Source organism: Gavia stellata, chromosome 2 (genome assembly GCF_030936135.1).
Source record: "Gavia stellata isolate bGavSte3 chromosome 2, bGavSte3.hap2, whole genome shotgun sequence".
In the NCBI taxonomy this organism is placed as follows: domain Eukaryota; kingdom Metazoa; phylum Chordata; class Aves; order Gaviiformes; family Gaviidae; genus Gavia; species Gavia stellata.
In genome coordinates this window covers 76,301,968-76,446,146 of record NC_082595.1, presented here as the reverse complement: position 1 = coordinate 76,446,146, position 144,179 = coordinate 76,301,968, and the positions used below count along the sequence as shown (strand labels likewise).

The window sequence follows — 144,179 nt, the reverse complement described above, 5'->3', positions numbered from 1 at the left end:
TTTACTTTATTCTTATGGTAGCAAGTAGAGTTAAGAGAGGAGATTAAGAATGGGGGTTGTGTAGTGAGCCAGCGTAGGAGGTTTTGTAACACCTGTCCAGGTGCAAAAAAGTAGATTAACTCTTCCATCGCATGTATCATTTGAAAGCAGCACAACATATGCTTTTGTAAAGAGAGTAGTCAAAGTATTGCAGGATTTACGTACTATACCTCTCCCCAGAAATATTTCAGTTCCTCTTGGTCTTTATTTAGCCCTGTCCCCTAAAATAAAGGTTATGATTAATTCTTAAAGTACAGTTCTTAACTGTTCAGTTTCTTCCTCTGCCCCCCTGTAAAAGAGCAAGATACTTGATGCGCAAAACCTTTCGTACTCCTAGCTGAAACTTGGCTATATTTAAACCTTTCCTCCCAAATTTGGAAGGAAATTAACCCCTGTCTCGATTCAGGGTAAACTGAACATGCAATGTGTTTGCTTCTAATGAAATGGATTGTTCAACATAAACAGGCTTAGGAATGTTTTATTTCATCATAGGTAAAAATATACATGAGTTTTATCCTGGTGTCTATTTGCTCAAGTTTAAAAAGGAAATATGTTGTCTGGATGTACATTACATGTACAAGCACTTAAGCACTTCAGTCATGAGGATAGATTTTTTTCAACCATGGCTGCATAATGTATTTTGATCCATCATATCCACTGAAATAGGCTTTCATATCAGGGTGATGTACCTGAGAAAATAATATTTCAAGTTGCGTAAGCACCAGAATTAGCAATAAATACAAACCGATACCTAAAAGAATCATTAACGTTACTACAGTTAACTTTCTGAAAACTCTTGATTAGTTTTTAAATACAAAATGTACATAGAGATACTTTCAGTGGGATTTTCCATGTACCTTAACCAAATTTGTGTCATCAGAACAGTGGCCTTCTTAAACTGTCAAAGTACTCTACAAATGTTGAACATAACATATCTCATGAGATAGATAGGTATTACATGCTAGATCTACACCAGCACTTACATTTCAAAATCAGCACTGTTTCTTATTGAAGTAGTTGCCACTCATTTGTTGCTGGTAGAGCTGTTTGTTTGTTACTGGTTTTGGCTGGATCAGTTATCTAATCCTAATTAGCAGCAGGAACAGTAAAGAAGCAGTGGGGGAAATGGTGAAGCCACACCAAGTTGATGGCTGTAGGTACCACAATATCCAGCTTGAAGATGCAAATCCACAAAGGGCAATCCAAGTCACGTGCCTTGTCATGATGCAGAAAGCCTACAGTGAGCGAGTTAGAACTGCCAACTGGGAAAAGGTTAGGCATTTTCTCATCAGTCTCAACTCTTCTTCAGGAAATTACTCTGCCTGTTGGGCTGTAGGAAAGGCTGAGTGAGGGCAACCCAGAGACCTTTGGAACTTGAGGTATATACATGACTCGCCATTTGTAATTAATCTCAGCTAGACAGCTTTCAAATACCTCATCTTGTGAGCTTGTTACCATCAGTTCCCCTTACAATCTTTGCGGACAATCAGCCTGTCATGCACGTGCATAAAGCAATCTGCTATCTTAAAGGCTAGTTTACACAAGGTAGATGTTTAAGGTAAGGTATCTGTTTCTCCGCATGGACTGTAAAGGTAACTGAAGATAGCCAGCTGACTGACATAATGACAGATGCATTTTTTAGACATGTAAGTTAGAGTAGTCAGAACCCTTTTTTAAATACTTATGACACTTATTTGGGATAGCATCGTTCCTGCTCCTAAGTAAGTTCAGGCATGTTAGCACATTTTATATTACAATCAGTGGCTAAAATAGAAAAAAGGACTGGAACTAAGGCTTCTCACAAATAAAAGAGGTAATGATGTCACACTGTTTGGCCCCATTGGTTGAGGGGGGTCCCTTATGCGCAGTGGCACAGTTTCAGAGAAAGCATGGAGAGTCTTCAGGCCAGCCTAACTTACACAATTCCTTTGGGGGGTTCTCCTGAAAGGCAAAAGGTGCCCATTTGAATCCTCTGTTTGACTAGACCAAGCATCTCCTGTTAGATGAATGGTTCAGCTACTTGCTGTTATTTTAAATACAGATACTGCCACTATCCACAATTTAAAAGAAGGTATCCACAGTAGCACTGGATCCCTTGCAAAAAGCTGTTTGCATGCAGCATGCATGCCTGAAGGCCGTTTTCTGGATCAGAGTCTCTGGCTAATTTAAGAATTAGGCACACCTTGCATTAAGTTAGAAATCAAAAGCTACCAAGACTGTGATACACAAAGCAGACTTTTTGGCTCCCAGAGAGTTTTGCAGTTAAGAAGGGAGACATTACTCAGTCTGGGCAGCAGCTGAGCAGAAGCTGTTTGAAATGCAGATTTTTCAGAGCGGAATTGAGAAACCAACATACAGTGCTAGATCTGGTAGAAAGAGATTAAATGACTCGTCCAACTGTGATAGGTCAGTGAAATCCTAAACCAAAAGTCCATGTCTGCAGCAGCCTGTACATAACAGAAGTCAAGTTGCTAAAACACTTAAAAAAAATAGGCAGTTGAATACTCTGAAGTAGGCAGTACCAGGGTTTGGTCATTTATCAGCTTCCAAAAACACATACTTGAAAGTATAGCAGTAATTTGTTTATCTGCTTTCTCTATTAGTTTTCACTAACTTTGCAAAATAGATAGTATCTATTAAGCCAAAGGTCAGCCAACTTTTAAACTACAGGATAACAAACAAGTTGCAACTGAATAAAAAATAAATACTACCTCTAATCCCATAATAATTGTTATCTCTTCCTCAGGAATGTAAGCTATAGACTTGGCAAATCCATTTGCTTTGTTAATTAGAATTCGATAGTGAGGAGTATCTTTTAGATCCTGTAAAAACAGAAGGAAAATAAATAGCCTCAAGGGGAGATGATGACTAAAGATTACATTATATAATCAGTTAACTCTCAATAGGCTTACAGAACCTAAAACCACTCAATATATATACACCAAGTTCATTTTTATGATCTTGCCGTCAGTTTGGAAAATTAAATGTACATCAATCAAAACTGCAATACGTTAAGTTCTTGGCATATCTGAAACAATTTTTAAGAGTTAAGATTTTAGTTAACCTTTTCTTGCGTAGATCTTGCAAGAAACCTGACTTAGAATATCCCTGCTTTTTGTATATAGGCCCCATAACAATTTGTTAGTCACCCTTCTCCCTTCACAAGTGGCAACAGAGAACACCAGAGAGAGAGGCAAATTCAGAGCATCATTCCACCTCTGACAATCTTGGTCCCAATCCTGGTCAGAGCTAAGGCAACTTCCATGTATATATAAAAATCTTCCAGCCAAGAAAGAAGTGTGGCTTACTATTATTTTTACAGTGCCTATGAACCCAAATCACGGGCCAGGGTCCCACCGTGCTCACTACTATCTATAAACATTCCTGCCCAAAGTAACCCACAATCTAAACACAAAAAGCGATGGATGAATACAGAGAGGTAACTGGAGTTTATGAAGCAGTTCACGTCGATCGATGTGACCAGCAGTGGCCTCTGCTCAACAATGTAGTAAAGAACTGAAAGTCAGAGAAAGGCAAGGAAAAGTTGGGCTGAAAGCCTGGCTAATGTTTAGAGGGGACTTGCAAGGACCAAGCTTAGTGGTTGCCTCCTAAACTTCAGAAGGCATTTTGCATAGCTGATGCACGAAACGTGAGAAGGCAAAGGCAAGTTAACCCAAAAGACACACACTTAAACCACATGTCATCACTACTGAAATTAAAACAATAAAGATGAACACAAGGTCACTGGTAGAACAGAACAATAAGGTACATAAAAAGAATCAGAACACCTGATGGGAAATTCATGGTGTTCAGTTGGTGGCAACAATACTGAGAGGAGAAAAGGAGAAAAGAAAGCAAGGATGCAGGTGTTTTAGAAGCCAAAAATGAGTGGCAGGTGGATAAAGTTACAGTCCTCTTTGACTTAATGATTAGTGCCTTCCTGCCACTTAAGCAGCCTGTCAGTGGCCAACCCACTGAGTATGCAGCACCATATTATCAGAGCAGCACTGTCAACAAAGATGTAGCATAGAGAATTTCCAAAGCTTCAAGAATTCTAACAAAAATATGTTGTTAAATAGATTTACATTTCAAGTGTCCAGATCCCAAAAAACATTGCTTTCTAACCGAAACTGATGAAACACAAAGGATTACTTGCATTTCTTAGGTGCAATGAAGATGTTACTAATTATACCTACACTGAAAGATCAGATAAAAGATTTAAGTCTCTCAACTTTAGTAACAGACCACAAGAAATCTGTTCAAACATTACAGGTTGACACTGCTACTTTAAATACAACACCGTGTATTAAAAGTAAGTCATTTTAATCTGAGACATGTCCAGTACAACCCTGACCAGCGAAGCTTAACCAATCAGTGGTGCAAAAGCAAAGCTTTACTGGGAGAACAGTGTAGAAGAAGCAGACGTATCACTCAGCTGCACAGGTGGTACGGGACTTTTAAGTATTTTCCATTAGGTTAGCAGGAAGTCTGTCTTTAGCAGTGTTTCTGAGGGTTTTTTTTAACCTGAGTTATTCTGTGTATGTATTAATAAAGAAAGAGTTTAATACATTCAAACCTGTTTCACTGGAGGATATTTGTGTTGTAGCCATTCTTCTGGAGCTTTAGCTTTTACGTCCCATCCAACAATGACTCCTGAATAGCCAAATCTTTTGTGAACTATTACCTGTCCCACACTGAACTGAATATATTCAGGCTTTGGACTGCGAACATGAGTTGATTCTAATTTAACAAAGAAAGAGATTTAGCAAGGATAAATGTTTGATCAAGTATATTAAACATTTAAACAGACATTCTCCTGACTTCTACCAGAAGAAAAATGATAGCTAGATTAATAGGCAAAGTAAACAAGGGAACAGGTACTTTGTTTTTTTCCCCCCAGAATTTTATGATGATATTTGACAAAGCAGCATCCACCAAGGAACGCGTTTTTCTATTCATATGCCTCTGATATTACATAGGTGTCTTAACAGAGTTTTGGAAAGCATAAACACATGTATGTATTGACAATTACTTAAGCCTTACATACAGTATTTTACAGTGCTTACACATGCTAACTGATTTTGCCATCAGTTTTTTCCAGTTTAGGTCACAGAATTCTTATATTCAGTCTGACTGTGGGGAATTTCTTTCCAGGAGCAGACTGATCAACTGCTTCTTTCACCTTTTATGACGTTGATCTAGATCAGTTCATTCGAATCAAGTGAAAGCTACACCAGTTTCATATGTCAATACAAAATAGGCACACTCAGATCTATTCAGTAAAATAGATACATACATACAGTGTATCATATTGATACAACACAGGGTGAAAAGGCCTTGGATTTTACATTTTCTGTTTTGCTTACTGTACATTATCAATAACATTTAGAGAGAAGAAAAAAAAAAGACAACCATTTACAAAGCAAGTATAGAAATCCACTATAGAAGACCATACAGAAGACAGTATCACAAGGAAAATCCAAAATGACTGCAAAGACTCCAATACCTGCAAAGTAAGAATGTGTTTCTGCTTCATTGTTGCCAATTTTACTTTTCTTCTCTCCATAGTACCAATTCCTAAAATGTAAAATTAATAACCCAACATTCAAACCAGTTTTTTAGAAACTGAGTTTTAGGATAATCGGCCTTCTGATTATTACTATCTTAAGCATTTGTCTGAATAGAGCGATACTGCAAAGCTTTTAATACAAAATTCTTCACAATTTGAAGCCCAAACAGAATGAGAGTTTTAAATTAAAACTGTTCTTAAGGAATATAAAACACAAAGGAATTTGTTCCAACAGGATAAAAGAGTATGAATCTAATTTCTTTGGATATGTAACTCTACAGTGGCATTATAATTTTTATATCAGAGGAAACCCATTTATTTTCTATAGTTGAGCAAATATTATTCTGAACTCTAACAGAATGATTCTTCAGTATCTTTTGTAAATTCTATTGTGAAATCTTTAAAGGCTGGTTAACATTGGTATGGACAAGGTGTCTGGCAGTGAGTCCCAGCTTAAGGCTACAATAAGTATAACTTCTCCTTCTGCACTAGGCTGAATTTCACATGAATTTAAAAGGCGAGGGCTAGGGGAGGGACATCTTTAAAAAGGGGAAATGACTTACAGTTTTCATTGCCATTGTGAAAAACAGAAAGTGTAAAGAAACAATGAGCAAACTCAACATTTCGGGGAGGGGAGCTTTCAAATATTCCTTCTGCTGGCAAATATAACAGGAGCAGTCTATGAACAAATGTATTTGGGTCAGCATTCTCCATTCATACTAGTCAGCAACCTGTTGGTGCCAAAGAACTATAGGTTGTCACAGTCTCCTTCCTCTCTCACAGTGTTCACCACCTTCCCTCTTTCAGTCTTACTCCCTTCACCCTACCTAGAAGAAAGTTAAGAGCAGGTTCCACAACGGTGCAAACAATACTTCTTTTAAAAAGTCTTGGTTTAGCTCAAAACTGTAGGAAGACTTAACGCTGACAAATACCTTTTAACAGGAACAGGAATGGGCAAATACCCTGACTTGTCAGACTGCATTGTTGAAAACAACAGCTAATATAGTATGTTTGGAAGGTCTCAAATGTCAAAATATTTTTAGGATAACGAATTCCTTATAAGATAAGATACTCAGAAGACACAAGCAGCTCCAAATGATCATTTGGTCTTTGAAGGCTTTATATTCAGATATGCCTGGAGCTTCCCACAAAGTTGGAAAGCAATTTATGGTGGACCTAATAAAAGCAGAGTTTGTGTTTCCATCCATATACTGTTCCCCTAGGCTTTCCTGGGGGCAAAACTAAGTCTGAATCTTCCACAGTTCAGAGGACTTGACATTCTTGATTACTGTACATGGATCAATAATACAGGGTCTTTGAAGGTCCAGACAAGGTAAAACCTTTGGAGTATTTCTACTATACAAGAATTAAATCTCACAAACAAGCCTTTTAACCTCCCCAAACATGTCCAAGCAACACTCTTAAATTAAAATGGTGTATATATAAATGGATATAATCTTACTTTTTCTAGACCAACTCATTGTCACATGTCCAATAATCAAGTTTGCCCTTCTTCCTAAACCCACAGATTTCTCACCTGCATTTTCTAATTCAATCTCAAGTTTTCCTGAACTACCATATGCAGCATAAGATGTCCATCCCATGTTGTAGGGTCTGATCCTACAAACATGTAGCTGCTTACAATCGTTAATATGGTTAATCCTCCTGACTTCACAATCAGATAAATTTGAAGTAGAGGATAACATGTATAGAATTACTGCCATGATTTTTATTTAGCTTCGCATGGAGTTCAGACTGCATGTTTGTGTAGAATATAGGCAAAAGGTTTTCTTAAAACTGGTGGAAAGTCCCAAATCAGTCTCAACAAGAAAACAAGAGACATTTCCCCTTTGTCACTTATTTCACCCCTACAGCATACGTATTAAGAAGAGGCTATGTTTAAAATTTATTCTTAAGTGTAGACAGTATGTAACATCCTACCTTGTCCTTGACAGCCACAGCTTTAAACGATCTGCCCACGCATCCAGACTCAAGCAAGATTTTGTAAAGCTGCTCCAAGAGGCAATTATCCTTTAGTAGTAAAAATGATCATCACATTGTTTTTAAAATTTTCTATAGTATTTCTATATAATTTTTTAAAATATTTAAACTTTAAGGCTTTGCTTCTGTAGCAAACAGGGGAAAAAAAGTCAGTGACCAGGAACAAGTTCTCCTGAAGATTAACATCTAGACTGCAAATGAATATTCCTTCAATCGTCACTTGTACCAGTAAACCAGATGTAAATTTTGGAAAATACCATTTTTAACGACAAGCGTGCTTGATTTCTGTACTCAGACCATAGGAATTGCTAAATTACATAAGATTCTGCGGTTTCAACTGTTACTTGAGAATAGTAAGCATTAGACATTTCAAAAATGGTGCATGTAATCAAAAGACTATTAAAAAATAGCCTAAAAGTTTTTGCATAAATCTAAATGGTTAGTAGTTGACTCATGCCACAAAATCTGAAAATTATTTAAAACTGGGTCTTCACGCACAAAGCCAGACATAGTTCTTTTTTCATCTGGCCAATCTTTTGCTCTCATTACTTCATGTATTTGAGTTCTACAAATGAACCACACAACCAATGCACTACATAGGCTGCACTGTTAAAACTAAGTCATACAAGTCTCTCTTCATATGGTTCATCTCAAGATAACAACGTTTGCCAACAGTTACCCCTATCAAATATTTGGACCACTTTACATTTGGAGATAGATGCATGCGACCCTGTCAATACATAACTTCTTAATTCATATACAAAATGGCAGTACTTACTTAACTCTATCATTATGACTGCCGTAAGTAATTTACTGTGAATGAATATTTGTTGGTTAAGAGTCTGTTACGAGTCATACTATGCAAGAAAATCTATTTTAATGTAAGTGTCTAAAGGTAACGGAAAGCTAGATATAGTCTTACTTATCAAACACTTCATTTCACCCTTTTTAAAGGGATATAACCCATAGTAACGTATGTTGGAATGTCCAAAAGCAGAATGAGATTAAGGCACAGACGTGCACTCATGCAGATTATCCACAGATTTTCATGTGAAGAAACCAACGGTTGTTACTCAAATTTTGAAAGACATCTTTAAACAACCAAATACAGTCACATGAAGCCACAAAAATGTCTGAGGTATGATCTGAATGTTGTTTTAGTGTAGGAATGGCCAGTGTGTTCCACCCACACTCCAACTTTCCAGGACAAAGTGTCATTGGGGATGAGAAAGAGAACTCACTTATAAATAAATACAGTAGAGAAGGAGAGAATGAATTACAACCTTTCTGTTATTTGGATGCGCTGAGCAGAGTCTGTTCCATACCACTGGGATATGAAATATTGTGCAGGAAGCGCAGACAGCAGCACGCAAATCTGCAGAGCTGCAGCTGCATTGATGTGAGGCATTCCAACAGGAAGTTTCTTCAGACACTTCCCTGCTCTCTAATCTGAAAAAAGGAAGGAAAAAAAAGAGAGACAGAAATGTAGCCATCAGCTTTGCTAGCTGTGTAGTACTTAAAAGTTTCCTTCAGATTGTTTTGTTTGTTCACAAGATATACAATTTGTACGCACGCATTTCAGTTACAGCCACAGCACAACTAAATTAGGTCAAACTGCATTAAATTTGAGGGTACTTATATGAACTAATAGAAGACTAAAGTAGACAGTTTGTCAAGACAAAGAAAACAAAAATGTAGTTAAGAGTTATACGGATATCTCTTTCATCTGCAAATAGAAAAAAGAAAAAAAAGGAACCTGGAAGTCATATGGTTGTCCAATTTGCAATAAAAAGCTGCTCTCTATGAACAAAATTCATTGCACTGCTTTATCATCTAATTACGTGTATTAAAAATGTCTGACATATCAGACTGATGGCCTCAAGAAAAATCTATTTAGATGCAGTGATTATTGCACATACGACAGAACTAAGAGATTTTTTCCTTCAGATCGAAGGCATGCACAGCATCATACCAAGATACCAACGTCTGCCACAGTCCCATCATTACACTAGAAAAGGATTTGACATCACTATTCATTCCACAAGCACCTGCCACACCTTACCAATGCATTAAGATATTCCTGACTCTTCAAATTAAGATACCTTCAGATGAGGAGCATATTTACTGTCTTTTTACAGCTGTGAGGATTTTTCAAATCAGAACTAGGACTTGCTGATATGCAAGATTTGTATCTTTTACACAAGTGTTCTCAGTGCACAGGTTTACTGCAACCTTCAAAGACTCATCTACATCCACTCTCTGTTCTGTCTCATTACTCATTAGTCTCCAGTAGTGGCTGTTGCTACTACTCCCTAGTAGAGTACTCAGCTTGCAAGCACAAATTGTTTCAGCTGTTTCTGAGTTGCTTCTAGTTCCTGCTATCCTAATTTATGTCATTTACACAATAATTTGGGTTACCGTAATATATCCAGTACACATGTACATGGGAAGTTATATTTATGAAAACTGCCTTGCTAAGGTAGTCGAGATCACAAAATAATGCTGGAGGAGGCCCAAAGAATATTGTACGGAATATGAAAACATCTGCACGTGTGATGAACAGTTACCAGAAACTGTGTTTTTCACTTCTGCATTGCCTGCTGTAGAGCCGACAGCAAAGAAAAAGCATCTCCTAATTTTAGACGTTATCGGCAGTTGTACGTCTAGAACACTTTTTTACTCACCTGTATCGGGGGTGAGAAGAAGAGTCACATACCAGTTCAACAAAATAGCCATCAACATTCTGCCAGGCTGGAGAGCTGGACAGGACCCCCCCCCCCCCCCGGGAAACGCTACCACTCTGCCCGCAGCGCTTGCACAACGCGACCATACAACTTCTGTCGCGGCAGGTCTGTCTTTCTCCTATTAACTGCAGCTTTTTGAGCAGCTGGATCCACCGGACAGAACGGCTGCGGTAGCAGACGGAGAGAGAGCCTGGACCAAAGCTGGAACGCCACCGAATCAAAATACTTTTGCGCATATTCTGAGGCACCTGAAAACCTCTCAGAAACGAGCTGTGCCGTTACCCCAGCGGACAGCCGCCTGTGCGCACCCAGCCAGGAGCCGAGCGCACGGCCGAGCCGCGGCACCCCCGCGCCGGCAGCGCCCACCGCAGCCGGCGGAGGCCGCCGAGCCCCCGGCCGGTATTTCTGCCACAAGCCCGGGGACCAACGGCAAGAAGCCGACCAGCGAGCAGGTGAGGCGGGCTGCCCGCTCCGAGGGGTTGACGCGGCCCGGGACAGCCCTGCAGCCCTCCTCCCCCGGACCGCCAGCGCTCGTCCCGGCGGCTGAGGGGAGCCGGCCCGGGGCTGCGCGGCGGCGGCAGGTGTCGGCGCAGCCCCGCGACCCTCGCGACCCTCCCTTCCCTCCCAGCCGCCCGCACAGCCGCCGGCGCAGGCAGTCTCTCACCCGGCGGTGGCCGCAGCGCAGCGCGCCCCGCTCCCGCGCAGCTCCGGGCGGCAGGTGCTGGGCCCGCTCCGCTCGGCTGGGCTGGGCTGGGCTGGGCTGGGCGGACCGGCGGGGGGCTGAGCTGCCAGGTGGGGGCGGGAGGGGCGGGGCGCGAGCTGCCGGGGGCGCCTGGCGGCAGGTAGCGGCCGTTAGCGGCCGGCGGACATCTTGTGCGGCTGAGGGGAGCGGCGGGACGGGGCCGCTCTCGGCTTCGTGCCCTCCCCGGCATAAACGTTTTAATGCCTGAAATGAACCCAGAGTGGTGAAGGCGGTGCCTGATGCCCGAGTCAGGTTTTCAGGCCGGGGCAGGGGGGTATCCCCCTTCTGCCAGCCTGGCCGTCGCCATCCCCTTGCGGGGAAAGGCACCGGGCGTGGAGGGGATCAGGCTCGCTCATTCTCAAACCACAATAAAACAAACACCCTCAGCCTTTTTAAGCCGATTATAAAGAAAGAGAGAAAAAGTGTGTATTTGTTTTTGCAGGTTAATTTTAAGTCATTTTTTTCTGTGAAGGTAGACAAGCGCCTTTAACCTGCTATGAATAGAAGTCAGGAGGAAGTTCTCTAGTGTGAAGTTTATGCAAAAAGCATCATGTTTTAACCTAAACTTTTAACCTTACAGCGTGCCTCTAACACCCCTGTCGGTATTTCAGAGGGCACTTGGCGGTGGTCCCTGGGCCTGATTTTGTCACAGATGGATGGAGGCGAGGCTGAAACGGAAGTCTCATGCACGGTTTTGATAGTGCATGAACGAGTCGTCAAGCAGAGCCTCCCCCTGGGCCTGTGACCGCTGAGCCACTGCACAGGGGTTGAAGCCTGTTCATGAGTCTCGTCTTTGTCAGGGATTTCTTTGGTGTAAATTCACCAGCAATCAAATTTGTTGATGACACCCAAATCAGAGCAAACAGAAGAAGTAGACTCAAACTGCAAATGACCCAGAGAGATGAGAGCAACAGGAACATTACAGACAGGGGGAAATTCAGCAGCAGCAAGTGTTGACTCTTACCGAGGGACAGGAACTGTTCTAAACCTCTCTTCTTGCTTACTGAGCCCATCTCCGTAAAGGGCAGTACATGGGTGAAAAAAAGGGAAAATGTTATCAAGCCGTACCTAGTTCAATAATGTAGCTTACTTCTAATTGTTTCTTCAGTAACATATCGATAGTTACACTTTTCAAATGAAAAACTCAAGAAATTACTTTTTCCTGTAGGCACATGCTAAAAGCAAAAACAGTCTCAAATAATTTGAAAAATGCAGGAACTACACTGTATGAAGATACAGACTCAAATACTTCCTGCTTTCTGTTGTGGATAAAATCAACAATGTGTAGTACAAATAGTGGCCCAATACACAATATGATTAGACAACTATAAAGTCATTATGTCTCCTCTTCGTTAATAGGGTCTGTAGCAATAGAACAAGGTGTGATGGTTTTAAACTAAAAGAGGGTAGATTTAGACTAGATATAAGGAATAAATTTTTTTACGATGAGGGTGGTAAAACACTGGAACAGGTTACCCAGAGAGGTCGTAGATGCCCCATCCCTGGAAGCATTCAAGGTCAGGCTGGACAGGGCTTTGAACAACCTGATCTAGTTGAAGATGGCCCTGCCCATGGCAGAGGGGTTGGACTAGATGACCTTTAAAGGTTCCTTCCAACCCAAAGCATTCTATGATTCTATAGAGGGGGAAAATTGTGTAGCATCTCCTACACTATGTCAGAAAGAGCAGAGGAGTGGTGTTAGCTTTTAAGCAGAGCACATTGTTGGCTGCAACAGTCTGACTTGTTGCTTAGGCTGAACTGAGTTGTTCTGGGCAGTGGTTTTGAGCCTGAGGCCCATGAAAGATAATTAAGAAAAGCAAGCATAATATCAGGAGGCTTACATGCAGCATCCTGGGGCATGCGGTCAAACAAGGATAATCCGTTTTTCTAGTGCATGAAGTGCTTTGAATTCCTGTGCCTTGGCTAGGCAGGAAGCTAAGGATAAAAAGCATCAGGATTTGGCACTGCTGCTTTCCCTTCTCTGTTGCTTGTGTTGCCACTTGATGTTCTTCCTTTCTCCCACTGTCTCAGGGTCTCCCCAGAGACCTTCCTTGCTTAGGGGACTGCCTGTGTTTGTTAGTTGTAAGGTTGTACAAATATGATGAGGGGTTGGCAAAAATTACAATAGTGATTTCAGAACAGCATTGGTGGAAAATACATCATGGGGGAACTAAGTTGCCAGTCTTAGGGTTTTGTTTGTTGATGGATTTAAACCTGTGCAACATGGCAGGTATGCCCAGTTAAAATCTCACATAAATACTGACCTGGACTAGAAATACAAATTTAACCAAAGAAAAGTATGTTTTTAAAACATAACCAATCAAGTTATTTCTCTATAGATAAAATATAGTGGAAGTAGCTTCAGCTGGATAATTTAACCATTATTCTTCAACCCAGTTAAAATTTCATTATAGGGGGAACATAACAGGTTAAGTTTTCTGAGGGTATTTAGGAATAGCATATCACAAAGGTGTCACAGACCACAGCCACATCAACACAAGAGAAGATGCCTGTTTATCTCCTACGTTGCCATTGCAGTAACAGAAGAATGAGTTTAGGACCTAAATAGGAAAAATTGAAAGAATTTATTCCTCCTAAGAGCCCCACTTCCCTTCCAGCACAGTCAGCATCAAAAGGCAACCAACTTTGAATCATAGGAAAGAAGAGAAAAAGGGACAGAAAAGCACACTTGGTGTCTGGAAAGCCTTTCTCCAAGGGGATGCTTGGTGCTCAGACTGCTGTGAATAACGTTTCTAGTATTTAAATGAGCTAGCAAGATTTGAAGGTAACAACTCTGAGGAAGAAGTGATAGAGAGGTTGAGGCGATACTTTTGCTATTACTTGAATAGAGACAATTTCCTGCAAGACAGCATATTCCTACCTAGCAGCGGAAAGGTTATCTGTGCAGTGGGAAAGTCTCTCCATACATTCATGACATGAAAAAAATTATCAGTGAGCTGGTGAGGAAGTTCCTCAAAAAGGAGCATTTACAATCCTTTTGTATTTCTCTCCAGCTCACGTTAGAGTTCTCTGCAGTCTTCTTCGGGGCAACGAGGGTCTGTCCAGCAGGGAAGGAGCAAGGCTTCCACTATAGCTATATTGTACTATATATGTGCTTATATACCTTTTCCTTTAAGGAACAGGCACATCACCTCATGTAATGGGCTGAATTTATGTTTTATTGGCTTCTGGTGAAAAAACAGCTGTGACATGACAGCATCAGTGGGGTATCAGGTGGTTGGAAGGCAATCTAAATCCACACACATTTCTGTGGATGATACAGAAAGTGGTGAAGAGGTGCTGAACTAGGTTTTTTCTCTCTCAGCATCAAGTCTTTATCTGTTCTTGGCAATAGTATGATTTCAAGTTAAGATTGCTAGTGTCAACCTTTTTATTGTCCTGGACTAAATATGTACCTTTTCAAAAATTAGAAAATATTTTCTTCCTTTTTTTTTCCCCCAGCATGGGAACAAAACATATCCTGTACTGTCGTAAAGATCAGATGCTGCTTTGCAGGATTCTTGTACACAGAAGGTGGAAAGATTGAGGAAAAGAAAATGAGAATAACTTGCTATAATAGAAGTCAATCAAGGGGGCGGGGGGGGGGATCAACCAAAAAACACCAAACCCAAACTTCTGACTCAGTGACAGCAATTCCAGCCTTATCATTTTAGAGGCACCAGAGGCCAAGCCAGTATTGCATTTACTATCCCTCCACTCTCGCTTCTCTGCCGACTACAGTTCACATTTGTAATCGCTGGCCAAATTTTACATATTTAAGCATGATACCGATTCAGCAGCAAAACAATTTTCATTGATACAGAGCTAAAGTTTTCTGATTGAAGATCAAGTTCCAAAAGCAGGAAGAGATATTTAGAGCACATATTCCACGCAGGCTTAGCCCCAGTAGAACAGTTGTCTGAAAACACTCCTGCTGCAGCACATAGAGAAGCTAAGTCAGAGCGGATGGACAGAGCTGTGGTTGCAATAGGAGATGAGCCATTAGGTTTGGCTGCTGTCTCACCTCGAGTGCCTCCTTTCAGCATTACTTCATTTAATTTGCACCCATAACAAGATACAAGCCAGCTGATAAAGGAGGAGAGGCTTAAGGGTGCTCTTCGCATTAGTAGAATGGAAATTACACGTGCCAGAATGTCTGGGTAATGTAACTGCTAGTGGGGCTGGCAAAAAAAACACAGACCTCAGCTGCATCCCAAGATGTTGGCAGTTTACTAGATTGTCATTACAGTAACATGAGGCACAAACCTGATGTGGTTGCTCTTCATCTTTTCTTCGGCCAGCCCCGTCCCTACATCTGTCACTTTCTCTTTTTTGTCCCAGTGGCAGATAGGGGCTGTCTGAAGTGCTTTTCTACTGAAGTGACTTGTGACTGTTCTGAGATGCAGTCAATGCTGTAATTTGGTCACCACGTCGTCATCTATCAACCTTAAGATAAAAATACTCCTGCGTCCTGTGTCTTCCTCACTTCTAGGGTTTGCATACCAAAAAATTGTTAGCTCAGATTTAAAACTCAGATATAACTTTAAGCCACAATGAGATACCTGGATTTCTGTGGCACCCAAGTGGGTATGAGGAATTGTGACCACTTAGAAAAATGAGCCTCAGCACCACAGAGCTTTCAGATGGGAGCTGGATCTCTGTTAGCCTAAGGTATGCAAAGTAAGGAACCTTTCTAGATGCCTCATGGTCCACAGCAATTTTCTGTTTGCCCCACACAGCCCACCCCAAGGAGAACAGATTCTTTGGGGCCATTGTGGCTGTGTTTGCATCTTACCACCCCAGGCTGCAGTAAATAGAGGGACCTAACCACTCCCTTGGGCAAAACCTCAGGAGCCACATAAATACCTGATCCCACCTCAGGGAGGCCGAAGGTCTCAAAGTGTGACTCAAGCAACTTACTCACAAACATTAAGACACCTTCCAGAAATACAAAAGTAAATCAAATTGCAAGATGCTTCTGTTATGAAGCAGGGTGCTGCCCACGTGCTTGAGCAGAGGTTTGTGGTGCAAGAGCCAGACAGAAACCAACCCTGTGTGCTCTGTCGTGACTCAGAGGTGGGCAGAGAAGAGGCGGAGCTCCTCCTCATTCACTGGAAAAGCGTAAGGCCTTGGTACTGGTCTGACTAAAAGGATCTTCATGGTCTGATTGCACTGGGATTCTGCACAGGATCACAGTGGTTTCCCTTCTTACCAGGCAGCAGTTACCGCAGCAGGAGTGCTCCCCAACTTTCCTACTGCAGGTGGGCCACCATGCAGCAAGGCGTGCAAGAGCCCAGGCAGAGCAAGCACAGGCAAAGAGGCAGCCCAACTGCAACCCTGTGATTAGTGCAGCTGTTGGGAAGAGGTCTGTCCTCTCCCAAAACCACTTCTGTTTCATGCTGGAAAAGCCAATGCAAAAAGCTTAAAGCAAGTTCTGAACACTAGCTCTACCTGTCACTAACTGGTAATTCAGACAAACATCTCTGAGTGCTGCAGTGGTTCACAGAACCACTAAGGTTGGAAAAGACCTGTAAGATCATCAAGTCCAACCATCAGCTAACACCACCATGCCCACTAAATCATTTTCCACAATGCCTCGTCCACACGTTCCTTGAACAGATATTAAATATTAAATGTCTCTCATTTTCCCTGGGAATGTTCTTTCTTACAAATTCAAGGTGGAGAAGCCTGCACAGTACAGTCTGTATTAGATCTTCCTAAAGGTAAGTGCCAGACGTTTTTCAAGCCCAGGGTTTTCACTGTCACTACGTCAGTGAAGAATTTCAAAGTTCTGTGCAGCTGAATTTCACGCAAGTTTAACTAGATACATTTGCATATGACAGCACATACCAGCACCAGACATTTTGTAGTTACTTGAACGGACTCTTCTCTTCCCCAAAATGGAGGCACACACAACACACACCCCCTGGGAGGAGAGGAAAGCATCAGTGGTCAGAGCTGCTTCTAGCTTGAGCAGGCTCAAACTGAGCTCTCAGTCTTCCACAGAAGACCACAAAAGCGGGGCTGTAAGGGCCCTAAAAGTGAGGACAGCTTCAGTCTCTGCCAAAGCAGGTCATGCCAGGCGTGTAAGAAACGATTGTAAGAATGATTGTGCCCCATTGCCCCATACTTTTGGCTCACAGAGTCCTGGACTTGGATGGGACTGGCTGCAACACTGCTGTACTATGATTTCTTTAAGGAAGTAAAATTCCTTAAAGGACTTTTAGGTCCTAAAGGTTTTGATTTATTAGAATACCAGCGGGGGAAAAAAAAACCCAACAGAGATTTTTCCTGATGTGTAAAGGGAACCTCAGACCAAATGCAGATGCAGACGTTTTTTGGCTGTTTGAAACACCTGGGGGAAGAATGACACAAGTCGAGAGCTACCATCCATTTGGGGTGCTCTGAGTTGGGGGGAAGATCCCAAGTTTAGGAAATTATTTCTTAAATAGTTGCATAAATTTTCTTGCATGCGTAAAATTCTCATGGTTTCCACCATTCTTTTTCTCTATGCAGAAGCAAGAGCATCCAGATGTACAAAAGAATAAAGTTTCTCTTACTTGATTAGACAGGCATATTTTTACAGAGCTGTGAAACAACAGCGATTATCAAGATGTAGAAAACTAGGAAAACTGTTTTCTGCCCTGTAAAAATTCAAAACAGCCTCTTCCGTGAAGACAGAGTTCTCCATAAACCCGACAGAATCAAGTCACATGCACAGATGGAAGCTGGAATTCTCAACAGGTCTGTGAAACCTGGATAAGGGAACAGCTAGCTACTCAGCGAACGGCATTTCTGCCATGAGTCTTCCCTGATAGTAACGATCCCCTAAGGAGGAGAGAGGAGGCTTAGGGAGTCAAGGGCACCAAGACAAGTGCAAAAATAAGGTCCAAAGCTCACAAGAAGTTTTATAAGAATATAAGTTTTGTAAAAAGACTAGAGACAATGCTACACAGACTGAAGCATTTTCTTGGAACATTTCCAAAGCCAGAGGAAAATTACAATGATTAATTAGCATGTAAAAAAACCCCAACCCTGTCCGTAAGACAATTTCAGATGATCTACCTTTCTTAAGACCAACCTTATATGAATTTTCTAATAATTTTCTTAAATAATTTAACCTCTCATTTCCCTTATAACTTTATGTATCAGAAGAGTTTAGTATTAACACACCTTTTACAACCTCAAACCCTTTACAGCCATTGAACAGAATAAAAGTTTCGAGTACTAGATTTTTAATCCTTCCCAATGCACTTGTGCATTCGGATTAACCGATGTCAGTGAAAGACAGCAATAGTACAGAGTGCACATACACCCAGCTCTTCATGTGTAGATTCTAGTTGGGTAAAAATATGCAAATATCTAAAAAAAAAATGCTGGCATGACAACTAATTAAAGAGTTGGATTGTTTTAAGTAATTTTGTTCTGTAAATGTCCTCAACATAAACCCTTGGTTTATGGAAGTTCATGGAAGCTCACACCACCCACCTTAATAATAAAGAAAATTCAAATTTTGTATTAGGGTGCTTGAATATGAGAAAAATAACCCCACTAGTTTTCTCTACTGTAGAATATAAATAAAGCAATTCTTTGTAGTGTTTTAGTCATATTCTAACTAGCTTTGCATTTTAAGTTACAGTCTTTATTATTTTGAATATCCTTGTTTAAAGTCAAATTCAGAGACCTGAGACAAAGCACAAATTAACAGATAAGGCTGTCTGGCCCTTGAATACGAACTAACATTTAGTTTGAACTCGGTATCTTCAGGAATATGCCTCTGCAGAAATTTGATGCTGAATGAATTGATTACCTGCCTCTGCTCTTGTTTCCTCTTTCTCTTGTTTTTCCATTGATGTGCCTACAAGCTGAAGCAGAATGAGAGGCAGATAGAACCAAGTTTAGGTAAAACATCCCCATTTCTGAGACAGGAAAAGGAAGCATGAAGGAAATTTGTATGGCTGTTACCAGATTAGAAGCAGCATTCCAGAATTCTCTACCCTGTCCTGCCTTCAGCACACACGTAGATTTCAAACTACGAGAGAGGATTCATAAATCCTTGCTACAGTCTTTTACAAGAGTCAGTTAAGCCTGTTGTGAAGATACCTAACACAAGATTTCTCTGAGCTAGAAAAACACCTCAGATTTTGGGCTTTGAGTTTCCTGTCCACATTAGTAAACCCCACAAAAATTACATTTTGCATGCTAATTTTGTGTATAGTTAACTCAATTATATGCTATTTAAATTCCAGTTACCTTCTGTGTTGCTTGCTAGTTTTAGTTTTCTGGCACCTGTTTTATTTTCGCATGTGCTTCAAATAGAAACATTGATTAATTCTTTAAAGCCATTATTACACTTTGCTCATCTGTCTTTCAGAAAAATTGCAAACACACTCTTTTGTGAAGTTCATATTGATTGCCAGAGCAGGAAAGGACATGGGTTTTGGTACAAGAACTTTTCAAACTGAAAACAAAATGGTCAGCTTCAATGATCATACATAATTTCCTTCGTTTAATGAGCATTATGATCCAACAGGAGTAAATGGTATAAACAAGGTAATGAAGCATTAGTACCGGCACAGTCAGCATCTAGCTGTCAGATACCAACATTTCACAGCATCTGTTAATCCTAAGCAAAGTCTTGATTCCTACTCAAAGTAAAATAACCACAGGAAGTTTCAAAAAGACATGTCACACGAGTGAGGAGAGAACTGGGATATGAGTGCATTTCAAGGATTCTGTACGAAGTTACACAAAAAAAGATCTTTCAAAAAGACAAGACTGTAGACTTCTCATAAAATCCCCCTTAGAAGAAACAAACAAACAAAAAATCATGAACTGTTTAAGACTATTCACAGTAACAAAACTAAAACCAGGCCTAAAGCTAAAACCCTGGTCCTGGGGTGGCTTGTTTTTGAAAGAGCACACCACTACTATTGTAATACTGGAGATGCATATACAATAGAACCAGCACCTCCAGTACTTAACAGAAACATGGAAGGAAGTGTGTTGCATTTTCAGTATTCTAAAATTATTTCTCTTCCAAGCAGAACACACCAATTACTGAAACTCACACAAATACTTCAGACATCAGAGGTTTTTCCTCATACACTAAGACAAGTCTTGCTTTTGCCACAGACTTCATGACGGGTATGTCTGGAAAGCTATAGGGAACTCAATTCGTTCTGCTCTGACCATTCCCTGATCCCATTGCTCAGCAGCACACATACCTGCGTCTGTGAGGCGAGTAAGGGTTTCTTCCATCACTTCCTTGTGATTTCATGTAAGGTACGTAAGGACGAAAAGAGCATCTGATAAAGCAAGTAACACATGAAATTAAAGAGAATCCACATGGTGTAGTATTTGAAATACCAAACATTTCCTTTGTCTTACATCTATTGGGCAGAAACACATAGATATAAAAACAAACCAACCCCACAGCATTGTGAAAATACATTCTGTATTGACTTTTCTGTGCGTCACCTGTTGAGGGCAACTAGACTGGACACCAGTACTCTACATGCAGGGAGGCGGGGGACTCCTCTCTGCTTAATTGTTTTTAGTTTCTTCTAGAGTTGTTGAGAAGCAGAGATTTCCACATAGATTGGACATAGCTCTGGTACAAACCGCTGTCACCTGAACAGGGCTGGCTTCTTGGAGGACAAAGGGTACCCTGCTGCACGTGCGGAAGTGAGCTAAGGGGACTGGCAACATGGCATCTTCAGTGCCAGATGCTAGTGCCTTTGTATCGTCTCCAGAACTGTGGGGTTTAGTGGAAAACCCTACAAAATAGCAAATTTTGATCTCTATCAGAGTGTGTTTGGTTGTAATTTTGTCTGTTCCCACATAAATACACTATACTGTACTACCACATACTGCTATATCATATGCCACAAGGAATCAAAACGAGCCGATTTTAGGCTGCTTTGAAGAACATGAGCAACTGTCACATAACACAGTAAATCACTAGATAGAAACAAAGACTGTTGGACAGCTTAGAAAAACAGGTTTTCTATTTATTTAAAAATAAGTTTGTAGTTACTACATTGCAGTGACAGTAATTCTTACACATACATTCTAGTTTGTATAAAAGGATTCAAAGTAGTATGCATCAAAACTAACATAGAAAGTGTCCACATAACAGTAAAGAAATTTCCAATCCGTATGTACAAAAAGAAAGGGCACTGTTATCCTGGTGAGATACCTCAGGTTATAACATGATAATCCAGATTTCTGGAAGGAAAAAAACCTCAGTAAAGCTAAAGAATTTTCAAAACTGTTACTCATTACATACAACAGATTTGTGTTTTACATAGTTCTGTACAAAATAAGCATAATTTTTAATCTGAAAATGTGTCAGTTTCAAAATTAACCTTTCTAGGTCATTTCCTTGAAGTTGAGCTCCATTCTATGCATATTTAAACATTATGACAGAATTTAATTCCCACAAGATAATTATCCAGTTGTCCACCACACTTCTGCAGTTTTAGTATGGTCCAAAAATGTAACTTCTGTACGGTCTCCATGTATTAGCAAACCAACACACAGCTGTAAGCACAAAATAGTACACATACATCATACAGGCATGTGTACATGATAGGTATTTATATTTCCTTCTACTCCTAATTTGTATGACCTCATTCTTTGTTTTTTAGGATAGAAATTCATAGTATAGTACTACCTTCCCTCCCTAAAACGTATTGTTTGCATTATTTGAAGTGAATTTCCTGATGTATTTATCTGCATTAAAAAGGATCCAAATGACTACTTGTCTCACTACCTACCTCCTAAAAGCTAAATTTATTCACCGTTATTTTATTGCAGCATATAAGGTTTCTCTCTAGAGTGCCTTGAGGCTGTTATAACCTTGGGAAAAGAAAAAAAAAAAAAGCTAATCGCCTTTTTCTGCAGTTTAAGATGTCTTTTAATCTAGCTTTCCTGACGTGTTTCCTCCTCTAACACACTGTAAAAATGACATGGCGAATTCCCATATTAAAATCAGCACAAATGCAAGAGCACCTAGAGGTTAGCTCTAGTTTAAAAGCTTCCCCCAGACATAGCAGAAAGTGTACCAGCTGTTTTCCTGACTCAAAACCAGGAAACTACATAAGCTGTCAATACCAGATTTGTTATTGGAAACACATTGTCAAGCCTTGGCCAATTTTATGAAATTTAATACACTTTCCTCAGCATATGAACAAACATGTATATACACAATAATTTACAGCAGAAAACTAACAGCCCTTTTATCAGCTGAATATCTAGGCCCCTTGGAAACCAATCTGTTACAAGAACTTCAGGGATAAAATAAAATATATTATATAGTAATTTTACACGGTTAATTTGTCTTCATTAGGTAGTAAATAGAAATTGAGCTTTTTCTGTTTCTAGGTGAGGTTTTAAAGTCCTCTACCTTCTGTATCACAGCACTGTTGTAGAGTTGTATTTAAATTCTTGTTAAATACTCAACTCTTAAAAAAAGGCAAAAAGAAAAACCTTTGAAAAACTACTGTGGACAAAATACACTACTTTAGAGTAAGGTAAGGACTCAGGACACAATGTAATTATTGTGGTATGGCTGTATCTTGATCGACCAGCAGTATGTTAAAATTACCTCAGCAAGATTCGCATGCTTCCAATTAAATGTGAGTGTTGATGAAAGTGAGCTTAAAAACCTCAAACCTCCGATCTACTATGTAAGTACAGGATGAAAGGGTCCCATCCAGTTAAGCCTATTGCTTTTATAGAACCAGTCAAGCATTTAACATGTGCCTAAATTCAAATTACACGCTGAAGCATTTACTTGTAGTCCTTGATCCAACAAACGCGAGTAAAAGATTTAACAATGTGGTGTAAAAATTGTAACAAGCTTGAAGTTACTAAATGGACAGACTATTTTTTTGTGTTGTACGTAGTCTTATTTTGGTAAGACAAAAGCCTCTGGCACAGAATCAGAATTGGTACTTGAAAAATATTTGTACAGCAATACAGTGAGTAAGTTGTCTCTACACTACAATTTATTTTTTTATAAATATATCCTACGTGCTGCATCAGGGTCCTTTACCAATTAATAGTTTCACAAATATTAATCCACAGTAATATTTAACTCAACCAACTCAATCTTACAAGTCTATCAACAAACTGATCACATGTACAAACCAGACACTGTACAAATAAACATATGCAAATATATATCACAGCAGTCTAATCACTGGAGGAAGACATTTTTCTGTAAAGTTGCATCACCGGTCATTGCCAGGTGACAAAGAGCTCTAGTTCAATATTGACAATGATGAACACTATAGTGGTAAAATTTAAGTTCAGTTCCCAGAGAAAACACTAACAACAGAAACAAAATGGCTAAAGAGTTGTTAAGTATGAAGGCACAGGTACAATGATTTCTGTTAAACGTTTAGAGCACACTGGTATCACAGAAACAAAAGTTATTTCCTCATCGGTAGTTAGAGAGCACACTGTTACTAAGATACCACTCAGCAGTAAATACCAACTGTAACGTTTCCCAGTATAGAGTAGAAATACCAGAACAGTATCCTCATATCCATGTCAAATATAAATTAATTTAATGAATAAAACTGCGTTAATTGCTGCCAGGTCTGTAAGATCATTTGCATGTCACGACTGTGAACCTACGTTATTTACAATACAAATGTGAAACAAGCACATGAGATTTTGATACTCTGTTTTCTGAACCAGTTGTTAGGTACTTGAGATGGCATTATAAAACATGCATATAACTACAGTTCTTAAATTATATCAGAACACTGACCAACAGTTTATTGCTCACATTTAAAAACTTAAGACTTTGTAATCAAAAGCTGTTTTTCTGTGTTGATACAGTATGTCACAAAACCTCAAATAATATATTTTTCCCCGACCAAAATGCAGTCTGATGGTGACTAAAGTCTCTTAAATAAAGTTTGCAACCTAGTGAAATTAAATTATAAAAATATAACTTTTAAATAAATCTAGTATTAATTTCTAATAAATTTTTAGTGTTTTTTCTATAAAAAAATTTGACCCAAATTATCCACAATTTATTTTAAAAGGAAAAACATAAATGTGTCCAATATGAATTAAAAAATTACTGGCTAAAGTCACCGATATTACTGGGTGGGAAGCAGTACCCATGTTCTGCAGGTAAGGCCTTCTATTCTCGTAAAATTAAGATGTACAATTTTCTACCTACTGTTAAGGGAACGCATATTATTTCAGTCTCCGAAACTTACATACAAGGTATTTTTGAGATATAAATATATACATAAACATGCGATATAAAACATTATTACAAATGGAGTAAATACAGAAGTTGAATTTTAGATATAATCTATTTCATATATTACAATGCAGATAACATCAGGAAATTACACATTTTCAAATGATTGCCTTCATCAGTGAGATCTGACAAAATTAACAAGTAGAATCAATTAGCTTTGAATTGTGAAGCTCATTGCAACTGTACAACCATAGCTTGTTATCTTACCACATGTTTAGTGACTCCATTTTAATTGAATGATAAAGAAATACTTGTTAGAAAAAATAAATATACCAACAAATGAAATGCAAACTAATCCCTGCTCCCCAAATTCATATCCGTAACAATTCAAAGAGGATCTGGAAAATATTTTAGTCATTTTTTTGTAGCAAAATGCATAATGAACTACATAAAATTAGGTATGGTGAATACGAATTTGCTATCCATAGTAGCATATTTCTATTCCTCTTGGTGCCAGATACCAATGTTCTTTGTTCAAACATTTAAGCTTTTTTGTAACAGAAGATAAAGAGTGAAGAATCAGGCCTTAAATACATATACAGAATCTGTGCAAATTTAAGGTCTTAATTCTGTATGCCCTCCCTTCCAGATACTGCAATGATGTTTGTGGGGAAAAAAAAAAGAATTATTATTAAGTAAGGGTGTACAGAATTGAGGTTTCATTTCAGGTTTATTTTTTCAACTAAGTTAGGGTCACACACACACACACAAAAAAATCTTTCACACTACCCAAACTTCCAAAATAATGTCTAACCAGAAAATTTTGGTTACATTTTTGTACCATACCAGATCTCAGAAAATACGACTACTTCTGTATTTTTTTCCTTAAAACTGGACAATACTTTTTTAAGTGATAGAAAATGGTATTAAAGTTTGTTTGTAAAGGTATAAAATAACTAAATGTACCATAAACAAATAAATAACTGCTTTTCTTTTCCAGAGCAGTACATATAACAATACATTCCCCTAAGTCATATAGTTATCATTTACAATAGACAACTTAATTTTACTAAGGATGCAAGAAATAATAGAATACAAGGCACAATCATTAAATGGAATTTTTCTTTAGGGTGTATATTGACTTATGTCAGCGTGATATACCATAAAAAGTGCAGAAAAACACAATGTGCAATGAGACCACTGTATAAAACATGATTGCATAAAAAGTGATTTGGCCTTTTAACCTTAATAATTGAAAATAACCAATCTTCCCCTTAAAATTAAACTATAAAGTATGACATTTTAAAATTTATTTTCAATTCTAGTGCTATCTAAAAAATCCTGAAAAAAATTTATACCTGGGTAATATTTTATATGTATGTGTTTATGTATATATTAATATATACACATACACTCTTCTTTGTAGGTCATTTTAGCCTCTTAAGTCTGTCTAAACTTGTAGAAACAACAATCGATCTGGATCAGAAAGTAAACATCGTAATTCCATACTTGTCCTGTAATTTCCTTGAATCCTTTAACCAATTATACATTTTGTCTAAAACATCTCTGTCAAAGGACCCCACCAGTGCATTATTTTCTACCAAAAGTACCAAAAAGGATACATTTCAGAACAATGTTAACAACTTACTATTTAAAACAATACACAGCTTTTATCACTGCAAATGGTATGCTGTACTGACACTCAAAAAGAAAAAAAGGCTTTCCACTGCACTGATTCTCAGTCTTTGGCACAATAAACAGAGATTTAGTGATTGATACAAGAATCAAGGTCTGAAAAATTAGACATTAGTCAAACTTTTTCCAATGTGGATATATATATATATATATTTGTGATTACATTTTTGCTATGTTTGGCAGAACTTGGATAAACCATCAGCCTGTGCTAGGCTTCTTTTGCAGTTGACCATTCCATCACAACTGAAATTAAGCATTTTCAGATCAGCAAAGTTTGGTATTTTTGTATTTAATAGAAATGTAAGTGAATTTACTGACAGTTTTTGCCAAAATCTGCCTTCTTAGGCAACTTGACTTTACAATCAAAGTGTACCTTGCTTGGTCAAAAATAGACTTCTGTTTTCAGTTTGTGGCATTAAAAGTTCTATCGCCTTTTTAAAATTGTGTGGAGATACTACGCACTACTCGAGCAGAGTAGTTCTCAACTCTGTACGTCAGTCAGAAATTGCTTCAATTATTCTCAACTGTGAACAAAATTACTGTTGAAATGCATAACCTATTTGGAGGGCAATAAATAGCAAAAGTTTAAAATATATATTTCTTTCAAAGAATGTTCTTTCAGTCTATTTTTTGCTGAATTTTTCTCCTGATACCAGAACATATTCTTCTAACCCATAATAGCAGCAGGGAAGCAGAAGTCTGTTCTGCTGTTCCTTAACTGTACCTGCTTCATAGCACTCTGAAGTAAAACCCTTGGTAAAAGTTACCAACCAATTAAATTAGCTTTTGCTTTTTCAGTCAACTTTCGGACTCTGCCTCTGCTAGATGTTCCAAAAGTTAAGGAGGTGTCTTCAAACAATAGCTGCCTTTGCTCTTCCTCAGAGTCATCTTCATTGTAAAAGGCTGTCCTCCTACCCTGGTTTCTAGTTCTCATGTGAGGTTCAGAATCTTTAAGCTCTTCAGACCCCTCCTCCATAGGCTCATCTATCTTTTTCCTCCTGCTTCTTGTTTGCATTTTAACATTTGCAGGAACTACGAGGTCCGAGCCTGGCTGATGGGTCTTTATCTTCCTTTTTGGCTTTCTACCCCCACGGCCTTTTTTTTGTAACAAGTCTTCCTTCATATTATTTTCAGAAAGAGAATTGGATGCAGTAGAAGCAGAGGCTTCTTCTGGTATATCCCTTGTGGTCTGGACTGTATTCTGCTCTGCAACCTTTTGCTGTTCAACAATTTGTAGCTTTTTTGGTTTTCTGCCTCTTTTCTTGTGCACCACTTCACCGCTACTGTTATTAGTCTCCACCTTCGGTTTCCGTCCGGGACCTCTTTTAACTGGAGGTTTTGAAGGCTGTCCTCCATGTCCGTTTACCTGAACGCTTCCTGATGCCAAAGCATTATTCTTGCAATCTGCTGTAAAGAAATAAGAGTACTTATCACGTAACAGATTTGTGTTTATATTCATTTTCACACTGCCTTACTGAAATACCTGAATGGATTCATAGTAATTGCCAATCTGTCAAAAATCTAAGAAACCCAAAGTACAGCTCAAAGAGCTTCATGCCAGTGTGCAATGAGGACTAACTTCTAGTTGGGTTTAGCTCAAGGTCGCTTGAAGAGAGAAGAAAAAAGAAAAAAGGGAATGAAGAAAAAGAAAAAAAGGGAACAGCTCAAGTGTTCTTCTTGGCTGATAAAACACCAGTGGACAAAAACTCCTATTTGGTATCTGCAACAGCAAAAAGTTGCTCAAGAAGCACTGCTGCAAGGATGGGGAATGCTTCACAGCAGGTCACCTCTGGAGAAATGAAAAAGTTTCTTTCAGCCTGAAGTAGCATCCTTTACAACCAGCTCATTAGACCAGGGTTATTTCAACAATAAGTGAGGAAAACGGTAGAAATGTGGGACATTAAAAAAAAAAGTATGCAATTTACACAGATTTCTCACATTAACAGACACATGGCAGAAGGTATTTGCTTGGAGACTTTTATGGGGTATGAGTTTTTCTTAGGTGACTGGTACTTAACTTCCTCAGTGGGGCATGTCACAGGACCTCTTATGGAGATCTTCTGACACCACAGCACTTGCCTAAAACGTGACCCAGGGGGACAGACTCATAGTCAGCATGATAGTTCATCCAGTCCTTTGATCGAATGTCCATGCACAGCTCCTGCTGTGTTCAAATGTGCCCCATCACGCACTAAAAGTACAGGCCTCCACTGTTGTATGAGTGGATGTGCAGGAGAGAAAGGATCACATCAACAATGTTCAGATACCTCTGACATGACCAAACATCCAGTCATATAATGGGTGCATATTTAGTCATGCAATATGGTGACAGCTGAGGCCTTTGTGAGAAAGCTTGCAAGGAATAGACAGATGATTTAACTTATCAGACCACAAGCTGCTTTTTCAGAAGCATGGAAGAGTAAGAACAGATAATCCTCGGGGAGAGGAGGACTACAAGAAATAACTAGATTAATTAGGTGGGGCCCAATTTGCAGACTACTGTTTCTCCATCTTCAGATAAAAGATGCTTAGTGGATCTAGCTGCTTCACAGCACCTTTGTAACAGTTCAAAGCTCCTTCACAAACAGGAAAGTTTTTATGACCAGGAGATCTCATTTCAGTCTCCACAGAAGCTTTGAGTTTTAAGGTATCCAGACATCAAAAGACCAACAAGTTCAGTCAGAAGATTACATGAAACTAGGTCCGATCAATCCATAGAAATATACTAAACAGAAGCAGTAAACACTGCATAGTTCTATTTTGCTGTGGCAAAAAATGAAAGAACAAAGTTGCAGCTGGGATGCTCTGATCTTTATGCTCATGTTTGTGGAGAGTGTCATTACGCTCAGCGTTACTGATCCTAATATAACTCACATAAGTTTTATTAGGTAAAACCCACAGGGTTTAAAGTGTGACCCTACAGAAGTCTGCTTTGGAATCTGAGAACTCATAACATGACCCTTGTAATAATTTAAATAAAGGTACATATATGTCTGGCCAGTTTTGATATGTTAAACAACACAGTTATCATACCATGGAAATGATGTTAAGAGTAGTCAAAACTGTGCTAATTTAGCAAGAAGGAAACTAACTGTGGTTGAGTTGTTCCATTAGACCTCCCTGTTCTGCTATATCATAATGCATACTAATTTCCCCACCCCCAAAATTATCACAACTAAAGTACAACACTACAGCCACTACATCAATCATTGGGGGGGGAAATTCCAAAGAAACTCCGTACCCTGTTGATTAACGGTGGAAGATTTTACTTTGCGCTTGATTTGCTTCTCTTTCTCAGGATTTTCTCTTGTGGAGTTATTCCTAGTGTTATGACTGTAATCAGATTGACTAGGGACTGATACAATATTCTGGTTCTTGGAATGTTTCGTTGAATTCTCCAGTACTAGAAGGACAAAAAGAAAAAAAAATATTCAAGTAATTTATACCACATTCAATCTTACCTGGCTAAAAAGTCAGTCATGTTCTACTATAAACAATTTCAATCAGTGATCTACAAGTGAGAAAGCTTCCTCCATAAAACAACATAGCCTAACTTGCTCAGTGTTCCTCTGAAGAACCTCAAAGGCGCAGCAGCTTGAAAACAGAACCAGTCTTAACTGACAAAAATACACTAGATTTCCAAAAAGCAAGTTTTATATTTAAAAACTTTCACAGCTTAAAGAAAAAAAAAAACCAAAACAAAACAACTTGCCTGTCTTTCCTGACCCTGCAGTAGTATTAGGCTTTGTAATTAAAGGCTTTATTGTTAAAGGCTTTGCTCCTGAAGAAGTAGATGGTTGCTCTGCAACAGCCACATCTGTTATCCCCCTGTTGCTTCTAGTCCGCACAAGGGAAGAGGTTTCAGCTGCTTTTCCATTCATTTGAGGTGGAGCATGTCTCAGTGCTGTTGACCGTGCAGGTGCAGAAGATGAAGAGGTGGCAGGAGTATCTGCCTTCAGCTGAGGTTTTATTAATCTCCTCTTCCTTTCAGGGCTGCAAAAGAAGTAACAATTTGTATCCTGGATGACCACCTTTTTATTTTACAGGCATAAATAAAATTAAATGCTAGTGTCTGAGATCATGGGAGTAAACCAATAATCTCTGTATGAAGTATGTTAAAAATATGACAATTTACTATGGAAATTGATATAGCTGTGAGCCTCTGAAAAGTGAATCTTTACAATAAATGCTATAGTTGTATGACAAAGCATGATGTCATCACTATCCTAACAATGTTGTTTTACTGTACATGTTTAGCAGTTATTTGAATTTTAAGCACTTACACTAGGATAGCTCTAAGTAAAGTTTAACACTCTTCCACATCCTAGGGACTTGCCTGTCAAAGCTATCATTCTGCAATACAGGGAATAGTAAAGGAAGCATTAAATAAAAAAACCCCACACTAAGTTCTACTGTTTAGGTATGTCAAACTTGCGCAGCATTTCATTAATACTGTAAAGGAATTAATGTACCTGGATGCAACACTACTGGAAACTGAGCTGCTTCTACTTCTTTTTTTCCTTCGTTTCTTTATTGTATTTCTTTTATGAAAGCGTAGGGCAGATTTATAATCCGATAAAATAGAACTTATGTGTTCTTCAAAGAAAGCAGAAAGGCGCAAACTCATGCTGTAGATCTAAAAAGAAAAGCCAGTAAACAAGCAAGTTTTATACTTTTCTGAAGTACCATTGTACTTACTTATCATTGAACAATAGAAAAGTAAACTGATTAATATGGAAATATTTTAGAGGAATTTACAGTCTGTCTCAAAAGATTTACACTAATCCATGTGTAGGTTTGCTTTAACTATTTTCAGGGTTTTCAAAAGTGTATTACAAGTGAAGATCACACACAAAAGGAAAAATTAGAAGAGCCACCTTTTCAACTGCCTTTCCAGAATGCATCCCTTTCTTGTTTCAGCAGAAACCACAAAGAGAGATCCTTAACGGAATTTTACTGTATCATACATAGTGTCAAGCAATCCATTTTTTTTCTGTATTAAGTTGCATCCTTATACCCTATATTTGAACATCGGTCTATTCCTCTGATGGATGAATTGCTACTACCAGCGAGTTAGTTGCAACAGGTACAATAAATAAATGTATTAGAATTATGTAGGTGCACATTTTTCTTCTTTTTTTTTTTTTCCCTCTAGCCTTGGATGATTTACAGAGAGACCCAATCAAACTTAGTTTAGATCACAACTAATTACTTGAGCACAGTTGCTATTAATTCTGGAAACAAAAACCACAAAGTGAAGTGTCTAGATACTTTAAGAGACACGAATATGAAACACAAAGACAATATTAAACAGTTGCCTACCTAATGACACACCAGACAAACTATCCGAGTGCCAGACTAAACAGTAAGTGTGACAGATTCTGCATGCATTACTAGAGAGGACATCCAAAGAAATTTCGTAAGAAAATACGTGAAGAAACTATATAAAAATGTATGTCTAATGTGCCAAGGAAAAAAAAAGCTGACAGGTTTAGGTTTACTCTTCAAGTAAGTGTCAGTGATGTAAAGTAAGATGCTAAAAATATCACTGAATGACTAGTCAGAGTGAAAACATCACCATTCAACACCTATGTGTTGCATGCGCTGAAAGTGCATAGGTTCTGGAATATTAAAATTCTTGACATCAGAACCTTCCACTTCTATTTCTAAGTAAAATAAAAAAGAGCTACAAGTTTACTACTATACCAGTCTGTTTGGAAGAAACATGAAAAAATACAAAAATGTCAGAAGAATCTGTGAAATCACACAGAGCTAAGATAATGTCAAGCATTCTCCTATCTTGGTTTGAAAAGCTCAAGAAGAGAAAGAAAAACCACAAAAGAATCCAGACCTGCCCAAAAAGTCCTGCCCTTGGGTGCAACTGAAAAACAAGAGATTGATTCTCAGGCAGCCCAAACAGTGAGTGGAATTGTCTATTACTGACTGAAGAGAGATCAATCACTGATCAGTCCTTCTTGCTAGTCACCTACTAAGGAATTTGTGCCTGCGTTGTAAGTTAATAAAGTCCAGGAGATTAATTTGCTATTTAGAACAGCCAAACATAAAAGCTATTAAATAATTCTAGTCTAACACCTAATGCATATTAGTAGAAGAAAAGCTACACAAGCCTTCAACATGCGTAAGCATACATTTTTAACTTTCACTGCTAACAGATAACTGCACCTACAAGTCAATCTGAGAGAAAATACTATCAACTCTTACCACTGGGGCAGAGCATTTCAGTATTGGCTCAGTAAGAATGGCTTTGTAGGCTCATGCTTTATGTAAACAGTTCTGTTTCCCAGAAATCTTAAGTGCTTCATTACAATCTCACTGCACAGTGGTGAAGAGCATAGAATTTCATTATCCTCTACTCTCTACACCTAGATATTTCAGTTTGGGGCAACCTCCAAAGCAGAGGCGTTTGGGGCTTTGTACGTGTGTGTTTTGAAAACCTAGTTTCTTCCCCAAAATATCAAATTCCACTATTGTACCCACAATATTGTTTCTACAGATCTTTCCTTCAATGTGGCTCTCCCTTTAGAATCACAGAATCACAGAATCAGTACGGTTGGAAAAGACCTGTAAGATCATCGAGTCCAACCTGAAGAAAAAAAAAAAAACAAACCCACCAAAAAAAAAAACAAACCCACAAAAAAAACCCCACAAAACCCACACCACACAACAACAAGCCACAACCCACCCAACACCACACAGCACCATGTCCATCAAGCTACATCCCACAATGCCACATCCACACGCTCCTTGAATACCTCCAGGGAGGGTGACTCTACCACCTCCCTGGGCAGCCTATTCCAATGTTTCACTTTCAAATGTTTACTTTGAAACACTTGCAGAACATCAGAACTTTAGGCATTTACACAGCATACATTCCTTTCCTTTACAATACAAAGCTATACTACTTTCTCTGAAATATTCATGTTTGAAGATCAGAAATAATTAAACTTGTTTTTAAAGTAATCAATTACACTGTCTCTCTGTTTTTCTGTCCTGTATTTTTCAGATGTAAGTAGCCTTTCAAACAGCAAAAAAAAAAAAAGAAAGTCTTACCCTTGATCTTTTACTTGGTGTATAGGCCTTGGAATTGCTGAAAATAAGTCTCACATCTTTACATAACTCCATCGGTGACTCATAGTTGCCAGCTTCCAGTGTTTCTCTAACAGTAGCAAAATCCATAGGAGTGTCAATAATATCTCTATAATCCTGTTAAGAAATAGTAAAGCAATGTATTACCATTTTTTTTCCCCACATCTTAATATAGCATTTTCATTAGGATGCATTTGATAAACATGTTTAAACCAAATGTCCTCTTTACATAGGTATGGAAGACTGCTAAACACATTTTGCTCATTTCTACTCATACGTAACATAACTCCTCACAGACATACTCGACAGGATCGAGGCTAGAAGTTGACTTATACAAGACTTAATTCATTTTGTAAACAGATTTACTGAAACACAGAGCTCAAAATTTTGTGTCCTAAGGGTTATATTAATGACACACTATCAGGAAGATAACTGTGATATGTGAGCGTGATAACAAGCTTTCCAGGTAGCTTAACAGCTAAAACTTGGTACTAAGCCTAATATTGTTTTTACATATTAGCTTTAAAATACGAAGTTTGAATACTTGAACCTGATCAGGGGCATAGCACATCCCTGCTGAAACCTGAGCAGTTTCCCAAATGGAGACTTGACAATTTAGGAAAGTAATACTAAAATAATGAAAACTCCACAGGCTTAAATAGGACCCTGTCCAAGCCAATGACAGGACTTTTTTTCTCAGCTATGGAAGAATATCAGTACGACAAAAAGCTTAAATACCAAAATTAACCAAAAAGTTAACTTAATCCATCAGAGCAAACAGAACCTTTGTGAGTGTCTCTGAACGATAAACAGGTTTGTGACACCAGGGAGCAGAGTCTTTCATGCCCAAGCCTAGTAAGGTACTCTCTTAGCAGCTCATTTGAGGATCTCAAACACAAAGGGCCACTTGTAGTTGGCCACGGCATAAACTATAGGTTACTTCAAAAATTATGGTGCCCAATGGCTGCAGAAGTGTCAAGACAGACCTACTAGTGACTTCCAAAAGAGAAGCCTTTCTTTTCTCTAATTGGGATGATTAATTTCCCCCTAGTTAATCACCTTAGAGTGACGTTTTAAGGAAAAACTTAAGATATGCTAGAAGGAAAGCATGCAAAACCTTTGCTTTGTTACTTAAACTAGCCTAAAAGGCTAAAAAAGATCCAAGGCAACAAGACTTTTGTGTTCAAATATTCTGTAGTTACAAATGGCTACTCATGGCTATCTGAACTCCAGTGTAATCACCCAGACAGAAAGCGAAATTTGGGAAAGTCATTGTTACTACAGTTAATGGTTCACTACAGTTCTTCAGTGGGTACTTTTTCTGCATCAAGCCCAGATGACGGATATGAAAATTACTTCTGAAAACAAAATGATCCATGACTACATTTGTCACATGCAACAACCAAACATACACACTTCATATATGACCATTTTTCTCTCCGAAAAGACGCATCTTAATTGTAAAAGCTGTAGTTTACTTAACAACATAGGCATCCCTGAATACAAAACATTTTGCAGCTGAAGTATTTGAGAGCACAGAAGTACAATTTCTTTTGAAATTACTTTAAAAAGGCAATAAACATTATTATCAGCTGACAACCACGCACTGAAGAAAAATTCTGTTAATAGAGCTGCCTGAAGTTTCACAGAATCACTACTGTTGGAAAAGACCTGTAAGATCATCAAGTCCAACCATCAACCACCATCACCATGCCCACAATGCCTCGTCCACATGTTCCTTAAACACCTCCAGTGAGGGTGACTCCACCACCTCCCTGGGCAGCCTGTTCCACTGCTTCACCACTCTCTCAGTAAAGAAATCTTTCCTAATATCCGATCTAAACCTCCCCTGGTACAACTTCAGGCCATTTCCTCTTGTCCTGTCACTCGTCACTTGGGAGAAGAGACCAGCATCCACCTCTCTACAACCTCCTTTCAGGTAATTGTAGAGAGCGATAAGGTCTCCCCTCAGCCTCCTCTTCTCCAGACTGAACAACCCCAGCTCCCTCAGCCACTCCTCATAAGACTTGTGCTCCAGACCCCTCACCAGCTTCGTCGCCCTTCTCTGGACACGCTCCAGCACCTCAATGTCCTTCTTGTAGTGAGGGACCCAAAAGCAAACACAGGATTCGAGGTGCGGCCTCACCAGCGCCAAGTACAGGGGCACGATCACCTCCCTACTCCTGCTGGCCACACTATTTCTGATACAGGCCAGGATGCCGTTGGCCTTCTTGGCCACCTGGGCACACTGCTGGCTCATCTTCATCCAGCTGTCAGTCAACACCCCCAGGTCCTTTTCTGCGGGGCAGCTTTCCAGCCACTCATCCCCAAGCCTGTAGCGTTGCATGGGGTTGTTGTGACCCAAGTGCAGGACCCGGCACTTGGCCTTATTAAACCTCATCCAATTGGCCTTGGCCCATCGATCCAGCCTGTCCAGATCCCTCTGCAGAACCTTCTGACCCTCGAGCAGATCAACATTCCCGCCCAACTTTGTGTCGTCTGCAAACTTGCTGAGGGTGCACTCTATCCCCTCATCCAGATCATCGATAAATATATTAAACAAGACCGGCCCCAAAACTGAGCCCTGGGGGACTCCGCTTGTGACCAGCCGCCAACTGGATTTCACCCCATTCACTACAACTCTCTGGGCTCGGCCATCCAGCCAGTTTTTTACCCAGAGAAGATTGCACCTGTCTAAGCCACGAGTCACCAGCTTCTCCAGGAGAATACTGTGGGAGACAGTGTCAAAGGCTTTACTGAAGTCCAGGTAGACAAGTAAAGTCCAGGTAGTTTCAACTAAAAGAGTTGGAAATATGGTCACAGTTGGAAAAAAAAACAAACCCACAACCCAAAACCAAAACACAACCAACACTTAACAACTGGATTATAACCAGCCTTCCTGTTCTAAAATACTCACTGGATATTCAAGGAGATCCACTGGCTGTCGAAATGGTTCAGAGTCTTCGCACTGAAAAATGAGATTCAGCAGCTCCTGGCATTGCTTCTTCCATGACTGAATGTCATATGACTGAGCTCTATTACGTAGCCGCCGCTTTGGCTGATGATCCTGAAATGACAATATTGTCTGGTATATATGAAATAAACTAGCTGTTTTTACAAAATCTAATGGAAAAGGTACCCTGCAGGATATAAACCCTAATTAATGAATTCGTAACATGCAGCAGCACAGACAGAAATGCTTTTACACTGAACAGCTCAGTAGGACACCACATCACTTTAAGCTCAAAATTTTCCAAAAGCTGACATTACACAATAATAAAAACATTTTCAGTTTTACATTCGTTTACAAATGCACTTTGCATTATTTATAGCACTATAAATTATATATAAAAAAATTACCTTTCTTTTTCTAGTGGAAGTTCCTGGCACATTTGTATCTTTCTCTTCTTCCTTTGAGCAAGATAATGAGTCGCATAAAAAGGTTAAAAAAATACAAGCATATATGAGTAGGTGAGTTCTTTTATACTTCAATTCTATAATGTGAGTCTTTACAGTTCTATCCCTGTCCCTCTGGGAAGCATTTCATGTGACTGTCAGTTTTGAAAACCTCTCAGTAGTTTAAGAAGCATCTAAGTTCTCCAGTAAACCGTTAAAGCTTTCTGCACTAAAGGAGGAGAAGAGGCTGGATTTTTTCCCAGTTTCCCAGCTGACAAAAAGAAACATTTAATTGACAGGGAAGTACACCCCACTCCCTTACAGTGACTGAAAACAGTACTTTCGTATCCAGTAGGACAGAGACAGTGGTCCTGCTTCTCCAGTCTATCAATGCCAATATCTAAGACACAACCACTTACCTCATCAGAGTCAGACAACACTTTCTTCTTCATTGCATTGTATAATGGAATTATGTCATAGCAACTCTGGTCTCTGTGTAAAAAGAAATACACACTAACATTTATTTTCCATGTTCACCTATGGAATCAACCGTATTTTGCCTAGGATAAGGAAAATGTTTATGAAGCAATTCCCAAATAAAATTATAAAGTGACTAGTGCTACATGAATACTAAGAGGAGTGCAGTAATAAGAAAAGCTAATCTTCTCCTCAAAAAGCTATGAAATATTATCTGTACTCTGTAAGATATGGACCGCTTAACAGTGTTAATGTTTTAAAATTAAAAATCATAATCCTTTACCATGAATTTATTAGCATTAGAAAAATCTAATCCTGTACCACATAAAGGGCTTTGGGACCCATCTAGCTTTGTAAGAAACACTACAGTGGGTTTAGTGTACAAAAGTGCAACTTAATACATGAGCACCCACAGTGTAAGACATTTGAGATGTAATGTTTATTTGTGTAAGGACTAACACTGTTATTGTATAAAATATTGTATAAATTGCATAATTTAATCAGCAAAACAAACACCAACTTTCAATTCTTGTATAACATAGCAAACTCCTCCCCCCAAAAAAGCTCAAAGGTGTTCTACTACGTAGCAATACAAACCACCAGAAAAGAGCCATAAACACTAAGCAACTCTACACTGTAATCGTAATCCATAATGCAGTCTACTAGAACAGCTGGGGGAGAAGGTGAAAAAATATCAAGCAACAACGCTCCTGCCTTTTCTGCTTTTTAAAAGACTTAGGTAACTTTGAGACTAAGCCTTAGATTCTCAGAGGCATCTAGGTATTTCTCTCTTGTTAGAACTACAGGATTTGCCTTCCATGGTCTAGGCCTTCTACCCTACTCTTAGAACCTTAAAAAAAGTCTGGGCTTTATATACATTGCTAGTTCACATAAATGAGTGTATTAATAGACAAAAGCTACAGGCCATTATTAAATAAGAATATCCATGTGTTGCACTAATTTAGCTAAGCCAATTAAAACCACACACTTTGAAAAACCCTGAGCTGCTTAATTAATCAGAAAAAAGCCACGTAGGACAAAGATGTTAAAGAACAACATTAGTAGTAGAGAAGCCCTTTAGATACGTATCTATTCCTAAAGGTGTATTTCACTAAAACTTTTAACATCTGAATCAGTTTTTTTCACTCTCCAGCCCGTATCAGAAATGACAGGCACTGATGATATCAAAGACTTATGTATGGAGTCTAAGTTCTGTATTTCCAAAAACATAATGCAATTCTAATTTTTTTTTAAGATCATACGAAATAAAAAAAAAAAAAAAGATTCAATTTAACACTGAGAAACTAAATCACTAAAAATGTCATGATTTTTGTTAAACTAATTAAGTATCTTGCCGTTTCTGTAAGGTGGGAACAGCAGCATTCACTGTGTACAAGCAAATCAAGGCAATGGACACACTCAGTAAGCTCTTCTTACAAACTTTATGCCTACAGATTTGTCAACTGACTGTGAGAAATCTGAAACATTTCTCACTGAGTTTTTTCTATAGACAATAATAGAACATTTGAAAGACAACTACTATTTTTCTGTTGACTACAGAGCCTCAAATTTTTATTTTGCATATGAAACACCATTTTCAATCACATTCTAAATTCTAGACCTTACAATTAAATGCCCACAATTACATTAACATAGGCAGTATTCAAACTCAAAATCAGAACTCCTAACTTACCTATAAATATATCTATCACTCTTGTTAAGAGATGGAAATAACAACAGACCTACTAAGCAACTCACTTTATGAAGTGTAGGAGAAGATCTGTGACAAATTTGGCAGATTTGACGATAGGACTTCCGGGTTCATTAAATGTGCGAGTATTATGTTCTATGTACCGGACTTCCCACATCAATGAAGAAAGGCGCCTATATATGAAAGGAGGGAAGAGGGAAGGAAAAAAACCAAGAAAAAAGAGAGACTTCATTTCTAGCAATATATATGAAATAGGAGAAAAAGCCTTACATCCTTCTTCCAAGGTATTAACTCATCCATAATTTTTTTTACATTACATCAGAAAATAGGCACGCTTTTATCTGCTGCCCTATGTGACCAGCAGAAGGCAGCTTCCTCAGGCTTCCTGCTCTTGTTATGTCCTGTCTTTATTTATACAAATGGCTTTAAGAATATACAGCTGATGGTCCTCAGGAAAATTCAGCTGTGACACTTCAGCTTTTGTTATTCCTTATGATATACATAACCCACCCTATATCACCTCTTAAGTCACAGCTGAGCGATTTACAAAATAGTAATAAAAAGAATTATTAAAAGTATGCATTTTTCTGACAGACAGACAACAATCAGAAATCCTCATATAGCTCCGATTTAATGACCTAACTAGAATAGCCACATTATGAAAAATGATGCACAAAAATAACTGAAAAAAATTTAAATCAAAACCTAAAAAAAGATGCAATAAAAGAAAATACATACTATTTCAAATAAAAACTCTGACAGCATAGAAGTTACAAATATATACCATCTTCTATTTTCATACTAGCAAAACATGCTGAAAAGAAATGCTGCACAAGTGTTTTGTAGAGTGAAGCGGGTGATCATTTAACATGTTTAGTGTAGCATAAGTATTTAGATGCAATTTAATCACGTTTATGGGTCCAGTATTTAGTTCTATACAATGCTAGTAGTGACTGGAAAAAGATCGTAATTTTTCTGTTTTGTTTTGCGTTTTTTAAAAACATACAGGCATGCTAAGAGTCTTGGTTCAGAAAGGAAAAAATACGTTTTAAGGTAAGCCTCATGAAAAGCTACGAAAATCACAAGTGATCTGAACAATCCCTCCTGCAGAAGGTAAAGAAAAAAATTTCACTGGAAAGCACAACACAAGGTGGTTGGTTGTTACCTAACCAGGCCTTGGCAATACTACAAACTAATAAAACCAGATTTACTGAAGAAGGCATGCTGATTACCAAAAATAACTGCTTACTCTTTTGACAAGAGAAACAAAATCCAGCAAAAAGTCCTCGCCACCTGATTGCAAAGCAGTACATTACAGAAGTGAAAGCTGGATTACCTTATATCACACAATAAACATGGAACAATAAATGTGCATTATTGCATTATAATGTATAAAAACCAGGGTTTTTTTAAAATTGAAAAGTTATTTTAATTTAGAATTCAATATTCAGTTAGTACACACGAAGTACTACAAATTAACTTTGAAATTTGGCCCCCCAAAAAATGCTATCCGTGTTATTCAAACCAAATATTAGAGGGACACTGATTTTTCAAACCAGAAATACCCCAAGAACTAAAGGAAACAAAAGCAATTTAGAGGAGCGTACTCCTACATAGATGATATTTACTGCAAAAAAATACAACAATTGCAATCATAGTTTAGGAAAACATCAAAACAGTGTTAAAAAGGTAAAACTTGTTTTTGTTGCTGTCCAACAATTTGAAAATTTAAAGGCCAATAATTTAAGAAGCTATTTTCTGTGTAGCTTCTTAAGTGATAATGCAAGGTTTATTTTTTTGTTAAAGCACATTAGGTCAAAAACACTTGACATATTTCTAAGGTTTCTCTTAATAAAAAACAGGGTTTTTTTTTTTAAAAATTGTAAGGTGGAAACTTAATCCTTTTGACTAAAAGTCATTTTACTGACCTAGTCTCTGGTCCTGCAATTTGAATCTCACATGGAACAAGTCATTTGCATGAACAGGAATCTGAATGCCATGTAATTCTAAAATACATTTTGGAGAAGAGATGTTCAATTCTTGTTAAAGTTTTATAAAATAGAAACCTAGGTCAAGGATAGAAGATGGGAGAAACTGAAAGCGCATACCTGTACCCATCTCCTAGTTGGGTATTACAAGACAAAGAGCTACCAAAAATATGGTTGGCAGTATTTCACAGCAGGAACTGAGACTTTGATCTAACCTGTAAAATTTGCTTTCCAGTCTTTGTTTAATGGTACTGAGGTCTGTGGGATATGCCACAACAGTGCAATACATTGGGTAAGCCTGAAGATCCACAGGTGCCACAAATGCAGAAGCAATATCTAGATAGAATGAAAAAAAAAAAAGAAGTTATATACCACACAAGTCCCTTAGCAGTTTCAAGATTCACCCCCTCCGCAACACATGCTATAGCACTTTCCCCAAAAATAACAATAACTAGATATTCCGAACAATTTGTGATATTCTACATACAAAAGTGCTTGCTGAGGTGTATGCTTTAAGTACAATCACTGCAGTGCCTACTCATTCTGTTGTGCATGAAGCACCAGACTCCTCAGAGACATGGCAAGTGCATGCAAAATATACACATTTCAAAAGTAGATTTAAATGTATAAATTATAAATAAATGAAGACATGCAATTCGGTATTGTGGTAAATAACACGGGCTCATTTTATTTGGTTCTTTATTGCCACTCTCCCATCTTCAAACAAAGCAATGCAATAAATTCTTACCATAAAAGTTACACTACTATTTCAATCTCAGTAAGATATGGGGAAAATCCACACTCAAAATAAAACAAAAAAACAGTCTCCTGTCCCTACCTAACAGCACAGAAGCCTTCTAAAACCACTCCACCATAATGCTGGAAAACTGCTGGGCAATTTAAGTGTGTGAACCTACACAAACTTGTTTTTTTCCTCCTGTGCTTAGAAGCATCATGAGTGCTGAGACACATCATTCTAACATTTTATACCTCAAGTGAAAATACCATAATTCAAAAACATAAAAAAAACTTTAAAGTCTCTCTCAAAAGTCTTTAAAAACAGAAAATATGTTGTTGCTTAACAGACTGCTCTTCTTCTAAAAGCTGTTTACTTACTCTTATGAACATGCTAGCAACTGCTACTTTGTACCGATATGCACCACATATCCTACAGTTAAGTCCCAAACTAAGCAGCATGCCATACAACATAATGCAAAATGTAAGAACCATTAGTCTGGACAACACAGTGAAAACAACTAAAATTCCATTTCCTCACAAGTTTTTTTAATGTAATTTTGTAATTTGGATTACTACACTGTATGGATATTTCCTTTCTTTTGGAAGCAAAGGGAAGCTTCTTATGCAGTATGTCACCAAAGAAGCCATAATGTAGGGCATTTAGGTATCAGAAGTATTTTGAGAGTTAAGAGTTTTCTAGCTTTTTTGAAACACAGGTGTCTTAACCTGCTTCAAGTACTTAAAAAATCAGTTTAAAAAAAAAATTACCTGTGATAACTTATGTATTTAATTTATGACCATTGTTACCCCAAAACCTAAGACTGCTGACTTAACACAGTTTGCTTATCACAAAACATACAAAAGACTTACGATTCAGCCTGTATTTCACTGATGGATCTCCATCTCAGACACCCATCTTTGATCATGTAAATGTTGCAGTGATGTGTTGAACGTTTTAACAATTACCTTTTCAGAAGCTGCCTGTAAACAGTAATTGCTCTACAACCAAATAGCAAGCAGGTTTTCATAAGTTGCCCAGAGATGCTGTGGATGCCCCAACCCTGGAATTGTTCAAGGTCAGGTTGAATGGGGCTTTGAGCAACCTGATCTAATGGAAGGTGTCCCTGCCCATGGCAGAGCGGTTGGAACTAGATGATCTTTAAGGTCACTTCCAACCCAAACCGTTCTATGATTTTAAGTTAATTACTTTTTCCTGAACACTTTGCACAACTAAGGCAATGTGGGGGAGGAAGCAGAAATTAGAACAGGCTAATACAGGGGAAATCCATTCTCTAGGTATCCATTCTCTAAGTAAGTATACAAGATCGCCCCCCATCTGCCTGTAATATAGTTAATATTCTGTTCATCATAAAGTTTGCAGTTTTAACCCCAAGAGATTCTGGTAGCTAAAGTAAAAAAATCACATTTGTTTTTAGCATGTAAAACCCAAACCACCAGCATATGTCAAATTATCTACCAAAAAGCAATAGTTACCTTTGAAAACAGGAGAAAACTTAGGTTTTGTATGTACTAACTATATGAAAAACTGAAAAATGCGCAATGAGAAAATTTTGTTCCAGTTAATCAAGAGGTAAAAGGTGTATTTTATCACATTCATTTTGGTAACTTCAGAAGTACGCATGAGCATAATATGAAAAATGTAACACAAAACAGTTTCCCATATTATTCAGAATTTACCTAGAGTCATGAGTTGGTTTATCCCTGCAATAATTCTGTCACACTCCTCGTCTCGGGTCCTGGAACCCCACTCTCCATCCAGAGGTTTGTAGAGCAGCGTTCTGCGCTCATCATCTGTTAAAGGAACACTAGTTCCCAGTTCTTCTGGAAATACAGCTAGAATGTAACATGAAAACTAAATAAAACATAAATCTTTGTGTCTTGTGTAATATATATACCTGTAATTCAAAGACATATAACATCATTTTACTAACCAAAACAAATGCATAGTTCTTGATTTGCTCAAAGACATTCTGGATGCATTCAGTATCCTTTCTGTATATTGTTGTATGTTAAATTTAAATCCTTACAATGCAGTCTGGTGTACAAGTCCTCCATGAAACAAGATTTATCTTCTTCTGAATATCTAATTGTAGAATTTATTTTAGAACCAACCAAGACACTCTTTTACCACAGTTAAAGTTTGTGGTTTGTTTTGGGGTTGTTTTTTTTAAACCCAAAATTCTTGGTAATAAATTATTTTGGTAATGAATGGTCGATGATTTCCAGGTGAAGTTTAAGAGAATGACTTTGATGTTGACGCTAAAACTTTCTCCAGGTAGTGGTTCCACCTTGTCACAGTTTTGTGAGGTCAAATGCTAAAACCAGAGCTCCTAAGCATGCAAATTAAAAGTGCCATCACCCTAGCATTCTTGAGGACATACCAACTTTGACAATTCATAATGTAACAGCAGATTTTCAAAGAATGATGCAAAATGCTCCTCTTTAACAATTTATTTTTTTTAAAGGAAGGTGTTAACAAAAGCCAGTATTTGTGCATACAGCAAAAAAATCAGGTTCAGGTTTGGTTATCTGCCTATTTTAATTAATTATTTTAGTGATGTTAACAATCTAACTTCTGTATTTTACTTATGACGAAGATGTACCCATTAAAAGAAGGGTTGAACCAAAATGAAAAGTTGAAAAGAACACATTTACAACTTAAAAGAATTAAGAATTATTTACGGTTCCTTATATGGTTACTTATGAATGACAATATTATCAAACGTGTCCTAGAAAACACAAGGAAAAAAAAGCTGATTTTACTTTGTTTTTTAACCAGACTTTTATGAAATCTTCGATCTTCAGAAATACTACATTCTTGTCTGTGGACAGTGCCCATGCTATGCTGTTCACTCTGCAGGATGTCTATCCGCCACATGTGCTGGGCCAGACAGGGAGCAAATCCTACTATTATCTCAGAGGTGCATGTTGTGTCTTCAATGCACTGAGCATCTGCAGGCATGCTGACAGATCTCAGAGCAGCCAGTTTCCTCAAAGCTGACATCGGGCACAGGTTTATCTTCAATCCTCCCTAACTGTACCAAAAAAGTTAACTTTAACTATACATCATCTGTTACAAGTTTTTGTAACATTTCCAACATACACTTAGCTTGTCTATGTATGGCTGTATGGTTTTTTTGCAGTTCATTTGTCTTGATCTACTTTTAGTTTAATAATTGGAACAGTATTATTTAGGTAAAACCACACATTTTTTTTCTTCTTTAAATACACTCTTAAAGCAAATTATATTATTAATGTACCATACCATTACTTGGTATCAGCTCCATGTCCCAAGGGCTCATCTTCTCAGTATCACCATTGTCCCAGCTTAAAGATAACCACATTTAAATTATCTACTAATAGTGCTTCAACAATGTAATTATTTAATGTTTGTAACACAACTTATTTATATACCACAGAGTATTATAATAAACTGGTACAGTGAGATGCAGGACTGAATTTAATGAAAGCAAGTTGCTCAGGCAATACTTCAAATGAAATAAGTAATTAAAATAAAAGATTGAAGATAAATTTGCTAACCAGACATTGTAGCACTGAAATAAGCTATCAGGATAATCAGGCTGAAGAGGTTCCTGGCTTTCAATTGTTCCAAACCACCAAGCATCATCTATCACTGACCTGAAACGATCACCTAGGTAAGAACACAAAATAATTTCATTAATACAAGGCACCTTACTCCTCCCAAGAAAAGCGGTTTTCAGATACCTTTGGCTTGATCTTGAATACAGAAATCCTTTTGAACACTTGTAGCATCAACAGGCAAACATGAGTCATATTCAGTTTCTAAAAAAATATTACTAAATTTTTTTGAAGGCTGCTTTTAAACCAAAAAGAAAGTTAATATGGCATTAAAAAAACAATTAATGATTTGTAGATCTAGCTACATATTCTTTATATATGAATTTATTTCTTGATTTCATAGAAAAGGTAAGACATTTCAATGCTATAACTTTAAGACTCAATTCTACTTGCATTAAACACTACATGCTATCTTAAAATAACAGAGCACTGTGACACTTTTATACGGGGGATATTTTATACACTGCTGAGCTCCTCCTCCTTAGTTTCTTAAGTGCTTTTTCAGCTACCCAAGTGTAACTCGGATTCATTCCCTTTACTATGCAGGCAATCTGACTGATAAAAAGAATAAAATTTATTAAATCTTCTTCAAAAGGTTAGGAAAGTAATTTACTATGACTTGAAATGGTTTCACTACTGCAAAGTATTCGCCTACCTGAGAAAAAAGGTCAGAAGAGTTATTAAAAAAAATTACACGTGAGAATACGTGTATTACACACCGTCATAAATTCTAACATTTTCTATTAACACATGCCACAGAATTTAGAAATATTTTTTAGTGAAGTATTCAGTTCGTTCAATACAAGAACAAATGTAATTTAGGTCTGAGATTCCAAGAACTGCACATTTTTGTTTCCATGGGATGTGAATATACACATACTTTCTCAACTGCTGCAATGTTTGTTCTATTTCAATACAACCACACTCTGCCCAAATGCTTGCTGCAGTTGTGCGAGTTAACAGGAAGTAAATATATTCTCAAAAATGTTCCGCTTTCTTTACTGTACTTTTTAAAAATTCAATGGATTGCAAGTCGTTCTAGGACCATTACAAAGCTTCCATTAATAGTCCTAATTGTGCTGAATGTAACAGAACCAAGTATACCAGAAATACGTGAAATGCAAGGTCAAAAAATGTAAATAAGAGCTGATGCTTTATTTTAAAGGAATAAATTATTCTGAAGAGCTTTTAAATACAGTCTCCCAACGTGGCATTCCCTAGTGATCATTTTTACAAAGGAATGTGTGGAGGTACAACTGTGAGTGCCTTCATGGGGCTGAACATTAAGCTGACCAAAACCACTTAAAAGGAGTGTATACTGGCAGCAACTTCCGATTTTTCAAGAGCCACAGCATTCCTAAGGACAGAATGCTAAAGCAGAAAACATGATTGAAAAAGCCCACAGAACAATCTCTGGAATCACTATTTTTCCAACATACTCTGTGTTACTTTATCTATGCGGACAGCAGACCAAAAATTCTTATTAGAAGAAGTATTTAGCATAATTTTCCGGAACTCTGTTATCACCAGATAACATCAGCTTGATGAAAATGTAAAATGTACGTTGGACTTAAAAGTGGCTGCTATGTAAGAGACAGGTACGCACACCTGTCTAAGACATGCAGCTGAAGCTGCAGGAATCCTGCTGGAATAGTTTTTAGCCCAAGTATTAATCTTGAAGTTAAACTATAGTAAGACAAAGACATGCAATAAATAGAATCTGAGTAGAATCACAGAATCACTACGGTTGGAAAAGACCTGTAAGATCATCAAGTCCAACCTGGGGAAAAAAAAAAAAAAAAAACAAACCAAAAAACACAAACCCACCACACAACAACAACAAGCCACAACCCACCCAACACCACACAGCACCATGTCCATCAAGCTACATGCCACAATGCCACATCCACATGCTCCTTGAATACCTCCAGGGAGGGTGACTCTACCACCTCCCTGGGCAGCCTATTCCAATGTTTCACTACTCTCTCAGTAAAGAACTTTTTCCTAATATCTAGCCTGAACCTCCCCTGGCGCAACTTGAGGCCATTTCCTCTAGTCCTGATAGAGTAGAAATAAGAAATAGAGTAGAAATAAGAACCTGTCACTTCTCAAATTTTCTAAGTTTGTTCTTTCTGAAAGGATTAATATATTAATATACATTTAGTATTAAAAAATATAAATAACAGAAGTAAGCAAATATTCTTCCCTAAAACAAACAAAACCCAAACAACAAAAAAAACACAACACAAAAAACCACCACAACACCCCACCAAAACACCAAGGATTGTTATTGGTTAAAAGATCAATGTTTTAATGACTTAAAGTGGAGTCAGAAAATTTAATATCCAGTGACTCTCCAAATACTAGCTATAAAAATATTTATTTGTAGGCTAAGTGCCAGAAATCAGAGGAGTAAGAAAAGATAGTAACAGTAGTCCTGAAAAGACAAACCAGCAACTGCACGACATGAAAAAAATACCACTTTGTTGATGAAGAGCTATGGTGAAAGTTCAGAAGACTTGAGCACGTCAGATAAATCTTCGGGATTTCAGATTCATGTGTTTAAATAGTCAGGAACAGTTTCATGTACAATTCTAAGGCATTTCTCCTTATCCTGGTAGAAAATACGACCTACTTTCTAGGAACATTTTTATATTGTCTTCCACACTGCAACAAAACAGTGCACTATTTGTTGCAAGTACGTAAACATACACTAGTAAAATATCCAAAGTGTCAATGTAGAGAGCACGGTAGCACTCTGGAAGGCTCCTGGAAGAGCTGTAACAGTTTTAACAGCAGCGTCTTTGCCATCTCTGCTTTAGCATTTCATACAGTCTCAAAGAAGGAGACTATTTTACCGCTCTTTTTACCACCCAGAAGAGGAACTGAAGAACGAACCCCTACACACGCTTGCCAGAGTTACAAGCTGGTCTGAAACTCACATTGTTTACACCGAAGGCTTGATAAAAGGTTCTGGCACTTTCAGTACTTTTTGTGTAGCTCCGATTATTTCTACAAACTTGCAGTGTGGAAAGACAGTTGCCAGCCCAGGAAAGAGATGCTACCTGTGCTCATACTCTTGAGAGCAGCAAGGGTAACATTTCAAAGTCCCTACTCTACTCCTGGATTTCTATCATGATGACTGACAGATGACTTCTGGCTAGGCTGTTCACATACAAGGTAGAGCAGTCATTCTTCTACTGCTGCCGTGATCTTGTGGGAAAATACGTATGGCATGGCAGAAGAGGACAACCACAGATCCATAACCATCAGGAAAGAGCAAAGTTTGGTGCCGTATTAGTAGATGTTGACCAATCTTGTCTTTTAAGGGAACTTTAAACTGATATTATCTTTAAAGAAGAAATCAAGGTTTGTATTTCCTATTGAATCACAAGCCTAGGGTCTTTAACCAAATTCCCTACAGAACTGAAGACTAGCTGTCTTTGATATGGAACTTATTTATATGGCATCGTGTAATTTATACATCTACTGCTAAGGCACACATCCTAAGCAAGGATATCATGATGTACATCAAAAGACAGGAGATCAAATCATCTTTCCTGGCAGAAAAGTCAGCTAAGATACAATAAAAAAAAGAGCTTTTAACATCCAGCTGTGCCACTTCTTCAGGTTACTTAGCTACAATGAACTTAGGAGAGGACAGCACTTTGAAAACAGCGAATACAGACTAAGGAGGCAGCATATTTGCAGAAACGTATGTTGTATCTGTTGTTTCTACACAGGCAATCAGATACAGCATCATGTTCTTGCATTAAAATCCTCCGTTCTCCTAGATGTTGCTTTGTCTGAAGTGGCAAGAAATGCTGCCAGGTCACCTGTGTACATGCTAGCCACAGCTCCTGAATGGAAGAACCACAGGAATTGAGGTGGTACAGTAATCACTGCTACTTTACAGAAAACATGCTTAACATTGAAACCTACTTAAAATAAAAAAAGGGAAGGCTATCAATATTTCATTGTCAGGAGCATGGCACTTCACAGAATACAGTGAGATACTGGAAAGGACTTAACAGTGCCTATAATTCTGTAAACATGGTATCATACACAAATTTCTCTCCTAGGGGAAGAGAGTTCACCCTGAACTTTGAAGAATCAGTCATACTTATGTAATCTTTTACATTTCAGAGACAATCTAAGGCTGTTCTTATGAATGAGAACATATGTAATTCCTGACTCCTGAAAAAAACCAACACCTTAGAGGATCATTTTGTCATAATGCAGCTCTCTGTTCCTCTAGTTAGATTTCATTGTTGAAAGGTGATCTGACTGGAGGACATGCCTGTCATGGACATTCTCCAGTATCCAACACTTTGCAATAACTAAGCTCGGGTAAAGTAAAACGAATCAAAACCATCCCCACATCACACAGCAGTGACTTATAATTTTATACACTTAAATGATGCTAAATCATATGGGGTTTAGAACAGAATTGAAACAAGTATAAAGAGATGGGAAAGGCATTCTCTTTGTACAATCTAAAGATCATAAATTTCAAATAGTGGAGAAGATGTTTCCATATTTCCAGCAGAAATTCCAGAAATTGGAAAAAAAAAAAAATTTCTAGTGGCAATGCAGTTGACTTTTAAGAGGGCCTTCAATCAAAAAAAGAGAGACAAGCAATGTATAAGCTACAATAAGTTATTGGTTACCAATAAACACCATATTTCTAAAAAGTATTCTTACTTCCCCTCTGAAAACACACAACTGAGATTTTCTTTGCACTTTCTTTTACAGGTCACCTTCAGTATTTTGTTTGCTTGCTGCAGCTGCAATCAAGGACAAAGTAGGACTCCACACCCAGATATGGACAGAGCTTATTCTCCTATTTCAGCACAGTATTAGGATTTATTTACCATAACCTACTTTTTAATAAGTTATCATGAAAATAGGTATACACTTAGAAAAACAAACAAAAAACCCACCAAAAAACACCACCAAAAACTCCCCACACAACTCACCTATATTCCATCGCCTATGCTTTGCATCATCAAACTGCTGCCTCAAAACCAGGAAATCTATAACATCTGGCATATCATGGTACCTAATTACAACAGAACACACAACTATTAAGCGATAAAACAGCAAAAGCATCAAGTAAAGCACTTACATAAAAAGTTAACACTTTGAATTCAACACTTCAAAAGCAAAAGCTCAAGTCACAACATTAATGGTATCTCTTAACTTTCAACCTCACCCCCCACATGAAAGCCCCCAATTTGAATATAATATTGCTTTCCTTACTTCATGGTGAATGATCCTCCAGTTAGTTTACCCGTATCAGGGTCAAGAAAAGCTAGTTTAAGACAGCAGAGAGTAGGCAATCCTACTTCATACTTAATCCCAACTATTTTCATCAGCTCTTGCTCCTGGAATAAATAAAATGTTATGTACCACCACTGAAGTTAAGATGACTCTAGTAACTTTCTGAAACATGAAAATATGGGTATGTTGGAAAGACCCAATTTCTGCCAGAACATGTCAAAAGCAAGTATCTGAAATTCAGTCTTTCAAAACAAGCTATTATTTCACAATGTAACTTGTTTGAAAAATATTTTGCTATGAAGTGTAATCACCTCACCTGCTCAAGCAGATGCAAAAAGAAATACAGTTTAAGGTCTGATTTCATTTGAATGTTTATTAAGCTAACTTCTCCCCCTTATCTTAAAATACTAAGAGCACAACATTAGAAACATCTGTATCAAGAATCTTCTTTCAGTCAGTTTCCAAACTTTTTTTAATATTAAGATAGTAAACAAAAATGAAAAAGAAGTCATACCCGTAATTCCATTTTATGCCATGGTTGTTTCTTGGGATTAATACTATATATTTTGTTCTTCTTAGCCATTACAACGTACGCTTCATGACCTTGTCGGAAATAGTAGACCTAAAAGTGAAATGTGACAGTTATTTAACAAAGACTCTGAGGAGTTGAAATGCTAGCATATCACTGCCATACAATGTGTGTACTTTCTATTTTATCATCAACTTTTTCCCACTCCATTTTCCTGCAAGAGTCACAGGTTCTCAAAAAATTAAGTGGTGGACAATTAAAGCAGGCAACATAGAAACATTTACAGAAAAAGTAGAAAATATTTAGGACACCATTTTCCCTATGAGCAAAATATCCTAAAGTACGCATGTGAGACCAAAACGCAATCAGTAACAAAAACATTTATTTATCATCGCACTATAGAGCAATTCAATGACAGTAACATGAATTCCACTAATCCGCCTGGTTATTCATTACTGTAGGACAGCCCTAAGATGACAATCAAGTATCGCTAAATTCACTATCTGGCTAATAGTATCTTTTTTTGAACACAAAATATATTGCAGGAAAATTCAGCTGTTTGTTTTTGTTCTGGTAAGATTTTGGTGTTCGCTTCATTACCACTGAACAAACAGCCTAACAAAGACATGAATAAACTGAAAATAGACATTTCAAGTACTTATTAAAAATTTCCAAATCCTTCCACTAAAAATTTCCAAGGTTCAGACATCCAGAGTCTATTAGTTTTACTTTGATCCTGTTTTATATCATACCATGTGGATGAATGTTTTTGTTAAAAACCATCACTGTAATGAAGTAGTAAGCTGAAAAACTTAAACATATATTCAAGGAATGTATCTGAAATGCGAAACAGAAGTTCCTCAAACTAATTAGAACAAATATCTGACAAACAGCTGTGTTCCAGGTACGATACATTTCAAATTAAAAAAAATCCTCTAGAAGTGCCCCAAGCCATAAACATGGGATTTCCATCAAGTAGGATGAGGGAACAACAGCTTAAATCTAAAGGTCTAACACAACAAAAAAAGCAGAGTGAAAAGCCTTCAGTAAGTTTTAAAATACATTTATACAAATAAACACACTAATATTTGTATCTCCACATGCTTTCCAAAACTTTTGTATTATAAAACATTGTAAACAAGTGTCTGTCAAGTTTCTACATTAACAGTTACTGAACTTTCTTAATGTCACATGGCAATTTTTTTTATTTTTTTTTTTTTAATGGAGAAGGACTCAGCACCACAATTTCTTTTAAACTCTTGTTTTGCAGATTATTCAACACTCACAATATCCTCATAGGGAAAAAATGCACAGTAGTTACAGAAGGCATGAAAGCAGTGACAATCTCCTATGCACTGTCAAAATCTAAGTGGCAGGAAAAGGAACAGAGAGACAGATCTAAAATAATGCCAATTTAAATTACACTTTCAACGTTGTGACAATTGTTTCCTGTACCTTCCAGTGAATCAAAACAAAAAAATCCATTTAGTGGCACAGGCTACAAACAATTCCTCCTACACTTACTGTTCCTGCTAAACCTCTACATAAATTCAAGCCACTGTTTACAGAAGTGAAAGATTTTTATTTTTTAAATGCCTCTAAGCATTGCATCTTCTGACAGAAGAACAAATTACTAAGATATCTGTGGAAAAAAGAACTTACACCTTTTTCCAGGAAATTATATTTTTAATCTTGATAAATTCCTGCTTCTGCATGGTTGTTGTAGTACCCAGACAAAACTGTTCTTTATCGTGTTAATGGCAGAATATTGCAACAAATATGCATTGTATTTCGATAACCAGACAGGGAAATTGCAGTCCCATCTCTCTGGTGTGTTTCGACCATTCTTCAAGACACATGACAAAGGTCTGTAAATGGCAGTACTCAGAAACGGAAAATGGATGGCACATGCTATTCTTACGTACTGAGTATAACTAAATACAGCACTACTGTTTTTTCTTGTTTGTACAGCTGTAAGAGAACGAATTTGAAATATCTCTCCTCCCAAATCTTACAAAACATACCAACCATCCACCAAAATGTTTGAAGGCCACATGAGACCTCTTCTCATCATACTTCTCTAATTAAATCAATTTTTTATTTCTGTGGATCTCAAAAGTAACTTTCCAGATAAACAGCTTCTTTTCACACCTTAAGCAAATGTGGGGAGGGCAAGTATCAAGAGAATTTTAGCCAGAACAGGTTGATTACAAATGTGCTCTCTATTGGTGCAACTACTCCTGCTTTCTAGGCACAGGACAGGAAATTTCCTGTTCACCAATATAAAACATTTTTCAGCAAAAGAATGCATCCTACTTATATATTCCTAGTACACACTGCACAAGCTATTCAGCAGGTGCCAAACCAAACACACTAGTTTATCTTGCTAAACCAACACGATGTTAAAGTCTCCTGGGTAATATGGTACAGATAAATCCTTGGCTGCTTCACTGTATCCAGATGGTATCAGGCACTAAATATATTTATTTGGATTTGATCTCTTGAACAGCAGCGTCTCCAAAACATGCTTGCTGGAGGGTATAAATACATAATCATTTTCTCCAGTTGCAACTGCTCCTTCCCTCACTCACTAGCAATGTCAATGTAACTTTTGCATAGCTGTGCTGTGAACTGCATCAGTGAAGTGATCCAGTAAAAACAAAACTGCTTGCACACGCAACCTCTGCTCCTGATTCAGTTTCTAAGGTGGTACTTGCAAACAGCTCTAGCTCAAGACCAAAGTTAATCAACGTTGCCAACATGTCAAGTATTTCTCCAACTGCATTCTGAAGGTGTGAACTATGCAAGGACTCTGTTTAGTACCTCAGAAACATGCCACTCCCTGAAGAGCCAACAGACTACACATTACAGCATAAGCCAGCTATTTCCTCTTACTTTAACCTGAGGGGATTTTAGGAAACATGCACAGGCTCTGGTTTTCAAGATTGCCTTCTATCAGATACTACTTATTCATACAATTCACTGTAATGTTCACATGCTATATATTTCAAAGTAGAAAATTGGTCGGTATCCTTTTCCTACAGTATTTTGCAACACCTGGGCCATGTTTATGAAGTGTTTACAGTCTAGTTCGTATAAAATACATATATACAAAACTTCTCTTGTGGTTTTCTGTTGTAAGAGACCAGCAAAAGTTTTCTGGTATCAGAAACACAAGTGAAAAGGACAGTATCAGCTATTTTCTTTTGGAATAAATTAATTTATAAAAGAAACAATACAAAAAACCCACCCTGTCCCCAAAGGTTTAGTTCCTGGTTTTTACTTCCAAGTCTCAAACTGAAGTCTTCCAAACAACTTAAATTCATATTTCACGTCATACAAGATCCTCTACAACTAAGGACTAGTTTTGCTAAATAAAGCATCTCACACAGCTTGCATACCCGTGTCATAACGGACTGAACATAGTACAAGAAGGAATGTTACTGCAACAGCATGGAATAAAAAAAAGTCACAGCAACACTGTGCAGAATATTTTTTAAGTATGGGAAAGACTAAAGGAAGCAAAAGCAAATTTTAGCCAGATCAAAGGAAGTTTTGAAGAAAATCCAAATATTCTGATAATAATTTATATTAAATCTCTGGAAAAATGCACAGATGAAAATAAAAAAGGCAAAACCAAGCTGAAAGAAGCAAGAAAACAGAGGGAAAAATTACAGTACCTCATCACCCATCTGTGGCACAAATGGGCACCGACGAGGAACAGTGTCTGTAATCCATGCTGAAGGCAGCCATTCTTCCAGTGTCAAACCATTTTCTGTCAGAACTCCTACAGCCAGCCTCTGAAGAAAATGCACAGAGAAGATTAATATGAATAAACTAACATTTGGGGAAGCCTTGTATTTCCAGAATTGTTTTATTAAAATCAACTGCCATTTCTTAAGTATATTTAATGTAAAAAGGAAATTATTGCCAGTGTGAAGATATATCTCATTTAACAGCTTACAGTAACACCAAGACCAAAAACACTAATAATCTGAAAAACTAACTGGGCTTTTTAGGTGGGTTGTTTTTTTTAGTTTGTTGGTTTTGGGGTGGTGGGGCTCTTCTAACAAAGACTAAATTTATTAACATTTCAGTAAATATGTCTCATGCCCAAAAAGATAAAACTGAAATATTCCATTCTCTTTAAGCAAATTCACACAGTTGCTTTGGCCCGTAAAACAGTACAACTATACAGATGCTTCCAATTAAGGAATCCCTCAAAATGAGGAGGAAGAGATTAACGAACATAAACTGAGGTAAAGCATGTGGAAATGACCCAAGATTGGTCACATTCACGTTACCTACTGGCATATTTACTACAATGTGCTGTGCAACTGCATTTTCAGATTGTGTGTCCACATCATTTATTTGTAAGTAACGAAGCTCACTGCAGTTGCTGGTCCTACGTGCACACTGCATGTCTATACCTAACAGGCCAGATAAAGCAGGTTTTTATACAACCATCCAAGCAAGGTTGCTTTGACATTATTGACGGCGTCTTGTGCACGTATAGAACACACGTATATTGTCCACGTATACAGACAGTTGTACAGAAATCCACTCCATATAGCCACTGATGAAAGACCCTGCATCCCTGGACTGAAAATGTGATACTCCAAGTGTAACTCCATTGCAGAGAATTCAAACGTGGTTTCACCAGGATGGGAACTGCTTTGAGTGCACCACTGAAGTGCCAGTGTATACCACAGGAAAAAGCATACACACAGTTAAAAAACAAACAAACAAACAAAAAAATCAAACCAGAACCTCTCCATTGCAATAAATCACTGACACAGAAGCACCTTGCGGATTTTCAGGTTCAAGCAGGTCTATCTTGTGAAAAACCAATGCACTGCATCAGAACAAGGTCTGTCTAGCTCATTGGTGAATTATGGGAAGGTAGTAAGAAATAGCCTTTAAACAGAGAATCTTCCCTTGCTGTAACTTCGCACATTAACAATCAGTTTAAGACCCTCTGGAAGCCAAGCCTGAAGTCAGGCCATAACAGTTAATCATCAGGAAGAGACTAGTCCCAGTGAATTTGTCTAATCATTTCTGAAACTCTACTAAATCCTTTAATAATTAGTTCCACAACCTGATTACATTCTCAGATGGTTTGGGGTTTTTGTTTGTTGAATGGGGAAAGGGCCCTTTTTTGAGCTTCATGTCTGTGTCATTGGGTGTTACATCTCGCTCTAACAAATTAAAGAAGGAAATCATTCTGCATTCATTAATTACTAAGCCATTCAGAGTTTTATAAAAGTTTTTTTTACCATAACTCCTCCAAACTCTCTCCCTTCTGTGAGTCTTTGTGTCTGCCCCGAAGAAAAAATATTCTGTACCCTTTGATCTTCTTGGGTGCTCCTTTCTTGCCCTTCTTCACTGCTGTATCATTTTTTAGATTGATTTTTGGTGGAGGGGGATTAGAAATGTAAGCACCGTTCAAGATCTTGACAGCCCATGCACTAATAGAGAAGAATGACATTCCTTCTCTACTCCTTTCTTAATTCCTAAAGTTCTGTGCCTGGCTACAAAGAGAGTCAAAACTCCTTTCCTCAATGGAAAGCCCTAGTTTTGATTCAGGTTTAGGAAACAGAAAGAACTTCCTACCAGTAAGGACTGTGAGCTCTCTGCCCAGTAAGGAGATTGAATTTTCTTGTGGTGGAGATTCTAAGACAAACATCTTTCAGAAACGACAGGTATAATTAATCCTAGCTAGGGCCAGAGGGAAGAGGGATGATTTTCTGACACTCCTTCGAGCCAAATACTTTCTTGTGGTTCAAGAACGGACCAGGTCATCTTTAAAAATCTGAAACATCTAAGTCTGGTATTTTTGGAATCAAAGACCTCCTGCATCTTGATAACTGGGACCAAAATGGATGCGAGATTCCAAAAACACTCAGTTCAGCTTTAATCTAAGCGGAAATACTAGGCTGTCAGCCACTCTTGTATTTTAAAATAAAAAGGTAAAACTAGAGCTTTCAACCATTAAAAAAAAAAACAAACCACACCACCATTTATTTTCCTGATCTCAGACCTTCTTCTGGTTTCAGACTGTGTAAATACCAAGATACTATCAAGCATTGACACTACAATCAACAACTGCATGCAATAAACAAAAAGTAGCCTAACCAAAGAGTAAAGAGTACTACCTAACATCCTGCATGTCTTACCAAAGATTCACAGTAAAGCTGATACTATGCCAACCTGCATATTGAAACAGCTGTTTTGTCAGTCTATCTTCTAATGAGGGCTGAAATGCTGAAACAATGGTCTTAAGGAATGCTGAGGACTCCTAATCTTATAAATAAACAAACCCCAGTTATTTAGTTACTTAGATGATACAGTTGGTTTCCTTGGGTATTACAAAAATAGAAGCTATGAGCTTATGAAAGCAATTAGCATCTACCAGATAGATCACTTCTGGTCTCTGTAAAGAAAGAATGAAGAACTCAAATTTTCTGAATTAACACTTAATTAACAAAAGTCATTCAAAATTTCCGTGTACTGATCTAAACTGGAATGACATGGTTACATTAGAAAGCAAACAAAACACAAGCAGACAACAACAGAACCCTGATCAAGTGAAATTCCCCCTGATGCAAATATCATACCCTGTAGAATCGATAGAAAAAAATACATGATTGCGCAGACCTAAAAGAATTTGCAGTTAAGCAGGGTGACAGTCAGTACAGCTGAAAAAAATACAGGCACATGTTGTACCAATACTCAATACATCTATAGAAAGGAAGTTTCTGTTCTGAGAAAAGATGGTGTTACAGACATTAAAAGTATCCTTGAAGTGAAATGCCTATTTAGAAAGTGTATCATTACAGCAATCTATCATTTGACTTAGAAGAGAATCAGTAATTATCATTTATTATTAGTAAAAGTCATGATATGTTTTCAAATTAGACAATATTAAGTTGTATATGTAACTGAATCATTCATCTAATTCTTTCTAAGACAGTAGGAGGGAGCATCCTGTAATATACAAAGAACATCTAACCTTTTGTTTCCTCTCTTTGGGTTTCCTCTTCTTTGGTGATGTTGATGGTCCATCTTTCTCCTCAATCCCTTTTTTCCTTTCCTTTCTAATTTGCTTCTTTTGTTTTTCAGGTCCTTCTTCATCCTCTGAACTACTTTCTGCTTTCTTTGTTTTAATTTTAGGAATTTTCTTTGGTGGTTGCAAATTGATTCCTGCATCTGCTGTCCAGTCAGAATAATCACTAGAGTAGTCACTACATATGATATGCCAAAGAAAAAAAAAAATTAAAAAACAGAAGTTAAAAAGCAGTTCAGAATACATTGAATTATAGAATGCAACCCAATACAAGATCATAGTTAGGAGTCTAGTCTAGGTAATTACAGTGTTTTAATAGTTAAAACCAGTGTCTAAAACCCTATATTCTGTCCACATTTTAAATGGTAGTAAACCGAAAAGCCTTGAGATCATTCAGTCTTGTAAGAAGCTTCACTTCTAGCATCACTAGAAGTAAATCCACTGTTCACTTGATCAATTCAAGATGACACACATTCAAGCCTGGATATTGTTCTGAGGGACTTCTAGTTTTGAATGGCTTTGAACAAAAATTAACAAAAGAAAGTCTGCTAAAGAAGAAACAAAGGATGGGTTGAAGCTACTTCAATCTTTGCTCTCTAATTTCAAACCAAGGGTCAGTAGAGGCAGTCACTCAGCTCAGACTGACAGTCATAGGAAACTGCTACCACATGCCTAAAGCATGTGTGTGCCTGCAAAGACTAACCCTCCTGCAAAACCAATCAGAAACAATTCTGCTTCTGGCAAACAAGGATGAAACCTTCCCTAAATGTTAGTTAGTAATATAGCTGAAAATGAAAACCTGGAAGTTTTAAGTTCTTTTTAATATTTTCTTCTAAATGTGCACAAGTTTTAGTTATTACTCATTAGCTGTTTACAGAGAAGATTATTTAAAATTTATCAGCAGGACTTTTCTCTGTAAGGTATACTGTCACTTACCTAGAACTGCCATCACTGTGCCATGCTCTTTCATCATCTTCTGATGTTCCACCACTGGCAACAACTACTTCTCCTTCCTAACAAGGAAGGGGCGGGGGCACAGAAAAAGAAAGTATTTTCTTTGGAACTCAAAAAAGTTATAATACATGACAATACAACTAAGACTCTTCTAGGCTTTGTATGTGTTATAAACTTATAGCATTATAAAAGCTTTATGTTGTTAAAAAGGCATTTGAGTTTGCAGATACTTAACTTACTTTAATGGACTTAATTAAATGAAAAGAAGTAAGAAAATATCTATGCTTGGACAGATGCACAGTGTAGAGCCAACTTTTTTTAACATACAACCAGCGGAGACCTGAGTGCTTCTCCATCTCCATCTAAAAAGGCTAGCTTACCTTTCTGAAAGTTATTTCCAGCCCTTTTTAATGTAGTATTTCCACATCTTTTCAATTAATATCAAACAAAAACCTGGTACGAACCTTATACACGCTTATTACTCATTTCCCCACTGTAGCTACAGAAGCACAGAGTGGTAGAGGCTGGAAGGGACCTCTGGAAGTCGTATTGTCCAATCTCCCTGTTCAAGCAGGGCCACCTGGAGCCAGTGACCACACTGGTAGGCCGTAAGGGCCACACTGATTAGGCCCACAAATATAAGGAATATTTAACATTGCACACATATACTTTGCAAAATGCCCTTACAAATGAGCATTTCCCCTTTTGTCAATTACTTTTTCATCAAAACTAAGCATACACAACAGCACCTGAAAACCTAATTCAACATCAATTTTTAAAAGAGGTGAAAGAAAACACACAATGAAAAATGTAACCCGAGTTTCCACTAGAAACAAAGTTTAATTAGCCAAAGCAGGAACTTAACGAGGAGAAATGGAATATGTAAGATTGCCTCATGAATAAGGATCTTACATCCGAGGAACTGTGTCCGTTTTCTAACTCTTCAGCAGGCCTTGCAGTTTCTTCTACTGCATATCTCGTACGGTAGTTGTGCTGATTAACTTGCTGTTTTCTTGAGTCACCAGTGTCTAGTAAATGATCATGAGAATGGTTCTGTGAAGACACAAAAGTCAAAATACATCATTTTGGAGTATATGTTTTATTAATATATAGCATTTTCTTTAATAATAGTATTCCATTAAGCAACTTTTGCAGCAGCAAAAAGATACAAGTTTCAACATCACAAAATTCAAAACAAGCTACAAGTCCCAAACTAAAGAGCTGCTGAAGAAAACACTCCACATGCATAGTTGAATATAAGCACCAAGCAGTTCAGTATATTCTGGAAATAATTAAAATGTCTTCCCAGATTTAACAGAAAATTCGTATCTTGAATTACTAAAACTCTTCATTCTCTATAAGGTACATATCAGTTAACTACTGATAGGCTGCTAAAAGCTTGTAACAGCTTGAAATTACACTAGAAATGGCCATCAGAGAAAAGGGGACTTTTACAGAGAACTCCAGAGCGTTATTTTGCAACTGAGGAGTCAGATCTATTAGAAGAGAGACTCATACATTAATACATCCGTCAGCATACAGAGATGACTTATCAAGTAAAAGCCTTTAAATGTTAAGATGATGCAGGGAAGAGTTCAAATGAATGAGTTAGTTGGAAAGAATCTGAGTTCTTATGAAGCTTAGAAGAATGAAATAAGGCTGTAATTAAGAAACACTTCACACTCCAGCATAAAGAGATTTGGTTCCTCCTGTAGAATATACATTATGCAAACGCTCACTCTCAACACAAAGTGTGTAATCTTGTATTAGTCCCCAAACCCTGCCACAAAAAAAAAATAAATCAAGAACTACGCTCTCATTTCAAGAGTTTTGTGCTAATTTTTTTGGCATGCATATTTGAACTTCAGCCTAGTTGAGACCCAATGAAAAAGTTTCTGGACACCTTCCTCGATGACACAAAAGGAGGTACACTTCCCCAGTGCTCTCCTTCTTCCATAATGGAAACCTCAGGTATCTAATGTATTAGGTGCTGATATGGTTGATAAAACAGTCCCAGAGATGAAAAAAGGAGAGCTGGAGCAAACCACAGAAAGGTACTAATATTATCAGAGCCTTCTTGTAGGGCAGACTGCTTATACCTATTCCTCCTGTATTTTTTTCTTTTGTAGGAAAGAAAAGATCTTTCCTGTCCACGTAAGATGAAAGTTGGTTCATGAGGTTAAATTTTCTCATTGAGGAAAAAAATCCCCAAAAAACCATAAAACACTTTTTGGTGAAAACTGTACTAAAACTTAGCTAAGCAGCAGTAGCTAAGATTTGGGTTTCCTTAGCCACAACAATTTTCCTTAAAATGCAGAACTCTGGTAGCTAGAGCTTTCCTCCTACCCTCTGTGTTAGAAGATACACACCTTCTTCAGGCATGACTGCAACAGTTCAATAGGGCAGGCCAGCACACCGATCTGTGTAATTGCATTACAGTATTCATCAAAGAACAAAGGACCAACACGAAACTGCTCTACACTCCATTCAGTGAGCACTGTTTCTGTTGTTCTGTCCAGTGAATTCAAGTTGGGGAAGCTACCACTGACAGCACATCTGCTGGAGACGCTTCTAATGGGATTGCTCAGCAACCAGCGTTTTAACATTACCCAAGACTTTGGAAACCTGAGGCATTCCTTCTTCTGGATTCAAACTGTCAGCACATACCAGATCTCCTCAAGCTGCTCTGACCTGACCCAGAACAGCTCCGAGGCAGCCCTAAGACTAGTGGCTGAGCCCATCACACAGCCTTCTGTCCCTCAGCCTTCTGTTGCTGCTCACTTCTCTTCAAGCTCTCAAGATTCACTACTGAAGCAGAGAGGTCACAAAAGCCAGCATTCCAGCAACTTGCTTCTGCTACTGAATTGCGATGTTTTTATAAAGGCCATCTGGCTCTTAGCATCATGAAACATGGTATGAGGAAGTATGGACAACAGAAATGGAATCACATAAGCCCAATGAAACAAATTAGTCAAGTATCCTTCACAATAATGAGGATATATTTTGCAAAAGCTACATTATAGCCTGATTGTAATGCTCATGTCTTCTCTCTACAAACAGAAGTCCTAAAAATTTACATCCCCATTTCTATTCAGCGGTGAGATTTCTCAAATGATTATTATAAATATAGCTTTTCCCTACTTATACTAGAACTCTACGGATCCTTGGAAACTGAAGCGCTTTGCATTACTCTGTGATTTTGGAAAGAGTTCTTCTCTTTTGGCAGTTCAAAGCTTAAGGGATGCCCCCCCCACTTCCCCTCCACCCCCCCCCAACATCACTCCTTCATGGAAGCAAGTAACACCACTGTATAAATATTGGGCCATGGCGATACCAAAGGGTAACAAACTGCTGTATGCACCTTCCACATCTTGCCAAAAAATGTATTTTAATATCACTCCTATTCAACACAGCTTTGCCAAAATCTGATGAGAATCTGCAGGCCAGGCAGATCTTTATTTATTTGGTGAGGGCTGGGGTTGAGTGTGAAGATTTGACTAAAAAGATAAGTATTACAAGCTTTTTCTGACAAAAATGGAATGTGTCACCAACATTTTCAACAATGACTGAGGAAATGTAGCAATGTTCTTCCCCTCCCCGTATATCCTAAAGAAAGAGCTTGAAATTGGATCCTCAACTCTAACGGGAGGCTTGGATAAAACGCCAAGATAACTTATGATTTGAGGTTTAATCATCACCGTCTCTCTCAATAAACTTTGATGAACAGTCATATACGCTGACAAGTACTTTGTATCATATCCAAGGCTTGCCGTCAGTATCAGAGCACATCTGTAGGTATATTAGAAATTACAGCTGCTGTCAGAAGAGCTTTTTTGCGAAATACAAATGATGGCTTTTCCTTATTTGAGAGGGATAGATACAAACATGTCATCTGGACACCGCTGATGGTCCTTGTAACACTATTTGTGAAAGATACAGTGGAAACACAGTGGAAACTCAGTGGTGTCCTGACAACTCAGACAACTGCATTCTACTGTCCTTACGACCCTGACTCCACTGGGAAGCACAGCTTTGCTGCGCTTTCATATAGGGCTGCAACAATTTTGGAAAGCTTTGGCTGTAGCAATTTCATAGTATTTCTTCACCAACAATATCTACTCTATCTGAAAATGGTTCCTCCTTCCTTAAAAGACCACAGGAAATAGCCTCTACTAGAAAGTTAAACAGGGGCAGGGCACAAGCCTATGTCCAGTATCAGAACCCCAACATTAAACAGCTGCTCGCAGCCTCTTTAAGACAAAGAAAGGAAACTTTGGCTTTTTTGTCTGCATATGCTTTTCACAACATTACATTTGAAATGTTATGCTGAAAAAAAATCAATTTGTCAAGCAGCCTACATAACTGTTTTCATTCTTAACTAGAATTGCTATTTAAATTCTTCAACCCACCACTTATTTCTGAACTTAAATTTGTCCTTACTGAATTTCAGATCTTGTTTTTCTGGAGAGGGATACTTTCGCATTATCAAGGTTATTAATAAATACTTTTGTCCAAGTTTAACATTCTTTGATGACCATGAGTTCTCCCCAGATGATAAATACAACAAATCCCCCAAGCTGTTAGTGAATAAAGCAGCTTTTATTTCATGGAATGGTTGAGGTTCAAAGGGACCTTTGGGGGTCATCTTGTCCAACCCTCCTGCTCAAGCAGGGCCCCCTAGAGCCAGTTGCCCAGGACCATGTCCAGACAGCTTCTGAGTATCTCCAAGGTTGGAGGCTCCATAGCCTCTGTGAGCAGCCTCTGGCAGTGCTCAGCCACCTTCACAGTGAAGTGCTTCCTTAAATTCAGGCAAAACCTCCTTTGTTTCAGCAGTTTGTGCCCACTGCCTCTTGTCCTGTCATCTTTTTGGCTAAAAAGCGTCCTTCCATACCCTCCTCAAGTCTGGATCAGTGCTTGTAATTACTTAGTTTTTACTCTTACCACATCACATATGTGTAAGAAACTACTGAGAACTGTTCCAAAAGCTGTGAAGATAATGGACACTAAGTATTAGTCTCTCGCGTTTTAGATTATTTTCCTCTTAACATCTTGCTGATTTACCTGAAAGTAGTGATTAAATAACGTGTAAGTGGAAAAATTACTACTTTTGAGGAACGTAACTAAGCTACCTTCAGCAAAACAACGCACGCATTTCTCCTCGCTGGTTTGTTAGTTTACAATACAGTCATTTGCACGTGTCACAACAGAGGCCTATGCTTACTTTTGTCATCCCTAACAATGTCCAGTCTTAATTCTTTGAAATTTCTGCTTATAATTTCCACTTAATGGTAATTAGAAATATTTCAATTTTTGTAATTTTTTTTTTTTACTAGGACACACACCACATCAACCCTCTTGCATACAGAAATTTCACACTCTTTAATATTTATTGAAACACTCTGTAATCCCAGTAATTTAATAAACTAATACTCTAATTACTTGGACTGGGCACATTTACCTAGGCATGTTATTGTCATCTTTGGCATGCTCCTGAAAAAATCTGAAATACAGTTTCACTTTGAAAATGCAAAAATTCCAATGCCACATTCTATTCTCTATCATTAAGGGGTTTTGTTTGTTTTTTTAAAGTTGTTTTGTTTAATAATAATCAGAGAAAACCCTATTCCTCACCAATGACTTCAAAAGTCAAACTGAGTTCTAAATTTGACATGCAGATCAGCGATAGTAAATACTATTCAGGTCAAAATACCCAAGCTTTTAGGTTCTCCCATGCAACTCCATTAGTCCCTCAAGCACAATCACTTCCCTACTCCTGCTGGCCACACCATTTCTGATACAGGCCAGGATGCTGTTGGCCTTCTTGGCCACCTGGGCACACTGCTGGCTCATCTTCAGCCGGCTGTCAGTCAACACCCCCAGGTCCTTTTCTGCAGGGCAGCTTTCCAGCCACTCATCCCCAAGCCTGTAGCATTGCATGGGGTTGTTGTGACCCAAGTGCAGGACCCGGCCCTTGGCCTTGTTGAACCTCATACAGTTGGCCTGGGCCCATCGATCCAGCCTGTCCAGATACCTCTGCAGAGCGTTCCGACCCTCCAGCAGATCAACACTCCCGCCCAACTTGGTGTCATCTGCAAAACTGCTGAGGGTGCACTCAATCCCCTCATCCAGATCATCGATAAAGATATTAAACAAGACCAGCCCCAAAACTGAGCCCTGGGGGACTCTGCTTGTGACCGGCCACCAACTGAATTTAACTCCATCCACCACAACCCTTTGGGCCCGGCCATCCAGCCAGTTTTTTACCCAGCAAAGAGTGCACCCACCCAAGCCATGAGTAGGGAGGTGATCGTGCTCCTGTACTCAGCACCGGTGAGGCCGCACCTCAAGTCCTGTGTTCAGTTTTGGGCCCCTCACTACAAGAAGGACATTGAGGTGCTGGAGCGTGTCCAGAGAAGGGAGACGAAGCTGGTGAGAGGTCTGGAGCACAAGTCTTATGAGGAGTGGCTGAGGGAACTGGGGTTGTTCAGTCTGGAGAAGAGGAGGCTGAGGGGAGACCTCATCGCTCTCTACAACTACCTGAAAGGAGGTTGCAGAGAGGTGGGTGTTGGTCTCTTCTCCCAAGTGACTAGCGACAGGACAAGAGGAAATGACCTCAAGTTGTGCCAGGGGAGGTTTAGATCGGATATTAGGAAAGATTTCTTTACTGAGAGAGTGGTGAAGCAGTGGAACAGGCTGCCCAGGGAGGTGGTGGAGTCACCATCACTGGAGGTGTTTAAGGAACATGTGGACGTGGCATTGTGGGACATGGTTTAGTGGGCATGGTGGTGTTGGGTTGATGGTTGGACTTCATGATCTTACAGGTCTTTTCCAACCTTAGTGATTCTGTGAAACACTTCTCAGTATGACCTGTGTCAAAGAAATGTGGGGTTACTGACTTTAGATATCGGAATGTTTATATGACTTCCATCAAAGCTGCAGATACTGTTAAAGAAGAAAGACTGAGCCATAATTCTGTACTATTTTTAACACACCCTATAATGACCCTGGACTAAAAATTAGTTATAGGACTTTGGAATCTCCTCAAAAAGTAATTACAGCTGCTCTGTGTTCTTCCTACGCTTTAGCTTGTAATCCAAAATGCTAACATTTGTTCCTGCTCTCCTTTTCATTTTACTTCTATATTTTTGACTACTTTCACTTAGGAGGGAACAGAAGAAAATATTATTTTATCATTATTATATGAACAGAAGCGATAAATTTCAAAAGTTGACATAAAAATTAGTATTTCCTACTGGTATGAATACAACCGAATTTGCATATGAGGACAATGTTTTAATACAAGCCCTGTTTACTATGTTCCAGACCACGCTGGCAGTACTGTACAATGACACACTTTCTAGAATTCTTGACACTGTGATTCTTAGGTCTACAGATTACTAGAAGATAATGTTTTCCCCTTTATTTTGTTTGAGGTGTTTCCTATCTCCTCTAGATCGCAAATTCTCTCATTAAACCCTTAAGCGTTCACCTTGCAACACAAAAGGACTGTAGTCTCACAACACTACTGTAATATATATTAGAAGGTATCAGTATCAAAACCTACTGTACGCATTCAAGGAAAAGGAAGATTTACACAGTACTTTACAGTTCTATCTTCAACCTAACACAGTTTGTATTTAAAGCCACGCAGCCACTGTAAAGAACAGTAACAGAAGAGCTGCTATAATTAAGTTACTAATTTCTATTAAAAAACCCCTAAAAACATCACACAACAGTTTTTGGAGTGCAGCCAGTGTTGCTTCTCTTCCCAGGTGTTAATTTGATTTTATTATGGACACTACAGAAGATGACAATTGCAATTCACCATTCCTATTGTTCAGACACTACTGAGCAAAAGTGCTGCTCATGCTAACCTAACCATAAGCAACAACGAAAATAGCTAAAATCTGAGCAGTTTATTTAATTGGGAGACTCAATCACTTGAGATCAAGCACCCTTTTCCTCTTGCAAATTTGCTTATTTAAAACCCATTTGATACCTACTCATTTCTGAATCCCTCTGAGATTTATCTCAAGGGATTTGAATTAGTGTACTTCTCAACAAGCCAAGTCCTGCAAAAAGAGACACATTTAATGAAGAATGAACTATGGAAGAATACGAGGGTCTTTGTCCCAAGATGCCATAAAAACATATCCTGTAGGGCTTAAGAAGGATTTATTTAAATGTTCTGAAAGTGTTACTGAATTCAGTAATAATTTCTATATGGAAAATTTACTGACATACTCAAATACAGAGACCATGACTGTCTGCTTTTTGCTGTAATTTTCTCAGGATGAAGGTGCAAAGCAACTAAAGGATTTACCAAGTTATGTCTCCTTTACATTCTGGGTATCAGAATCCAGATCACAGACCCTCCAGGGACCAAAATAAACGAAGGACACACTCTTCTCTGGGTAAATATATGAAACTGAAGAAAGGTTTTCCTAAGCTAGCTTTTGCTCTGAAGGATTTTAAGAGCATAAATATCCACAATGAAAATATAGGGCTCAAAAGGACCCAGTGCTACCTTTAAAGTTTGGAGACTAAAAAAATTCTCCTCTGAGAAAGTATCTTCAAAAACATCCGTATTAAGTTTCTTTGTTTCGAAGATGTAATAAAAGTAATTGCTGAAACCAAAATGCTGGACCAACTATCCGACTCTGTTATTTTTATGTCCTAGTGGTATTCAAGAAAAACTGTAACCCTATCAGAAATTTAGGGGTAAGTTGGTAGGAATTCACAGTATCAGGAAGGATCTTTTGACTAGGGTGCAGCTGAAAGGGGGGGGAAGAAACCCTTGACCAGTGCAATTGTTTAATTAAACTAAAAGAAAGTCTGTAATTCAGCACCAAAATACATCCCCTGAAGACAAGAAGTAACTTTTTTAAAATCTGAATTTGTGAGGCCCATTTTCTATCATTCACGAGAAAAAAATAGGAGTTACCAAGATTTCTGATGTCCTGGTATTTCATTAATGAGCCCTGCCATGACCACCTCAAAAACCAGACGTGGCAAAGAGCTTCTTCCCTCTACATACAAAAACTGAACATACACGGAAAAAATATTTGTTCCTTTTATCTTGGGCAAACTCATTTAATGTTGGTGACTGCAGCATTGCAATTAGCATATCAGTACCATTTCTGAAGATAACAATGCACACAATTTTAATACAAGAAAGAAATTTAATAAGAATTTAAGACATTTAATGAAGAAGTTGAACAGTCCCCTAATCATTTTCATCTCACTTCTTTTGAAAGCTTTACTTTGGTCGAGTATGAAAAAAGAAGCAAAACTGAACACTCAAATCTATTATCAAGTAGAAACTTGCCCATCTCAAATTTACTCTTTCTACTGCATATAAAATGAATTAATCATTACTAAAAAACACAGAAACACTACTAAGCATTTGAAATTTACTTATTTTCAGATTGCTTTCAATCTTGGTCCCTTCGTCCCCAAGAAAGTGAGTTAATAAACAGCACAGGCATTAAGTATGTTACTCTGATAAAATTAAGAACTGCACAGTCTTTTGTATACTTGTTCTTAATATTTCATGCCTTCATTTTTCCACCTTGAAACCCATAAGTGATTTTTACTTTTCAATAGACAATTTGCAGGCATTCTTGAAGGCCTGTATTTTCCTACATTTCTGATTAAGGGTGAAACAGTCTTATCTAGAATAACCATAGTACAAAACCCAAAGCATGGGTTCTCCTTTACAGTTGCTTAAAATTTACTTCCTTTATTACAAAATATAGTTGGTTATTTAGCTAGAAAAGCACAGGTAACCATGTGAGATGCATAGATAAAACTGATTTCTAACATACAAGACATAAAATGATTTTTGTAAATATAGAATATACATCCTTTACATTTTCTTACTAGCACAAAGGCATAAAATTAAATTTTTTGCAAGTTATATGAAAACATCAAGTCAGTTACGACAATTTCATTTTTAATACAACCCATTCCATTCTATTTCATATATCTATCCTGTTTCCCTCTTTTCTGAAAAACGCACTCCAGCTCTAGCAAAAAGCATGACTTAGAAATATCCCATACAAAACCACAATATGATTATTAGGGTACCACAAGAGAAAACACACAATTCAGTATTTGGAGATGTACTTAAATGTGTGCAGGTTAAGAACTACAACTTGAGTTTTAATCAAACCTTTCCACAGAACAGTATGTCAAACAGTAGACAACAGTAGCAGGATGTATTGATTAACAGCGACAGGCTCCCTACAGCAAATCATGTCCCTAATACCAGATTCGGAGGGCTTCTCACTTAGGGGGTTCTAAAAGCAATCCCCATTGTTTATTCAGAACATAGTGAAACATCAGTAGAGACATGCTTCCTCATTCTGGGGAGGTAAAAAAAACTCCTGTACCCCTGGTTTTTAAATTTAAAACTGAGAAGACGAATATACATTTATGTGGCCTAACACATTGAGTTAAATTTTATGCTTCTTACTGCGAAAAGGTGCAAGTGACTGTTTACCTTAGAGAAGGTAGGTACTTTGTTTTCTCTTTGAATGTGACTCATTACGTGTTTTCTTTTCTCTTCCGATCGATACACCCTTACTTCTTCTTCTCCCTTTGCTGTTCTCCATTCTTCCTGCCTACTGAAAAAAGAAAATTGAGATGTCAACTTTAAAGCAAAATACTACAACTGAGAGGATCTATTCTAAATCAAGAAATAAATGTTCAACATTTATAACATTCTTTGAACAGTAGTTCTTCTCTTTACAGTCAGAACATGCCTTCAAAATTACCCTTTCTGAACAAAGTAAGATTTCAATCTTATTTCAAAAAGCTAGAGCAGTTCATGTATGATTGTGGCTAGTAGGGTTTTTTGACTTACTGATGTTAAGTATTCATCACAAGAGTTAATTACTTGAACGAAATAAATTTCAGTTTGGAAAGAGAAATTCAGCTCAGGCACCTAATGGATTAGATCAGTTTCCCAGCTGTAAAATGCCGTATAATGGCAGGAACAAATGGAGTTAAAACAGACTGTAATCTTCGCTACAAGTCAGAAAACACTGAGGCAGCTAGATCCCATTACACATACAAGTTAAATTACTCTGTCATATGTTAAATGGTCATTTTTTATTCACAATACTTCTAGAATTCCAAGATTTTTCAAGTGATATGCAAACGACAACTGATTTCAAATTGCGACTGATTTTATAAGAAATAGGAGACCACAGAATAGACAAATATCACACAAATAGTTCTATGACAATGTGAATTCCAAAACTGTTCAATTTAATTAAGTTCACCAAACTAAAATTCACTGCAGACTTGGCCTATGTTTACCTGGCCACACCAGAAGACAGTTCGGGCACAACAACCCTTCGACTCCAAGCCACAAGGTCCCGCTCAGTGGCTATTTCACTTCTTGGTGCATTGCTATGCATCTGACGCACACCTTCAATTTGTCCACTACGTCTTAATCCTATATTTGGTGGCGAATGTACTTCTGAGGTAGAACTTGCAGATCCTAAAAAGTCAAAAAGTGATAGTTGTACCTGATCTGAAATGTTAAGGGAAGCATTTAAAAAGAAAAACTCAAAATGAAAGGGAAAAAAGAATTTTACTTAATCAATTACTTCAAAAGAAATCAAGTATTAACTGAATATAACTATTTCAGCAATTTCTATAGCCACCACGACACACAGACAGCTATTGGGCTGCAGCACCCTGTTTAAAAATCCACATTGAAAAGGAGCAGATGTATCAACAATCTGAAGTGAAGCAAATGTTTCATTGGTTTGCTTTTCTTTAAAAATGCTTTTGAAAACATTTATGTGAAGCTGACTATTGCTACTGCACTCTAGAGCCGTATTATAAAACAGTGAGCTATCTCACTGAATCAGTGTATTCCTTAAACAGTCTTCTACGTTCAAAAAAACAAAGCCACAACACTGGAAAGTATTAGGAATCCAAGCTGTAAAATTTATGGACAAGAAATTGAAATGGTCAAAAGAAAAAAAAAAAACCCACAACCAAAAAAACCCCGCAAAACCACACACATGCAGGATCCTTCAAACACCTACACTGTAGCAAAATTACAACATATTTCCACATCCTTCCACACACAAGTTCTTCTTCCTTACTCAGGTGGATTGCCAACCATGATTTTTTTAAGCATTGCAAACTATCGTGTAATCTAGTGCAAGACACTGAAACATGGAACAGCTGTACTGAGAAACAAGCAGCTCCTTCTTCCTTTCTCCCTCCTATTTCCTTATTTGAGACAATTCAGATTTCAATCAAGTAGGTGGCCAATTCCAGATTAAACGGTAGGGTAATTACTTCTAAGGGAACGCAGCTGCTGCAAGTTCCCTGAGTGAGCAGACTGTAACTTTAACAAAGGTAAATTTGTAATGTTAAGAATCCTGAGATTTTGCAGACAGGTAAAAAAAGATGGGAAAGCTGTTACATTTTCTATAGTTCCATACCTCCTTTCTAGTAGTTCAACAAATTGCACAAATAATGCACAATAATGTGATTTAATTTTTTTGACTCTCAGCTGTTTCAATGTAAAAGCCACAACACACATCCCCTAGTAATCTACCTCTGCTTATCCGGCTGGTACTGCCGGTTCCTGCCTCCCCAGAACGCCTCTGGTCCTGCTCTTGCTGAAGTCTTTGAATCATGCTATCCAACGGACTAACTTCTTGATTTGCTTGTTGACTAAGAACTTGATTCAATCCTGTGAAGTAAAATATACAAGAGAACAACACACAAAGGTTGATTTGAAGAACCAAATGTTACAAACAGCTCATCTAAGTTTTACCCTTGAAACTTACAAGTACAGTATATAATCACATGTGTAAGTATAGGCTAATGCATATTTTTGTTAACAGCCATTTTTTAAACCAGGAGAACCTTTTTCTTTATATTGAGAGCATTATATTTTCTGGAGCAGGGTCAGGACCATCACATGCCACTCCTAATAAAAGTTTAAATTTGATCAAGTGCCAGCAAGTCACAGAAGCTTAATACAACTGTTGTTTGTCAGCTTAAGCAATGTAAATTGTTCAAATGTGTGCTTAGCCTGCTTCAAATGCATTATAAAACACTTCAGTATAAACTTCAGTGGAAGAACTACATCAAGAAGGTCTAACTGAATTAGAAAAGGATTATCTATACTGGAGAACAGCAAGCAGTAAAAATGCCTGATGGAGCTCCACAGAGGCATAATGAAGACACAGGTTAAGTAATGCTAATTTTCTTTGGTATGTAGAGCAGCCAGGAAACCTCCTTTTGGGTAGGTCTCTTGAAGAAAAGACAGGAAATAGTTCACACAGAAGTGATTACAAGGTGATAATACTGTTTCTGTGCAGCAAACAAAAATACAGCAGGTAAGCATAAACAACACAAAACCTCTTTTCATACTCACAATGGTCACAAAAAAATTAGAGAGGTATGGCAAAAAAGGCAAGGATTACAGTACTGATTTGAAAAGGAAGTCAGATATCTCCACATGGAATAGTGAGATAGTGGAGTGGAGTGGTGGGAAGCTCTGGTCAAGAGAAGCAGAACTTGCAAAAACTTCTAATGAGGGATGACAAAGTTCAAAGAAACAAGCTACAGAAATTATTTTTCCAGCACGATTCCAAAGAGATATCATATAAACTGCACTTTCTGAGATCAAATACAAGATATTACAGTAATTGTGCTATGAAATGAAGAGCTTTGATTATGTGGCTAGACAGAAGCAGCCATCTCTTAATAGAAGTTGGTATGCAGAAAGAACATAAATATTTAAGATAGTGCTCTCAGGGTTTCAAGGTTATTGTAGTTGACGTCAACTTCCCTAAAGCAGCAGAAGCTTGGAATCACGGAATGAGCTCTGTTATAACCACAGCTGGATGTCTTCTGACTCATGTAGCGAGACAGATTTATTTGGTGATCTCATGAGCAGACATACTGTCTACTGAAAACAATGGGAAATACTACCCAAGAATGATCTTAAATAAGGAAACTGCTACCTAAACAAAATGAATGTTTTTTATATACCTGGCTTGTGAAATTTTGCCTTCGCAAGTAACAGCACGTATTTTTTAAAAAACAAAATAATAAAGACACTGGTATATATTTGATTTTTTCAAAACACTGTGTTTAAAGGAGATTCATGTACAACTAAGCAGTAAATCGAGCATGACTATCTGAATTCCCCTTACTGTTATAAGCCCCTACAGAAAACCTGACAAAAAATAAATTGTCAGTTCTCTGAGGGAGATCCACCAAATCCCACAATGAAGTTTCAGAAAGCAAGAAGCTTCCTTAGTGGAAGGGAACACATAAGTTACATGAACATAGTTTAGCTCTGCATAAGACTGCATATATTGTTGCTAAACAATAGAAGAAAAATGTCTTCTGTCTCTCCAAAATCTCTCTGGCTCTCTGTCATACGTTCACCAGAAAGGATTTTTTCCTTCTTACAGTTGCTTCTCAGGTAGCATTTCTTCCTACAATTTTGAAGGAAATATGGAAGTGCTCCTTAAAAATTATTATTTAAGTATTCAGTGGCTTGTGATCCTCCGGTCTACAAATGAGGATAAAGAGATCTTTTGGTAGCAACACTGTCAGTTAACCTTCCTGGAATGTCTAACACACCAGAGTCTTAAGTATGGTGTACACATAAGCCACTATTTACAGGCACAGTCAGTTGTCCTGTATTTTCAAGAATATCCAAATACTTAACAATGTTTTTGTTGAAATCATGTAAAGCTACTTCCACCAGTCACTGTTTGCTCATTCAAACTAATATCAAACTACTGACACATAACAAGTAGGCATCATTTTTACATCCCCAGCCATGTGGGCCACATTTAGGCAGTTTCCAACAGCCAGTCATTGGCCCAAAATAGGCACGTTCCTCCCATGTTGTGTGCATGGAGAATACAACTTTCAAGGAACTTCCTAGATTTTGCATCCTCATCAAGTCTTCAGAGTTCTCTAACCAAACCATGAAAGCTTAAGGTGAATGACTGCCTTCATCTAAAGAGGAAGAGGATTTTGCATGTTCCACATGTCCTCTCATTTTTCTCTTCTTGTAGGTGTTACCTGTTCCAACTGATCTGTGGAAGATCAGCCTACTTCCTACGTTTTCTGAAGTAGGAAATCTTACCCCAAAGAGATCAACTGAAAGCTCACTCAGCATCATACACTGTTTCAATAATGAAAGAAGCCCCAACCTAACTGGCTTTGTAGCATAAACTACTACTGACTTGATTGATGACAATACTGTAAGTGAAATTGTCACAAGCAATCAGTGCCAAGGACATTGCAATTCTTCCACACGACATGAACTACTATGCCCAGAATTTAAGAAAAAGGACGAAGTGAAAGGGAAAGTGTAGAACACCTGGAGGTAACTAGATAGGCTACTGTGTACTGAAGTGAAATTTTCCATACCTGAAGATGTCACTCCCATCTGAGGAATAAGCTGTTCCTCCCTGCAGTTCTCACGACCAGGAACTAGCCTTTGATACCTTGCAGGGTGAGGGTTGCCATCCACATCAACCAAAAATGGGGGAGGCATAAGGTGTGGAGCCTGCTGTGTCTGTTCATCCAGGACAAAGTTGTTGGCATCACGGATAAGGGGCCGATAATCACTATGAAAGAACATCTGATCTGCTATCTGTAAACAAAGTCATTTTGTAATTTTTTTAAAGAACCTATTAAAAAAAAGCATACAGAAGATAACTGCCAAAAGTATTTTTAACAATGTTAGTCATGGTCACTTTTGCAAAAACAAGGTTATAAGCTGCTCTGTTTATCTCTGTTTAAAGGAGAAAATTTAATGACTCCATCATTTCCCTGCCCACCCCCTCCCTCCCCCCCCTTTTTCTATATTACAATGCAAGGAGAATAATCCACTTTTGACGGTGGGGAGCATTTAAAGAACAGGGGAATGGGGCAATTTTTAACTACTTGAAGACATTTGACAGAACACAGCATGGACGTATTAAATAGGTTACAAATTTTCTTCTATACTCTGAATATATACTCTGGTAATGAAAACTGTGTCACAGACTTATGAGCTATGGTGTAGGAAGAAGAGGAATAGGAAAATATTTATCACATCACATCATTGCCAAGTATTTTAACACAGCAGCCAAACATATATATTCCTATTATAATGCTAGATATGTGAAAAAGTCTAGAGGATAAAATAAAGCTGATCTAACGTTGAATTCCTCAGGCTCAAAGTTTTCTTTTTTATTTCAGTCCACCTGCTCATAATTTATTTTAGATGACTTTCCACAGACACTCAAGACTGAGGAATTCTTTTGTCCAAACAGTATGCTCCATCCCTCACTGGCACATGCATCTCAGTATCGTTCAATCAGAAAGATATTGAACCGCAGCAGAAAAGAGAAAGAGAACAGAAGACAAGCTGATGTGTATAATACACATCCCAACACTACCTACTGGCAAGCAAGCCCCTTGGCAGCTCATGTACTCAGTTTAACTCCGAACAAGTAAATAAAATCATGAAATCTAATTTGCATGAATGTTGATCTTCAGTGCAGCATAAAAATGATCAAACAATTGACTCAAGGCATAGAGATCTCCAAAAAAATCTTGTCTTAGGAGTTAAAAGACAGGTATTTGAGCACAGACAGAGGAATGCCTAAGTTGTCATAAAATATACTCTGATTTCTGAAGACCGTGCTCTATCATGACCAATCCATAACATAGTTTCCAGCAACTTGTTATGCAGAAATCAGTAATGAAGAGGTTATAGCATCTACTCAAGAGGTCAGGTCTCTCAATGACAAAGTTCTCCTGTCCTGCATGTGAGAAGACCAGGAAGGAAAGATGACAACAAACATCTGTTAATTACAACATCAGAAAGCGCCTACATGCATCCACATGAGGTGGATAAAAAAAAGAAATCTAAAAAAAAGAAATCATAGGAATCATGGGCTCTGGAACCCACAAAAATTCAGAAAAGTAACAACAGGAAGAAAATTGGAAAGTTGCATGGAAAGATGCAATGGCAAGGAATTTACTTCAGGGATTCAAAAGGCTACCCTTACAAAGTGTGTATGGACAATGTGACATCCACTGCAGTAAGAAGCCCTGACTGGATGAAGCCTTGTTGCTAGATTCTCTGGTAACTTAACGGGTGCTGAATGAGAAAGATACAAGCACTTTCATGTGTCTGGCTGACAGAATCAAGGCCTGCTTAACAACTTTGTTCCTTCAGCTCAATATGATAAAGATACAGGTCCTCTAGGAGGACTTACAATTTTCCCTAGAATCATAATAGTAGAGTATCCAGTACTTTCACCTAGTGTAAATTTTCCTATTAAGTACGTCCCACATGAGAAAGAAGATACTCCAATGGCATGATCATACAGACTGAGTTTTAATGTGCTGTGATTTGGCTGTACAGTGTTGTCTGCATCCCAGGTTTTGTAAGCAAAGGGAAGATCTGAAAATCCTTCCTTAGATTCAGTCACCTCTACCAGAATAGCCTCTAGTGCAAGATCATGAGGGACTTCTTTGCAATTACCATTCTGCGTACTCTTTACTGCAATCAAGTATGGTAGAGAGAGTAAACAACAATTTTCTACTCCACGAGGTAAGAATGGCATTTCATGAAGAACCCAGGCTCAGACCAACTCTCAGGTAGAATGTCCCTACTAGAACCTGGGGCAACAATCTTATCCTCAGAGTGTCCCAAGTCCTGAGAAAAATCAGAAGAATTAGACATTTCTGAGAATCTTAAATAGCTATGTTCAGCAGAAAACCAGTTAAAAGTACTAACAATCAGACCTATTTCTTGCTATACCATTAGAGATCAAATTTGTGACAATAAGATACTAAACCACCGTTAGCACATAGGAGTCCTCTGTACATATGACTTCACAAGCCCGGCTTGGGTTTCAGTGGGAAAGCTCTCCCCAAGGTCTGAGCTCTACAAATAGACTCTCCCTCAGTAACTACACTACACGTTCAGTACACTCAGTTTCTCCAAATGGGCAGACCTACACAAATGCAAAGAGATTTTCTCCACTACTGCACCAATGTACCACACAGGAGCTGTCAACTTGCAACAAAGGACTGTGGTTTGGGCAGTCTATAGGAATTAAAGCCTTAAAAAGCTCAAGGGTCTAGTCCAATTGAAGATTTAAAATCAACAGAAAGGTATCTTATGCATCCTGGACAAGTCTCCACCTAAGCAAGAACTTCTGAAGTGCACATGCCCTGTTGACAGTGAGCTCAGCTCATCCCTGATGATCATCACACACACTGAAATCTCAGCTGAGAGTGGCTCAAGGTTCCCTCAACCGGGTCAAATAACAAAGGAGCTCCAAACAAGCAGCAAATGTATTCTCCACCACTGCCCCCCCCCGCAATTACTCCACAAAAACATGTATCATCAAAAAAAAGGAAAAAAAAAAGAAAAAAGAAAACAAACAAAAACCACCCCATCACCTTCATCATGACCAAGATCACAATGGGGAAAAAATAAAAAAAGCCTGGACAGTGGTTCCAGTCAACTAGGAAACACAGATACTATCTGAACATAACACAAAAAAACATACATGTGGAAAAACAAGACCTTGATCTCTCAGCAGAGCTAACACTATCTCAGCTATAATCATTGTCCTGAGCCCAACTCGCAAATGCAGGAATACAGGACAGGTTACCACACTCCTTTCTTCTGTAAAAATCATTCCACAAGATGAATAGAAACCACTTTAAAGCCCAAAATCCGCAGGTCCTACCAGAGCATATTCTCAGAAGATGTCTGAAAAAAAACCCCAAGTATCTGAGGGTGAAAGGACAGAAAAAAGAATACCTGATCTCCAGCACATACCTATCTGTAGTTACATTTTTCCATAAAGCAGGTCAGACAAAAATGAAAGAGGAGATGGAACCAGACAAGAAAGAGATCAGAAACTTCCAAGTTGAGTTTTCTGGGAGTTGAAGACTGAGATTAAAGAGGTAACAAATGTAAATCCTATTTGCTCCCCTTTCTTCTGTGGTCAAGAACACCAAGATTGATTACCATTGGCACAGTAACAACTGGAGAGGATTGCTTTAAATCACCCAGTAAGTGAAAAATTTTAACAACATAATCTTTTCTCAGAGGCTGCAGCGAAAACCCCAAGAGAACAAAGGGTCTGTAGAATTCAAGAAGTGAAAAGCAATTGTTTTCATTCTTCAACAGATCTAATCCCTCACAAGGTAAATTCTCAAATGGCAGTGTAAAGGAAACTCCTGGTCCATCACAGCAAAGATAAAAAGGCTCTCAGTTTCAATTTCATTTCCAACATTTCTGAGTAGCAGTGGACTATACACTTCCAAAATGACTGGTAAGAAAAATAAGCCTGAACAATCCATGGACATGGTGAGAAAAAATGTTTCTATTACTTAGAGTAAAAATTACTTTATAGTAAAATCTATTACTAAGCTTTAGAGTTTGGAAGTGTAGTAACTCTGAAAGACAAAGACCTTGAAAATTATCTGATAATCCTGGTTTTCCTTGCTTGTGGCGTCTCTGCTCATTTGGTTTTTTTGGAATGGAATGGGAAATGCACAGCTAGTAATAGCTGAGGGACAGCAACAGCAGTCAAATTATAGTTGAGAGACAAGGGGGGGGAAAAAAATCCCCAATATGCAAATGCTGCAGTAACTAGCATCAAAATAAGAGCTGGAAGACTACAGAAAGAAATGCAGTGGCTTACACACAAAGATTAAAATTCCTTTTGCTCTCCCTCCTTCAGGCCCCTCTGCGTTGCTGTTTGCCAAAATGCTTTCAAGGCCAGCCTGAGTCCAAAGATCCAAAGCAGGAGGCAAGATCCAGAAGCCAGCACTTCACCAACAACCTTCAAATACCAGCTATCAAAAGCAGAGATGAAAATCCTGGAGCAGATGTGTCTCCTTAAGTCTTATAAAGAGGGAGAAGAGACACACCTCACCTCTTCCCTGGGTGGTAAAAGAAGAATTAGGGCCTGTGGGTACTCCAAACTATGTAACCTGTATGGTTCATAAGGCATGTTCATCCACAGGGGACAAAAAACACCACGTAACTTTACCATCACGAGGGTCTGTGGCAAGACACCCATACTTGGAATACACAATGCAGACTACGACATTAGAATAAACATGTAGTATTTTAATTACACAGTAATTGTGTGTAATTGCTGTGTAAGCACCAAGGCATCCACGACAGCAGAACTTCATTAGCAGACATAAAATTGTATCACTAGAACATATAGTACATTTATTGCAAACAACTGTCTCCCAGGCTATGCCGTGTTGAAATAGATAGCAGGAATTACTTCTATTACACCACACACCTGACCCCCCTGCTTTTTTTGATCTTAGGAACCAGAAAAATATTTAAAGCAAAACATTTAACTATTATCAATTCCACTGCAGTTTATTCACATTATCGACGTGGATCCATTAGTAGACACTTATAACCTCATCACTTAAGAGATGAGACAGTGACTGGGTAACTTTTTTAATTTTTTAAAATTATTTTTAACTTCCCATGTAAACAGCAGCTTAATCGCATGTTTCCATAGTTTAAAAAAAGACAATGAAAGAAAGCTCAATGTCAACAATAGGAATCTGAAACATGCCGTATTAATGGCTCAAAATTGTGTTAAGATACACCCTCTTGAAACGAAGCTCTGAAGGAAAGTTTGCACAAATGCATTCAACACAGACAAACATTTTTATTTTCATCTTGCACTGTACCTTGTCATATTTGCTACTGGAACCAAAGCCAAAAATCAGAAGGTGACCGTGAGAATCAGTACATGCAAAATGCTGTCCATCAGGAGAGCACTTGCAGTCAAAAACTGCACCATGTCCTTGTCCTTCAATCTGAAATACATCAACATACGAAATAATTAAGTTACCAGAAATAAAACCTTTTTAATTATGATTCTCAAAACTGTGGTGCTGATGTTGAAATTTATTATAAAATCTGTAAGACAGTATACTGCTAGATGGAAGTTACTTTAAAACATAGTTTACTTTTTAGCTATTCACATTTCAGTGAATTTTGTAATAATGCTCATGAAAGATGCCAAATTGATAGTAGTAGAAACTGACAGACTTTATCCACAAAGCAGGCACAGTATAGGAAGTGAAAATAAAAGCTTCCCCTTGAACGTCCTGCTAATGAGCCTAACCAGAGAGCTGGGTCCAGTTCAGGGCTTAGTCACTACACCCTTTCGATCCTCTGCCTTTTTGCTAAGCTAGCCCAGTAGCATTGGCTGCTGCGGTGTTTCAGAACACCTGCCTGCTAGAAAACGCGCTGACATAGACAACCCACATTACACAACTTAGCAACTGCCTGTTTCTGTAATTCCTACTCCTAATTTATTGGAGTGGGGGAGGTGTAGATTTGTGTAAAAGCTCCACTTTTTATAGGAGAACTGCAAAGATTTTAAAAAAGGAATTTTTACCTGATACTCATTTTCTGTTTTCCAGTTCCATTAAGCCAGAACAAATGGGTTTTTGTTTTTCCCTGCAACCTGTCAATCAAGCAGAGGTGACCAATCACCACTCTGAATTTTCATGTCTTCAGCACCTCTTCAGAAAGCCCCTTTCTATTCTCCCCAGCAAAGCACTTTTGCATTTTCTTTAAAGAGACACCAAACAAAGTTCTTTTCCTAACCGTGGCAGGCCTACATACTGCCAGAAAAACCAATGGTATTCAGCCTGCAGGCAGTAACACTATGCACTTCTGTAGCACCTTCCAGAGGCCATCAGCATTATTATAAAAAATTAACAAACCAAGCCTCAAAAAAAACCTGTGAAGTAGATACTGTTCTCACTATCTTACAGGCTGAGACAAAGGCAAGAAGTCTAAATCTTTTGCCCACGGTCTTAACACAGATCCACACCCACACCCCTGCATACCCCCCGCCAAGGGTAGAGTCTGCTACACCTATTACCAGTGCTTTCAGGTGTTTGGTAAAGGTCTTTCTTACTACAGGTACTTTCCATAAAAGTCAAGTGAGTTTCTGGATTAGCAAAAGAGGAAGATAAACCAATGCAAGTTTTATGTTCTATTTTGCCCATTATTCCAGAAGAAACGAATTCTTAACAAAGTATCCTATAGAGAGATGGAAAATAAAAACAGAGTTTCAAGCAAGTGACACTAACACCACAACAGCTAAGAACACATAATTAATTTAGGCTGAGCAAGATCCAACAACCAAGGCAAAGTTACAATTTTGTGCTGCTTTTTGCATGTAGAATGCTCACTGTATTAAAGGGAGACAGTTTGGGGAGGCAGGTGGAAAGGGGAAGGAACTTCAGGCCCAAGAATAAGCTTTGCAGATGTATAGTAAAAACCTGGAAAAAGAGTACTTGCATAGAGATTTCTGTTCCCTTTCACTTCCTCCAACAAAGGAAACATAAAAGTATCAAGCTTCCTAACACTGAAGTCCTTCAGAAATAGAATTTAAGCATTGTCCTAGAGCCTAAGATTTGAAGACTTTTTCCTTTACAAGGAAAACAAGGCATGTTGTGGGAAGAACTATTTGCTAACCGTGGTGAAGGGAAAAATAAGAAATAGAAAGGGGGTGGGTGGAAATCAGACTATTAAGATGATGTGGTTTTTTAATCCTTCCCAGCAAGAAATGGTTTGGATGGACCATTTTCAATAAACCCCTGGGAATTAAGAGTGTTAGTTGGAAGACATTCTTCTGTAAAGCAAAAGAATAGTGATTAACTATTCAGTGTTTAGTACAGTGCAAATAGTTTTACTCTAAATGTGGCCAGAATCTGGTTTTAAAAGTGCTTTTCGAAAGGACAGCAGTAAGACCTTTTACTACAACCCCTCAAGTCTGATGTACAATTACTTGGAAATAAAGATACTTAATATTATAAGAACAAGAATTACTGTTGGGGATAAGCTTCCAAGATAAAATTACTATTACAAATTAAAGGGCAAAGCCTGCCAGAGTGTGCTAACCAGTAAAATTTTTTTTAAACAAAAATATTTTTCGATTAATAAATGACATTTTACAATGGAATTTCTTCAATAATAAAGCTAACAGAGGATTTGGTCACTTGGAACAGAGACTAAATGTTAAGTTGCAAAAGGGGAAGCTGTAGTAAATCAGTGAAGCTGTAATTTCAGCAAGCTAGATAAGGGACTTGAGCAAGAAGGAAGCTGCTTTCCCCACTCCATTCCATTTAAATCAAAGATGCAGAAACTATATGAAGACTGTATCCTAAAGAAGATAAATCGTTTATTCAGTCTGGAACCTTTCCCTGCTGAATGAAAGGATATCAATGGTGAAGGGAAGAGACCACCCACAAAAACAGAAAAAGCGCTGGTCAATTAAGAGCTGTCCCAAGCTGTTGCCAAGAGTGAGTATGTTAAGATACTGCTGGTAGCAAAGCAAGTAGCAAGGACTCTTCAGCCACAAAGAGGGAAGAACCAGTGATGCTATACAATGAGGACTAAGTGAAGATTACTTCTAGTCTCAACCCCAAGAATTAAGCTATTTGCCCGTGTTTTCATTAACAAGGAAAGAGATGGACATTGGTACATCACGAAGGGAAGAATGTTGGTGAAATAAGAGAATGAAAAAGGGAAGTTATTCTTTTCCTCTCAGTTTTGAAGAGAGCTTATTCTTTTCCCCCAAACCAGGGAGAACAGAGTTGTGAAACTAATACACAAAGTAATATGTCTTAGATCCATAATTTATTGTATGAAAACAGAGTAGTATCACCTCAACAATAAGCCTTTCTGACCTGTTATCAATAAACAGTATGAAAGACTTAAAATCTAGTTTTTAAGAAAAGACATGGGAGAAAAATAAATAAATAAATCAAGTAACATGAAAATTAATCAAGAGGAGAGCATACCAGACAAACTTCGCAGACTTTCTTCAGTAAAATAACTGCTTTTTTTAATACCAAGAAAATGTAATTCTTTCAACCTAGCTAGACTTCACAGCCATGATATGGCACTGAAAACTTAGTTCAAATGGAACAGATTGTGATTAGTAGGTGAAATGCAGAGTAGGTAAACTTGCTAAAGAAAAGATAACATTTATTGGTTTTGCAAAGACATACAGAGCTAAAAGGATATTAACAGTGAAGTTCTGCAAGCCAGGCCTTTCTGTTAGTAACTACAGGAAAAGTAAGAGCCCATGGATGAAATGAACATTAGGCAATCATCCACTGACAACAGATTTGGGGGACGGCACAAATGGTATTGACGGAAGCAATTAAAAGCCAACAGGGCAAAATGCAATAGGCCATGAACCTAGTAAGTTATTTCTAATCATCTTACTAACATACTTGCTGCCAGAAAAAAAATAACAGAACTCAAGTCTACACACAGTAACACTATGCATTTCTATCATGCCTTCCAACACAAGCCATCAGCACTGTTTAAAAAGTCAGTGAACTAAGCCTCTACTAGTCTGAGGTAGAGAACATTCTCTCCTGCCCTTCACATTAAGAGACTGATACAGTTAGTTGGAAACAGAGGGAAAAAGATCACCGTGTATTCATTGCAATGCATCACATGTAATGCAACAACAAAAAGAAAACTATAACCCTAAAATATACCAGATTTATATCCAGAAGAGAAAAAGCACACATGCTAGACAAGCAGACAACGATAAGAACAAACTCTTCCAAAACAATACACATTAATTTTTGCTTCCCATGTTCAAGATAAGCAAATTCTAAATGGAACAGCTACAGAGAAATGTTTCCATTCATCATGATAATGGAAAACCTAAGAGCTCAGCTTCTTCACATGGACGCTAAGGAAAGAGGACTGTTTTGTGTGCATATACAAAAAGACCTTTAGCAGGAAGAGAACTAGTCTGCTTAAATGTATAGGAACAAATAAAGGTTAGCACCGTTCAAACTTGAAAACTGAAATTTGGATTCTAACGATCACAACAATGGTATGCTAGAACAACTTTCTAAAACTAGCAAAAAAGCAAAGTTAACTAATTGTTGTTAAAACAAATAACCTCTTTAATAAGTGATGAAACTACATCATAGCTACTCAAGTCAAATCAGTCCCTGAATATTCTGAAGTTCCTCTGCAGGTTTATGTTCTCCTTAGCTTTAAAGGAACAATCTCCTATCACAGCATGTTTCCATGGTAAGCCGAAAAATATCTACGGACTTTCTGCAAAGTTTGGAGATGTTGCTGCAGATTGGGAGGAGCAGAAAAGAACACTTAATTTTTATTAAGCCAGTTTAAAAAAAAAAAAATCTCTCAAAATCAACAGGGCTTCTACACTGCTTCCAGAAGAATAAGAAAGGATCAAATGGTAGGAAGAGGACAAGAAGTAATTAAGAGTAAAATGTTTATTATTCTATCTTCCTACCATCCAAGTCAGTTATCCATTCAAGAATGCTGTATTTGTCTTGAAAGAGAAACATATTAATGAAAAGATCTGACAGTTCACCCACCCTATGGATGCCTGAAGTTATATAAAGGCTATATAAAAAGTATTTACAGATTTTTTTTAAAAGGAATTTTTTCTTAATAAACATCCTGTAAACTCAATACCGGCTTCTACTTGGACTACTCGAGCATTATACTGGCTTTGCTCTTCAGGATGTGCTCTTTCGTACTATTCAAAAACACTTCAGTAGGACTACACACTGACTGATTAAAAAATAATGCATTTATAATCTTATTCTAACTCATTCTGTATTTCAGATGACTACAAAACCTGATCTAAAAATACAATGCCATATAATCCCAGCAAAACTGGAAGTCTCTTCAGATTTTACAAAGGCCAGAACATAAGAAATAACCGGTTTTAAATCTCTAGTTAACACTGGAGATTACAATACATTGTCCATATGAGTGAGCAGTATGCCTTTTCAGACATTAGGCCAAAAAAATCACCTCATGTGGCAGAAAATCCATGTACAGAGCATTTTGCTGAGCTGTCCTAGATGGAATCTGATCTTCCATGTTGTTGTTCTGATAGGGACTCCAATTTTTTGGTATGCCATTTAGGCTAAAACTAATCAAGTAGTTGCCAACAAAGATCTAGGTAGGCCATGCAGGCTGTAACTAATATGATAATGCTGTTAGGGCTTCAGAGTTTATCACATTGCATTGAAAGTAGAAGTAGCATTAGACAGTAAGGAACCGCATCGCACAGATCAGTGGAAGATCAGACCTCAGGAGATGGTGTAGGAAAAACATTAAGATACACAGACATAAAGAGGCATAGCATAGGAATTGCCTGTAATGAAGCGTCCACTCAGAACTAAAAATAAAGGACAGAGCCAACAACCAGCTCTCTGACGGAACAGGAGCACACAGAAAAATCTGATTGCAACTTAGTAGCCTCTGCTTGATTGACAATTTGCAGGAAGAAACCCTTTTGACCTGAATCAGTTGATGCCATAACACTGACAGTAAATTCTAAGCAAAACAAGGATTAAACTGTACTAAAACATTCAAGCAGTTATTAACAGGGAATGTGTGTCTCCAAATCCACAAAAACTAGACATCATTGACATTATGAAATACATTACTACTATCACCTTCAGGGGGGTTCCCAATTTTTCTCACTGATTTATATAAAAATATAAGACATGTGGGAAGAGGGCAGAGAGACTTGGGGGTGGGGGGGGGCAGGAAACAACCAATGCATCACTGCATCCAGATGGTCTGATTCTTTAACCGTAGTGCAGACTCTCTATTAACTTCAAGTAGAGTCAAAATCACACCCGCTACAATTTCCATTGTAGAAATCAGAAAAATTCTTATGGGCTGCTTGAACTTCACCTTTTTATGGTCATGTTTTGTCTATGAAAATTTCAGTCACTGCTTATACCAATAGCTTCAAATAAATCTACAATATATCCAAAGCTCACAAAGCTAAGAAAGTGTCTCCATTAAAAATTTTCAAAAGGATACATTAAGTGTCAGAAAGTTGAGGTAAATGTATAAGCTTGAAAAAGGACTGTGCAATGCAACTACCATACATCCTATAAAGTAACCAAAGGACCTACTTGGAAAGAAATGCATGGAACCAGGAGTAATACCAGACAACTTTACATTAATTAGACAACCAGCTAGCTACAGACTTGGGGAGAAAAAGACTCAGACATTAGCTTCAGCAATCTTGTCCTTATTTCTTAAGGTCTATGAGGCCAGAACGTTTAACCTTAACACCAACATGTGGATTATTTTTTTTTAAAACTCTAAAACATTTATCTGCATTAACAGTTTTACACAGATTAACTAGTATCTGGCTATGAAAAGGCATATATTCACCACAGTAACTTCAGATAGTGAACATAAAGCAAAACTAGTATGAATGTATCCACTTGCTTCAAGTTTTCTCACTGGATGCATGGCAGTACACATTTACCATTTCAAAAACCAAGCTTAATGTTTTAAATACAACTATTTCTTTGTTATACTATATATAATTTCCTGATCTTGTGCCAACATTTCTCAGAAGCATAACCTGTTTCATTAAGACACCATTTGAAACAGCAGCAGCACTTTAGAGCTATACAACTATAATCATCACGTAACCAGAAGAGGGTGGCGTTACAAGGTAGGTTAGTATCTGCTTGCTGATTCTACTACTCCATTTGTTTTCAAGGGCAATCAAATGAAATAAAGGAATTTCAGAGATCACCTTCAAAACAAGCATATCAAATCCATTTTTTGTTTCCTCAGCACAAGGCTTCTCAAGAAAGAAGCAACCTGAAAAAGAAAACTATGGACCAAAAAAAGTCACCTTATTTTCCTTTTACTATAGCACAGTCGTAAGAGCTTGGGTCTAAACTTTGAGACCGGTTAGGAAATCAAGGGACCTAAAAATAAGTTTGTGAGCATTCACAAACAAGTTCTATTATTCTGGTCGTATGAAAGCATTACATACTTCACTGCATAAAAAGTTAGAACCTAGTCTAATGAATGCTACTGCAGCAGAGTAACAAGGTTTTAATGAGCAGTCCCGCAACATCACAAGATTCTTCCAACACACGTTTCCTTCTACCTAACTTTTCCAGTGGTAACTGTTAGAAATACAGTCATGTTGTAATCCTCTAAGCGTGAAAAGCAGATACTGGAGTGTTATCTTCTTAAGTACAGACACAGAGATCTTCTAGTGAAATAAAACTTTCATTCTTCATAACTATTACTTCAAGAATACCCAGACATAACCACTACGGCTTTTAAAAAATGTCTATCAAGCTTTATTTACATGATTCCCTCGCTTCATGTACATGACACAGACGTATAGAGATTAAAAAGGAAATTTTAAGTTAATTGATAATTAAAGTAACAATATATAGTCCTTCCTCTAAAAATTAAGTAACACTGAGAAAGGCATTATGCATGTTTGCTTGAAAACTACATAAACAAGCTGTGGTATATTTTCCCTTTTCAGGTATTTTCCCTTTAATTTGTGGTAAAAAAAAATACATTGTTGGTCACACTAAGTAGCTGGTCTTAAGTCTTGCTAAGACATCCTGAACAGCTTTCTCCAGTACAGCTCTGCATTTTTGTATTTCAGATAACAAGCACTGTCCCATCAAATCCGAGACGTCATTACAGAAGCCAACCCAAGCTTCTGGTCAACTTGGTAAGACAGTGTAAGACATTCAATGCTGTGCAAAAGAAGTCATAACCCAAACAATTCTATAGCTAAGAAGTTTGCAGTTTCATTAACATTTTTACCCTGCTGCAAGGCAACAAGCTTTTGTGGGTTTGTGGTTTTTTTTTTTCCTTTCAAAGATTAACTTGTGCAGTACTTTCCTAACTCCAACCAAGAACATAAGCAAAAGATCAGCCTACAGGTTTGTTAGTTCCACTGATAAAGTAACTTATGCCTGTTTGTACTGTATGTTCAACAACAGTTTATATTTAAGTACTTTGAAAAGTTTTTCAGTACCAAGAACTTTAGAGTTGCTGTTCCCCAGTAACGTACCTGTTAAGGGGATCGATTACATTTAAGTTTTGATGTGGCAATATAATGCAAAGTCAAAATAACTTTATCATGCTGAAAGGATCCATAACTATTTACGTAAGGTTCCAGTAAGATGTCCTTTAATCTCTGAACTCCAACAATGAAAAGTTTTATCATCCCCACTTTTCTTTCAGCTGTCACAAATTTTTAGAAAAAAAAAGAACAAAAAAGGAAACATAACTTTGTTTATGCAGCTAAATCCAGAATTCATCCTAAAATCACAAGTAATTTGCTTCTGGGTTGACAATTTTAAATGAAGTTGGACAAAATCACGTATTACTAAATTGGTATTAAAATTGCAACTGCAAAAACTTAACTTTTTAGAAAATCGACACTTTTCAATTCAGCTGCTTACACTGTACTTGTTTTAATGTATGGTTTTTAATACAGATGGAAGAAGCCATGCTCATCACACTAGCCAAATCTTTGAACAAGCTATTTAAACACTTTTGTGTTTATTTCACAAAATGTTAAGTCCTTACTTTGTTTAAAAAATGTTCATACTTAAGGTCTAAGTTTCATCATGTGTTGCTAATTAATAAGCATATTGGAAAGAACACATGCAAGTCATAAGCTTTCTAGTTCTGGATACAACGCCTATTTATATAAACTGTAAGTAACATATTTTACATGAAAGCACGGGACTAGTCATCATGAGCTTCCAACAGAAAAGTACCTAGAATGAAAACAAACAGCTAGGATTCTGGTACAGAGATCTAGATGAAACTATTAAAAAAACAACCAAACAAACACACAATTTTCTTCTAGGACCCCTGAAAACCTGTAAGAACCTCATCCTACCTTACAGCGACTACAGCTATCAAAAACGTTGTCCTTCTAGGTCTCAATGAAAAAGCACATCTTCGCTCCAGGATCAGAGTTTTTCAAAACCAGCCAAGAAATGCAACTGCACCCTACATCTTCTCCAGCACTGATGCAACAGGCAGATCAGCCTGCCCCCCTCAGGCTTTGCAATTTTAAAGGTTTCTTTTTTCTGATGGTTTCCATAAAAGTGGGACAGAGGGCAGAACGACAAACACAAATTCAAAGCAGTAACTGTTACACTGCTGCAAGAAATCATCCACTATTCTTAAAGAACCAATCTGGTTTCCAGGGCAAGCAACATTTACACAGTGACACAGAGAATAATGGTGCTTCTGGGAGAGATTACAGTTTTTCTTCCACAAATGTAACAGAGTTAGTTGTCATTTCAAAGGAAACTGAAGGTGGGATAGGAGGAGAACAGGTTCCATGAGGAAATTTTTTTCTTCCTCCTCTTCAAAAAGAATAGGAAAGTTGCTTCAAATGACTAGATTACAGAGCTCGAGTTTTAATGCATTTCTGAAATACGGTGTTCTACGTGCACCGATGAAAATGTGCTTTGGCATTTAGAAAAAAGACTCATCATAAAATTTGCAACAGCTGGAGATATATAGCATGACCTTTAAGTGTCAAAGGCTAAGGTGGCTTAGCCTTTCAGCAAGTCACATAAAGTCACAAAGGTAGAAGGATTTTGAATTATTCGGATCTGTGAATTTAATTCAAGATTGTAAAGACATTCTTTTTGTATCAGTATTTCAAAGCATTATTCAGAACATGATGAAAGGACTAAGGCCACCTTTACACTGAGTTCAAAGTGGGTTCCAGAACTACCACCAACACTTTGTGTTGCAAAGAACAACGTAATACATGACATTGCTCAGAAAGACTGTCTTAGGGCTAAGGTAACAAGAATCTGTCCAAACGAACTCTTCACAACCACTAGGAGGAACACACTAAGATTAGAAGTAAGCAAAAGTCCGACCTTAACAGATGTTCAGGCACACAGAGGGCCCCTGAGGCACACGAATCACGTCAGACATAAGAAAGCCTACTACCGGCTACAGCCAAGACTGACTTCTCAAAGATGCAACTCACAATGAGAGTCAATCCAGTAAGACAGAAAAGCAACACCTAGTCATGAAAGATCTTTGGTTTTTTGTTTTGTTCGGGGGTTTTTTTGGAAATCTGTTGACTAGGAGAACCATTTTTTATTTAAAGGAATCAGTATTCCTACTTGATTGATTTCCAGATTACACAGGGATTTCTTAAACACCGGAAGGCTAGTCTTTATCCACTAATATACAAGCTTCCCGGTGCAGTAATTGCAATGCCTACTTACAAAATCTGCTGAGTCAGGTATCAGATGCAGGCAAAGCGATTACATTCAAAGATACAGTTCAAAAATCCAATATTCTACAGTGACAAAGATTGTAAAAATGCTTGCTCTCCCCATGTCTTTCATTCTTGCTACTGTAGTACAGTTTTCATACTTTCAACAGCATACTTTTATGTAACTGCAGTCACCGTATGTTCCTGCAACTGTTCATAAAGCTATGCTGTAAACTAAATTATAAAAAAAGGAAAAAAAAAAAGAAAAAAGAGTGAGAGAGAAAAAGAACAGAACTACAGGCCTATACATATCCTGAAATCTTTCTTTTAGGAAACTTTTTTTAATATTCTTCTACAGGGCAGCCCACTCACAGGACAAGAACAATCAGCTTTACCACAGGAGAAACCTACACTCTAAGGCTCTAGACAGAATGCCTTTTGCAAGCAGTCTGAATCAGCTGCGCTCAGCCCTGAGAGGTACTGCTTAAAGAAAACTACCTAAGTCCAAAAAATAAAAATCAAGGGCAGCACCGTAACACCACAAACCTATTTGGGGTCAGATTCAAGAAACACCAATACTTAAATGTCCAAACTGCCAACACCAACAGAACGGAACATCAGTACTTAATGTTCCAATTGCAACACCAACAAAAACCCAGTCACCGTATCAAACAAAAACCCCTGCATCCACCTAACATTACTAGGCACCTCCTTTTTCATCTGGAAGATTTTTAAGTCCCTGTAGTTTTCTTTTTCCCCTCATACATTCTCAGAATTGAGAAACTTCTGGTTAAAGCCTACAGGAACTACAAGTGTAAGGCTAAGCTGCAGCACATACCATCCAAGTGCCAACCCTGGCATTCCTAACAAACCAACAACGTCAGGTCTATTAAGTAGTAACTTAGTGAGAACACCTGAAAGAAAACAGATCATATGACAACTGAGTAGTGTACAGACTTTATTTATGACCTAATTGAGCACTAATCCTGCAAGTTCAAGAGCCTGCCTGAAGCTTGAGGCTAAAAGCCATTTCTACCACTTTCTTAATTTACCTAGAACATTATTTCCATACCCAAGAAAACAAGTCTAGCAGAAGTACCTAAACCCGCAAGCTACAGATTCATGCCTCTCCACAGCGACACAATTTCAAGAGAAAGCTGGGTAAAAGTCCTGCCTAGACATTTATAGCTGAGATGCCCTCCTGGGTAAGTGGCAGATGTTGAATTGAACACCTTGCTACCGAGGAGAGAACAGAATCTAGGTCTTCCATTTCCCATCTCAACAGCTTAACATTAGTTAAGACAATCCCAAAAGATGACTGCCACCTGCTCCTGCGCCCTCCTTTTAGAAGAGCAGGGACCTCCCTCAGTTACTGCCTTACCACAAAAGGGATCCAGATGCCTCATTACGGCTTTGAGTAAGAAGCTGCATTTCAAATATATCTCTATGTACATTATCACACAGTGCCTTTCACTAGACAGCCCACCAGTCAGTGTATTTTTTTTCCCGGATCATCCACTAAGACACCTAAATCTCACATACTGCTCAATAAACTGAGGATATGGTAAGGTACTGCATTCCACTTTGGAGACTAAGGACCTTGGTCCCCAATAACTTAGGTGCCACAACAGTCAAGTTCTTCAGTTAATCTAGGCCCTGGGTAACGAGGCACAATTTAAAGATTTACAAAGGTCTGTGCTGTCCTTCTGTAGCAAGACACTATTTTTGTGAATATATAAGCTCTGAAACAGCTGGCTGCAGCAACCACTTAAGGTTTATTACCCTGTATCTTCAGAAGTCTGCTAAACACTTATTTGTACCCGGGAAATACAGCATGAGAAACTGCCCTAATATTACAACACCAAAGTCATGACCTCCTTGATTCCTTGGAAAAACGAATGACAAAAATACACTGAGAACCTGTTTTTCATTAGCAACTGTATTAAGTCAGGACTGGCACGGATATTACACAGGCCATAAAACAACAAGTACCTGTATTTGCACATATTTAAAACCATCCCAGGTCTTACTTGCTGCATCTCAAAATTCCCAAAAAACTTTAACCCTCTCACACTTTTGATATTTCTACGGCAAATCTCACTCTCTAGGGTAGTGAACACATTTCCCTGAGAGTCTACCTGACTCAAGTCACTGAAATAAGCCAGTTTCGAATGCCCATGACCTCCGACGCTGAGTTATGGCAATACTTGCAGAACTAGATCAAATACAGTGAAGACTACAGGTGAAAACGTGGAATATATAAAATATATACATGCTTACTGGGAGTCAACCCATGTGTGTAGACAGTGTGTAGACTGATTTTACTATTAAAGACAAAAATCTGGCAAACAGACCAAAGATGCTTCAAATAAATCAACTAGCACAGTCACAGTTAAATAGCAAACCTTAAGTTTAAAAACTAGGGAGAGGATGTTGTGTAGGACCACCAGAGTGGCACCTATCTGTAACCAGCAAGGCACAAATAAACTTTGATTCCACCATTTAAGTTAAATACAAACCAAAAAGTGTATTTGGTTACTATGGCTTTGCAAGTTCACACTCACTGACTGGATAAAAGGAATTAAGTTTCAAACTCATTGACACTGCTTGCATCCCTTGAATTTTGATTTTTTTTTTTTATGCTGACAATGAAGGAATTCAAGCAGGGGGAAGGAAACAACTTAAAAATACTCGACTCTACTTTAGGGAGTTGCCACAAGGCTTTAAATGTACCACAATTTTTTTTAAGGAGCTTTTGTTACAACAAAGTCATCCAGTGCTAGTTCTGGTACCACAAACACTGTTTTGTCCGGCAATGATAATAAGAGGTTCTTGAATAATAAAGCAGGTTAAACTCCCAGGTTTGGTTTCTCCAGATGATGTTCCCTGTCTGATCCAAAAGAATCCAATCTGTAAAAATTTTCCATCCCCTGAACACAAATACTGTTTTTCAGAAGTATGAGATGACATATTGAGCAAGTAAATGAAGGCAACAATGGTTATCAGAATAATTAAATAGTGGTTAATCTAATGATGTTCCCAGCTGATATGCCAGTTAGGAAACTGGGAGAAGACTGGCAGGTCTGTATGTATCCATAACCTCCCTTAGTAAACCACAACACTTAACATTTGCAGCCCTGTAGAGGTGACTATGCAATCAAGTCTCATGGTCTAGAAGCATCTCCCCCACCAATCATCTATGAAAACCTCTAATTTCCACCCATGTCTTTTTGAAGCATCAGACATGGAAGGCTGGCTGGTGAAATATTCAGAGACTGCAGAGATGCCTCTCTTGCATACCTGGCTCATATGACTTATTCATTGGTTTGAGACAAAGTGATTACCAGATTTACAATTCCCCTCACCTCACACAGCAGGCAGACTTTATCATGTTCATTTCTAGTATGAAGCACAGATTACTAGATGCTGAGATCTTCTGATTGTCTACACGTTTCTCTGACTCCAAAGACCTTAAAATGTATGTGATTTTTACCCTTTTTAGGTGTTCGTGTTGCACTGCACCATTGGAATAAATATTTCAGTCTTTTAGCGGGTTACCTAACATCACAGGCATCTGTAATTCAGATTCTGATAGCTCTTAAATGGACTTGTCTTACAAAGAGCAGATGAGCTCAGCCTCTTCTGACCTTAAATTCCATGAAAACCATCATACATCCATCATACGTAGTAGTGGAAAGGCAACCTAACCATGCAATGAGAACATACACTTCAACTGGTAACGGTGAATAGCACTGAGTAATGAAGATCTGTACTCATAGCTCCAAGATGATTGTCTCGGATCCTTCATAAACTCAGTTACAGAAATCAATGCAGAGGGAACAATACTGAACCTAGGTCAGTGCTGAAGGAGTCTAGGCTGCTCTCTCTCCCATTAAGCTTGGCAGAATTTCCTCACAGACTTTACGAACTGTACTGTACACTGCACATCTCAAAAATATTTCTTTAGGTTCAGAGTGACCTTCCCAGCTTGACTTCACTTCTAAATGCCCTTTTTTTTGTGAGTACATCTATGGCAGGTCTCTTCTTCGGATTATCTTCTTTATGCTGGTCTCCAAGATTGCCATCCACTATGGCTGAAGGCTGGATGAAGCCCCTTTGCCTACTCTCAGCATTTCCAACGATTCTTCATAATCTAAAAAGACTTCTGTAATTGTCTCCAGGAGACAAAGTCTGAATTGCACAACACATCATTACCTTTTTGAGGAAAAAGATATGTACAAAGACCCACTTAATATCAAGAAACAGATGGAAATACCTGTTGCATTTGCATCCATTTTCCCAAAGAATTAGTTTAGTGCAGAACAGACCAAATTTGAAACCTGCATGTGGAGGAGCTCTACACAGAAAGGCTGACAGTATTCAGTCCAATGGGCCAAGGCAGCATACAACAACATTGTATGAGATCAGGTGACTCCTGAAGAGCTTTAGCCAGATTAAGAATCAGTAATGCAAAAATAAACCAAGTTCCACCTTGGTTCCCCAGGCAGGAAACAGAGCACTAAAGCAGGGTTCTCTGTCACCTTGTCTCTTACGCATGATCTCTGACAATGTAAACTAACACTCCAATTTCATGTGGATGAAGCATATAGAAAGATGACACTACAAAATACAGCCAAAGAAACAACTTTTTACATTTTACAGCTTTAATCATTGCCCCACTAAACTGAATAGGAATTGCTCTTGACTTCGCTGGATGCAGGATCTTGCCCTATACACAAATGCATGCTTCAAGATGGCCTACATAAGAACGTACTACAAGCAAAAAGTTTAGAAAGGTTGCTTTGGCGTATCCACATAAAGCGCGATAATTACCATGTTGAAGTAAGACCGGATTTTGACCCCTCTTGCCAAATCCCAAACTATGACATTTCCATCATGTCCAGCAGAGAAGAGAACTCTTGGATCAAATGGATGAGGTTCAAGTACAAACACTTCATCTTCATGTCCCTGGAATTAAAAGATACAGCAAGATGAACAAGAGGATTGCCTCAAATAATTACCCAGGATTCAATATGATAACACGAGAAACTGCAACATTAAGCTATGAAAGTGTCCAGCAAAGAAACACTACTTTGACCACACATTTCTTTTTGCTGTAGCAGTGTATTACACTCTTTTCTTTCCAGTAGCAATTTTACCTTCCTAAGAAGCATGTCAAGTATGTCACCTGCACAACAACTATGTCCCAATGCTTTCGCCATGATTTTAAAAGATCAGAATCTACAACACTTGGTATTTTTGATCTTAATGCTCCGCAGGTTTAAATTTGTTTAGGCAGAGTAGCAGTTAGAAATTTAATTTAGTCCCATAAAGAATCAAATACATAACTAAAAGTTAGAGAACAACATCTCCAAAATTAATACTAAATTTTAAAGCTTTGCATGAAATATTTCCATCTCTAGCAGAGCATCTAGTTATCTAGAGTCACCTATTTTCTCAGTTAAAAAAAAAGTATCAAACATTAGTAAAAATGTTGTTTGATTTATGCTAGCTAAAGGACTTTTTTTTTGTACTCAGGGAATGATTAGGTTGCAGAAGTGTCTCTGTTTAAAAAGGGCAAATTTGTCTATTAACAATATTCCAAAACATTTGTCACATTAAATAAAAGTAAAAAGAAACAACTGTTTCCTTCTCTGCTTCAAGATAGCACTTTAGGAAAAAAAAAAGTCCAAAATTAGTTTTGGACATCTTGAACAGCAATGGTTATTTGCTTTACTAAGTAGCTGACAGACATCTCTATTACACTTCCATTATCTGGAAACATTTGTTAAGGCAGTTTTCAGACAGAAAAAAAACGCATAAGGAAGAATTTTGATGATGTATATGTAAATTCTGCATTCAGGATTGATAAATCAAGATGGAACACCTTACCATGAGAATATGAATGAGTTGGCCAGTGAAAGAATTCCAAACTTTCAGAGTCATGTTATTTACTGCAGTTATAACAGAGTTGTCATGGCGGTCCCATGCCACCATGGTCACTTTCAGCTTTGTAATTTTATCTTCAACTCCTTGTAAACTTTGCCTAAAACAAAAGAGCAAAAGTTTCAAAGCAATCCTAGTTTGCCAAAATATTTTTATGTCCCTAACAAGTGAAAATACTTTTGTATTTTGCATTGTTAAGAATAGAAGCATTACTTCAAGAAACTAGAGAAACGAAACACGTTTTCCCTTATGCAGCACATACAACCACAAAAGAATTGTAGATGCTTAAACAATGACTATAGGGTCCTCTTAATATCTGAAAGAGTATGTTGATCTGTTTTTTCCAGAAAATGCCCTCTGATACATGACCTAAGCCAATTAAATTTGATAGCTGCGGTATTTGTGGTGACATTTGAAGAGTGAAAATCCAAACTAGTCAACCAGTGAACAGTAATTTGTCCTGGAGAATATTTGTAATAAGTAGCTATAAATCTGGACAGAAGTATTCTGATACCTTTAAATGAGTTAAATTCTCAGGCTATACTTAGTACTATACCACCACCCTTACATGACTCTACTATCAGCAATAACGGCACTTAATCTTGCATGTACTTCATTTTTATCCCTATGAAAACCAAACACTAGCCATGTGTTGTATAATCTAGCAGAATACTCCAAAATTAAGTTTTTGTCAGTGTGGATTAAAGACGAATCACCATTGAACTCTCTAGCACATTAATTTCTGGGGAAACATCAACCAAATGCAACAATAGCATGTTATCACCAAATAGGCAGACAAAATACAGAATATTCCATACAGTAAGCACTGATCTAAATATCTAACTAAATTATAGCTTCTTTGATCTTCTCCTCCATCCCTCTCTTGGTCTTTCAGACATCTTTCCACAGGATTACTCATGAAACCTTTTTTTTTTTTTAAATTAAATACCATCCTCCAAACCCCTCAGTATGATCAGTAAGGGGAATAAGGTTTACCCCTTAAAACCCATTATAAATCTTTCTAATGTACGTCAGTTGGAAAACATCTCCTACATGCAAATAAAAAGGTGCAAGCCACAATTCCTACAAAGTCATTTTCTATCTTCAAGCCTATTTTGTTGCTTGTTCTAGTGTACCCATACCTACAAAGCCTTGTAAATTCTCAGATTGTTTGAACAAATAAGAACCTGTTACAGTGCAAGCAATTTATTTGCTTTGGCATGTGGTCTGAAAGAACGCAATACTGCTTTTCCGGGCATGCAGATTCCACGGCATCTGTAAGTATTACTAAAATGCAAGCAGTCTCAAGAACAGATCTGACCTAGTTTTCTTGCTCCAGAAATAAATACCTATGTAAAAAGCCATATAAATTTGACCTTTAAAGGGTTTTGAGTATCTTTTATTCTTTTAATCTGATCAAAATACTAGTGGAGCTATTATCAGGACAAGTTAGTTTCCACAGTTGAATATGTGGTCGAATATTTGTTTTCATTGGACTTCAAGAGCTAGACAACCATATCGTGATTTAAGCAATATTAATTTAAGAAGGCCTTCCCCCCCACCTTCTTTGTCCCCCTTTTTTTTTTTAAAAAAAAAAAAAGTCAGCAAATTATATCAATGACCTTCAAGTATCTGTCTGATAGCAGAACATGTTAGATCACTTACCCTGCTGGGCGAGTAGCCATATCTAACAAAATGCTTTTCCATTCCCTTCGCTTAAATTGCCAGATTCGTGCAGTTCCATCACGGCTTCCACTCACAAATCTAACAACAGGGGAAAAAAGTTACTCAGAGATCAAAGGCAGATCTGTACAGAAAAGACACTTGAAAATTGAAGTTCCAGAATTTAGTAATCAAAAAAGGAAGCTATAAGAAGTCCAAACAGTGTCAGAATGCTGTACAACTGGTTTGAGGTGAAAAACACTTCCAATACCAATAAAAAATTGAAGGCCTGTAAAAAATGGAACCTGCTTCCCTATCCTGAGCCCCTTCCAAACTAACTGTACTTTGACCTTTGGTGCACCTTGCTGAGTTATGACACTGCTCTGGCACAGGGACACCATAATCCAATGAACATTCTAAGAAACTGACCCTATCACACCAGGTAAAGCTAAAAATTAAAGGGGTAAAAATAACTGAAGGGCCAGGAGGGCCCTGAGGGCCCTGCAAGCAAGAATACAGCCATGATGTACAACGAACAAAACCTACTCCCAATAAGCTAGCACTGTATGTTGAGTAAGTATCATAACACTGATCTGAAAAAGTGTTTCCCAGCTTGAGTTTCCCCCCCACCTTTTTCTTCCCCCTTTTTGGGGTGCAGGGGTAGAAGGAGGAGAAAGAGGTGGGTAGAGCACAATGAAGCTTGGTTTACAACTATTTGTGTAATAATAGAAGTGTACATTAGAACATGAATTAAACGAAGCGTCAGAAACTTCATAATAAACTGAACTGTTTTCTTCAGCATCCTTCACATCCAACATCCAGAACTTAAAGTGAAACATTACAGAACATTAGGCTAGCTAAACAAAATATTGTTACACCTAGTTTGATAGTTTTCCTGTACCCAGCAGTCACTTAATTGAAAAAAGGTTTAAATATTTAAATGTATCTAAAAATGAATGTATTTTCTATGTAAATATACATACACATACATTTCTTAAGAAGAAATTTCAAGTATGTTTGTACTCCTTAATTTTGGCAAATTCAAAATACTTTAATCATTCATTACAATGAAAACAACTGTAAAACTGAAGTAGTAGTATTATTAAAACAAAACAGTGAGAATCCAATAATGATAGATGATTTTACTGGATGAACCTCAAAACAGAAAGCATTTTTCTTTTATAACTACTTCCAGAAGCTGCTATTTACAAATGTCCACAAGGTGAAAAAACTAGCTCTGAATAAATAAATTGTGTGCTTACCTGCTACTACTATTAGAAAACTGAATGCTGTCAACTTTATCCTATATAAGAAAAAGAGTAGGAAAAAAATTATCAAATATGGTTCCAAATTATCCAAATTTATCCAAATTATTATTTTAATCAAATATATATGTAATTTTTAAAAAGTATTTACAGTATGAAACTCCAACTCTGATATCTTCTCTGGCTGACCTGATCCAAAGAAATAAACCCTAATGATGTGATCTGTACTCCCAGTGGCCAAAAACATTCCACCTGAGAAAAACAAAACAGGTAAGTGTTAAGAAAAAAGGGCAATCTAATGTTATTACAGTATTTTCAAATGGCTGTAACATCAGATACTTAAATTTATTCCCTTAAATTTATAGCTGTATCTCATTTCAGCTATGCCTGTAACTGACCTTTAAGTAAAAACAAGTTTTAGAAACTTAAAAGTTTAACCAGAGTTGAATTACCTCAACATTTGCTGTCAGATAGATATGCATCTGCAGACATATCTGAAAGATTAGCTACCTACAGTAATTTATTTGCAACTAAGCCCTTAGAAGCCTCAATCTTAACAAAAACTGAATGGAGCTAGAACTCCAGTACACCTTCTGAAAATAAGTTTCTGTCATTTTGATATTTTATCCAGTTATTTATGTGCCAACTCTGGAATCAATGAAATTCAGACTGTGAGAACCTGGTAATCACCTTGTAAACCTGGTAAACACCTTGTCCCAAACCCTATAAATTTCATCTCAGATAAAGCCGACTCTCAGAATCACTGAGAAAAAGGCATGTTTTAAAAGACACAGTCACAAGAGACTTGCTTTCACCATTTTATATTTAACCTTTTTCAAGAATTTCTGTATCACTAAGAGTTAATGCATAGATTCTGAATTTCTTTTTTAAATATTTGGGGTTTTTTTAACAGCTACTTTAACTCAATGCCATCTTGTTAATAAGAAATATGCTACAGTAACTGTATTATACTTCATTTTACTCTACAAATGAGTTCTTATATTGATACAAGGGGGTGGGGGGGGTGGAAAAAAAAGCCTTTTACCAGCACTAAAAGAAGAACAGATCATTTGGACTCCGGGCCGAGGGCGTTCTGTAAACTTTGTTGGCCTTGGACTACAAATAAAGAAACAGTTAAATAATTTCCTAATAAACTTCAAAAAGTAAGTCAGTATCTTACAAATAAAGCACATAAGGACAAAATTAAATATGAAGGAACAGATGGCTGCCCATCTATAAACAATTTTGTGTGACTATGCTTCATAATCTGATCTTTAGGAAACTAAGGCATCCAGATGGACTAAGTAATCCATGTATCAAGGAGAGTTATATCACAACTTAAATCCCGTTCCCCTCTCCCCTCTAATATTGCTATATAAACCACTCATTCTTAAGTCACCGGCAAAGCAGAACAGAAGACACTGCCCATGATGTTTAGTTTTAAACCACTGGGTGTACTGGAACTCTCGTTTTCTCCTGCAGCACACGGCTGCTTTTACAAGAGAGAAACAGAGCTGGGCACTCTTTATAGAAAAGGACACAAAAAAAATTTATATAAATTCAGAGTTTTTCACAGTATTAGAATATACCAATTTCTTCAGAGGACATATCTTCTTCGTGGGTTAGTTTCAAATAGTGCCCAAAGAACATCAGGACAATGACTAGAGGTTTTTAAGGGATTTTACTTTACGGCCTGTGCTTTCTTTTAGGCATTTCAGAACCTGATGCGCAAGCAGAACTAAAGCTTCCAATGGATTTGTCACTTTAAGAGTGTATAAAACCAAAAGAAATCAGATCTGGTTCTTCAATCATTACTTCAATTATGCTCATGCACTGCAGCAACCTCCGATCAGTAGGTGGTCTTGCATAGTATGCCATCTGCAATCTTCACTCAAAAGAATAAACTTACTAGAGAACAGCAGCATTACACCCACAAGTGTCATCACTAAAGATTTAACATAAAAGAATGCATATTCATAACTTACCCAAAATTTTCTCTTTTAAAAGCAAAATGGTCCATCTAATTAATTTCAGCTGAAGGCAGATGCATAAGAGACTTTTCCTCACTAATCAGCTATTGCTATCTCAAAGAAAGTAGTAAGCATTAAACCTTAGTGGTGCTTATGCATTAAACAAAATAATAAACACCAGGAATACCAGTTAAGAAATCTTTCTGCAAATTGTCCATTCAGTATAGGCTGTTTCTGTGAACTTTCCTCTAGGAGTTTTAAGGTAACTCCCTGCAGGCTCATGACAAGGAAACTTCACAACAAGATACACTGAACAAGACAAAGACCTATTCTACAAAACAGTTGAAACCCTTCTTAACTGAGATACTAACATAAAAAGAACTATCAAGTGATTCAATATGCAGCTTACATAAGTTGGAGCAAGTGTACATAGATAAACAAGCTGCTGTTTTCTTTCACTATGGTTTGCGAACTCTGCCTTTGGAGTTAGGACAGCTGCAAAATAGAGCAAGTATGCACTTAAGTTCTAGTTTGGATAACCAAGTTAAATTCTCCAACATATGTCTCTAATGTGTGTTATTTTAGGCACTAGGAGACAAAAGATTACGGCATTCTTTTACAATAGCGCAGACTGTAGTCTTTGCAAAATGAGCTGGGTAATCTATTTTCGGAAAGCAAGGAAAGGGGCAAAAGCATAATTTCTTGCAACATACAGAAACCAAGCTAATTGTTTTGCTTGACAAACATTCTTAATCCAATTATTAAGTGGCTAGAAGGCACTAAGATACCTTCACAAACATTTCATAGAGAGGTCCAGAATAGCCCTGGTAAACCGTTTTCCTCATGGAGAAGACCTATACTAAGTTCAAGACGAACCCAGAAATGAGAGGGGCAGCAGTCAAAAAATAACTGACACTCAGAGCAGCAGACAAAAAAGCAATTTGGTGTATGTGCCTCAACTAAGGGAGACACTCACTCATATAAACATCTCAAGTTCATCTTCTCCAAAATGCAGCAATAGTGCAGGAATGGTTACCTAATCCAAGCCCTGCAAACTAACCTCACTCTGGACATGTAGTGGCTCAAGCAAGACTTCTTCCCAGGAAACAGATGTGTGACACAACCTCTCCAAATTAAGTCTTTGTTCACAAGCTAACGAACAAGGTTCAGCATATCTGAATCCTGATGTATGACCAGCCCCATTCAACATCAAGTGCTTCCTGCTTAAGAAAGCAGATGGGAAGTATCACACCACACTGATGACAATTGAGAAATCAACATCTTGTCCAAAACAGGAACACCAAAATCATCAGCACGTGTTTTTAAGTTGTTTTTCCTCTGTTTAAAATTATGGGGGGAAAAAAATAGAAAAGAAGAAAAGCAGCATAGTAAGCTCCTCTACCCAGATCTGTGAGACGGTTCTGCTGCCTTGTTTGTATGGTCTGCCAGTAACAGACTAACACTGGAAACTTGTGATCCAAACAGGTGGCAGAACAGCAAGAAAACTTAGCATCTTTCTCAGAGAAGACACATATGCAAATATTTTGCAGTGCAACTAATTTAACTTTGGTGCACTGACCAGTTGTAATAATTCTCACATAAACCTGAGGCAGATTATTCTTCAATTTCTAATGACCCAAGGCTGATTTTCTCTCTTCTCCCTACTGTCAACAAATACAGGAACTGACTCTCGTGTTTTCTATCACCATCCAGAATAGTAATAGGAGAGTAAATATGGGGGAAGTCTTGATTGCCTAAATTTTTAATTGTTTTTCCATCTTGTTTGGGCCACATTCCTTGACTTCCTGACCTGCAGCAAGAACCAACCTTACCATTTCTCTATCTGGAAACCAAATTAATCTACCTGGAATGTTACTGCTTTTAGGCATACATGGTAACTGCCTGGTCAGAAATCCCTTCACTGAAAGAGGAGGAGCACACAGGAGGCTCTGTAATACTGAAGAACATGCATCCACACTAGTCACAGAAGCCTGTGAACAAGGCTGATTACTCTCCTTTGAGCAACATGAGAATTTTGTGGCCAGCAATGCCAATATCTGTGTTTCATCCTATGGCACCAGATGTACTGTAATGTGTCCTTCTGCAGTTTATCGAAACAGAGCTCTGTCACCAAGCATCTCCTGTCTGGGCCATGTATGTGACCGATTTACTGAACATGCCTCAATGAGGTTATCAAAAAAACTGGGAGACCAACATGGAAAGCCTCTAATTTTAGAGATACTATTAATACTGCAGCAGAGCTGCTGGCAAAGCTGAATGCAAGGATTTTTGCGATATCAAAATGAAACAAAATAAACATTTGCAGAGATAAAATCAAACAGAAAACAGAACTGGGATAGGGCACAAGACATTAGAAGGCTTAAAGGATGTCAAAGTCAATTTTAACGGCAAATACTACAGTCTTCAAGGTAGTGAGTTTTCCAGTTTTTCATGATCTGTTGAGATAAATAATTGCTCCATAATATTTTGACCTTATTTTATAAGCGGGGAATAAATAACAATTTTGAGTTTCCTCATCTCCTGAAGAAGCGGACAGGGAACTATTTTCAGTTAAAGACAGGGAGTTGATCCAGTAGACTTAACCATCCAAGCTAGGTTCCACTGAAACAGTTTTCAGCATAGTTAAGAACAAAACTGATTATTTTTAATTCAAGAGCACACTGAACACAGTAGTGTATGCAAATGCTGCCTTTCCCATATTTAATGAAAAAGTTCAGCAAAGTACTGCTGGCAGTGCCAATCATCTTGAAACTACAATCAACCACGTGATCATCAAGAGGCTGCCCAACAGCTCATAATCTTAACTCACTGCCAGATGATTCAAGTAGTGCTGAGCTGGGGAGGGTGTGTCTGTGTGTGTATATATATATTTACTTATTTTTTTAAGCAGCTGAAATTTCAAGACCAGTCCCCATTTAAAGTATTGGACAATTTAGTAACATGCTTTCATCACCCACAGCAACTGTATTCTTGAAGGACAGGCTGCAGTCAAGCTCAGGAAGAGCATGAAGTCAAGTTCTGACTTAAGCATGTGACAGCACCCTTCACCTGTACCACTCAGATCTTTTGGTCTTTCCTGAAAGCTCCCATTTCTCCTTCCTGGAGCGGAACTGGTGCTGGAAGTGAGATACAGGGCAGCAATCTCAAAGCCTGAATAATTGTGGTAAGAGATCTTACCTTCTCTGCCAGCTTTCCTCCTTTTTAGAGATACTGAACAGAAGCAAGCCTGTATTTTTCTACTACAGCAATAAAAGGAAGGACAAACTTCCCACCCCACCAGTTACTCTCTCTTCCAGATGGCCTACACATCATATTTTTTAAAAAAATAACCTCACAAATGGCCTTATGAAAGAAGTTATGAGGAATCTTTCTTTCCTTTGATGCTTTTATATTGCTGGCACTCATTTTCCCCCAGCAAATTACTGAATGGATGTGGAGGGAACGTACCATGTTTCCACATTTCTGGAAGCAAATCCAGATCTAAACGTGTAAGGAAGTGCAATCACCTCATCAAAAACTGTTATGACATTGTACACCCATTTCTGAGACACACCGTCCATACAACGCAGCCGCCTTGTGCAAAATTGCACTGGACTCTTAGTTTCCCATTATCATTTATTTTGGTTTACTGGAATAAGCATGACAACCACAGTTCTAAAAGTTAACAGTTTAGCACATTAAGTAGAACTTCCTGTAACTAACAAATTCCCCTGAACTAGTATACTGTTCAATTCAGGAAGAGCTACATTAAGACTTTTCTGGGTGTCTAACTTCTTTGATATCCTAAGTGACATACAGTTATGTTGCAGTCCCAAAAGACATTATCTGTTTCTCATTTAGACTTTACCATACTTTATCAAGTTTTAACTTGGATCAAAAAGCATCAATTACTTCAAATACAAAACAGCTCTACTAAGTCCAAACAAAGATTTAAGACCAGTATCCTACCTCCAAAGTAGACAAAACTGGATGTGTAAGAGCAGAAAAAGCACACAGTGATGCCTTTTAATAACTTCATATAATGCATAATAGCCTGTGGCAAGGAGTTTCATAACTTAACTGCATGTTTTGTAAGTAACCATCTCCTTCCAATTTGGAATTGGCTACCTTCACTCGGTACCCTCTAGTACAATAAGGGCCAAGAAGCAATTACTCATGATATGCCCTCCTCAGGACACTCATGACTGTACGTGTCTCATCTTCGCGCATTCATCTATTTCCAGACTGAAGAAACACAGCTTGAAGGGTTCCTCTGTCTTCTCAAACACAACATATAAAATACTTCCAGAACAGAAGGTAAGGATGGTTGAAATTCCAGTCTCAAAATTTACTCTGCAGTGTCGTTAAGCAACATGAATCACGGGCATGACTTGGGTTACCACACCACTTCCTTGCTGTGCTGCACAGCACCTCTGAACTAATCTATTTTCTCTATGCCGCTGTCTGATCACATCTGCTGCAACTACTTATACATGAAAGCATTACTCAAAAATCTTTTATTCCTTTAATATTTGCTGAGTGAATCTCACTGAAAATTTTTATTCTACATTTACCTATGACCATGGAAAGGAATTAGTTGAGAATCCCCTTCCATTACTCACGCCAGCTTTCTCACTCCCTAAGACAAATCTCATCCAACTCCATGATTCATCCAAACATTCATGATTTCTAAACATTCATCTCCCAGCTCATATAGTATAACCCACTTAAGTCTCATGGATTCCGCTATTCTCTAATGACAGAATTTGTTTCAAAATTCAATTCCATAGACTCAAACATTCCTTAGGAAAAGGAGAAACAAGAAAAAAGGAAAAAAGTAAAAGAGAGAAATACGTGGGCTCAAAAGGTTTACAAATCAGGCAGATAAAGATTTCATCTTGTCAACAAGAGCTCAGACTTAAGAGACCTTAAGAAAAATAATGTGGTGGCAACTCCTCTCCTTCACACATTAAAAATAAGCATTTAAGCCATCTTCTCCTCTCCTTAGTAAGAAGGAGAGTCATACTTTGATTACAGCATGCACCAGGCAGCGGAGGATTAACAGCCTGACAAGCAGCTTCATTTACAGTATCAAAAAAAGAGCCACAATGCCCAGAGAACATAAAAATAGTTACAGTCCAGACAACTAGAGAAGTACCTAGGCAAACGTACCTACAAGCCCCGCATAACCTTGGCACGCTGCAAGAAAGAGATACTAACAGCAATTACCGAAACTACAAGAAAAAGGAACCTACCTGCCAGGAGAATGTATCTGTAAGAACACACCCCCATCCCCAAAGCTAAATCACTAATGATTACTAAACCAACTATTTCCAATTTTAAGCTACAGGTGTTTTGTGATAAAGGAAAAGAAGGAGCAAAAAGCATTTGAAAGCCATTGAAGAAGTTAATTTAAAAAAAACTATCTCTATTTGAGGCTCCTGACAATGCTTTTTAAGATATCATACTTTGAAGGCAGAAACTTCAGGTTCAACTTCAGCCACCAACACTCAGCTGCCCAAGAATTCTGCCTCCTGCCATGCTACAGTAAAGAGCAACTATGAAAAGGTAATACAGATAAGGAAAGAACAACCATCAAAAATACCCCATCCTAATTTATACTAGGACATTACCATCTCCTAAAAAACCTGGATTTTCAAGTCTAAATCACAATCATTTTATCAACATAATTTTCATTTCATTTGGGATCAAGAGATAAGAACAGAATCAAAAAGCGCCAATTCTGACATCATATTACAAAGTCATTAGACTTTTTTTACTAAATTAACAGAGAGAGAGCAAAACTGAGTATAGTTACTTGCTTCACTCCACAAAATGTTATATTATCAACTTAGTCCTCAAAAGATAAGCAAGCAAGCTATAGCTATATCAAAAATAGATCATACCCAACAATCACACAGTGAACCAGCCAGTGACAAGTTTTGGTTTAGTCAAATTTTTCACCAACATTTGTACATCATTCTTAATTACAAAAAAAGAAATAGCAACAAATTAAAATAGCAACTAACTTTATTTTAAGGGTGCCAGCATCCCACAGCCAAAAGCATATTGTTCCATCTGCCCCGGTTGAAGATAAGTATCTCTTTGAGCCACTGCACAGTGGAGAAAACTGGGAGGGGGGGGAAGAAAAAAAAAAGGTCTCCTGTTAATCTGTTCCAGATGTGCCAAGAAGTTCCTCAAGTCATTAATTTCTCACAAAAAAACCCCATAACAATCAAGTATCAAACCATACTTAAGGAAAATAAATTGCAATGAACACCAAAATAACACGATGGTGCTCAGAGTCACTCTCTTCCTTCAGAACAACCCTTCTGGGTTACTTGCCAAAGCACTCTGGGTTCTCCCTCCCCACAACCCAAGTTGTGCAACAACATGCAACTCTAAACAGAAACAAACCAAAGTACGCAGCAGTGACTGCAGTTCTTACTCGATGTACCTCAGAATCACAGCCTGCAAAGGAATGATACTTCAAAACAGAACTGCCCGCATGCATCATGCAATTTTTTTGAACAAGGATTATATCTGGCATTTTTCAAGGGTCGGACATTTTGACAATAAACACATGTTATTTCACAATGTGCACCGTGAAAATTCCTTCTCACTTCACGGCTTAGTTGCCAGGCACACAATTTTATTACACAGAACATTCTCATGTCGTTTTTTTTTCAGTCAAATGATGCATTTTATTGCTCAGGTGAGTCTGCAAAGCAAAAACCTACCTGCAATGATGTTATAGATGCACTGTGGCCCTGCAGAACTGCTAAGGGTGCACAAGTTCGAAGGCACCAAACTCTGATCATTTTATCACAGCTTCCAGCAGCTATCATGGTGTTTTCATAGTTCACTGCCATATCAGATATTTCAGCTGCATGCCCTCTCAGGGTAGCCAACAACCTTCCATCATCTGTTGCCCAGATTTTTACAAGGCAATCATCTGATCCCTAGAAGTAAGGCAGAAATCATTTCAACCATACCATTAGCTGTTTTGATGTTACAGTTAACTAACGCAATGAACTGAACAACAGAACTAGTGGCATACATAGATAAATATTACCTCCCCCCACGCTTTTAACGGTTTTCCCTACTGCATTCAAAACACAACATAAGATTACATTGTCACCAGTATATACAAAGCATGATGCATTTATAATACAGATCACAAATCCTACAGCAAGTTGGATTTATGCTCTTCAATAAGACACTTTTTCCAAAACTCCAGCACAAACTGAAGAAGTTGTTGCAATACGTTAAAATAAAAATTTACATTAAACGTGAAAACACATTATGAATTGGTACCACGTTTGTCATTTAGCATTATAGTTATGTTCCTTATCTTCCTAGTTTGATATTCATGCCCTATCAGTATTAGCAGTATACTTACCACAGTAACAGTGAGGTAAAGAGCCTGTGTGAACAGCTATTCCATTATTAAGTCAAAGTACTAGATCTGCTTTGATATTCACATTAACACACACTGAAATGACCACTCTTTTCTCAACACACTTCGCAGGCTTCATACTTACCTCACATTTTGCTGGTCTCCCCACATCACTGTGACAGCTGCTTGCCTGTATACAACAAATTCATGGCCCTAGCAAAAATTTCAGATTTCAGCCCTTTATTTTTCATTGCATTCCTGTGCCTCCCTAAAAGTCTGAATATCTTTGCACCTCGCTCAACACAATGACATCTGAACACTGCACAGAGACACTGACAGAGAAGACTTGCTGTAAACATTTCATTCATCTGCTTAGGTTCAGAAGCAATACAAAGCTGGGTGTTGGGTTTTAAAATCTGGAGCACTGATATGCTACTGGACACACACAGGTGCCACAGCAAGGTACAATGTGACACCATCATTACAAAATGTCACCTGGGTTTTTCCTCTTCCATCTACTTACAGTGCCTCTCCACAAGTTTATCTAGTATTTATTCCTTAAAGAAGACAGAAGGTAGGGCAATGCTATCGTCCACCTTTTATAAAAAAAAGGTATCCAAAGTACAGGGACCAACAGTCAGATTTTTAAGACTGGTAAGCATTTGGCGAACATAAGCATCTAACGGCCAAAAGTCTCAAAAAAAAATTCAGAGGCTACTGATAATATTTTCAACATTACAGCTTTTGTAAAGAGGTAAATTACGTGTTTTCCTTATTTAGTACACTCTTTAGTCTACATTCACATAACTACAGAAAACCCGCACTGCCACAGCTAAATTTAGCTACTGTTCTGTGCAGCCCAATCCCAGGACACCAATACCCAGCTTAGGAAGTTCTCACCAACACAGCCACTATGTGTGAAGTAGAGTCGTCCTGTCAGAGGACCAGGCAAACACTTCAGAAAGGAATTTTCAAAAGGAACCCAGATAGATCCTGCAGTTTTTGGAATGCATAAAAGGATTTGGAAAGCTTTTCTTATGCTGTTACTTAAAATAAAATGCAGTTCTCTACTCAAAAAGGTAGCTAAATTTTACTCACTACATTAGTTCAGATTCAAAACTACTATCTGGGAGAAGGAGGGGAACAGCATACCTGCAGGCACCTAACTATACACCCATTCTCATTTGTAGCAATACCCTGCAAACGAGACAACTTCCTCAGGCTTACTTTTTGTTTAGTGAACAATAAGTTGTTCCTGGTTCACAGGCAGTTATCCACAGCAGTTTCTCTCTTCCCATATTATTTATATCAATTCAGACAAGACGCTTATTTCTTAACACCGTGAGATACGACTATAGCCCCAGTTTTTGAAACAGTAAAAAGAAAAGCTGATTGTATTTAGGTACATTGAGAAAGCACATTTTTCTACAAATCACAAATACAGGTTGCTTCTCTACAGAAGGTCTTTATCTCTAGCATCAGCAAAAAGGCTACTTTGGTGCATTAGTGACATTTTAATCCAGCAGAATGTTTTGCAGGGGGACTCCAGACATGGAAAAATCAAGATAATTTAAAACTTTACTGTGTATTTCATTTCTGGAGTGCCTTGGTAGGTAATTTTGATTTACTAGCTGCCATGCCCTCAGGTGGCATGGCTTTAAGGGCATGACTCTTCTTTCTTCCCAACTCTTCAAAAGGTGCACCCATGAATGCAGAGGTATGGGCAAGACAACTTCTCCCATACATCTGTCCTAGTCATTTTTTGGCATAAACTTCTGAGCCTCCAATTAAGGTTGTCAAACAAATTCCGTGTCACTGCATACTCACTTTAAACAAGTACTTCTATTAAGAGAAGATCCCTCTTCCCTCAAACAGAAAACTATAATTTGAGATCTCAGATTTCTTCTTGGTTCTCTAAGGGTGCTGAGGTTGAGCAATCACTATTACAGAAGAGCACCACTGAACATTTAACCTCAACACTCAACCAAGGACTGCTCCCTTGTGCGGTCTTGGTTAGTTACTACAAGCAACGGCCAGTTTCTACTTCCAAAAACTTGGTCGTAAGAGGGATTGTTGCAGGGATGTGTCTATTTGACAAAGGAGAGAGTAAGGGAAGCTTGTTAATAATTACATTTTCTGCCTCTTGGGTAAGGAGAGGAATGGCACAGCCTATACTATTTCTACTTATGCTTAAAACTTCCATGCTGACATTCTGTGGTACACATTTGCCTTATCTAGCTGCTAGACTGCTAGAGTGCAAGCCCAGGGAAAACAACCTGAGTCCACAGAGTTGAACAGCAATGGACAAACAGAATCACAGAATCATTGAGGTGGGAAGGGACCTTTGGAGAACGTCTGGTCCAAGACCCCTGCTCAAGCAGGGTCAGCTAAAGCAGGTCGCCCACGATGATCTATCAACCATTCCTGTTTTGTTACCTTCAGTAAACGTGCAGAAGATACCCTCTGTCCCATCACCCAGGTCCTTAAAGAAAATGTTAAAAAGTACTGGCCTCAGTATCAAACCCTGTGGTACAACCCTAGTGACTGGCCTCCAGCTGGACTTCACGCTGCTAATCACAACCCTTCGAACCTGGCAGTTCAAGTCATTTTCAATCTCACTGTCCACTTCTGTACTTCACCAGTTTGTCAGTAAGGATGCTATGGGAGACAGTGTGAAAGCCTCGCTACAGTAAGGAAAAAATACATTCACTACTGTCCCTCCTCCAACTTAGTCACTTCATCGTATAAGGTTATCAAGCTGGACAGGAATGATTTTCCCTTCATATCTCTATGCTGATCACCTTCTTACTGTTAATATGTTTGGAAATGGCTTTCAGGAGTATTTGCTCCATCACCTTCTCAGGTGACTGAGATGAAGACGAATGAGCCATAGTTCCCTGGAACAACCTTCTTCCCCTTCTTGAAGACAGGGGTGACATTTGCTCTCTTCCAGTCCTCAGGAACCTCTCTGATCATCATGGCCTTCCAAAGGTAATCGAGAACGGCCTCACAGCGTCATTGGCCAGTGCCCTCAGCAGCACTTGCCAGTGTCTCCCGTCAGGTCCCATGGATTTGCGTATGGCCAGTTCACTTAATCATTCCCTAGCCTGATCCTCCTCCACCAAAGAGAAGTCTTCCCTTCTCCAGACTTTCCCTCTGGTCTCAAGGACTTGCAATTCCTGAAGACAAGTCTTGCCACTAAAGACTGAGGCACAGAAGACAGATAGTCAAGCATCTCGTCTTTTTCTGTGCCCGTCTCCCATCCCATTCATCATCAGGACCACATTCTCCATAGTCTTCCCTTTGCTGCTAATATACTTGAAGAAGCCATTCTTGTTGCTCTTCACATCCCTTGCCAGATTCAACTCCAGGCTGCCTTCAATTTTCCTAACCCCATTGCTGAACTTCCAGGGAGTGGCTCTGTATTTCTCCCAAGTCATCTGTCCCTGCTTCCACCTCTTGCACGCTTCGTTTTTGTTTCTGAGTTTTGTCAGGAGCTCCTTGCTCACCCATACAGGCCTCCTGCCACCTCTGCTTGCCTCCCTGCACATCAGGATGAACCATTCTTCAGTCTGGAAGAGATGATCCTTAAAAAATGGCCAGCTCTCCTGGACCCCTCCTCTCTCCCCCAGATCATATCCCACGGCATTCTTCCAAGAAGGCCCCAGACAGGTCAAAATCTGCTCCTCTGAAGTCCAGGGTTATGACCCTGCTTTTTGCCTTGTTGCCTCCTCACAGGATCCTGAACTCCATCACCCCATGGTCACTGCAGTCAAGACTGCCCTTGACCTTCACATCCACAAACAGTTCTTCACTGTTTGTAACTATCAGATCCAGCAGAGCATCTTTTGTTGTCAGCTCCCCAATGACCTGTGCCAGGAAGCTGTCATCAGTGCACTACTGCAGAAATTTCCTAGATTGCTTGTATGCTGCTGTGTTCCCCCTCTAGCATATACCAGGGTGGTTCAAGTCCACCAGGAGGACCTGGTGAGGCTTCTTCCAGTTGCCTGAGAAACTTCTTCCTGACCAGGCAGCCTGCAGACACCCACCCCAATGTCCCCCATGTTGGTCTGCCCTTTAACCCTCACCCATGAGCTCTCAGCTGGCTTATCACCCTCCCCAGGCAGAGCTCTATGCATTCCTGCTGCTCTCTCACATAAAGGGCAATGCCCACTCCTTGCCATCCTGGCCTGCCTCTCCGAAGAGCCTGTATCCATCCACGGCAGCACCCCAGTCCTGTGAGCTACCCAACCCCACCCCACTTCTTTGGTCCCAATGAGATCGTAGCCCTGCAACTACACACAATATACCAATTCCTCCTGCTTTTCTCCGAAGTGCATACATTAGTGTACAGGCACTTCAGATGGGCACATAGTCAGGCTGATTTCTCGAAGTGTGAAAGCTTTCCCCATAATGCAGTTCTTGACCTGTATGCATACACTTGGGGTGAACCCCCTTTAGCCCTTTTTGTTGTTTTCAGGGTTTCTCCTGTCTACATCACCCCACATTCTTTGCTTACCCACCTGGTCTACTACTTCAAGTGATTGTGGTTTGTTGTCTCCCTCCCACATCTCTCCTACTCTAACACTCTCCTCACCAGGTTGGCCAGTCTGTTGAGAAAGATGCTTTTGCCCCATATTTGGCTCTTATTCTCCTTTTCACATCCCTCAGTATCCATAATAAAAAGCTTCCTCTCCCCTGCACACTTTATGAACCTCCACAAGTTAGAAATTACCAAAGCCCTTGATAAAGTTTTTCTAATGGGCAGTTACTCTGTTAATGCAGTTATAATAGGATCCAAAGAAAAAGTAGTACCCCATAGACAAAACTGCACAATAATCAAACCACCCCCTTGCTCTTACACTAGTTCTATACCTCAAGCATGCTAGAGCACCTTGCTAACAGGCATCGTTTTCCAAAGCTTTGGACAGTGCCACAACTCTCTTCTGAGCATTAATCTTCACTTTTTCCAATATGCTCAGGGCATTACCATAAAAAAAAAAATCAGAGCAGTCTAGCAGCAAGTACAACAAAAAATCTGTAATTTCTCTTAATTTCATCTAGGCTAGGACTTTGGTAGCAATTTTAACCACAACACAGCAACGTAAGTATATATTAATCCAATTATTTGGCATGAACCTCCAAAGTCCTTCTGAATTACCTCAAAACTGATTCAATTGTATCCTCACAAACTGTAACAAGCATTTGCAGTCTTTGCCCCATCATATTAAGACTGTATGAATATGAAAATCAAGTGCTCAATACTCTTAACTTGTTCTCTTTTTCTCAAAATCTTTCTCAAACCCTTGAAACGACCATCTCCTTCTAGATCACTAACTTCTTTTTGATTCAGACCCACTGAACTAAGACTCAATAAATGAACCTACTTGCATCTCATTCTACCTTTACTGCCACTTTTAGCTCAGCTCAAATACCCATATAAAAAGAAAGTAAACCACCTTCCGGAATAGGTTTTAATTAATAGATAGAGCTTGGGACCTCCCAGTAAGATGCTCACCTACCCACAACTTCTACAAGAAGAAAGAAGATTCAAGGACCTCTTAAATTTACAGTTTAACTGCATTTAAATGTAGTTGTTAGCATTTAATGCTTTTGAAAAGGCTCCAAATCTCACTCATATTGAATACCTTGAGACATACACAGTGTTATTTGTTTAAAAAAAAAAAAACACCTTGAAATTATTAGCTCAGTCACAGAATGTTTTTGGCAATCATATACACACAGGCTACTTTCATTTATAGCTGGATTTATTCACTTCTACTAAGTTGTGAGAAGCTAGAGAAGGAAAAAGGAAAAAAGTTGGTAAACAAGCTCAGTAATGCACACTTCCAAATCAATTCCAATGAACAAGGTAACACAGTTTACAACAGAACTAGCAAACGTGCCGTTTAGAGCTTTATAAGCAGAGTTTAGAGAAAAAGCAGCTCCTTTTTTTCTCTGAACTCTGCTTATAAAGCTCTAAGCAGATTCAGTTTTAATCCCCTTGCTTCTTTAAAACAAACAGACAAGCACTCAATGAATGTTTCCATAACTGTTCCTGTGTTTCTAGATTCAAATTTGCACTTCTGTATCTCAAGCTTCAAAAAGGTTCAAACTCTACACCTACTTGATGCAATGATTATGGGAATAACAGTATGCAATGACTACGTGAATAATAGTATCAGCTCATTCTGTTCTATTGTTATCATGATTTGAGACTTAAGAGTATGAAGAAGCTTGTGTATTCTTCTCAACAGTGCAGTCACCACCGAAAAACCCCAAGAAGCGTAGCAGACAAAAAGGGGGTGTGTGCGTGCAAAACCCACGCTGACAAATAATAGCCTCACAGATCAAAAGAGACACCTGAAAGTAAAAGGGAATAGGGAATCCAAAACTTTCAAAACAGTTTATGGGGTGGAAATCACTCACATGTGGATTAATCTCTTTCTAAAAACAGTACATGCATGAGAGCAGAACCAAGCCATTAATATTAAATTGCATCATAGTCTAGGAACCTCAAACCATTGGTCCCATTTTTCCTGGAGCTGCACAAATTTAAAAAATAAATAAAAACCATTCTGTCTACAGAACTATACATATTACATAAAACATGCTTCTGCCATTCTCACATTCTGCAGATCAGTATTATGAATAAGCTACTGACTTTACAGTAAGCTTACAGCCTGCAGTCATTTTACTGGATGAACAGATTGTTTGAAGCACAGAAAAAAAAAAGGGAAAAAGTCAACCAATAAACCAAACCCTGCATTATAAGACCCCTTAAATGCTGCTTGCAAAATGTAACTGATGGAAAGCAACCTGCACATAGACAACTTAAAGATGTAAAATGGTCAGCAAGAAATGAAAAGCTAGTTCTGGGACCCAATGACACCTGGAGGGTCCTCAGAGGTCTATTTAATAACAGCAAACCAAGGAAAGAAGATCAGTGTAAAACCAGCCTTCTCCCTACTAGCTGGCTAAAGTATAGCTATACAGCCATGTGTTTGTTGTACATTTCCATTGCAAAGAAAAATTAAACAACTGTTAGCAAGTCTCAACAAGAAAAAAAGGACAATAAAAAAGGAAAAACAAAAAGGAAGGAAAAAAGGAAAAAAGACTAAAGTAAAATTGTAAATTCTGTAGTATCTTGGCAAGATAACAATGTTAGAGTACAAATAATTAATGGGATTCTATCTGAACTGAATGGGACAATTCACAACTCTTAAAATACTGCTGCAGTTCCACTAGCAAGGGCATTGGCTTACACCACAGCTCATGTTTCCAAAGTTATGTCTACAACTGCTACGAATTATGTGCCTATTAAAAACCATTTGTCAAAAGTGAATCCTAGAACAAGTTCAGCACCAAGAGAGAACTGATGACAGCATTGCCAAGGTATGGAGTAAAACTGGTTCACTTTCCTACCATTACACAGACTTGTGGGCTGAAGTGAAACTGCCAAGAAACGTACAAATTAATCTTGGTTTGGAAATCTTACACAGACTATTACACAACGCCATTTATTATTCCCTAGAAAGAGTAATCTCAGAGGAGACAGGAAGATAAAGGTGGGACAAAAGGAGATGGCCATCCTTCTTTGCAGTCAGAAAGTAGAGGAGGAACCAGAGAAGACAACGCTTGACAACACTTGTTTCTATTACCCTGCATAGGTTCTGCAAGTCACGCTTTTCAAGAGATCCAGAATACACAGTCTCAGAAATAATTAGGTTTTCTTCACTGATGGCTGATATGTGTTTTAGCTGTATCTTTGCAAGTAAAAATGCCTTACTTTTAGTTAATTAGAAAAACTAAATTACCAAGACAACATAGTTTGTATATTAAGAATATTTTTGTATATTCAGAAAAAAACAGGTAAGAGGTTGATCTTCAGAAATCTCTTGGGAAATCCGTAAAAGAATATAAATAGAAACAGTCATTGCATGACCTACTAGCTAGTAGGAAAACTGCATAATGTCCCGTTTACACTGCCTTTAGGCAAAACTAAGAGCATCTTCTTCCTAGCAAAGATAACATCTCTCAGAGAGTATGACTCAAAAATGTGCTGAGATAACTTTCTTTTCCTTTTAATTTGAAGCAGAACATAAACGGAATTTGAATTTAGAGGCTTTCAGTCCTTCAGAAGTCAGGAGGAAAAGGAAACAGTTATGACACATCTTCTAGAACCAATTATAATTCTAAAACAACCTCTTCTCTAGCTAACGTCACACTGAATGCTGGACATTGTAGAGTAACAACCTAGAGCAAGCATGATTCCCTGTTGATGCATGCAAATTTACATGTTGGCAACAGACATGTCTGGAATGAAGTCTGGCTTACTTTTTATAATAAATTCCTATTTCTGTTTACTACACTAGAGACTTTAGAAATTGTAGTGTTCTAGATTGAAAAGAATTGACACCATTTCATTATACAGACGCAATTACAAGACAATTAATGACTTATCCACTGATTACATCATGCCAGCTACAGCAACTTGGATTTTACTGGAATGTGGAATGCAACCCATTAGTTTTCCATTTGCCAACAACCACTTAAACATTTACACAAAAAACACTGGATTTACCTGAGAACGCAGGGTAAGAAGGTCTGTCTCACGCCCTCCAAAATGAAAATTCACCAGCCATAATTGATTTCTATGGACATTTTATTTAACACTAGATTGAAGTAATCCTGTTCTAAACTGGGACCTTTTTCAAGCAATCGTACCAGGACACCAATATATCTGTCAGCAAAGGACTGCCAGCAAAGCTGTGGGGTTGCAGAAGCAGTATTGCTCCCCCCATTTTATTTCAGATTCTTTTACTTTTCTTTTGGAAAAAAATTGCTGTTACAATCAAGAGAATTCTCTCTCTTTAATCACTCTTAAATCAGACTGCAAAAAGCAAGGCAATGTGCAGCAAGGAACGATCGCTGCAGGTCCACCCAAGAGGAAGTTTAGTACATATTGGGAAGAGGAAAGATTTTAGGTACATGGGAAAGTTTTAGGAAAATGAAGAATCAGAAGACCTTAAGAAGGCATTTTATGCACTTCATCTAGGAAGCACAAACAGAACGGTTTTTATTTAGAAGTGAGCAGGGTAAGCATAGGAGATTTTTTTTACACATGAAAACTCTAATCCATTCTGCCATGTCACATATAAAACAAACCCACAACAGAGAGCCCTTTTCCTGATAGGTTAATCACGCATAAACTACAGGCCATAAGAATTTAACGCCTGTGACTGTTGAGGGACTTAACTTGCCAATGAAAGCTAAAGAAACGTGAAAAAAGTCTCTGCAAATAAACAGGTCTGTTCAAAACACTGCAAGTGTCCCATCCCTACAACCACACATCCCTCCACGCAACAAAGCAAAATGTATGTGGGCGAAAGGGCAAATTATATTTACAACTGCCTTGAAAGAATTTTAGAAGTTAGGACTGCAATACATAAAGCAGGAGAACTGAACCGTACTTCCACCTGCATTGTTCCGAGTTACCTGCCATGAGATTAGAAAGGGCACAATCAAGCTCCTGGATCCACAAAGGTATCAATTACATCCAGTGTTTGTGGAAAGGTAATAAATGCAACCAAAGTGTCCCAAACTGGCACGAGGTATGTATTTATGAGATCTTTGGCTCTACTAAAATTGACTACTTACCAAGAAATTAAAATTACCTATTTGTTTTTATAATTCTCATTTTTTGGGAAACTTGCAGTTTCAGTATTGATTTCAGACATCCATCCAATATTTATTTTTTTAACAACAACAACAAAAGCAAATAGTTAAAAGTAACTAAGAACACTGGTACCAAAAAAAACCACCTTCCTGCTATCTCATAAAGACAACTCCTTTCCTTGTGAACCAAGATTCGTTACAACACACCATGTAAATTTTCAGCTTTCTAGTTTCCTTCAAAAAGCTTTACCAAATCTAGAGTGTATCACCAGACTGTTAAAACTTCATAGTCGTGCTTTAAAATTAACAAAAGTTATAGAAAAGAGTCAAAATAATCTTTAATTACATATTGATTGTCCTCTCTGACTTCCTAAGCAAATTCTGTGGTGGTGGTCCACTCTTGCTTATGTTTTTACTACAGAAAACAAGTCCAGAGGGAAGACTCTACATGGGGTAATAATTTGTTTCCACTGAAAATAACCCAAGTTTTCTGACTGAACGACACAGATCAGCAATCACCATCACACCTAGCCTTAAGACATGTATGCCAAAGCTATTTTAACATGCAAACCAGCATGGTTATTAAAAAGCATATATGAGAGTAACAGTAGTAAAGCATTTATCTGCTCTTGATATACAACATCAGTACATTCAGTTTTTGGAAACAATGAGGTGACATGCTATCTGTACTTTAAAAAAAAAATCTACAAAAATGAAGATTTTGTACTTACAGTAAATATTCGCCTGCCAGTCCGATCAAAAGTTACACAGTATACAGAAGATAAGTGTCCTAAAATTCGTTTGTGCATCTTCATATGTTGATAGACTGCAGTTGGAACAAGGCGTTCAAGTCTGTATTTTCCATTTAGTTTTCTTGAAAACAGGGTATCCACTACCAAATGGGGAAAGAAAAAAGAAGAGACAGCATTTATATTGGGTTCATAAACTAAAATACTTCTCCAGGATGGAAAGTTTATTTCAACACTGGACCACCTGCCATATGAACAGTTTACTATAATACTATCTCATTTCGCTCTAGTTAGGGAAAAATACATAGAAAAGTAGCCTATGATACAGACGTGCAAAAAAGTACCAAACTGCAAGGCAGAGGATAAAGATCTAATACAACTTTCAACTTTAAGTGCCCAAACGTATTCTTCTCACTTTATACCTAGTGTGAGAAATTCAGGAGGACTGAGGCACCTTCCATCAAGGAGTAAGCTACCTCAAATTTAACAAGTGTAAGAGCTTCCTTCCACTAGCTATTAACTGAGGATAAGCAAACATTCAGATCTTCTCCAAGGCAACCTGTTTTTTTGAGGTCTACACCATCCAAACATTTTTCCACCACCTGCAAGACAATAAATTTATTTTTTTAAGAGTATCACTACCCATTACAGCTAAACAAACAAAAAACCCAAACAAATTTACATATGAATTTATCAAAACCTTACAGAAAATTCTGATTTTGACTAACAGAACCTTGTTCAAAGAGTTTGGGCTTTTTTTCCCAAGTTTAAAAGCTAAGAAGGCCCAGGAGCAGGACTCTTTGTTTTAACAAAATGGAAATCTTCCATCAAGAACTTCAGTAAAGAAAATAAAGCTCAGCGTTATTAATTTTAAACTGCTACTCATGCAATGATAAAGCAACAGAGTATAATGCTTATATGCAAGGATACATAGCCATTAGTCAAACAGCTCCCCATACCATCATTAGACCAAAGAATGGCAATGGTGATACATTTTATATTCCACAGAATTGTGATAAAGCAGGTAATATGCTCAGATCTCCAGCTTCTGAACACGTGAAAAGTAAAAACATAAATGCCGAACAATGTCCACATCACTACACACACATGAAAAACAAGATCTGTCAGCGCCAAGAGAGGTAGCTGATACTTCCATTACTACTCTGGTTAGCCATTCTTTACATGTGACCAAGGCTATGTCTGTACTAGTGAACTGAGCAGGGCATGGGTTTGGGCCCTGAATCACTTTCACTCATAGCATCAACTATGAAACAGATACAAATCTCTCACATTGCTTGGTTTTGGCCCAGACCAATCAGACACTGGTTCATGAGTCAGCACAGGTCAAACTACATTAAACATGCAAACTGGATTGTAGCTACTCTGTAAGGAGCGAAAGCACTTAGTGGTTATGGACAACTGCCAAGCCCACTGGCCTCAGGCCATAAGAACAGCCCTGAAACACTTCCCGTAACTGCCTGTGTAGCCCAAGGATTCAAGGAAGTTTTCCTAGTTCAAGATGCTTTGTGAAGAAGCAGGATCATTAGCCGTGGAGTGAGGCACTTATCAGTCAATGCGCCTCTACTGCCTTAAGGCTCTACTATATCCTCTTCACCCTCCCCTTATAGAAGAAAAAGATGCAGTTGCATTTGCTTTATGACAAAGCTTTTCCTTGCCAACAGTCTACTTTAGAACAGCAGGAAGCCAAGATTAGTTCAGTCACAAGATAAATCTAGTTCCTGTTTCCAACAAATCATCCTACAATTTAAAAAAACCCAAAACAACCCACCAAAAAACCATGCACCCAAAAAACCCCCAAACAACAACAAAACCCCCCAAACAAAAAAAACCAAACCCCAAACAACCCCTCCCCCCAAACAACCCAAAAAACCCCCAAACACCCCCCCCCCCCAAACAAACACACACAAACGGAGTAAGGAAGGTCTTTGTCACAACAATAAAGTAAGCTTAAACAATAATCTCAACCTACTCAGAAGTTACCTTTTATTTGCTCTTAAGGTAAGATGGAGATGGTTGTTGGAATCAGCTTTTAGCAATGCCTTCAAATGAAACCACAGCTCACAAAAAGGGGAAAAAGCTTAACTAAAAGTTTAATTTGCAGAGATGTTCTGTCAATAACTTGGAAGTATAAGCAGAGTCTTTAGGATAAAACAACCAATGACTTCATTTAAGCATGTGATTTTTAATATACATCTAAATTTATGAAAAACTTTTTGAGGTATTTGAGATAAATTTCAAGTTTGTTGTTGGTTGATTTTTTTTGTAATCACTGAAGAAGATTAAGTTTAACAGAACCTAAGCCAGTATTTCTGATTATATTCTCGCTGATGTTAAGTGGTAATGGGCAACTTGCTGCTAGTTCACCTATCCCTGGGAAACCCGACATGTGAAATGCCCCTTGTTCATTAACAATTAACCTCCTGGAGGAAATAAGAGGCAATGCTCTGATACTGGAAACAAGAAAACTGGGATCTCACTCTTTGGCCTCCATCACAGAATCACAGAATCACTAAGGTTGGAAAAGACCTGTAAGATCATCAAGTCCAACCACAAAAAAAAAAAAAAACCACCAACCACCACACAACAACAACAAACCACAACACACCAAAAACCAACCCACCCAACACCACACAGCTCCATGCCCATCAAGCTACATCCCAGAATGCCACATCCACATGCTCCTTGAATACCTCCAGGGAGGGTGACTCTACCACCTCCCTGGGCAGCCTGTTCCAATGTTTCACTACTCTCTCAGTAAATAAATTTTTCCTAATATCTAGCCTGAACCTCCCCTGGTGCAACTTGAGGCCATTTCCTCTTGTCCTGTCGCTAGTCACTTGGGAGAAGAGACCAACACCCACCTCTCTGCAACCCCCTTTCAGGTAATTGTAGAGAGTGATGAGGTCTCCCCTCAGCCTCCTCTTCTCCAGACTGAACAACCCCAGCTCCCTCAGCCACTCCTCATAAGACTTGTGCTCCAGACCCCTCACCAGCTTCGTCGCCCTTCTCTGGACACGCTCCAGCACCTCAATGTCCTTCTTGTAGTGAGGGGCCCAAAACTGAACACAGCATTCGAGGTGCGGCCTCACCAGAGCCGAGTACAGGGGCATGATCAACTCCCTGCTCCTGCTGGCCACACTATTTCTGATACAGGCCAGGATGCCGTTGGCCTTCTTGGCCACCTGGGCACACTGCTGGCTCATCTTCAGCCGGCTGTCGATCAACACCCCCAGGTCCTTTTCTGCGGGGGAGCGCTTTCCAGCCACTCTTCCCCAAGCCTGTAGCATTGCATGGGGTTGTTGTGGCCAAAGTGTAGAACCCGGCACTTGGCCTTATTGAACTTCATCCGGTTGGCCTCAGCCCATCGATCCAGCCTGTCCAGATCCCTCTGCAGAGCCTTCCTACCCTCGAGCAGATCAACACTCCCGCCCAACTTTGTGTCGTCTGCAAACTTGCTGAGGGAGCACTCTATCCCCTCATCCAGATCATCAATAAAGACATTAAACAAGACCGGTCCCAAAACTGAGCCCTGGGGGACTCCGCTTGTGACCGGCCGCCACTGGATTTCACCCCATTCACTACAACTCTCTGTGCTCGGCCGTCCAGCCAGTTTTTTACCCAGCGAAGAGTGTACCTGTCTAAACCACGGGCCGCCAGCTTCTCCAGGAGAATACTGTGGGGAACAGTGTCAAAGGCTTTGCTGAAGTCCAGGTAGACAACACCAACAGCCTTCCCCCCATACACTAGGCGGGTCACCTGGTCATAGAAGAAACTTAAAACATACAAAAATCCCAAAACTGGTTAAAAATAATTAATAAAATTAAGTGAATTAAAAAGTGATTTGACATGGAAACCCCCCCAGTGTTATGAACTTACATTCTATGGGAAGAAAACTTTTTACCAAGATCATGCAATTGGCAGGCGGGTAGGTGGAGAATCAATCTCCTGCAGGTTTCAACACTGTCCATAAACATACAATTTTTAAGACTTCTCAAACTGGGTTTTTTTTGTTGTTGTTTTAAACAAAATTCTCACATCCACCATTGTTCTTCAATATGGCCTTCCATTAAACTACATTTCTATTTACTCACATTGACTTTGCCAGTGATCCAGCTCAATTTCTCTAACTGACCTATTACCACACTTTATTCCAAACACTGATGACTCCAATGTGTCACCTGCCCACTTTGCTAGCACAATAGCGTTTATTTTTTTCCTTCAGAGTACAGGTAAAAGTTAAATATAGCTGTGTCTCAAAAATAAATTCCTGTAGTCAAACAATAAAATTGATTTTTCTGGTACATGCCAAGGTGATAAACACTACTAACTGTCAATAATAATGCCTTTGTACTAATTATAGGCCTTTGGTTTTATAATGATTGTTATCCTATCTAGCATCAACACTTGTCAGGCCTTATGTGGTCTCTAATCTATTTTAGCTTGATTTTAACTGCATTTGGAAAAATGTGATTTTAGAAACTCCTGTGAGAGCAAGTTTAATATCCCTCTTATTTTACCCATATTAGCAGCTTTCTGTATTTGCTTAAATTTTGCTTGGCCTCACACAAATGAGTCAGTATGAACAAAGGTGTTAATTACAGGAAGAGCGGTAAGGTGTAAGTAGTTAAACAGCTTCAGTGGGAGCCACAAACCATACATAATAAGGGAAGGAATAAGGATGAGTCTATCCCAGGAAGGGTTAGAGAGCACTGGTTGGCCCTTACAGCAAGTCATGAAGAGAAGTAAGAAGGGTTGGAAGGAAGAAAGAAGGAAACAACAGAACTGCCTGTTCACTGTGAAGTGGACACTGCACAGAAAGAACTCCCATCCAATGCCTGGACAACTAAGGAAGTTAAGATTAACTTAGCTTTACATGCCTGTCTACTACTCACACATAAGTTCCTGCTTTAAAAATAAATAAATAAAATTTAAACAAACAAACCAAAAAAGCAGATGTTACTAAATGGTGGTTGTGCAACACAGGATGACAATCCACCACTTACTTTCAAATGACATTTTGGTTTCAAAATCAGGATTGTTCTTATTTAATAATGAAGCTAACTGATCAGTAGAAACCAATGCCTGAGAAAGCCATATATTTTGTTGCCTTTTTGAACATGTAAATAACACTTTGCCACAAATTTTATCATTTAAGTTGCTATCAATTGGTTCCAAATAAAATGAATTGGCTTCTAGTTTTTAGGTAACTGGGCTCACCTTCACACAACATGACCAGCCTCAAAGACTGAAATGGTCTGCTACCACATAACAACAGAATGGTTCAGACAGGAAGACAATCTCTAGAGGTTCCTAGTCCAACCCCCCTGCTCAAGCATGGTCAGATAGAGCAGGTTGCCCAGGGCTTTGTCCAGTTAGGTTTTGAGTATCTCCAAGGATGGAGACTTTGCAACCTCTCTGGGCAACCTGTTCCACAGTTTTTATTCACCCCCAAAAGGTGTTCTCTTATGTTTAAATTGAACTTCCTCTATTTCAGTTTGTGTCCATTGCCCCTGTCCTGTCAGGAGGCATCAATGAGAAGAGTCTGGCTCCACCTTCATCACGCTCTCCAATTCAGGTATTCATACCCATTGATAATACCCCCCCCCCATGCTTGCTCTTCTCAAGGCCAGACAATCCCAGCTCTCTTGGCTTCTCCTTGTATGACAGATACCTCAATCCCTTCATCATCTTGCTGGTCCTTTGCTAGACTAGCTCCAGTCTGTCCGTATCTTTCTTGTTCTGAGGAGCCCAGAGCTGGACCCAGCACTCCAGGTATGATCTCACCCGTGCTGAGTAGAGGGGAAGACACACCCTGGACCTAAAATGGCAATGCACTGCCTCCAGCAGCCCAGGATGCCGCTTGGTTTTTTAGTGCAACGGCACACTGTAGACTCAACATCTGACATGTTCAACACCACGGAAGGAAGCTCATTTTCTGCAAAGCTGCTTTCCAGACAGTCGGTCCCCAGTGTCCACTGGTGCATGAGGTTATTCCTCCCCAGGGGCAGGACTTTTGCACTTCTCTTTGTGGAACTTCATTAGATTCCTCTTGACCCATTTCTTCAGCCTGTCGAAGTCCCCCTGAATGGCAGCACAGACCACTGGATCCATCAATCACTCTTCCCAGTTTTGCACTGTCTGCAAAACTTGGTGTTTCATCATCCAAGTTATTAATGAAGATGTTGAACAGTACTGGCTCTAGTACCAACCACTGGAGTACACCACTAGTGACTGGCCCTCATGCCGGTCACTGGAATTCATTCTGCTGATCACAACCCTTTGAGACCAGCACTTCTGCCTGTATCTTACGAGTTTGTCAGTGAGAATATTACAGGAGGCAGTTTAGAAAGCCTTGCTGAAGTCAGGATAAACAACATTCACTACTGTCCACTCATCCTCCAAGCCACTCACCTCATTTAAAAGGCTATCAGGCTAGTCAGGCGTGACTTCTCCTTCATAGAACAATGCCAACTACTCTCAACTACGTTCTTGTCCTTAGTATGTTGGCTTCCAGAAGTATTTGCTTTCTCACCTGCCCAAGGACTGAGGGAAGGAGGACCCACCTTTAGTTCCACAGTCTCCTTCTCGCCGTACTTCAAGACAGCAGTGACATTTGCTCTCTTCCAGTCCTCAGAAAGCTCCCCTGACCACTACGAACATTTCAAAGATAATCAAGAGTGGCCTTGCAATGACATCAGCCAGCACTGTCAGGACCTAGGGATGCATACTATCAGGGCCCACGGACTCACGTATGTAGTTTGTTCAAACATTCCCTAACCTGATCCTCCTTCACCAAGGGAAAGTCTTCCTTGCTTCAGACCTTCCCGCCCTGGTCTCCAGGGCCTGAAATTTTTGAAAGCTGGTATTACCAGTGAAGACCCAGGCCAAGAAGGTATTGAACACCTCAGCTTTTCCAAGTCTTTTGTCACCAGGTCCCCTGCCCCATTCAGCAGCAGGCCCTACTGTTCCTTCTGCTGCTGATAGACCTGTAAGAGCCCTTTTTGTGTTCCTTCATGTCCCTCACCAGATTTAATGCTGGAAGAACTTTGACTTTTGTTACTGCAGAATCACAGAATGGTTGAACTTAGAAGGGACCTCTGAAAATCATTTAGTCTAATCCCCCTTTGAAAGCAGGGCCAAATACAAGAAGTTGCTCAGGACCTTTTACTAGAGTTAAAAAAGAGAAAAAAGGAAAAAGAGAAAAAGAAGGTGGGGTAGGGTGAGAAACATGGGATTCTTTACCCAAAGGCTCTAACCTTAAGCTCTGAAGGTAAGAGTTTAAGTTCCTTTTTTATAAGGACCACTCAGGAACGTAAACTGTGAATGGAGAGTAGGGCTCTTAAAACAAGTTAGTAAAATGGAACTTTGTTTTTTTAAAATCTCACTTCTACTGTTACAACTCATTGCTGCCAACAACCTTAATCTGAAAACCACACATCTCAAAGAGTCAAGATCACCTTATTTGGTTGGTTTCCCTCAGAACAATTTAAAAATCAAACATAAAGCTGATGAAGGTAAAGTGGTGTGAGTTTTCAGTGGAACATATGAAAGAGTATAGATTTTCTCCCACTCAAAAGGCATGCAACAGGCATCAACTGAACACCTTCAAAGTTTTAGAACGTCCCTAACTTACTCCCCACACAAAACAGAACAAGCAGCTCAAAGAAAATCAGCAATCTCTAAAAGGAAGATAAATTTGGGAGTCTGAAAGATATGGCAGTATTAGCTTTGCTGATTTTTTTTTCCCCTCGGCTTTCCCATTTTAGTTATCAAAGTGACCAATTCCATCACCTTATTTACATGGTCTTATCCTGGAATGTGAAATATGCCTTAAAGATGGGGGACAGTAATCTGCCTTATCCACTAGTCAGTGATAAACCCAATTTAATCATGTACCAAGTATAAGTTACATTTTAAAAAAGAACACACGCAAACCGTTATGGCTTATCTTTCATTTTCTCCCTTTCTGGAGTTGTATTTAATTAACGGAAGTTCTATTCTGAAGAACAGAATCCACCTTTGTTCCCCTTCCATTCGCACAAAAATAGAACCAGATTCAGAAGAAACCTGGGACACCTGAAGAATATACTTCACTTAAAACTCTTACCCATATTGAATCAAGTTTCATAACTTGAGAGCTAGACACACCTCTAATGAATACCAAGGCATTCAGCATTGTTAAAAATAATAATAAAAAGAGACTGCTAGACTCCTCCCTTCACTCTCTCAGCCAGTAAGACTGAATGTATCAAGCAACCAGTTTTGGGTTGTTGGGTTTTTTTTACCCTTCTGTAAAGATATACAAGATCAATAAAAGCAGCTTGAATTGACTTCTTCCTTCCCACCATTTTTCTGCTCAACTTCTAAACTCTATGCAGTACTCCGAGTGTCCTGGCTTACAGATGATTGTCAACCAAGTAAAGTGGTTAAGCTAGCAATTTGATCAAGCCAGAACTTGTCTCTGGGCATTTCGTGAAGGTAAAAGTATACTGACTCCTCACTGAAGCATTTCTGAAAATATAAAAATTCTATATACATCTAAAACTTTACATATAATATTAATTTGCTCAATGAAAGTAACTGCCAACCCTCACCAATTCAGAGAAGTGGGAGGTGAGATGTTTGGAAAGGCAGAAGGTAAAAACAAGTGAAAGCTATACCATCTCAAACATTTCCAAACTGTTCCCTGACTTCAATGCAACCCCACTTGCTTTCACTATGTGTTTATTCAGTTTGTGTTTTACTCAAAATGTAAGTACCATAAGACTTCTTGTTATAGAAGAAAAAATAAGCTATAGAAGTAATTTTCTTTAGTATAATTCACTTTAACATCTTGTTACAAGTTTATTCAAGTCTACTTTTACACAGATCCTTTAACACAAGGCAGTCTTTTCCTTTAGTTTTTTTACTATAATTAACAGAATAACATGGTTACATGAAATACTCTTAGGTTAGCTTTTCAGCCTAAAGTATTTACTATGTATCTAAAATCAGACATCTACACCAGGTTCAGAACCTCACATTCTTTTCACAGCCAGAACAGCAGCAGCATCTAATAAAGAAACTGTGAGAAAAATGCAAAATGCTTCAGAACTTTTCTTGAAGTGGACTATTCAGCAAGACCATGAAACACTGTTTTTGAAAGGCAGATATATTCATTGGTCAGGAAAAACATTCTTTGTTGTCTGGGGCAAACAGCCAGTCTCATGCAGGTCTTCACACCTGAGTGAGCAGCTTCTCCAAGAGCTCTGAGCTCAAAGCTCTCAAAACTTTCTGGTTTGGTCCTATGTTTTTTCAGCAGTTCCTGAGAATTACTGAGAGTTCTTTTTCTGTTTCTGCATCCAAGAAAACAGGACCTTTAACAAAACAAACTAACATATGACATCGCTCTTTCTGGTCTTAATTAAGCACTTCAGCAACTTTTTGTAAGCTATGTTGCACAAGTGATAGCAACTGGACAAAGATTATTCCGTATTCAAGTTTTGTTTCTCTTTATTATGTTCTTCAGATATTCTGTAGTTTCCTGGAAAAGTACATATTTGTACAGATGTATTTTAACTGCATATAAACCAGCTACCTACAAGGCAGCTGGTACAACATACACAAAAATTTAATTCTAAAGAATATCGCATCAGCATCATAAATGCATTGGTTCATCAGGCTAGGCAACAAATGAATACTTCTCTATGTTCAGTGAAATGTAAATTAAGTTTTCCTGCATAAGGTAGAAAGACTTCAGTATCTTTTCTGTTCCTCAAGCATTAGTGGGTTCTCCACCTGAAATACATACACCCTGAAGAATAATAGGTTCCAATTTTTTTTTTGTTGGACAAATACATAGAATACAGCCTTCCCAGGGAAAAATGGAGAAGTTATTTAAGGGAACAGAACAAAATTTTCTAGTTCAATTTCTAAAAAGAAGTGTCTTTCCAGTTCATGATTTAATTGAGAGGATCAGACTAGAACAGGATAAATCAAAAACAAATGCTTTAACACACAGCTGTGAACCAGACATCCAAAAAATCCAAATACACTTCACAGTTGAAAACATTCTGTTTCCAGCACTTATCTCTATGCTTGGAAAAGGAAATTATTGGTCATTAAAAAAGTGGTATGTTGAAATAACTGTAATTTTGCAAATACTCAGTGCTCTGCAAAAGGTTCAATAAAAATAACACTTTTTTTAGAAAGCCTCACTTGTTCTTCCCTAAAAAGAGTCTGAAAGTTATTTTTCTTAACATTTAATTCCACTACCACAGCAATTCTACAACTTTCTTTGAACTCCAGCTGCCATGGATTTCATAAAATGGTCTTTCTCCCTTTAAAAACTATATACCATGGAGAAAGCTACAGTACAATGCAAAACAGTCCTCTTCCACTCTGATTTCTCCAACATGTTTTAAAATGTATTCCCAAGTAAAGGAAACGGTAAGGCAACCACTAAAGACATCTTAGCTATCAGAAAGCTCAGTCCTCTAGCCACCTTGCAGAAATAGCTGCTAATCTAGCCCATGATTTTCCAAGTTTACAATCTTCAAGCCAATGCACAGCCACTCAAGAGGGGAATTATTCTACACACCAGCAAGCATTTTGCTCCCCCACATCTAGAGCACAACACAGAAAGAACTCTCTACATGAATACCAAAATAGCAGCTCTAAACAAAACCACATTGAACGGATGCAGGTGCTATGTGAGGGTTTAAGTGAGCCACCTCTGACCAATACACGTACTAGCTGAGGAGGCTGTGAAAACTTAGCACTAAACACCCAGCAAAACCTATATTCCAAGTATCTACAGAAATATCATGGAAAGGCATGAAACTTGTGCTTTAAAATGGAAGAGCTAGGACACCAAATACTTTGCCATCTGACCAAGTCAAAATTGGCTGTGCTCAACCTAAGAGCTTCTTAGCTGTAGCATGCTTCTGCTTCAGCTACTAAGAGAGAACTATAATTCTCTGGGTAAAGTGTAATGGTACATGTTTTGAGATTTGATTTTGAGTTTCTTCAACATTAGAAATAATATAAATATCCCAAATGGAGCTCTCTCAGTTATTTTTATATATAACCCAATTAATGGAGAACGTACAGGCTACCAATAGCCTCCAAAGGAGTTTAGAGATTAAAAATTGTAATGTCAAGTTACCACATTAAACACGCCTCTGTTCCGAAAAGCACCTGGCTATATATTTGTACATTGTTATTCATCGGTTCCCCCAATATATCTTCAGTCTTCTCTTTTTTGCCAAGACAGAAACCTTTGTCTTTGCAGCAGCTGCACCTGATCAGGAGCCAATCAATCAGCTATTCTCTGCCCACTGTCATCCAACACTGCACATCTATCTGCAGCTACTGTTTTGGTATAAAACACTACTGTTTTGGTATAATCCACATTGGTAATTTGGTCTTAACCACTCCCCCTTCCCTGGGCATCAGCAGAGAAAGATGAAAAGACACAACTGATTTTGCACATTTTCCTACTCATGACAAGAGAAAAAGGATGCTCCTTAAAACAAATCTAAAATACCACACATCTTGATTCTTCTAGCAATTAAAAAAACATCTATCTTCTTGTTAAAAGATTGAAAGCTAACAAACTTGTTTTAGTGACCATATGAGAGCTTAAAAATAGTAACTAAAAAAGAAAAAAGAAAAAGAATACCCCTGACCTCCAGCATCTCATTTTTTCAACAGTACAGACAGCACACGCATGCTTCCTGATATAGCACAGCAAGCTAAAGCACTGCTAAAAAAATTACTAAATGGACCAGAGAGCAAAAAGAATAACTTCTACGTGATACTCGAATCTTTCCAAAGAAAACCATTACCAGTCTACGTGACTTACTCTCCCCAACAATGGGTGCAGGCCATGCTGTCCTGGTTTTAAGTTGTTATATGGCACTAATTATTTATCTACTGACAGCTTTATTACATCTTTAAGAAAAAGTTTTATTTGTATGTATTCACTGTTGAAATATATTTTATTCCATTTCATACTTCAAAGACAAAATTAGCTTCAGAGCAGAACTAGTTTATGAATTTACACTACCCATTTTTTACCCACATACAAACTGGTAAATACGATAACACATCATCTTCATAAAAATAATACTAAAGGTAAGGTATATGACACAAACAAGGACAAATATAAACAGAACTACTACTTAGCTCTCATCATCACAATAATCAATCATGCTGGGAGTTAGGTATTACAATGGCAACGCCAGAATAAAATTGACTTACCTATACTAGGTGGACTGCCATAATTTACAGGGGACTCTGGAGGCCTCCCACAATGTAGTGCAGCAAGAGCAGATCCCTTCCACACAACATGTTTGCAACCTTTTTAAAAGAATTACACAAAAAATGTAGGCAAGCATTTTTTCATGCAAAAACACAGAAGAGGCATGAAATATCAAGAACTCTCAAAAATCTCATAAAATTTTCATACTTTTGTTTGTACGAAGCAAAGACTGTCTGCCAGCTCCTAATAATGTCTGCACTCCAGGGACACTTTGGGGAATTTCTTGCTCTAGAAGCGGTCCAAGTCGATGGCATATTTGAAGCAAGTGATCAGGTGCCAAGTGTCTGTAGTATTTCACCTATTATATGAAAGCAAACAAAACATCTGATAAAGAACTTAGTATTTGTGAAGAATTACTGCTTTCACCTTTTTTTCTTCCAGATTGTTACAGGAATTCATAAGAAAATGATAGTGTATTAAGGATAAAAACAAATAATGACCTTTAAGTACAATAATTCATTCCAGCTGGTCCTAATTAATTCTTCTATTCAGCACATGCCACTTCGTACAGAACTGTTGGTATTTACTACTTTCTGACTTTAAGGCACAGTTGGTCATAGACTAATAAGCTCCTTTATCATATCAGTGAAAAATGTAAAGTATATATTCAGGCTTATATTTAAATAGTGGTCTGGCCAATTTACATTGTTGTAAGATAAAGATGAGACAAAGACTGTAAGGACAGCAAAGTTTACAGAATTCTTGCAAGATTCACATATACCAAATAAATAACAGCTTTGTAAAAGACAACGCAAAAACATTCTGCCTCAATTCACCTAAGTTACAAGACCTCGTTGAAGCTCCGCAATTGGGTTTGTTTTGGTTTTGGTGTTTGTTTTTTTATAACATTTAAAGCTTTTCAACTAAAATGTTGTCTTAAGTAATTCAACTTTATAATTGGTATATGTGGTACTCTATTAGGCTACAAACATGACCAGCTTTTGTAACTGCTCATAGTTTTCAACTGCACAGTACCAAAACAAGCTCTTATTATCAGCAACAGATCTTCTCACCATTTGATTATAACAATGTTGAACCAGTATTAATGACTGCCCAGACAAAACCAGTTCATTCTTTCGAACTACTGTAATTCTAGATCAGAAGATCATCTTGCATAACAATGAAAAAAGCTTTGAAATGTGTATGCGACAACAGTAAAATCCTATTAAGATTTCGGTTAAGAAATAGCGTTTTTAAAATGCATAAGCTATTGTCAGCTTACAGTATAACAAAGAAAATTTAAAACAATAAAATTAAGAGGGGGGGGATAGAAACTCTGTTTTCTTCAGTTCTTGTGAAGGATTTGGCATGTAGTAGTTTTATCCTTCATATAGCCTGAAATACGTCTTTACAGTTTTACTTTGCAGAAGAGAAAAAAAAAAGCGCAGTAAAAGCTTGTGATGTTTTGTTACTCTGCAACTAGAGAAGGCCGTGACTGACATTTTAGGCAGAATGATGCTTCCGTATTACAGCCAATTAACAGGAATATACCTCATTCTTCATCAAATGCGCTCCTATCTTGCTGACATACTGTAATCGCTTCATGTATTCCAGCAGTTTGTTAACATAAAGACTGCTGATGTCTGAAACTGAGTCTCTGGAAAAGCCTTGCTTACACCAGTAATTCCCACCACCACCAACGCAACCTTCCTGCGAAGGAGGAAGTTTTCTTGTTTGCTCCTGTCGTGGTTTAACCCCAGCCAGCAGCTCAGACCCACACAGCCACTCACTCACTCCCCCACAGTGGGATGGGGGAAAAAATCAGAAGGGTAAAAAGGAGAAAACTTGTGGGTTGAGATAAAGACAGTTTATTAGGTAAAGCAAAAGCTGCATGGCAAGCAAAGCAAATTAAGGAATTCATTCACTACTTTCCATCGGCAGGCAAGAGTTTAGCTGTTTCCAGGAAAGCGGGGCTTTCCTTCTGTGAATTATGTTACATTTGTAGAAGACCTTGCAAGCTGCGTGAATTTGACTGCTTAGAAGTGAAATGACTTACAAAATTCACACAAGTTAAAAAAAATAAAAAGGCTTTTCTTAAAAAAACCCTAGAAATTATATTTAATATTTTTTATAAAGTTACAGTTGGTTATACAGGTCATTTAAAATTACTAAATTTAATGTCATCAGACAGGCACCCTGTTAGAAGAGTGGCAAAATAATAACCCACTGAATTAAGAACTTGCTATTCTGATTCATTTTTCCTACCAGTAACATGCAAATAAACTTGCTTTTTTTCTACTTAAAGGAGGAATCACAGTCAAAATACATGCTTGAGAGCCCTAGAATATCAGAATAGACATAAGTAGAGACAAAGCTATTTACAGTTTCTGCCATCAACAGCCCTGATCCGTTTCCTTAGCTTTTCTTCTCCTATTAAAAGGAGCGCAAAAACTTAACAAATACTGCCCTTCGTAGAATTCTATCTGAAACCAGACTTCATGTCTGTAGAATCTGAACTTGTCTCTCAAAGATTAATAAGAAGTCTTTTTTTTTTTTGGTTTAACCACAAACATTAGAATAAGTACGCAATACAGTTGTCATTTTATCCTGATCAAGATCCTTCAGTTTTACACATCTTCACAAATGCACAAGATCTAAAGTAAATGAAGCAGATCGGCTTTGACACATTCCAAAACTAAAGCTAGCTGACATCTTGAGTCATACTTCTCATGATTTGTCATAAGCCATGTGTTCATTTTTTTATTTTAGCAGAAACTAGGTAGGCTCAATTCCTCGTGCAGTTTTTAAAGCAAGTGTTTTGAAAAGGCAGATCTATTTGTATTATTCTTGATCATACCTATTAAAGATCTTGTCTTAATATATACCTTACACCCACACTACAGTCTCTCCTCATTTAAGCCCATTTGTGTGAAAACAGCTATTTATGCCAAGTTATGCAGTAGTTTTGTGATGCTTCTGCACAGCATTTGTCTGAATAATAATTGCTCGCTACTGAACAGCATTCACAACCAGCTCATTAACAGATTCAACAATACTGAGTGAGTTATACACTTAAAAAAAAAAGTGACACTGGCCATCTAAACGCTTGTCAGTTCCAGGAAGTTTATAAAACTATTTCATGAACCATACCCAGTCAACATTTGGCTCTCATTTTCCTATGTAAGACTAAAGCACACAGAAGAAGCTTAAAAATAAAAAGTAAGCTTTATTTCATTGTAAAATCTGCTAGGGAAAACCCCTCATTTCATTACAGGTTTTAGTTGGACTTCTTTCTTTCCCTTTTGTTCCTTCTATAAAGAAGGAAATGGCGGAACTTAATCTATTAAAACCAGGCTATCAAGTAAGTTTTCTCCAGGTGAAGTACTTTCTTCTCCATCAGAAAAAAATAATCATCTTCTTTCAACAATATTAATAAAATAGTTCAGTTGAAAGGGACCTACAATGATCATCTAGTCCAACTGCCTGACCACTTCAGGGGTGGTCAAAAGTTAAAGCATGTTACTAAGGGCATCATCCAAATGCCTCAAACACTGACACGTTTGGGGCATTGACCACATCTCCAGGAAGCCTGTTCCAGTGCCAATTTGTATGTTTTACTATAAGCATTACAGCAAAAGTCACAAGTGAAAAAAGTGTGTAAGAGAAATTCACCTTAGTCCCGATTCCTCCCTTTTGAAAAAGGAAAAAATAACGCAGAAAAGAGAACCACAGTGTAGTAGCAACAACTCAAGAAAGGACAAGGTAAGGAAATTTACGTAACACATTAAACGACAAAGAGGCTTGAAAGCTAACATTATTCTGATTGTTCTAAGCTGCAGCCTACCAGGAGACCATTCTTGCACTGACAAACTATAAAAAGAAGCTAGAACCAACCTAAAACACACCTACCACCCTGTGTCCTCCTCTTAAAACAAATAGTAACAAAAACCCACCCCCTGTCAAGTACTCTGAAGTCAGATCTTAAGTAACAAAAAAGAAGTAAAATTGTTTTTTAAAAGGACGCTTTACAAGCTTTGTCAGAAAGAGAAAAGCTCCTGACAGCTCAGTAGAATGACAGAAATTTGTCTTGATATCAACCTGATTCCAAGAGGAGAAAGTAAAAGCAAAAGGAAAAAAAATAACAGATGCACAAGTATTTAAAATTCATACAGCTCTAAATGAAAAGCTAAAACTGGACTCTACAATCAGGAATTTTTAAATCTTATTCCAAAACTGTGGTGTCAAACAGTATATAAACAGCACAGATTTTTCTCTGCCAGTCCCACCTAGCTGAAATTCTAGCTGGTTTCTTTCCTCCTCCTATTAGGCTTTCTGCAACATCTAATTCTTCTCTTTTCTTCCAAAAGAAATGCACACAAGATATGCTTTTATAATAATGAACTCTCTTTTTGTTTGAATAGACTTTTTATATAAGACAAGTTAATAACATTTTTTTAAAACATTACTGTAATAAAAATCAGAACTCTGTTACCAAGTACAAAATTTTCAGATCTTAAGCACAAATAATATTTTCTAGAAAATAAGAAGCAGCATTACCCTCAACTTCACCCTTTACCTACTACCCCCAACTTTACTTATTCCAAACAAACAGCATGGGAATACACAAAATGCAGCTACACAGCTATTTGGACTAACATTCAAATCTTTATTACCTTTGAAATAGACCTACGTGCTTATATTTTCATTCTGCATGACTCTGCAGAATAATTCAGCATCAGAATCACAATGAATGCATCAACAGAATCATGATTTGACCTAGACTCTTTAGTTAAATTTGTAACACATAATGCAGTTATCCGCTGCCAGTGTTTTAGACATCAAATAAAATATGACCCTATTCTGGATTCTGCTCTAAGCACTGCGAATACGGAAACGTTCTCTGAAGTACTGTTGTTGGGTTTTCCCCCCCCTCCACGCTAACAGTTAACATGCTTAACTACAAGTTTGACTGTAAAGATCTTTCAGAAAAACACATTTCCACACAAGGACATTTAACAACAAAACCTAAGTTAGTCAGCTACCTGTATTTCAAGATGCGAGAGCTCAATCTTACTAATACCAGCAGCTATCCCAGATTTAACTATTCTGCTATGTAACATATTACCCAAAACAAGCTCCAAATTAAATTACAGTAATTGTTGTACTATATCAGACCATCAATCTAATTGAGTACGCTGTACCACCAGCCACTGCCTTATCGCTTTCAAGTTAGGAATTGCAATAAAGTGCAATTACTTTTCTCTGAAGCATTCTAATTTTTTTTTTTTGGGGGGGGGGGGGGGGGGGAGGGGAGGCAACGGACAACAGGGAGGGAAGAATTGGAGAATTAACTATTTTCCCCGAAGCATGTTTATTTCTCATGTATGGAAGTACATAAACGTAATTATGCTTAAGCTAAAAGTATTAGGTACTTAGCCACTATTTTCTGTAGGAATGCCTGTGATTTTAATGTGAGATTAGTTTTTCTCTAATGAAATAGACCTATATACAGCCAGCAATATAGGTCTATATAGACCTATATAGAACCAGCCACCCCAAGAACATACTAATTTTTCAACTATTTAATACTTTTAATAGGTGTGAGGCCAGAGCAGATAAAAAACTCAAACCTTAATATAAGCAGACTGCTGCAAGCTTGCTACTTACCACACGAGAAGGTATGAACAGTAGTAGCATTTTCAGCCTTATGAACATTCCACTGCATCTATTACTGTTAGATTACCTGTACCTATTTGCTCATCTTAAACTCATTCATACTGTTTTGTGGGGTTTTGTGGGTTTTTGTTTTTAAATAAAAGGTACACCTTAGAAACTTGATACTCCTCTGTAGCCCACCTCTCATCAGTGTTTCTTAGTCTCAGTTTGAAAGAACTAGCACAGAACAGCTGACTTAGCCAATCCTCTTCATTATCTGTGGAACAAACATGTGGTATTTCACACAATGAACGAGAGTTCCTCCTCATCAAAACATAAGAAGTTTGATGAGAGAGGCTCTAACATCACCTAAATTCCCAGCTACGAAAATAATATGTAGAATAGAAGTGCTTGTCTTTTAGAACTAAAAGGAAATAATTTAAGTTGATGTATGTCCAATAGAAGCACTGATAATCAGACCAAAAACATTGCTAAGGCTCACAAACATCACAGGTTTTCCTACCTCCAGTGCCAAGTCTTTCAGACCACGTTCCAAAACACTGTATAGACTTTCCCCAAAATACTGTTAATAACGAAAACTAGATGATGACAGAGCCCTCTGAATCAATGCAAGTTTTATTTTTGCTCCCTATTTCTTTGAATACCATTACAGCACAAGATTTCCTGAAGAAACAAACCACTTATTATGTGGTTACTTATTAAGAAACAGAATTATTAAACAGTAACCACAATGCTGCCTAAAGGACTTTACTATGGTAGGTATTATACCAACAATGAAATACAGTGTCAATGTACTCAGTGTCCCAGTCCCACAGATACTCTGTAACTTCACATACCTTTGCATAACCAAAAAGAACGAACTGTGGGATGGATGGCCTAAAAATATAGTTTTGTCATTTTCACTTTAAATCACATTTAATAATTGTGGGCAGGAGAAGAAGGCAGAACAAATGTTAGCAAAACAGTAATAAACAGTTCCTGAGAACAACAAGGCATACTGCCCACTAAATCCATTGCACTGTCTCCCTATTTGATGTGAATTCCCTACCTTCTCCCTCTTCAACCACCACCAACATGAATAAAATTCTAATTCAATAGAGAAAATGACAGTTACATGAATACTTCCGTTAAGAAAAAGGAAGTTAACACAATGGTTCTGATCATATACACTAGGATGCTTGTACCCTAGAAGACCTTAAACAAACAAAAAACCCCACAAAAAAACCCCCACAAATCCCACCCCCCAAAATCCCCAAACCAACCAAACAACAAAAACCCAACCACCTTCTACAGTAGCTCTAACTTGCTGCGGAGAATCTTAACAGTCGGCTTCATCCAGCTGAAGTCCACTTTGCTCTGAAAAGGAGCAACCCCACCACATTCCCCAAGCCCTCCACACACATTCCTATCATCTTCCTCATGGTGGTGGTAGGACCCACGTTGCTGAACACAAAAGGAGAGCTGAACCATCTGAAAATGATTTTTATACTGTTCATTTTTCAGACAGTTCAGCTCCCTTATCCGACTGACCGCACATTGGGACGAGCGCTTATGCCTACACAAAGGACGCAGCAGAAATGCATAGCTTTCATCCACAGCGTACAATTAGAGCAGCTACACCCGTAGTGAAGCTGCAACACGCAAAAATAATTACCCTGGAGTCAAATGATGCACCATAGCTTGTTCATGTGTCAAGACCCTAACAAATGTGTTTTAAAGCCTAATGACACAACACTTAAACAACACATTTAACCACAATCTATAAACAATTCATAAGGCTGCCTCGCTCTGCTGAAGTGAACTGTTAACTCTTAAAACTCAATTTCTGTCCCCACCATAAGAAATCCTCAGTCTTTCAAAAAGAAGAGAAGAATAGCTGGCTTACAATTAGTAAGTTTTCACAACTAATGCAAGAGAATACAAAACATCCTGAGATCTGTTACTGAAGAGTCCCACCATCCTTGGTATACTCAGGTTGAAAGTGGCCAACCAGCATGTCCTGGTTTTTGCTGGGATAGAGTTAATTTTCTTCCTAGTAACTGGTAGGGTACTGTGTTTTGGATTTAAGATGAGAATAATGGTGATAACACACTGATGTTTTAGTTGTTGCTGAGCAGCGCTTACACTAAGTCAAGGACTTTTCAGCTTCTGGCACTGCTCTGCTAGGTGCATGAGAAGCTGGGAGGGGACACAGCCAGGACAGCTGACCCAAACTGGCCAAAGGGATATTCCACACCATATGACCTCACGCTGAACAAAAAAAAACCTGCGGGGAGTTGGCCAGGGGAGGGGGGCAGCCACTGCTCGAGAACAAGCTGGGGGGGTCAGTCAGCGGATGGTGAGCAACTGCAGTGCGCATCATTTGTTCTGTATGTTCTTTTATCATTATTATTATTATTATTATTTTTTTCTTTTTCTGTCCTATTAAATTGTTTTCACCTCAACCCACAAGTTTTACCTTTTCTCCGTTTCTCTCCCCCACCCCACCAAGGGAGAGTGAGAGAGCAGTTGGCTCTCTCCAGCAGTTCCTGGCTGGAGTTAAACCATGACAAGGACTCAATTCTCAGAAAGTCTTCGGTTATAGCACAAATATAAATCTTAATACTGACAATATAAAAACAAGATTGGCACTCTGAAATAAGAGACTACACTCTCAAAGCAAGATTCAAGTGGTTTATATCACAAATGGTGACTGTAGAAAAATATAGAAATATCCGAATTCAAGAAAAATCACTTAAGAATATGAAACATAGTATAACGGCATTTCTGAACTCCTGTATTTTCCTGTAGCATTACAAGGCTGCACAGCATGGTGTTAGCTTATAAGAAAATGAAACATTTACTGACCAAACAGAAAAATGAAAGTAATTTACAAGATTAAAGTTGCATCAGTTTTAACGTTATTTGCACAAATTAAGTTACAGAAATAAAATATCTAATGCTGTGAATTTCAGTCTAGTAACAGAAAGTTAACTCTAATAAGAATTCCTAAATGTTTTCAAAACGAGAACAAAACCAGGAACATCATCATCTCTTGAAAAGACATCCACTTAAATAGATGTATAAAAAAAGGCATGCTTTTGCAAACAAGAGAACAGAAGCCTGGGATTAAATTCTGTCCCCTGTTACACAGGGCCTTTATTCCCTCCTAGAGTAGAAGTCAGACATCTAACACTACACTTACTGGTATTTTTATTTCTTAGCTTTTTTCCCTTCAGCCCCTTCTATAAAGCTTAGTGAAAGCTCAAGGTATTCAAGTCTGAGAAGTGGTACCAAAACATGATAAAACATGCTTTCTTCAGAAAGAAGAGTCAGCATCTTAAAGCTAGGGGGTTTTTTTAAATGAAAAAAAAATGAAGAAACAGAAAGTATGCTCATCATCAGGTTCTAACTTAAAAGCTCTAGATTCTTGGGTTTGAGATAAATGAGTTTTTGTTTAATGAAACAAAACATGGTGAAAAATACTTCTTTTGTATGAAACGTAACTGTCACCCTGCAAATACACTTCCACGTCAGCTTTCACAGGCCTAAAATGTCAAGTAATACAAAGTTCACACATCTTTGACAACTGAAGCAAGAGCAGACACAGAGGATGGAGAGGCATCAAGAACAACGTAACCAATTTCTTTTCCCCCCCTCCCAACATCTAGGTAGGAATAAGGTGGAAAAGGGCATATGAACCTTTATCAGGAAGTCTAGGAAAACTTTGTTAGGAACAGAAGACTTGGAAAAGAGGAAGGAGCCAGTCAGCATCACATCTCCAAATATATGGACCCAAGATCAAGTCCAAATTTTGAGGAAGTACGTCTTACGTCAGTACATACCTATTCTGACTAAATTAGTATTTACCTGCATTACAACAAACAAAACATGTTTCTTGGAAAGAAGGGTCTGAATGAACTTATTTCTCATCAAGTCTTCTTACTTCAACCTTTAAAATGTCATTTTCCTCACTTCCTCTTTCTTCAAATCCTTTTATATTCTGACTATATAGAAGAAACCCAAATCCATCCAACATTAAGACTGCACCTCCAACTGTTTATAATTTATAGGATAAAAGATTCATGGTAGGTTTTATCAAGCGACTTCTGACCATTGTTTGAAATGGTAACACGGCCTTGCAAATAAATAAATAAGAATAGCATAATGTAACATACAGAAGTATCAACACTTTGAAATTCCCAGTTGAATTTCTCTATGATCTTTGGTTTCAGGAAAATTGGAAAGTATTGGTACGTGTGTTTTCAACAAGTCAATTGCTATCAATTCTTCCACACGACATGCATTAAAATGCCTGGGCCAATCCACCTCTTGCTCCAGAGAAAACCAATGCAGTATGTAAACCTGTTTCAACTACAATAAATACGTATGACTCATACTGTAACATTCGTAATATAACTAAAATAACATCTACGCCAATAGTCTTTATTGGATGCATTACAGACATGAACTGTTCCGTCTCCTTTTGCCTGAGCTCAAAAGTTCTCCATGCGTCTAAGTCTGTCTAAGTCTCAGAAGTACTGGAGTTCATAACTACTATAACCAACCAGAAAACCTGAAGGGAAATCTCTCTTTGATGAACATTACAAGCAGGGCTCAGCTTTCCTCTGAAATCCTATTCAGAAATTCAGAGACTAAATTATACAACAGTGCATCTGTAATGAAAACAATACTAGCAACAAGTTGCTAACAGACACAATTCAGACATCTTAATTGCTGTTTTCCCAACTACTGCAGTTCACAACATCTATAAAAAAAAATACAGGCCCCTTTCTGCTATCAGTAACTACACCACTGCAAGTAATACTTTCTTTTTTAATCACTGATCTACACTTGAAATGAAAAGCACACACTGGGAGATTAAAAAAAAAAAAAAAACCAAAAAACCACCGAAGTCAAATTTGTGACATGAACCTGGCAAGTCCAGTTATTCCTGAACACCAGATACGCTGCATGTAAAAAACGCAAAGCCATATAACGCACCTTACCAGCATAGGCGGGCACACACCGAACCAGGAAGGACACCTCAAACCAACCCACCCCCGATGTGGATCCCAACGCAAGTTGACAGAACAGCGAGGGGAAAAAAACGCCTCAGCACAGCGACCTGGGACGCGAGCTCCCGGTCAAACCTCGCCCGCTGCCCCACAGCCGCCCACCGTGGGGCCACCGTGGCCGGTCCGGCGGAAGGAGCCGCCGCGGCCCGATGCGCCGCACCGCCATTGTGTGCGCGGGCGGCGCGGCGGAGAGCGCCCCCGCCTGCTGGCGGCCCGGCCGGCTCCGGCAGCCGCCTGCTGCTGCTGCTGCCGCTGCCGCCGCCTGCCTGCTGCCCGCCCGCCCGCGCTGGCCCCGCCCCGCGCGGCTCCCGCCTGCCCGCACCACGTCCATGACGTACCTCTATTTCCAGCCCGGCCTGGCCGGGGCTCTCGCATTAGGGCGCTTGTTGTTATTTACCCCGCGCCGCCGGCCCCGCTCAGGCGGCACCGCGGGCCCCCCGCAGCGCCCCGCGTCTGCCCTCGGGGCCGAGAGAGAGAAGGAGGAGGAGGTGGCCGAGGTTGTTTTAAAAAAAAAAAAAAAATCTCGAAAGTTTTTTTTTTTTTTAAGTTGTATTTTTTTTTTGCGGGAAATTCAATTTTTTTATTGGGCGGCTCAGGGAGAGTGAGGGGAAAAAAAACTTTGCCCGCCGCACCGCGCTCGGGCCACGGCCGCTCCTCTTACCAGGTTCTCGTAGCTCCGGGGATGCTCCTTGCCCGTCCAGTCCGTGCGCTTGGGCAGCAGCTAGAGGAGGGAAGAGAGGACACCCCGTGAGCGGCTCCCCTCCCCGAGGAGCACCCCCAGCAGAGCCCGGGATGGGGCGGGGGAAGCGGGAGAGAGCGAGGGAAGGGGGAGGGAGGCCGCAGGCGGGGCGAGCGCCGGGTGCGCGGCGCCGCTTACCTCTTTCTCCGCCACTTCTCGGATCAGGACCTGCAGCAACAACAAAGGGGGGGGGATAAAACAAGGGGGGCGGTTTTAGAAAAAGAAAACAGGGAGAAAGAGGACGAGGCAGCGAGCGCGCCGCCCGATCCGCCGCCCTGCCCGGCCGCCCCCTCCCCGCCAGGCCCGGCGGCGCCATCCACCCATCCCCTACCTGAGCCGCTTGCTGGCAGGGTCCGTCCTCCAAAAAGCGAGCGATGAGGAAGTAGAGCTCTGAGGGGAGAGGAGAGGCGGTGAGGGCTGGAGCTCGCCCCCTCCCCGCGGGCTTTTCTTTCTTCCCCCTCCCCGCCGCCCCTCTCTGGCTCCCGCCCGCTTCCCGCCGCCCCGCACGGCGGCTCCCCCGGCACTCACCCGCTCGCAGCTCCGCCGTGTGCCTGCTGCCGCCGTCCCCGGACATGGCGAGGCGAAAACCGGGGAGGGGAGGGGGGGAAGGGGGGGGGGGGGGTCGGGCCGCGCTCCCGCGGCAGCGTCGGGGCCCAGCGAAACGCGTCCGCCCGCCCGGTAGCTGTCACTGTTCGTTCACCAGGAAGAGTCTCGGCTCCACCATTCAACCCACGGGCAGGAGGAGGAAACAACAACTCACAGCAACCCGCCGCCAACGCCGCCGCTGCCGCCGCCGTCGCCAGCCAGCGCGAGCGCGATCCCTCCGCCCGGAGAAAGAGTCCCCTCCTCCTCCTCCGCGCCCCCCTCCTCAGCCCTCCCGGCCCCTCGCGCCGCGCCGCGCGCGCCGCCCCTCCCCCCCGCGCCCCTCAGTCCCCGGCGGCGGGGGCGGCCAGGCGGGGAAAGGGGGAGCCGGGCTCTCCTGCCCCCTCTCCCGCCCCGCCGGCCCCCGGCGCTGCCCGGCTGAGGGGAGAAGGGGCGAGGGCGAGCGCTACGTGTTTATTAGCGGGCGGGCGGGCTCAGGCAGAAGATGTCGGAGCGGCAGAGGCGGGGTGGGCGGGAAGGCGGCGGGCTGGCGGCTGAAAGGCGCTTTCTCTGCGAGGTGCGGGCGGCCGGAGCGCGGAGGGATACGACGCACGGGGAGGAGGGGCCGCGGCGGGGCAGCGGCTATTCGCGGCGGCGGCGGCGGGGAGGCTGGAAGTTACCGAGTTTCAGTGTCGCAGAAATGGGAAGCGAGCGAAGCCAAAATGCCCTCGGGGAGTGCGGCCCCGCTGGGGAGGCGGGCTGAGGAAGCCCGGCCCTCCTCCCTCCCCGCTCGCCGCGGCTCCCCCATCCCCCGCAGCCAGGCCCCTCCCGGGCGCGGGGCTTCGGCGGCCCCGGGCTCCCTCCGAGCCCGTCAGGGGCCTCGGGGCGCCGCGGATTTGGCGTCTGCGCGTAAGTGCCAGTGTCACGCCTTGGTGTTTCTTACTCTCGCAGCATTGTGCCCGGGGCCGGGTTCCTGCCCTGGGCTTAGCGGGGGGGTGGGGGAAGCCTAGCAAACCCCGAACAAGAGGTCCGCTTTTCTTCGTTCTTTGGCGCGGCTGCCCAGGCTGCTCTGCCTGGGCCCGAGTGCCTGCCTGCGGCCACGGGGGCGGAGGGTGAAGGGCTCGCAGGGTGCTCGCTTTGAGAACTTTAAAA

At 38.7% G+C, this 144,179-nt stretch overlaps 1 protein-coding gene across 1 annotated transcript; it reads right to left on the bottom strand.

Annotated features, from left to right (window-relative positions):
- Window positions 1–26,604: 26,604 nt before the first annotated feature.
- On the bottom strand, window positions 26,605–143,019 carry PHIP (pleckstrin homology domain interacting protein). Its single transcript, XM_059835913.1, has 40 exons — window positions 142,974–143,019; window positions 142,777–142,835; window positions 142,584–142,613; window positions 142,368–142,427; window positions 131,181–131,331; window positions 130,973–131,071; window positions 118,691–118,851; window positions 107,623–107,844; window positions 106,912–107,012; window positions 99,958–100,028; window positions 99,064–99,164; window positions 98,910–98,950; window positions 97,651–97,749; window positions 95,932–96,085; window positions 94,873–95,007; window positions 79,640–79,768; window positions 74,327–74,552; window positions 71,478–71,615; window positions 70,217–70,400; window positions 69,396–69,519; window positions 59,804–59,944; window positions 58,874–58,950; window positions 57,884–58,115; window positions 54,552–54,671; window positions 50,857–50,964; window positions 50,322–50,446; window positions 50,039–50,121; window positions 45,000–45,111; window positions 44,725–44,786; window positions 43,137–43,292; window positions 40,916–41,036; window positions 38,760–38,885; window positions 36,944–37,016; window positions 36,489–36,539; window positions 36,046–36,195; window positions 33,093–33,245; window positions 30,494–30,657; window positions 29,734–30,014; window positions 29,263–29,424; window positions 26,605–27,428 (listed from the first exon to the last, which is right to left on the bottom strand). The coding sequence occupies exons 1-40, from the start codon at window positions 143,017–143,019 to the stop codon at window positions 26,785–26,787; spliced, it is 5,472 nt and encodes a 1,823-aa protein (XP_059691896.1). The 3' UTR covers window positions 26,605–26,784.
- Window positions 143,020–144,179: the final 1,160 nt, after the last annotated feature.

What these genes read in the sequence shown, in the direction of transcription:
- PHIP (XM_059835913.1), bottom strand. Translation starts at nt 143,019, where the DNA reads ATGTCCGGGGACGGCGGCAGCAGGCACACGGCGGAGCTGCGAGCGG. An exon ending in GGAGGATCATTCACCATGAA is followed by an intron (nt 50,122 to 50,321) that starts GTAAGGAAAGCA and finishes TGTTGTAATTAG; the next exon opens with GTACCATGATATGCCAGATG. An exon ending in GCATAGGCGATGGAATATAG is followed by an intron (nt 45,112 to 50,038) that starts GTGAGTTGTGTG and finishes GTTCTTACCTAG; the next exon opens with GTGATCGTTTCAGGTCAGTG.